This window comes from Odocoileus virginianus, chromosome 21, assembly GCF_023699985.2.
Source record: "Odocoileus virginianus isolate 20LAN1187 ecotype Illinois chromosome 21, Ovbor_1.2, whole genome shotgun sequence".
Lineage (NCBI taxonomy): Eukaryota > Metazoa > Chordata > Mammalia > Artiodactyla > Cervidae > Odocoileus > Odocoileus virginianus.
In genome coordinates, this window is record NC_069694.1 from 17,511,906 (window position 1) to 17,656,084 (window position 144,179).

The following is a 144,179-nucleotide window of genomic DNA, read 5'->3' on the forward strand; positions in this document are numbered from 1 at the left end:
TTGGCCAAACCATGTTACAGCTCTCAGGTCTCGAACAGACCATGTTATAGCTCTTAGTCAGATCTGCGTTACAGCTCCATGTTACAGCTCTATTTTATTTAGAAAATAGCAGGAAAACCCATCCTTGAGGCATGAGGGTATGCCGACCCAAAGACGCGAAGAGAAGAGAGTGGGGGAGAGTGCCAGCATACGGGGCGAGGGGGAGAGAGACCCCCGGCCCTTTGGCTCCTCATTTTATATGTTTTTTCCTCCCCCTGGGCCTGCCCTATGTAAATTGGGCCAGCCAGGAGTGCTGTTTGTTCTACCTGAGGTCCTCACTCTGGTCCTCGGACCTTCCTTTGTTCTATTTTCAAGGGCTTTTCCCTTCCTTGTCTTTTAGCCACCACCATTCTGGACTCCTCTTTCCTATTCTAACTACCTAAGAAGATGATAGTTATAGAAGAAGGAATAATCTTGTTTTATATTATCCCAAAGGGAATAATTGTATAAAATGTACAAACTAAGAAATCAAGATTTAAATTTTTAATATGGAAGACATTTGTAACAATTACAACCTTCTGAAAATAGAATAGAGTGACTTGCAAAAAACTGATGGAGATGTAGAGTGACAGAAATATCAGAGATGTTAAAATGAGAAAATTTTAATGTCTTTTACAATTTGCTTCTTTGGTTTTATGTCCTGTCCTTTTATTTTTTAAGTCCACTTTTTCATTAAGCTTTTCTGACTCCATCAAAAAAAATTAAAATATATAAATATAAGTAAATGAATTGTTTTTAGAGGAAATGAATAGAAAATTAAATTATGTTTCACATACATGTTAATTAGAGATTCACTCACCAGGTTTATGTGTGCATGCAAGTATGTGAGTGTTAAAGTATAAGACATTGCAAGGAACTGGAAAGTGGAATACTTGTTCTCATAACATGTAGCTTACATTCCTTTTTTAAAAGAATATGATTCTGCCATTGATATCAAGCTATACCTTTATCAAAGTGGATTTATTTGGTATTAACACTTGACTTCACGATAAGGTGCAATATTTTTGTGCAATTTTAGGAATTCTTTCAATTTCAGAGGAGCATATTTTACTAACTAAAAATTATGTTAGCATTAACTCAAATGAAATTAATGTTTGACTTTTGGCATTACTATATGCGTAAATGTGAGCACACTACACTTTAGCTTCTTCATTAGTAAAATGAGGATAATAAGATTAACACTATTTTAAGTTTTCTGGGTTTTCATTCACAAAGTATGCAAAAAAAAGTGCACTTTGCATTATAGCTTACAGAAAATAAATGACCAATAAGTGTTATTTACTTATAACTATTGTCATCATGATCATCATTACAGTTACCATTACTTTAATTATAAAATTATATAATAATGCAAAGTGCAGACTTTGGAATCCATCATTCTGGGCTCAAATATTAGTTCAATCACTGAATAGCTGGTGACTATAGATAATTTAATTAAGTCACCTATATTTCAGTTTTCTCATCTGTAAGAATAGACTCATATTACCAAGTTATTATAGTTGTGTGAGTATTCAATTGATTGATGTGAAATTCTTAGAACTATGCCAGTGGTCATGTATGGATATGAGAGTTGGACTATAAAGAAAGCTGAGCACCGAATAATTGATTCTTTTGAACTGTGGCATTGGAGAAGACTCTTGAGAGTCCCTTGGACTGCAAGGAGATCCAACCAGTCTATCCTAAAGGAGATCAGTCCTGGGTGTTCATTGGAAGGACTGGTGTTGAAGCTGAAGCTCCAATACTTTGGCCACCTGATGTGAAGAGCTGACTCACTGGAAAGGACCCTGATGCTGGTAAAGATTGAGGGCAGGAGGAGAAGGGGATGACAGAGGATGAGATGGCTGGATGGCATCACCGACTCAATGGACATGGGTTTGCATGGACTCAGGGAGTTGGTGACAGACAGGGAGGCCTGGCGTGCTGTGGTTCAAGGGGTCACAAAGAGTTGGACACGACTGAGCGACTGAACTGAACTGAACTAAACTGAATTGATGCCAGAACCATAGCAAATACTCCAAAAGGTAAAATACTATTATTAGACTTACTATGTTGGAATTTTCTTTTTATCATCATTGCATCAGAAGAGGTAATTTTTGAAGAAACTATAATAGACTGCAGTCATGAGGGGGTTTTTTTCCTGTTAGTTTCCTTCATAAAAGTCATCTAAATATTCCCATAATTTATAATTTATTGATCCACATGCTATGTAACAAATAATACAATGCATGGAAATAAATGAACCAAAAATTATAAAGCACAATTATATACTTGTGTTGATTAAAGTTTTTAATTAGTAATTTTCTGTTAAATATTAGACACTTGGGCTTCTTTCTTTTTTCAATATTTGTTTGTCAAAAATGTGTGAGAATCAAGGTTATAGCAGAAACTATAGTTTCCTGGTCTATTTTCTCATTGAGCTTACAATCTAACAAAATAGTAAAATATTAAAACAATTTAAAAATATATGCTGGTGTCTATTTTTAATTATCCTGGAGATGTTGCTGTAGTAATAAAAAAAAAATGAAAATATCTAATTTAGATTTAAAGTGAAAAAGAGGGAAAAAAAACTAGAATATCTTTACACTTCCTCATCTTAATTTTCTCCTTGAGTCAATCACTTATGAAACTTTTCCACAATATAGCTTCCAATTCTGTCTTCACAACACTCACCTTTTATTGAGAGCCCTTACCCATTCTTCAAAACAGAATCTTTTTCTAATTGTTTGTAAGTCTCACTCTCTCTAGATCATATTTTCAATGAGGGCAGTGGTCCATGGAATTAGTTTCATGGAATTATCAATTGCAGCATGGACTTACAGAAAGTAAATGGTTTCATTAAATGGAATTATAGAGATACCATTATTCATCCACAATGATAATTTCTCTGTTGAAAGAGTAAGCAATTTCTACTTAAGAAAGAAAGCTTGAATTATGTTCACAAAATAAAGTCATATTCTCTGCTGTTAAAAAAGGGGGATCATGGGTTATTCAATAAGCCAATTGACATAATTTGCATGTAATCTGATTATATGAGATACAATCTTCACTTTTTTTTCACAAATAAATTGTACTGCTGTGTTGGCCTGTTTTAATTTCCCTAGTTCTAGAAACGAGCATGTGACATGGAGGGAATGCTTTTTGACCTTTGAAGAGCCAATATATGTTATTTCCAAAGTGTTTAGAATAGAAAAAAGAAAAGGAAAAAAAAATTCCCTTAGGTAACATTTTTTTTTCCAACTACTAGCGTGGTAATAGCTAGACCCACATTATTAAAAGGGTTTATTGATTTTTTTTTTTAGAGAAGTAACCTAACAATTTCATTCACAACATTTTAAAGTACAGGAGTTTATTTCACTTACATCATGATGCCTGTGAGAGTTTTAGAGATTTCCCAAAGGCTGTGACATAAGTCAGGAAATCAAAACAATCTTCCTGAGATTTTCTAAACATTATCCATTACTCCCATTGTTCATTATACACTCTGCTATAACTCTTACTTTGATTTTACTTTTCAATTACCTTAAAAATGATTTATGAATGAGTCTTACATTAATAATGTAAAACAAAACACCCTCTATTCTTTTCATCAGTAGAGTGTGTCTAGTTCTATAGATGTATCATTTAATGTTTCTAATGGTAACTTTTTGAGAATGCACAGCAAAACCATACAAGCCACACCAACAGTTTATCATCTATTATCTACCAATGAATAGAGTTTTGAATCAGAAAGAAAATGAAATAACTTTTTTAAATTAATAGGCTACACAAAGAGATTACACACTTCAGTCAACATATATATTATATATATATATATATATATATATATATATATATATATATATAGTGGGTGTAATTACTTTCTCAATAAATGAAAAATACACACCATATCAAATACTCTGAGTGGAATAAATTAAACCACTCCCAAAGCTGCAAATGTTTCAATTCTATTTTTATTTATTTATTTATTTACTGTCATTATTTAATGCTTATCCTAATGTATTCAAATTGGAGTAATCATAAGACAAACCCGTGTAATCATCATTTGGTTCTGGAATATTCTGTCAATATTTCTGCCAAGTGACTGATAAACTGCTTCCCGAACACAGCATTTTAAAAAATTTATTTGAATTAAAATGTATTTTATAGACCAAAGTCTGAGTCTCTATAATTTTATCCAGTAGTCAAATTCATTTGCCTATGTTTTGATTTATTTATTCATTTAAAATAAAATTACTGATTACCAAATTCTAGTATTATAAATGGTGAGCAAGACAGACTGGGTGTCCATTCCCCTGAAGATTTAAGAGAGTATTGATCAAATAATTCACAAAATTATGAGAAATTACAAGTATAATAAATACTTGAAGAAATGGTTTAGATTCCAGGGCAATCTTTACTGGTTGAAGAGAAGTTAATGGAGTGAAGGGGGAAAGGATAAATCAGTGTGAAGTATTAGTATTTATATAGGACCTTTTGGGATACAAGAGAGCAGAGCACAGATTGGAGAGACATTTATAAGGTAAAATATATGGGTAGGTCATAAGGAGGAATCAAAGATTAATTTCAAGTCTGTGTATGGTGGAACAGAATGGATAGCGGTGGTAGCATAAAATAAATACAATAAATACAAAAGTTGTAAAGAAAACTAATAAAGAATAAAATAAGAAACCAATAAAATATGAAATTTAATTAGCACAGAAATAAGTAATCAAAAGTTGATTTTGGAGGGCAAGACTTAAAACAGTGGACAAACCTCTAAAACATCAACCAGGAAAAAGAAAAAAGAATTCACAAGTCAGTAACATTTTACATAAAAAGAGCATCTTAACTACAGTGTGGCCGAACCTGGAAAATGGCAGAGCAGAAGTATGTGCGTTCATCTTCTCCTGAGAGATCTCAAAAACTACAACCTGCTGCTGAAAAAGCGTCGACTGGAGAAAGTTGGAGCCCACCAAAAAAAGACACTCCATGTCCAAGGGCAAAGGCAAAGCCCCAGCAAGACGGTAGGAGGGGCGAAATCACTTTTAGAATAAACCCCTTACCTGCCAGAGACCCTCAGAGGGCTCAAACAAGCCTTGTGCACACCGGGATCCAGAGACCCCACAGACGGGGCCAGAGCTGTGTTTGAGTTTCTCCTGTGATGGTCTGGGTCAGCAGTGGCCTGCCACCCTCATAGTCAACAAAAGAGTCCAAAATGCAATACTTGGATGCCATCTCAAAAATGAAAGAATGATCTCTGTTTGTTTCCAAAGCAAACCATTCAATATCACAGTAATCCAGGTCTATGCTCAAGCCAGCAATGCTGAAGAAGCTAAAATTGAATGGTTCTATGAAGACCTGCAAGAACTTCTAAAACTAACACCAAAAAAAGATGTCCTTTTCATGATAGGGGACTGGAATGCAAAAGTAGGAAGTCAGGGGATGCTTGGAGTAACAGGCAAATTTGGCCTTGGAGAACAAAACAAAGCAGGTCAAAGGCTAACAGAGATGTGCCAAGAGAACACACTGGTCATAGCAAACACTCTCTTCCAACAACACAAGAGAAAACTCTACACATGGACATCACCAAATGGTCAATACCAAAATCAGATTGATTATATTCTTTGCAGCCAAAGATGGACAGCACAGCCAGAAAAAAACAAGACAAAAATGAGCTGACTGTGGCTCAGATCATGAACTCCTTATTGCCAAATTCAGAGTTAAACTGAAGAAAGTAGGGAAGACCACTAAATCAAATCCCTTATGATGATACAGAGGAAATGACAAATAGATTCAAGGAATTAGATCTGATAGAGCTCCTGAAGAACTATAGACAGAGTTTGTGACATTGTACAAGAGGGAGTGATCAAGACCATTCCCAAGAAAAAGAAAGGCAAAATGTCTGTCTGAAGAAGCATTACAAATAGCTGAGAAAAGAAGAGAAGCAAAAGGCAAAGGAGAAAAGGAAAGATATTCCCATTTGAATGCAGAGTTCCAAAGATTACCAAGGAGAGAAAAGAAGGCCTTCCTCAGTGATCAGTGCAAAGAAATAGAGGAAAACAATAGAATGGGAAAGACCAGAGATCTCTTCAAGAAAATTAGAGATTCCAAGGAAATATTTCATGCAAATATGGGCTCAATAAAGTACAGAAATGGTATGGACCTAACAGAAGCAGAAGATACGAAGAAGAGGTGGCAAGAATACACAGAAGAAATGTACAAAAAAGATTTTCAGGACCCAGATAATCACGATGGTGTGATCACTCACCTACAGCCAGACATCTGGAATGTAAAGTCAAGTGAGCCTTAGGAAGCATCACTATGAACAAAGCTAGTGGAGGTGATGGTATTCCAGTTGAGCTATTTCAAATCCTAAAAGATGATGCTGTGAAAGTGCTGCACTCAATATGTGAGCAAATTTGGAAAACTCAGCAGTGGCCACAGGACTGGAAAAGGTCAGTTTTCATTCCAATCCCAAAGAAAAGTAATGACAAAGAATATTCAAACTACCACACAATTGCACTCATCTCACACACTAGTAAAGTAATGCTCAAAATTCTCCAAGCCAGACTTCAACAGTTCATGAACCGTGAAATTCCAGAGGTTCAAGCTGGATTTATAAAAGGCACAGGAGTCAGAGATCAAGTTGCCAATATCTATTGGATCATCAGAAAAGCAAGAGAATTCCAGTAAAATATCTACTTCTGCTTTATTGACTACACCAGAGCCTTTGATTGTGTGGATCACAAAAAACTGTGAAAAATTCTTAAAGAGATGGGAATACCAGACTACCTGACCTGCCTCTTGAGAAACCTGTCCAGAGGTGAAGAAGCAACAGTTAGAACTGGACATGGAACAACAGACTGGCTCCAAATTGGGAAAGGAGCATGTCAAGGCTGTATACTGTCACCCGTTTATGTAACATATATGCAGAGTACATCATGAGAAATGCTGGGCTGGAGGAAGCACAAGCTGGAATCAAGATTGCTGGGAGAAATATCAATAACCTCAGATATGCAGATGACACCACCCTTAAGGCAGAAAGTGAAGAAGAACTAAAAAGCCTCTTGATGAAAGTGAAAGAGGAGCTGAAAAAGTTGGCTTTACACAACCAGAAAACTAAGATCATGGTATCCGGTCCCATCACTTCATAGCAGATAGACGGAGAAACAAAGGAAACAGTCACATACCTTATTTTCTTTGGCTTCAAAATCACTGCAAATGGTGACTGTAGCCATGAAATTAAAACACACTTGCCCCTTGGAAGAAATGCTATGACCAACCTAGACAGCATATTAAAAAGCAGAGACATTACTTTGCAAACAAAGGTCCGTCTAGTCAAAGCTATGGTTTTTCCAGTAGTCATGTATGGATGTGAGATTTGGACTATAAAGAAAGCTGAACGCTGAAGAATTGATGCTTTTGAACTGTGGTGTTGGAGAAGACTCTTGAGAGTCCCTTGGACTGCAAGGAGATCCAACCAGTCCATCCTAAGGGAAATCATTCCTGAATATTCATTGGAAGGACTGATGCTGAAGCTGAAACTCCAATACTTTGGCCACCTTATGTGAAGGGATGACTCATTTGAAAAGACCCTGATGCTGGGAAAGATTGAAGGTGGGAGGAAAAGGGGACAATAGAGGATGAGATGGTTGGATGGCATCACCGACTCCATGGACATGAATTTGAGTAAGCTCTGGGAGTTGGTGATGACAGGGAAGCCTGGTGTGCTGCAATTCATGGGGTTGCAAAGAGTTGGACACAACTGAGCAACTAAACTGAACTAAACTACAGTGTGCCAGGCATTATAAGGCTAATAAAAAGTACTATCAAAGTTTATGGTGATATATTTGATAAGATAATAATAGTTATAACAAAATCTAACTTGTTAACATTCAATCTGTCTTCATATGAATTTGAGAGCCTGATAATATTGTTATATTTATTAAACTTTTTGGAGTCATATTTTAACATCTTCTCTACAAAGAAAGGCCAGGCATTAAAGCATATATCTCCCAAATTTTCCAGGCTCATATCAAAAATGTTTTTCTGAAAAAGAGTGAATACTCTGCATCTCATTCTATGGGGCTAATATAACCTTGATTATCAATACTAGTAAAATAATGTGAGAAATTATAATTATAGGCTTACTTGATACATGAATATAGATGCATATCTCCTAAACAAATTCAGGAAAATTTCCAATATCACAAATTAGAAAATAAGGCAATTGGTAAGTTAATGTCATCATACAGTCAGCTCTTTTAGTCTGGAATAAAAGTAGGTTCAAAATGTAGCTTAGCAAATAAAAGGAAGAAAATGAAGAGAGGGGAATGGTCATCTAGAGAAGTGGTGTGAAATCTTATTTTGAGGATCAGGGGTGTAGAGATCTGTCCTTGTGTTTAACATTTTCACAGGTCAATAACTCTTGATTGGGCCACCAATATATGCTTTAATGAATCAGAATGATTCTGAAATCTGCCATATTGTCCTAGAAGTCCAGGATGTGTCATTTTTAAATGACAGAAATTATACACACATGCATGTGCAGACACACCACAGACACATTTGTTCCTGATCATAAATGAACTATCATACAGTATCTGTGAATTTGGACTTGCATTGAAATGATGCAGGAAAATCCTTCTGTGACTATCTCCCAGATCTACTGAGGTCATTTGCTTGATCTCATTGTGTCAGCAAGTCGATTTTTGCAATGTATTTTTAAAAAGCCAATGCTTACTGAACTATGATTTTCTTAGCTATGCAAGAATGTGTAAATATTTTACTTTTAATTGTTATTAACTCCATTAAGAGATTGAAGGAAATAAATGTGATCATCTCAAAAGAGAGAGAAACAGGTTCTTATAAAATTTGATATGTATTCCAAGACAAATCAACAAAGAAACTATTTGTGAACTAGGTCTTCTGGAATGTAAGTTTCAGAGGGACAAGGCATTTGACCTATTCTGTTTATTGGTATATCATCTCAGTATACTGAAACTGCTCCTTGCTCATTGAATACAATGTTAACTGTTGATTGAAATAAAAGAAAATAGTGAAGAAGAAAACTTGCATCATGCAGCATGCAGAATTTTAGTTCCCTGGTCAGGGATAGAAACTGCCTGAGTGCCCTGCAGTGAAAGCATGAAGCCCTAACCACTGGACCACAAGGGAATTCCAAAAGAAAATGTTTATAATTTGATAAGTGCTACACATTCAACTTAAAATATTGATAAGCAACAACTTAAATGAGCACAAATTAGAAGCATTTCTTCTAAAATTGTGAAGTATACCTTCTATTTCCTCTTGTATTTAGTATTGCCCTGGAGGCTTTACACTGTCCAATAAGAAAATAAAATTAGATAAATACATTGGAAACAAAAATAGGAAAATAAAACTGTTATTATTTGTCATCAATGATTTTCTACATGGAAACACAAAGAGATATGCAGACAATTCATTATAAATAATTGAGAAGATTTGAAGGCTCACTGGATATGATTTAAAAAGCCAATTTTATTTCTGAAGATCAGCAACAAATATTTGAAGAACAGATTATATGATATAATTTACAATAGCAATAAAACTGTATTTCACTTGGGAATAAATTTAGCAAGTAATGCACAAGAATTTTTCTGTAATGAATAACAAAATAATGTACTGAAAGACATCAAAGAATACTTCAGAAACTGAAGAAATATCTCATGTTCAGAAGGCTTAATATTATACAGCATCATTTTCCCCAACTGATCAAAGAGCACCATTAGTGATCAATAAAACACCTCTGATAAATATCCAAGCAGGGATTTTTGTGACATTTAACAAAAGGAACACATTTTACAAGAAAAAGTGTACAACTAGGATAGTCTGGAAAAGACCAAGAAAAGTGGAGATGCAGCATCAGTTTTTCAGGTTGCCTTTTAAGTAGCATAACGTGTTATAGTTAGTCCCCTGCGTAAGAATGAGTTCTGTTCAGAGAGTGCGTTTGTAAGTTCAATTCATTTATAAGGTCAACAAATTTGGCCAAGGTACCCAACTAACACAATCAGCTATATAGTACTGTACTGTAGTAAGTTGCATATAAATAATGCATATATTAAAAACAAACACAAAAAATAAAGTAAATGTTTTTGACCTTACAGTATAGAAGCTTGAAAAGTCTAGTAGTACAGTACAACAGCTGTTCTACAAGGGCTGGCAGTGAGTAAACGGGCAAGAATTATTGACTGGAGGAGGGAGAGGATGTGGGAGATGGTAGAGCTGAAGGATTGTCAGCAATAAGAGATAGAAGGCAAGCTGCAATTTCACTCATGCTGCATGTTGATTTCACAGGTTCTGGTTCCTTGCTGGATTCCATTCTGTCTGCCCTCTTGAACAAAATGATCTAGGTCTTCTCTCATCATAGACAACAGGGTAGCACTAGAATGCATTCTGAACCACTGCTGCAATCTCTGTGTACTGTTCTGCATCCAGGTCCTGGCCTCAAACACTAACAGTGCCTCCTCAAATAAAGAAAATCCCCTAGGCATTTCCTGCATGATGAATCTCTTTGGTTGTTCAGTTACATCTTCCTCTTGTCTCCTTTCATCCTTTCTCTGTGCCTGCAATTCCATCAGGTCTTCATTAGTAAGCTCTTCCTGTTGCAGAGCAAGGAGTTCAGTATTATAAGAACAAGCTATGATTACCATATTTTCCCCTTGCTCCACTCTCCTAATTATTTTCATTTTTTTCATCATTATCAGTTGGTTCTTCCTAGCAGTACCAGCTACATCAGTACTGATTTTATGCTTGCTTCTGGACATCCTGGGCTTGAAATAAAATTACTGTACTACTCTACTCTACACCATCCTATACTGTAAAGCGCACCCACTTGTAGAGGATGCTCATGCCTCACAAGGTACATCAGACATCTGAACTAACTTAAGTGATTGGACATGTGAACACACGTTTGCATCTTTCAAAGTTTGCAACTTGAAGGTTTGCATGTAGAGGTAAAAAAACAGAACTGGCCAACGAATACACTAACAATGAGAAAACAGAAAGAGAAATTAAGGAAACAATACCATTCACCATTGCAACAAAAAGAATAAAATACTTAGGAGTATATCTACCTAAAGAAACAAAAGACTTATACATAGAAAACTATAAATCACTGATGAAAGAAATCAAAGAGGACACAAACAGATGGAGAAATATACCGTGTTCATGGATTGGAAGAATCAATATTGTCAAAATGGCTATACTATCCAAAGCAATCTATAGATTCAATGCAATCCCTATCAAGCTACCAACGGTGTTTTTCACACAACTAGAACAAATAATTTTACAATTTGTATGGAAATACAAAAAACCTCGAATAGCCAAAGTAATCTTGAGAAAGAAGAATGGAACTGGAGGAATCAACCTGCCTGACTTCAGACTATACGACAAAGCCACAGTCATCAAGACAGTATGGTATTGGCACAAAGACAGAAATATAAATCAATGGAACAGAATAGAAAGCCCAGAGATAAATCCACGAACCTATGGTCACCTTATCTTCGACAAAGGAGGCAAGGATATACAATGGAAAAAAGACAACCTCTTTAACAAGTGGTGTTGGGAAAACTGGTCAATCACTTGTAAAAGAATGAAACTAGAACACTTTCTAACACCATACACAAAAATAAACTCAAAATGGATTAAAGATCTAAATGTAAGACCAGAAACTATAAAACTCCTAGAGGAGAACATAGGCAAAACACTCTCCGACATAAATTACAGCAGGATCCTCTATGACCCACATCCCAGAATATTAGAATCAAAAGCAAAAATAAACAAATGGGACCTAATGAAACTTAAAAGCTTTTGCACAACAAAGGAAACTATAACCAAGGTGAAAAGACAGCCCTCAGATTGGGAGAAAATAATAGCAAATGAAGCAACAGACAAAGGATTAATCTCAAAAATATACAAGCAACTCCTCCAGCTCAACTCCAGAAAAATAAATGACCCAATCAAAAAATGGGCCAAAGAACTCAACAGACATTTCTCCAAAGAAGACATACAGATGGCTAAAAAAACACATGAAAAGATGCTCAACATCACTCATTATCAGAGAAATGCAAATCAAAACCACAATGAGGTACCATTACACGCCAGTCAGGATGGCTGCTATCCAAAAGTCTACAAGCAATAAATGCTGGAGAGGGTGTGGAGAAAAGGGAACCCTCTTACACTGTTGGTGGGAATGCAAACTAGTACAGTCGCTATGGAAAACAGTGTGGAGATTTCTTAAAAAGCTGGAAATAGAACTGCCATATGACCCAGCAATCCCACTTCTGGGCATACACACCGAGGAAACCAGATCTGAAAGAGACACGTGCACCCCAATGTTCATCGCAGCACTGTTTATAATAGCCAGGACATGGAAGCAACCTAGATGCCCATCAGCAGACGAATGGATAAGGAAGCTGTGGTACATATACACCATGGAATATTACTCAGCCATTAAAAAGAATTCATTTGAATCAGTTCTAATGAGATGGATGAAACTGGAGCCCATTATACAGAGTGAAGTAAGCCAGAAAGATAAAGACCATTACAGTATACTAACATGTATATATGGAATTTAGAAAGATGGTAACGATAACCCTACATGCAAGACAGAAAAAGAGACACAGATGTACAGAACAGACTTTTGGACTCTGTGGGAGAAGGCAAGGGTGGGATGTTTTGAGAGAACAGCATCGAAACATGTATATTATCTAGGGTGAAACAGATCACCAGCCCAGGTTGGATGCATGAGACAAGTGCTCGGACCTGGTGCACTGGGAAGAACCAGAGGGATCGGGTGGAGAGGGAGGTGGGAGGGGGGATCGGGATGGGGCATACATGTAAATCCATGGCTAATTCATTTCAATGTATGACAAAACCCACTACAATATTGTAAAGTAATTAGCCTCCAACTAATAAAAAAGAAAAAAAAAAAAAAAAAGAAACAGACCCATACATATATAGAAATCTGATAGATGCCAAGTAGTATGACATATCATTAGGAAAAGTACATGCACATGTACTCAATGAAGAGGGTTTTAATCAGTATTTTTTTGGAGGGGGAAAGTTAAATTGGGAGCCTGACACATATTATAAATAAAATTTTCATATGTTGGTTAGTTTCTGGGTTCCCCATTGTGTTCCACTGGTCTATACTTTTGCTAAACTTACACTCCTGTTTGAATATTTTTGTTTTGATATCATGTCTCATCAACCTCATTCAGTTTGGTTGTATCCTTTTTATTATTTTGTTAATCAGATCAATCAGTCTGCAAGAGTGGAAAAAATACTTTTCAAGACAGTACATTCCATTAGAATAGCATTAAGTTTCTGTTTGAATTGCAGAAGGAAATAACATAATGGGAGATTAATAAGCTTGGGTTCATGAATTCAGTGGATCATAAATGGGAATATATGAACCTTTTCAAATTGGGTGACACTTCAGTTTTATATGATTAAGGATATTTCTAAGGGGGGCATAATGCATTTTGGGGCTTCCCTGGTGGCCCGGATGGCAAAGAATCCACCTGCAATGCAGGGGACACAGGTTCAATCCCTGGTTTGGGAAGAGCACCTGGATAAGGGAATGGCTGCTCACTCCAGTATTCTTACCTGGAGAATTCCATGTACAGAGGAGCCTGGGAAGCTACTGTCCATGGGGTCACAAACAGTCAGACATGACTGAGTGACTAATACTTTCACTTTCAATGTACTTTTAGTGTATATTTGACCTATTTACTTGAACATTATCCATTCTGCATTAGAAAATTTTAAGGCAAACACCCTTGTCTTCAGTCTTTGAAGACAAGAGCATATAAATGCTATTGCATTTATATATATTTAAATTTTAATATTTTTTTAATCAAATAACATAGTTGTTTGAACAAGGAAATTTTAAGACAGTTGAATCCAGTAAAGGAAAATTTATTCTATTAGGATAGTCTCTATGAAGAAATTCCTTAGTGAGTGAAGTTGAATTCTATTCAAGTTGAATTTCATTCAAGTTTGACACTACATTGAACACTGGTCTAAGCTAAAACTTTCCCTTTAGTGTTCAGAATCCCTGAAGATTTTCCCACAGATTTAAAAAAAGAAGAAGAAATAAAAAAAAGGAACTGCTGTTGCATTTATATTTTAATGAAAACAACATTTTATTTCACCACCATGCAAAACAATTTCTCAGAAGGTTTAATGCCTCTCTTTTCAAAGATAAAAAAGTAATATGGTGATCTCAACATCTTTGTTCCTAAAATGAGAGGTGAACAAATATTTTTCTAGCTTTATTTTCAGCTCTAATATTTGGCTTCTCTACTATATATTCAGTCATTATTCCAGGACTATTTGAATCTGCCTTAGTAAAATGATTCTTGTTAAAATCAGTAATATACATCATTTATATGCATACATAATTTTAAAAAGGTGAAATGCATATCTTAGTAGTTCTTCCATTGCCTAATGATTCCTTAAGAGGAAATGAGACCAATAGAGCTGATAATAAATATTCCCCTGTGATGACTTCATTGCAGTTTAGAAAGCTACAGAGCTGACACTAGGTTTCATGCAAAAAAAATTAACTTTCACCATAATCATAAAATATGGATTCTTTGTGGCATGCTCACAGAAGAATGACACTTTTATAAAGTTTCATAGACTCTTCAAATCCTATGAAATGAGAGTAAATATCAATACTTTATCCAAAGAAGGTTACACTTATTAATAAAAGTTTGTGAACTTTGAAAATTGTGGAAGATGGTGATATATAGATATTAAAATAATTTCACAGACCCAAATTTAATTAACTTCTTCTGAAATAAATGCATCTTTCTACAGTTAATCTATTTCCATAAAGTGACTGGGAGGTAAGTAAAAACTTTTTAATCTCTGTTAGTTATTAAATATAAACAATGATAAGCTTTGGAGTACTGTTTCCATAAAATATGAGCTGTTTGTGTCCAGATTGCTTCAGATGTCAGCTTCAGAGTCTATGGAATTATCTGAGAGTTGGCAGGTAATTTCAAATGTTGTGACATTCCTATTATATTTGAGAATGAAACAGCACAATCACCTGCAGCCCTGAAGGCAATAATCTCTTTAAGGACCAATTAGTGCTTTAATTGATGAATCTAAACTCTTGAAGAACCGAATACTTGATTGCATTTTGCAGATCTCTCTCCTATTTCAAAAGAGGGCCCACCCTTTGTGATCTTTTTAGCATGATGACTTAACCCAAAGCAAGCCCGTATACAGGAAAATGTGCAAACTCTATCCAAAAGTTTGTGACATATCAGATGTTGAGGCAAATGGGATACTTGCAACATAGATTGCTTTACCAATGCAGGAGGAAAATCATTCTTCCACTTGGATTGTATTGTATAACATAAGCTTTTATACTTCATATTTTACATATCTATTAAATAAAAAAATGCTTAATTTTGTCTTGGTTTTGAAGATGCATAAATATGGGGAAAAAAAGAAAAGAATTTAAGCTCTGGGCTTCAGTACAATTTTCATGTGAGTTAAAGACCACCAAATTCAGTGTTAAAGTGAGATGGAAATATTCCATTTGTGAAGTAAATGGTAATCATTGACTTTGTTATAGTCTCACAAAGTGTGAAGCTACTTAGATAAAACTATTCTAGAATCATTTATTCAACTTTTTAATTTTAAAGATAAAGAAAGATTATACTCACGGAGTTTCACTTTCTTTCCCTCCTGTATCATTCTATGTCCTATAGATGATGACATGCAAGGTATGTCTGATAGAATCTCCCTAGATCACACACTGATCTATTTCTTCACTTATCTATCAAAATTAACCCTCTGTAGGTAATTATCTCAACTCTCTGCTCTCAGCCAACAACTAAATAAACCATCTAGTGCATTATGCCTCCTGGTGTAAGTTGGTCCTAAAAATGGTATAATTTTATTGCATTTCTCATCCTATAGACACTAGTAAGGATGTGTTTCTGACATTCTGGAGTAAGAGGATTTAAACTGAAATTCAAAGTTGTACCACATAAACATACATTATTTTGTAGTTTAATCACTAGCCATGTTCAACTCTTTGTAACCTCATGGACTGCAGTGCTTGAGGCCTTCCTGTCCTTCACTGTCTCATGGAGTTTCCTCAAACTCACATCCATTAAGCCAATGAGGCCATCCAACCATCTCATCCTCTGCTGCTCCCTTCTCCTCTTGCCCTCAGTCTTTCCCAGCATCAGGATTTTTTCCAATGATTTGGCTCTTCACATCAGGTGGCCAAAATATTGGAGCTTCAGCTTCAGCATCAGTCCTTCCAATGAATATTCAGGGCTTATTTCCTTTAGGATTGACTGGTTTGATCTCCATAGAGTCCAAGGGAGTTTTAAGCTAGCTTTTTCAGTCTCCTCTTTCACCCTCATCAAGAGACATTTAGTTCCTCTTCTGTTTCTGCCATTAGAGTGGTATCATCTGCATATCTGAGGTTATTGAAATTTCTGCTGGTAATCTTGATTCCAATTTGTGATTCATCCAGTCTGGCATTTTGCATGACATACTCTGCATGTAAGTTAAATAAGCAGGGTGACAATATATAGCCTTGTGGTACTCCTTTCCCAGTTTGGAACCAGTCAGTTGTTCCATGCCCAGTGCTTCTTGACCTACATATAGATTTCTCAGGAGACAAGTAAGGTGGTCTGGCATTCCCACAGTTTTAAGAATTTTCCACATTTTCTTGTGATCTACACTGTCAAAGGCTCTTGAGATTCAATAAAGCAGACATAGATATTTTTTCTGGAACACCCTTGCTTTCTCCATGACCCACTGAATGTTGGCAATTTGATTTCTGGCTCCTCCGCCCCTTCAAAACCAAACTGTACATCTGGAATTTTTTTGGTTCACATACTGCTGAAGCCTAGCTTCAAGGATTTTGAGTATAACCTTGCTAGCTTGTGAAACAAGCACAAATGTAGTGTAGCTTTAACATTCTTTGGCATTACCTTTCTTTGGAAGTGGAATGAAATCTCACCCTTTCCAGTCCTCTGGCCACTGCTGTGTTTTCCAAATTTGCTGGCATATTGAGTGCAGCACCTTAACAGCATCATCTTTCAGGATTTGAAATAGCTCAGCTGGAATTCCATCACCTCCACTAGCTTTGTTTGTAGTGATGCTTCCTAAGGCTCACTTGACTTCACACTCCAGGATGCATCACTCTGGCTGAGTGACCACATCATTGTGATTATCCCGGTCATTAAGACCTGTTTTGTATAGTTCTTCCATGTATTCTTGCCACCTATTCTGCTTGTTAGGTCCTTACTATTTCTGTCCTTTATCATGCTCATCCTTGCATGAAATGTACCTTTGATACCTCCAATTTTCTTTAAGACATCTTTAGTCTTTCTCATGCTATTGTTTCCTTCTATTTATGTATATATTTTCACAATAGAGAATTAGGTGCCTGAGAATTAGAAAGCAGAATGGTGAACAGACAGCAAGCTTCATAACAGTTAAATGCAGGCATACCTCAAACAGAGTACTGGATCAGTTCTACAACACCTTAATAAAATGAATATTGTAATCAAGCCAGTCACTCATGCCCCCCACCACCCCTGCCACATCCACAGAACATGTTATGTTCACACTACACTGTAGTAGTTTAAGTGTAATAACATTATGGTTCAAAAAAAAACAATATATACACCTTAATTAAAAAATACTTTATTGCTAAGATGTACTAAGCATTATCTGAGCCTTCAGTGGGTCATAATCCTTTTGCTGGTGGAGGGTCTTGACTCTATGTTGATGGCTTCTGATTGAGAAGGGTAGTGATTGTAAGAGTGGATGGCTGTGGAAATTTCCTAAAACAACAAGGAAGTTTGCCACATTGATTGATTCCTTCTTTTATGAGCTATTTCTCAAGGCTGTTTGATGGCACTTTACCCACAATAGAACTTCTTTCAAAATTGTAGTCAATCCTCTCAAACCCTATTATTGCTTTAATCAAGTAAGTTTATATCATAGTCCGAATCTTTTGTTGTCACTTCAACAATCTTCATAGCCTCTTCACCAGGAGTAGTTTCCATCTCAAGAAAGCACTTCTTTTGTTCATCAGTAAGAAGCCACTCCTCAACTGCTGAAGTTTGATCACAGGATTGCAGGAATTCAGTCATCCTCAGGCTCCCCTTCGAATTGCAGTTCTGTTGCGATTTCCACCACATCTGCATTCCTTCCTCCACTGAATTCTTGAATCCCCAAAGTTGGCAGGAAAACTTCTTCCAAGCCACTGCTGGTGTTGACATTTTGACTACCTCCCAAGAATCACAAATGTTTTTATGCTATTTAGAATGCTGAATCCTTGCCAGAAATTTTTAATTGACTTTGTCCAGGTCCATCAGTGGAATCATACCTATGGCAATAGGACACATAAGTAGTAAAAAGACTTGAAAGTTAAAATTAGTCCTTGACTTGTGGGCTGCAGAATGGATGTTTTGTTAGCAGGCAAGAAGACATCTATCTCCTCATATATCTCCATCAGAGCTCCTGGGTAACCAGATGCATTGTCAGTCAATAGCAATATTTTGAAAGGAATCTCTTTATGGGCAGTAGGTCTCAGCAGTGGGCTTAAAATATTCAGGAACCCATGTTGGCAACAGATGTTCTGTCATCTAGGCTTTGTTGTTCCATTTATAGAGCACAGAGTGTATTTAGCATAATTCTTAAAAACTCCAGGATTTTCAGAATAGTAATTGTGCACTGGCTTCAACTTAAAGTCATCAGCTGTGTTAGCTCTTACAAAGAGAGTCAGCCAGTCCTTTGAAGCTCTGAGGCCAGGAAACGGCTTCTTTCTAGCTATGAATTTCCCAGGTGGCATCTTCTTCCAACATTAGTCTGCTTCATCCACATTGCAGGCATCTTAATTAATTATCTTAGCTAGATCTTCTGGATAACTTGTCACAGCTTCTACTTTAGCACTTGTTGTTTCACCTTGCAGTTTTATGTTATGGAGACAGCTTTTTTCCTCAAACCACATAAACCAAGCTCTGCTAACTTCCAACTATTCTTCTCCAGCTCCTTCACCTCTCTCAGCCTTTGCAGAGTTGAAGAGAGTTAGGCCCTTGCTCTGGACTAGGCTTTAACTTAAGGGAATGTTGGGGCCTGTTTGATTGCCTATCCAGACCACTAAACTTTCTCCATAGCTGCAGTAAGGCTGTTTCACTTTATCCCTCATGTGTTAACTAAACTAGCACTTTTAATTGCCTTCAAGAAATTTTTCTTTGATTTAGAACTTGGCTAACTGGTTTAAGAGGTCAATTTCCCAGTATCTTGGCTTTTGGCCACCCTTCCTCACTAAGCACAATCATTTCTAGCTTTTGATATAAAGTGAGAGACATGAGATTCTTCCTTTCACTTGAACACTTAGAGGCCATTATAGAGTTATGAACTGGCCTAACTTCAATAGAGTAGTTTCTGGAAATAATAGGGGACCTAAGGAAAGAGAAAAATAAGGTAACAGCCTGCTGGTGACACAGTCAGAACACACACAACATCTATCTAGATTTGCCTCTTACATGGGTACAGTTCATGGGCACCCTAAAACAGTTACAATGGTAATATCAGAGATCACTGACCATAGATCACTATAACAAATATAAAAATAATGGAAAAATTTAAGTACTGTGAGAATTACTAAAATATGACACAGAGACATGGTGTGAGGTAATTTTGAAAAAAAATGGTGCACATAGACTTAGTACAGAGTTCCACAAAACTCCAATTTGAAAAAAAAATAAAATATCTATGAAACAATAAAGAGAAGAAGAACAATAGCAACAACAAAACAAGTTATGCCTGTATGTGGATCAGGTAGAAGCATCAAATTCAAAATTAAAACAGAGTTGGAATTTAGCAGCAATATCAGGATATCAGGAAAGCTATAAGAAATGGGGTAAGTTCTGCTTAACTTTTGTCTCAACGGCAAGGACAGATTATCATGGTATTACTATAGTTTGTAAATATATGGGTGCCTTTTGAAGGAAAAATAGTGCTGTTATGTGGGAATTCATTGCAAATACTAGGTAATTCATGTGTGTGCGCGCTCAGGTGCTCAGTCATTTCCAGCTCTTTGCTCCCCTATGTACCGCAGCCCACGCGGTACATAGGGGACTCCTCTGCCCATGAGATTCTCTAGGCAAGAACACTAGAGTAGGCTGCCATTTCCTCCTTCAGGGCATCTTCCCAACCCAGAGATTGAACTAAGGGTCTCCTCCGTCTCCTTTATTGGTAGGCAGATGTTTTACCTTTGAGCCACCAGGGAAGTCCAGGTAATTCATAGATCTTGGTAAATAATGAAAATAATCAATTAGTAGAAGCTTCTATAAGTCAGGCTTTCAAAGCACTTAAGTTTAACATAAAATAAGACCAGTTGATTGTGACTGTGTCTCTCATCTTAATTTCATAGTAGTTTTATTAATCAAAAGCATTTTGTGTTATTACAGTGGATTAAACCCATTGCTAGGAACTGGTCAAGCTCAATTTTTTTTTTTTTATGTGACTCTGTTTAAAAAAAATCGGAAAGAAGTTGTTGATTGATATAAAATTGCTGAGGAAAAATAAATACAATACAATTTTATTTAGACATTGAAGTATTATAGGGAATGCCACCAATGGAGTAAAATCAAGGCATTCTGTATTGAAGTTATCGAAAGTCTTTTCTGCTGTATTAGAGATCTTTACCGTGCTCACTTTTTGTTAGACTCAATTTTGTCTGCCAGGAAAAATCAGTAGGCTTCTGAGAGAATGGTTGTTGTTGTTTAGTCATTAAGTCATGCCTGACTCTTGAAACCCCGTGAACTACAGCCTGTTATGCTCCTCTGTCCATGGGATTTTCCCAGCAAGAATACTGGGGTGGGTTGCCATTTCCTTCTCCAGATCTTCCCTACTCAGAGATCAAACGTACATCTCCTGCATTGGCAGGCAGATTCTTTACCCTAAGCCACCAGGAAAGCCCTCTGAGAGAATAGTAATACTTTAAAATGATTACAAGACTCAGTATAACCTCCAACAAAGTTTGCTAGACAAAAATGAAGGCTGACACTGAAGTATTTGCTAAATTAACTATGTAGGTGATATCTTTAAACTTATAAAGCTATATCTTAGATAGTCTGGTTCTCCCTTTTTTACTCTCTGATACAGACACAGTCATAAATGTGAAAAGATACCATACTCTGGTAAGGATCTCTATGAATTAATTTTCTTTTTTCTCCCTTAATTTTCCCCATAAATTTCATAAATATTAGAATTCATAAAGAGTAGTTACAGAGAAAATTAAAACAAAATAAAATGGAAATAAAAACAAAATGGAAGATTAACAAGAAAACACAGACAGATATATAATCTCATGACATTAAAATAATTATTAATTACAGGAATTTATAAGAAAAAGTGAGAAAGTTTGATTATACATACATTACAAACATATAGATCTTAAGAATATAAAATTAACTGTCAAATGGCAAGTTGGAAAACAATTTGCTCTATATGTCACTCAGAAAATTAAATTCTTAATAAAAAAGCAAATAGACAATGAGCAAACTACCAATTCGTACAACTCTAAAACCATGCAAGCAATCTCAAAAACTACAAATGGTTAATGAACACAGGAAAATACTCAATATGACTTACATTTAAAAAATGCAATTTTAATATCCTGCTTGTGGGAATACAAATATATGGAAACTTTTTGGAGGGCAATGTGGCAACATTTACCCAAATCATCAAATACCAATACTCTTTGACCCAATTATTCCATTTTAAGAATACACCCTAAGGAAATAATCAGAGATGTACACAATGAATTATGCATAAGAATGTTTATTGCAGCATTATTTATGGTAGCAAAACCTTGGGACAAGGCACAGCATACAATACTAAAGGAATAAGGTGAGTAAATTATTACAAAACAAGAGAACCCAATAATATAATGCAACAGTATGCAATCTTCACAATAAATTTTCACAAACTAAAAATGTCATAAAATACATAAAAATGAAAATGTGCTGGGCTTCCCTGGTGGCTTAGACAGTAAAGAATCTGCCTGCAATGCTGGAGACCCAGGTTTGATCTCTGGGTTGGGAAGCTCCCCTGGAGAAGGAAATGGCAACCCACTCCAGTATTCTTGCCTGGAGAATTCCCATGGACAGAAGAGCCTGGAAGGCTACAGTCCATGGGGTTGCAAAGACTCGCACACGACTGAGCAATTAACAAAGCTACGCTAAGCAGCTTTAGTCGCCTTCGAATCTTTGCGACCCTATTGGACTAGGCTGCCAGGATCCTGTGTCCATGGGGATTCTCCAAGTAAGAATACTGGAGTCGGTTGCTGTGTCCTCCTCCGGGGGATCTTCACGACGCAGGGAGGGAACGCTTGTCTCTTAAGTCTGCAACGGCAGATGTGTTCTTTACCACTAGCGCCACCGGGGAAACCCCAAAATACATACTAGAAACTGTCAAATGCATGTTTTAATTTTCTTTAATTTTATATCTATACTCAGAGACAAAATATGCATGTAGATTCCTAGAAGGAAATACCCTAAAATTTAATATTTTACATTAACTTGTGCTGTGATTACGGACAATTCCTTTCCTTTGCTTTATTTCAACATTTTATGAAAACTGCATTAAACTTAAAACTAATTCTATTAGGAAGACACTACATGCTGAAGAAATGTCTGTATGTTTTCACTTTCTGAATAAGTTAGGCAAAAAGAATTATCACTCTGAAACAAATGAAATGTGAATATGATATTAATATAGTACAAAGTGATACAAAATATTTTTATTGCTATTATATTGAAGAAAGTACAAATTCAAAACTGATTACTCACTTACAAATAATTACATAAAGCAAAAATTTTAGAATTGTAGATGAAGTTGCCAAAATTACAATTGAAATATGATCAGCTAATTTAAAATTGTAAAATTTATTTGATTATGTAGCATTAAGAGGATCATGCTTATAAAAGCATAACTAGAATAATGTTCATATCCTACATTGATTTATGTACTTAAAAATACAACAATTCAAGTTGCCATAAAACATTTTTCAGTATTTGTTAAATGTAGTTAATCTTAATACTTTAATTGAAAAAATATATTTGTAAGGTTTAAATTCCCTGATAGTGATGTATCATAAAAGTATATCATATTTTTAAATGCATTTAAAACTCACCACTTGATAATTTAAATATATGTTCCAAAACAATTATTACTTCAAAAATAGAATCAATATTTTTAGTAAAATAATTAAATACAAGATTTAAAAATTCAATAATATGAATAGAACAGTTTTATCTATATCAGTGCTATTCAGTGTGGCTCTGAAAACCATTTTATGGGTCTATATTTTTAAAAATTAAAATATGTTGTTTTTATTCAGAGTGAGGAATTTTCACCAGACATACATGTAATATTAATATGTGCTAGAGTTTGTTCCAGGCCATCATTAAAGACCACTGAAGTACAGTAAGGGAAGAGAGAGGCTTGGAAGGTGCCAGGATACCTGCGGTAAGACTGTTGGCCAGAGATATAAAAAGTGAAAAAACTCTAAGCGAGGAAAGGATGATGTGTTCTATGCAGATGCAAAGAGGCATGTGTGGGTAAACCCACAAAAACAAGGGGAAAGGGGAAAGATACATGATCAAAAAACTAGCAAGTAGCCAGATAATTTAGGATATTATAGCTAGTTAAGGACTTTGATTTTTCTCTGAACAAGATGGAAAGTTGTTTAGATGTTTGACATGAACACTAAAAACTAAATTTCACCTAATTAAATTTCCGAAGGATAATTCTATTGGGTGGCCAATAGACTATATAATGATAATCCATGCACTGGGTATTATAATTTAGGCAATGTATGATGGTTGCTTGGACAAAGGTGATAGTAGTAGAAGAGCTGACAATGCTCAGAGTGGGTCTATTTCAAAGGCAGCCTCAATAGGTTTAATTGGATTCAAAGTGGAGCATATGAGAAAGAAATGATAAAGTATATCGAGTTATATGGAGTCACTATACATTAAAATATAGTAAAATTGAAGCTGAAGCTCCAATCCTCTGGCCACCTGATGTGAAGAGCCAACTCGTTAGAAAAGACCCTTATGCTGGGAAAGATTGAAGGCAGTAGGAGAAGGGGACGACAGAGGATGAGATGGTTGGATGGCATCACCGACTCAATGGACATGAATTTGAGCAAGCTCCAGAGAGATGGTAAAGAGCCGGAAAGCCTGGCATGCTGCAGTCCATGGGGTTGCAAAGAGTCGGACATGACTGAGTGACTGGACAACAATACATTAAAATGGGGAAGACTATGGATGAAATATCCAATACAGTGAACTTTGTTATCCCTCCTCTTGAGAGGTGGGATGTAAGTCTCCTCTCTTGAATTTGGATAAGTCTTTGTGATTTGATTGAACATTAAATGTTGAGGAAAGTGGTGTTTGGTAATTCCAAAGTTAGATGAAAAGAAGTCTTTCGACTTTCATCTGCGCCTGTTGGGATAATAATCCTGGGAGTTTCCAGTCATCATGGTCCTAATACACATAAATCTCTCTAATGTGAGAAAGTGATATAGAGAGGACACATGTAGACAGAGAAGGCAAAGAGCCCATAGATGTCCCAACTAAGGTGCCAGACAGGAATGAAAACTTTGAAAGGCCTTCTCCCCATCTTTCTGCAACCCCACAAAAATTTCTGAGTGAAGACACTTAGCTGATCTAGTTGACTCACAAAGCCGTGGAATAGAATAATAATAGCAATGTGTTGTTTTAAATCTGTAAGCATTGTCATGACTTGTTACATAGTAATAGAGATGCAGAGCAGTGAAAGAAACAGGGTTAGAGAGAAATTAAGTTTTATTTTTCACATGTTAAGTTCCAGATGGACATTAATCATCCAAATGAAAATGTTAACTAGGTTAACAATCTCTGGAATTCACAGATATTTCATCTGGACCACTGGTCCATGAAGGCATTTATGTTTAAGGCCCCTATGGGAAACGTTGAATTGTTATTACGATGCTGGATAACTTTTATTTCATGTGAGAGCTCCTACTTTTTCATTATTAAGAATGAGGTTTACTGTGGATTTCTGATCAATAGAAAATTTATGCAGTTTTTTCCTATTATTGGCTGAGAGCTTTTCTTTTATGAGGGAAAATTAATATTTGTCAAATGTGTTTTCTATATTTAGTGATATAATCAGATTTATTTACATGCTGAATTTTCTGTTGTGAATAAAGTATCACTATCATCCCATTCTATTAAGTTTGGTGCAAAAGTAATTACAGTTTTGCATTGTTGAACTTTGCTGTTTGATACTGGAATACATTCTTAAATAAGTGTGGTTATGTTATACGCCATTTTAATGCACATTTCTCACTTTATTTATTTATTTATTTTTGGCTAGTGACACTGTTTATTTTATATTTATTTTAGACTAGGAAAATGATGTTAGACAAAAAGTAAATTCAAGTGATTTTCTTATTCAAGTTCAAAATGGGTCGTAAAAGAGAAGAGACAACTGGCAACATCAACAATGCATTTGGCCCAGGAACTGCTCATGAAAGTACACACAGTGGTGGTTCAAGCCGTTTCACAAAGGAAATGAGAACCTTGATGATGAAGAGCATAGTGGCTGTCTATTGGAAGCTGACAATGACCAGTTGAAAGGATCATTGAAGCTATCCGCTTACAAATGCAGAGAAACTGCTGAAGAACTTAACATCATCCATTCTATGGTCGTTTGGCATTTGAAGAAAATTGGAAAGGTGAAAAAGCTTGGTAAGTGGGTGCTTCATGAGCTGACTGTAAATTAAAACCAAAAAAACTAATCATTTGAAGCATCATCTTCTCTTATTCTATGCAACAACAATAACATTTCTCAATTGGATTGTGACCTGTGATGAAAAGTAGAATTTACATGGCAACTGACGATGGCCAGCTCAGTGGCTGGACAAAGAAGAAGCTCCAAAGCACTTCCCAAAGTCAAACTTGCACCAAAAATTGTCACGGTCACTAGTGGTCTGCTGTTCATCTGATCCACTACAGCTTTCTGAATCTCAGCAAATCCATTACATCTGAGAAGTATGCTCAGCAAGTCAATAAGATGCACTGAAAACCTGCTGCCGGCATTGATCAACAGAAAGGGCCCAATTCTTCTCCACAATGATGCCTGACCACACATTGCACAACCAATGCTTCAAATGTTGAAAAAATTAGGCTACAAAGTTTTGCCTCATCCACCATATTTATTTTGACCTCTTGCTAACTGACTACCACTTCTTCAAGTGTCTTGACAACTTTTTTCAGGGAAAATGCTTTCACAGCCAGCAAGAGGCAGAAAATGCTTTCCAAGGCTTCATCAAATCCCGAAGCACACATTTTTTTTTTATGCTACAGGAATAAACAAAGCTATTTCTTTGTGCAAAAATCTATTGATTGCAATGGTTCCTATTTTGATTAATACAGATGTGTTTGAACCTAGTTATAATTTAAAATTCATGGTCTGAAACCACAATTATGTTTGCACCGACGTAATAAGCTCTCTTCTGTCTTACAAAGGAGGAGCTAGAAAATATTATTTTCTGAATTGTCTTACCTAGCTTGTTACAGGTTAAAAACTGACAATTAAAGGACTTTATAGAAGCTCTTGAAGACATAAAGGAGAGACCATTATTCTGAGTATCTGCAGACAGATACATCCTCATATAGTTTGCGCTAGTTTCCAGGTGAGATTCCTGAGAATTACTCTGCTAATACATCTTGAGTTAAGTAGAAGATCCTTCCAATGGTTCTTTAGATTTGTCACAGTAGGTCATCAGCAAATTCTTGAAAACCACCTGATTCAATAATATTAGTGGACTTTTGGTGCCACCTTCTCTGATCTTTATTCCATCAACACTTTCAATAACTGTGCAAGCTTTCAATACCCAATATTAAGGCATTTTATATCTGAAATGCAGAGAGGGCTCTGTGCTCCATACAGAATCCTGATTGACATACTAATAGATTTTTACACAGCTAAATCATCTTCACATTTCTGAGGTAAATCCTACTTTGAACTTGCAGTAGGCCTGGGTTGGGAAGATCCCCTGGAGTAGGAAACAGCAACCTACCCCAGTATTCTTGCCTGGAAAATTCCATGGACAAAGGAGCCTAATGTGCTAGAGTCCATGGAGTTGCAAAGAGTCACACACACACACAACACACACATTCATCAGCTCTCTCCTCATAATTCCCCACCTTTTGGACACCTGGGTTAATTACACTTCTGGGTCTTCTGGTTAGGTGTGACCATGGTACTTACTCTATCCAATATATTGTGAGCAGATGAGAAGTGTCACTTGTCAGGCAAACATCAATTTGTTGGTATAGGGCCTTAGATCATTCTTCCCTCTCTTACCACCATTAACAGTGGTTATAGCTGATCTCTCCATCTGAGGTGTGGAAAAAATATACAGAGCATAGTCACCAATAGGTTCACCACAGATATATAACATAATCCTAGCCACTGTCACTGAGGATAATTTATTACTTCAGTATAACCAAGGCCATCCTGATTGGTACAAAAATTGATACTGGAATCAGGGTACTACTCTAATACAAATATTAAAATATTTGTTATTAGTTATAGAACAGGAAAAGGACAGGAAGGAAAATGTCTTCATCAGAGCCTGGAAGGATGTTGATGGGTGTTCTATATTAGTGAAACACTTGGTACAACTGTCACCTTAATGAGCTTATATCTTGAGGGAAGAGGTTGCAGGACAGAATGTTGAAAGTATTTAATGTTTAAGGTAGTGGGCTATGTTGCAAATATTATTAGAAACTGATCTCAGAAAAGAGTTAGTTGTTTTGAAGTGAGAAAAGGAGTGTAGTTCATGAAGTTAGGGACCTTTCATGTTGGAAAGGCAACTGTTTCTTTATCTCAAATAGTAAGAGATAAAATTAATTAGGTTTTTGGTACCTCAGTGAGTAAAGAATCTGCCTGCAGTGCAGGAGACCCAGGTTCGATCACTAATTTGGGAAGATCCCCTGGAGAAGGAAATGGCAAACCACTCCAGTATCCTTGCCTGGAAAATCCCATGGACAGAGGAGCCTGGTGGGATGCAGTCCATGGGATCACAAAGAGTCAGGCATGATTGTGTGACTAACACTTTGACATGTAAAGCAAATTCAAATAGATTTTCAAACAAGGATTAAATACAAAGTATAACTTTTACAAAGCTGGTAAAGAATCTGCCTGCAATGCAGGAGACCTGGGTTTGATCCCAGGGTCAGGAAGATTCCTGGGGGGATGCGAATGGTTACCCACTCCAATATTCTTGCCTGGAGAATTCCATGGACAGAGGAGCCTAGCAGTTTACAGCCCATGGGGTCGCAAAGAATCAGACATGACTGAGCAACTAACACTTTCACTTTTTCACTCCTATGTAAGTGGCCCAAGTTTCCTCTATTTCAGGTTGGAGAGAACAGAAGTCTGAGGGCAAAGAAATACAGAAATGTTTCAAATCTTGGAAGAATGTCTTGAAAACCACTGAAGATATGGATATTTCCATATGGGGCTGACAGGAATCAATTACACCAAAGTTGATTAAATTTGTAAGAGGTTTGTACATAAAGAAGCCATAATAATTCTAAGCACAAAAGTTTAGTGAGAATGAATCTAAAACAGCATACTGCGTAAGAATGAAAATGACCCTTGGGCCCCCAAATTTTGCCTTAATCAAATATTTAAATGAATTAGACAATGAATATGGAAAAATTTGCCAGAAGGTGGAGCAACAAGTTAAAGATATCAATGTGATGGATGATTCTTTCAAAGGGTAGAATCAGGGACTTGAGCATCTGGATACCCTGTGTGATGGGACTTTTGCAACTTCCACCCATGGTATTTAGTTTCTGTGAACTGTGTCTCAACTGTTTTGTTTTCAAAATGGCAGCATGTATTTTGTAGTTATTCTGTTTTGGGGATTGTAAAAAAATTTAGTATGTGCAATTCTATGATCTAAAAGTTCTGCCTCTGGGGGCATACCCTTAATAAAAAAACTTCAATGATATTAATTGCAGTATTATTGTCCATAGAAGAGAATCAGAGGCAATCTGCTTGTGTCACAAGCAATGATGAATAATAACTGTGAAGAAGGGAGTGGTACTTGGTGAAATCAAAACATGGAGTTCTATGCAACAGTTGGAAGGGAAAAAGGTTTGTGTATATGATCTAAATGTATGTACCTTAAATATAATTTGATTAGTGAAAAAAGTAATATATGAAATATATTATATATAAAATAATTAATTTATATATATTATCTATTAACACAAAGCAATACATACATATTTGTAATGACACAAATATATCAAATAATTGAATGACTGTGGAGAAGGAGGATGAAAAGAAATGGGGTAGTTTAAAGGGAATACATAAATAAAGATGGATGATGTTGCATGACTGAATGATGTTAATGTACCATGAAGTTAGCAAGATGATGACTTGAGTCCTGGGCATCTGCTTGTCCAAAATAACACTACATAAAATTTGAAAACAAACCACCTGGCTTTCTCAGAGATTATAGGAGATTAAAAATCAATTTATCCTCAATCAGTGACAGGAAATGAAGTGAAAAGTCCTGGGAATTGGAACCCTAGAGGTCAGCATTTCAATGTGTATATAGGTTTGGTTTAATGAGATATGAAGGTAAAGGGCAGGCTCAAGTTTGAACAGGAGACAAGCCTCTTTTTCTACTGGTAAAGAACATTTCATTTAGAATCACCAGGTCTGTTTTCAGGACTTTCCACTTCTGTTACTGGGGAAGTGATTTTGGGCAAATGCCTTAGCTTTTGTAATCATTTGTAAGTAAAATATGTGGTACACAGTCATTGTATGGAGTTAACTAAAATACAGATAAAATGCTGAGCATCTCTGATATGACAGGCAATTTACTACAATCTCTAGTAACACACTGCTAATAATCTAGTAGAGGAGACATACAATTAGAAGGCACATAAATGCTACAATGGATTATGAACAGTGCTATTGAAGGGCTCACAAAGGATCCAACCCAGTCTCAGATAGGAAACAGAAGCTTTCTAAAAAGAAGTGTTCCAAGTTCACATCTGCAGAATGAGTACAAGTTAAACAACTGGGGACATGATGTGTGTGTGTGTGTGTGTGTGTGTGTGTGTGTGTGTGTGTAACAGAGACCTACACAGAGAGTTAATTTAAAAGAAGAAATCAAATAGGAATGTTTTACAAGTATAACTTTAAATTAAATTATTAATAACTTATTAACAATATTATTATTGAAAGTTGAAGCAGCAAGAGTTAGGAATTAGCAGCAAGACCAAGGAGGGTTTTTATCCCATCTGCTCCTAGAAAGTCACATTGCTATTTTCCTCTTAGATTCTAATGGTTAGAAAGCATCCTGCTTTAACATCTTTGTTTAATTCATGGCTCAGTTTTTATGTCTTCGAATTGTCTTGATTTGTCTCCCCATTCAAAACAATAACTATTTTGAGTTTAAACTGAAATGAGTTAACCTTTGAAAATAAAACAGAATGTAAGACTTGCAAAAAAGTTCTACTAACTATGAATGCAGATCATGTTTGCATTGTTCGTGCATGTATGTGCACTTATGTATGTCTGTATGTGTGTGTGCATTCTTCTTTTTTATCCTAAGAGAGAATCTTCACCTGAAAATTATCTGTTTCAACATATCTTTTCGTTCCAGTTCTTTGGATGTTTCTCAGTGGAGAAATTAAAATCTACAGACATATACATTTTACTAAACATCAAACTGCCATGTAATTTCTTATTTCTGTCATTAGAGACACTATTGTAAACCAGGGATAACAATGAAATATATGCTGTAACTTTTACAAATTTTAGACTAGCATTCATATTTTGTTATGGTGCTTTAAATATCAGAGGATATAAGAAATTATATTGCAAAATAGTATATAATAAAATAACAAAATGCCACATGTGGAGTGTTTTATTATAATAGAATCTATAAAGCAGATTAATATGTGTCACATTAAAATTTAAAATTCAAAAAATAAAGTATATGGAATACTGTTTTATTAAAATATTGATTTAAGATTATTCTTCAAAATGATACATTTTAAGAGCAGAACCACTTTAATAAACTTGAATTATGTATCTGTACCCTGTACAAAATGTATCTGTGCTTTTAAAAGCTAGCTAACCCTGCACTTTAATTTGTTTGATTTTATCTTTATTTTTTCCCATAGGATGCTAAAACTGAACACAGAACAATTCCAAATCCATTTCCATCCACCACTTTTCTATTTTTTCTAAACAAATAAAGCTGTGTTTACTGTAACTGCTAAGTGAAGAATGTAGTAGAATTGCTAAAAAAAAAAAAACAGAGGTGTTTGGCAGAAATTTAAGGCACGAAAATATTTTGAGTATGGCATTACTGAGCCATCATGACCAGACCGTACCTGTTCCATTTGAGTCGCTGTAGAAAGAACTCTAGTTTCTAGACTTTTTGAAACATGTTACCTAAGCACTTGCATCAGAATTACCTGAAATCCTCATTAAAATTTCAAATTTTAAGAACCCATCTTAGATTTACTAAGTCAATATTCTGGTGGTTGAATAAAAGAGTCTGCTACTTAATAAGTTCCCTTGATGATTCTTCTGCATGGAGAAATTTGGGGAAATACTGTTCTGGAAATATGGTATGTTCCGCTCTGCTTCATCTCTTCTTTCTCCTCAACCTTCTTGAATGCACATCCTGGGAAAAAGATCTAGCCTGTGTGTAAGTGCTATCTACTAAGTAAACAATTCCTCATTTTGAAGAATCTGTATGATAGTAAATTTGTAAGAAGGTAAGCATGGAGTTCAGTGTTTTGTTTTACTTTATTTTAACTTCAGATATTTCATTTTGAAAGGTCTACTGGAAAATAGAGATGTTTAGATGCCAATAATTCAAACATTTTAAAATGGCACTTATACAAAATCTTTCTAAAAGCCTCCGGGCTAGTTTTGCAAATTTGAGCCTAATTAAGCAATGTTCCCCAGGCCGCCCAGGTGATAAACAGCAGCATTGTATATCAAATCCAAGTCTTCCACCTACAGTAAAGTATACTTTACTCCAGTGGTAAGAGAGCAAATATAGAAGTCCTTCTCCAGGACTGCAGCATAAGAAGCTCCTTGAAAGTAACTGCACAGCCAAAGAAAGAGAACTTGGATAGTTTCAAGATTCTGGGATTTGTGATAAGGGCCTAAAGCAAATGAAGAATAATTTATTCAAGAAAATCTAGCATCGTAAGAAAACCATAATTCTTTGGCATTTGACCAATACCAACTTTTACCTTCCTTGCCTCCAGCTCAACTTGAATTAAGTTCCACTCCAGGAGAGTATAGACAATAAAATTGGGCTTTATCTTCCCTCAGCTTCCAACCAAGGGTTATCTTATCTCACCAGGAAGGGGTGGCCATCAGCATTTATCATCCTCTCAAACTTGGAATTGAACAGGTCAAATTACCCTTGAATGCAGATAAGAGATCAAAGGCTTCCTTCCTTCTCTGAGCTCCACAGAGATGATGGGAGGATCTCCCTTAGTCACAGCTGGCTGAGAATACTTTAGTGCCAACAGTCTTTCATCTCAAGTTACACCTAGGGTATGTGTCTCATACCTGGTTGGACAAGCCATTTAGACCATGGGCCTTTCCCAGTGCCCAGAGTAGTGACTCAAGGGTTTTTTTCAGGAGGTGAGACATACTAAGAGCATTTTTTCATAGTAAAGCCCTAGTCTACAAAAAACATTTGTATGAACTTTATTTGAGCAGAGGGAAGCACTCTCTTCATTCCAGTCCCCTGTACCTTTTGCATAGTGATGAGAGCTACTGCAGACAGTGTGAGCAAACTCTGGGAGACAGTGAAGGACAGAAATGTTAGTGTAATAGACTATGATTTCTGTTACAAAGTTAGTGTAACAGAAATGTAATAATCAAAGAATTTAAAATAATTATGATTAATAAATTAAAGGATCTAAACATTGAAGTAGACAACACACAAAAATATAAAATGTAAACTGGAAGATAGAAATTCTAAGAAAGAATCAAAAAGAAATGCTAGAAGTCAAAAACACTGATAGAGAAATAAAGGCTGCTTCTGATATACTCATTAGGAGACTAAACATGGCTGAAGGAAGAACTGATAAGCTAGAAGAGAGATCAGTACACAATTCTAAAACAAAATCCAAAAAAAAAAAAAAAACCCAAAAACAAAAAAAACAGAACATCTGAAAACTATGGAACAATTCTAAGTTTTATCATATATTATTGGTATACAAGATTCAGAATAAAGAGAGAACAGAGCAGAAGAAATATTTAAAATTATGGTTACTGAGAAAATTCCTAAACTGATAGGAAGCTCAGAGAATGCTTAGCAAAATAATTACCACACTCCAAAACAAAAATAAATAAACTAAACATACCATATTTAATTTGCAGAAAACCAAAGATAAAGAGAAAATTATTTAAAAATTCTGTGGAGTCAGGGCATCCTACCAGTGGGGAAAAAAGAATAATAATTATGTCAAACTTCTTATCAAAAAACATGGAAGAACAGAGTGGAATATTTAAAGTGTTGAAAAAAAGAATTCACCAAACTAGAATTTATTCTCAGCAAAATTATCTTTAAAATGTGAAGGAGAAATACAGATTTTATTAAACAAAGAGCAACCAAAGAAATTTATTACTGGCAAACATGCCCTGCAAGAAATGTTTAAAGTTCTTCATGGAGACGGAAAATAGTGTAAGTCAGAAATTTCTGCATAGAGAAAGGAAGAGCATCAAAGGAGGAATTGAAGGAAAGCATATTATGTTACCTAAAAATATGTCTGTTTGACATAAAAATTACTCTCAGCTCAATGCAATTAAGAAGTAGAAAATATAGGAAAATGTCTAGCAATCTTCCTTAGCTACCTAAAGATAAGGTATAAACTTTCCTTTAACCAGAGACATACTTTTGTCAAATCATAGAGAGCACGAGAATCTACCAAAAAGAAACAAAAAACAAAAAAACAAAAAACCAACCCTACTCAATTAGTTTCCTTCTGAATATCCTGAATATCTACCTTCCCATGGTTTGCTACCTTTGGAAACCTATAACTGCTTTCCTTTGTCCAGGCATCTCTCTACAAATTTAATGTTCTTTGTTGAAGGTACAACACAAGCTGAAAATCTAAGCCACCACTTTGTTCTAGTTATAAATATACACTGCAAACTCTGGAACAATCACTGGTTTTGATTTTCAAAATACAATTGCTGTGGGAGGAGATAAATTGGAGTCATATAAAATCTTAAACTAAAACTGGGAAAGAAAGAAAAAGTGAAAAAAGAGAAATAAAAATATCTGCAATGAATAAAAGCAAATCTGCCAGGCTCCTCCGTCCATGAGATTTTCAGGCAAGAATACTGGAGTGGGTTGCCATGAACTTCTCTAGGGGATCTTCCTGACCCAGGGACTGAACCCACATCTCTTACGTCTCCCGCCTTGGCAGGAGGTTTTTTACTGCTAGTGCCACCTGAGAAGCTTCCAATTAGAAACATAGCACATGTTAATTCAACTATATGAATAATCATTTAAAATGAGAATCATCTAAATACACCAAATAAAAGACAAATATTTAGAGTGGCTTTAAAAACAGATCCAAACTATTGATTGAATCAATCAATCCACATTAATAATAAAGATTCAGATTGGTTAAATGAAAAGGAATGGATAAAATTATACAGTGCTAACTAAAACAAAATTGTAGAAGATATGTTAATTTCAAAGCAGAACTTGGAATAAGAATATTATCAGGAGTAAGAAGTGGTAACACAATAACAAAAAGTAATATAAAGGGATTAATTATCCAAGAAGACATAACAATCCTTGATGAATATACACACAAAAATAGAATGACAATATACAGGAGCAAAATCTGTAGAAATACAAAAAAAAAATCACTAATATACCTCTATAATACTAGATAAATTCTCCTTTTTAATAATTGATGAATTATTCAGGCAGAAAATTAGTAAAAATTATAAGTTATCTGAATAAAATTACTGATCCACTTGATCTAATTGACATTTATAGAATATCCCATACCATCTCAGCAGAGTCCATATTTGTGCTTCAATTTCATATGGAATGTTCACTGAAATAAATTACATTCAAGCTATAAAATATACTATCAAATTAAAAACATTAAAAAAGCATGCAAAGTTTATTTCAGACTTAAGTGAGTGCTGAAAATGTCCACATGTTTATAAAATATATATAACACATTTAAATAATTCATTAGCCAAAAAAGTCTCAAGACCAATTAAAAATATTTCTAACTAATAAGAATAAAATTACAACCAATCAAATTTATTGATGCAATGAAATATGTTTACTTGGAAATTAATAGCACTAAATGCATATGTTAGAAAAGAAGAAAAATCTAAATTCAATAACTTAATATTCTTACTTGGCATCAAGAAAAATAATAGTTGAAACTTAAAAGCAAGTTGTGGAAAAATAAATAATAAAAATCAGACTACAAATCAATGAAATTGGAAAACAAAGAGCAACTCAATGAAATCTAAAATTTTTCTTTGAAAGATGTAAAATTGATAAACTTCTAGTTGGGTAATCCAGAATTAAAAGAGAGAATACAAAAATTGCAAGTATTGGAAATGAAAGCATAGACCCCGATCATTAGTCCTACAGAAATTAAAATATTAATATAAGAATACTATTAATAAATCTATGCTCACAAATTTCATAAATTAGATGAAATGTAGCAATTTTTTAGAGCTATAGCTACCAAAATACACACAAATTTCAATAGATAATCAATAAAAAATTTTAGTATCTACTAAAGAAATTGAGTCAATAATGAATAGCATTTCCAAAGAGAAGGCACCAGACCAGTTAAAATCTGGGCAAATAATCTGGACAGATACACAGATGGCAAGTAAGTACATAAAAATATATTCAACATTATCTGTGTTTAGAAAAATGCAAATTGAGATAGCTATGAGATTAGAATGAGTGAAATCCAAAACTGACAATAGCAATTTCTGGAGGTGATACAGAACACCCAGAACTCACATTGACTGAGAGTTGTTGTTATCTTTCTTCAGTCATTAAGTCTTGTCCAACTCCTTGTGACCCCATGAAGCATGCCAGGCTTCCCTGTCCTTTACTATCTCCTTCACTAAACTCCAAGAGTTTGCTCAAACTCATGTCCACTGAGTACATACCATCCAACCATCTCAACCTTTGTCACCCACTTCTCCTACTGCCCTCAATCTTTCCCAGCATCAGACTATTTTCCAATGAGTTGGTTCTTTGCATCAGATGGCCAAAGTACTGGTGCTTCAACTTCAGCATCAGTCCTTCCAGTGAGTATCCAGGGTTGATTTTCTTTAGGATTGACTAGTTTGATTTCTTTGCTGTCCAAGGGACTCTCAAGAGTGTTCTCTAGCACCACAATTTGAAAGCATCAATTCTTTAGTGCTCATCCTTTTTTTTTTTCCTCCATTTATTTTTATTCATTGGAGTCAGCCTTTTTTATGGTCCAGTTTTCACATCTGTACATGACTACTGGAGAAACCATAGCTTTGACTATATGGACCTTTGTTGATTGCAGGTAGAAATACAAAAGGGAACATTCACTTTGGAAAACAGTGTAGCAGTTTCTTAAAAAGCAAAACCCTTTGATCCAACATTGTGCTCCTAGATATTTACCCAATGATTTGAAAATTTGTGTCCATGCTAAAAGCTACCTGCAAATATTTATAGCTCTACTCATAATTTCCAAAATATGGAAGCAACCAAAATGTCCTTCAATACGTGAATGGATAAAAAACACTGTGGCACATTCATAAATTAAAACACTATTCACTGATAAAAGCATAGCCCTACTGAAATAATCAAGGCCTAAAATAATATATGAGTACATTTATATAAATTGCAAAATTAGAGAAAAGTACCCTAAGGTGTCAGAAGCTAGTGTTTGTCTTTCAAATGGAGAGGAGTAGAGACTGCAAAGACACAATGGGATTACAGGAGTTCTTGTCAGATTCTTCCTCTTGTCTTGCTTGCTTGTCTTGTCTTGTCTTGCTTCTGAGTGTGTTTATTTGCAACAATTGATTTAGCTATGCTCAGGATTTTCTCATTTTTTTACTCATTAGCTTTGTTTCCTTGGGAAAGTTGTTTAACCTCTGTGAGTCTAGATTGTTTGATATGTAAAATTGTTATGAAAATATAGATTTTTTGAGGATTAATTAAATATGAAGTATCTGGCACAAGCATTAGCAAATACAAAAATGTTAAATAAATAGCAGTTACAGTTTAAAACCTATAAGGTTATTCTAGCTATGAACATTTTTAAAACCTTAAATCTAATAGTTTAGATTCAAATGAAATATGTCACTCTTTTGAGAATTGTGTAGTCAGGAAACAAACACTTATTTCACAAATAGTTAATAAGGAAAAGTACAATGTGGACAGAATTATTTTAGATACTTGTATACATCAGTTCCCAGACCAAGTGAAAATCCCTGTCTCTTTGGACAGGGATTCAAGTGGGAAGGACAAATACTACACTTAAGAAAAAGATACATTATAGATACATTTTTAAAAGATTTTTTGATGTGGACCATTTTTGAAGTATTTGTTGAATTTGTTACAATATTGCTTCTGTTTTATGTTTTGGTTTTTTAGCTGTAAGGCACATGGGATCTTAGCTCCCTGACAGGGTCAAACCCACAACCCCTGCACTGGAAGGAAAAGTCTTAACCATTGGACCTCCAGGGAAGTCCCTACATTATATTTTACAAGGTACAAACCACAAAAGGAAAATAACAGGATAAGGTACATTCATTATTTGAAAGTAAAACTGAGCTGTGATTTTAATAGAAGAGGTAAGCATCATGAGAGAGAGAGAGAGAGGTAGAGAGAGGGAGAAAATTTTGCAAAATATTGAATGAAGTAAGAAATAAGTAGGGGAAAAGCAATGTGCTCTAAGAAGACGGGGCTTCCTGGTAGCTCAGCTGGTAAAGAATCCACCTGAAGTGCAGGAGAATCCAGTTCCATTCCTGGGTTGGGAAGATCCCCTGGAAAAGGGAAAGGCTACCTACTCCTGTATTCTTGGGCTTCGCTTGTGCCTCAGCAGGTAAAGAATCCACCTGCAATGCAAGAGACCTGGGTTTGATCTCTGGGTTGGGAAGATCCCCTGGAAGAGCGCATGGCAACCCACTCCAGTTTTCTTGCCTGGAGAATCCCCAGGGACCAAGGAACCTGGCAGGCTACAGTCCATGGGGTCACAAAGATTTGGACAGGACTGAGCAACTCAGCACACACACACCACACACACCAAGAAGACAATCACAAAAGCCCAAAACTCGTAGTATTATTAACAGATTAGATATGCGGTAGGGAATGAAAAGAGGAATCATGGATGCCACTGAAGGTTTTGGCCTGAGAAACTGGTAAGAATGCAATTGCTATTAACTGAGATGGGAAAATGTGGTGAAAAGTTCATCTATTATTATAACATTCAAATTCAAACAAAATCTTGGGTATGGCAGATGTTGCTAGCCTCACCAATTTCTCGTTTTGCTTTTAAGGGAAGGACTGGATTTACATTTCCTGGACACTACTATTTTAAAAGCAAGTTAAAGAAATGGGATGGCATGGAAGGGATGATCATGGAGTTATCAACCTTTATCAGCAAGCTCTTTTTATTCCTATTTTACAGTGTGGTATTCACAATAAGTTACATATTTCATTTCCCAATGTAAGGATACATGTGTGTTGTGCATGCTCAGTCAGTTCAGTTGTATCTGACTCTTTGTGATCTCATAGGCTGTAGCCTGAGTTGAGAAAATTCCCTGGAGTGAGACATCACAACCCACTCCAGTATCCTTGCTGGAGAGTCCCATGGACAGAGGAGCCTGATCAGCTACAGTCCACACCGTCGCACAGAGTTGGAGATGACTGAAGCAACTTAGAACACATGCATGATTAGATTCAATGGGATGAGATTCTTTCTTTCTTAGAGTATCTTATATGACGTTGTTTGTCCCAATTTCAATGATTCTAGCTAGGTTCGGTGTTTGGTTCATGTGGTGCTCCACACATTTCTCAATGATGGTATTATTATTTTTCTTTTGAAATTAAGTAGCTTGTGAGGATATATTTTGAAATTATGTAATCATCGTGTTCCTGATACAAACCCTCTAGGTTTTGTATCCACTGGTGATTTATCACTCCTGGAATTCAGGTCTAAGAGATGCTATTTATTGATTTGTTTATATACATGGACACATAGCTTATTATTTTAATCAACACTGAATTAATAATCTGCCCCTTTTATTACTTACTTTGATACTCCCATAGTTCCAAAAATACCTAAAAATGAGATTGTCAAACAGGCATGTCTCATTTTGATATATTCCATGATTCTTTGAGTTCTTGTTGTGCAATGCAATAGACTGTTGTAGACTTGTATTGCTCTTTCTCAGTTCTGGAAATAATAACCGTTTCTTTAATAAGCCCTGGGTCCTTTTAATGGGAGCTAGTATTCAGAAATCAAAATCTGGAAAGTGTATTCTTCCTTCTTTTTCTTTCTTAGTCTCTGTTTTCACTCTTGTTCTCACATTCTTCTTTCTCAATCTCTCTCATTTTTTCCTGCACATATATATATATATATATATATATATACACACACATATATATATGTATATGTATAATATGAATGCAAATTGATACTTTCAATGTCCATCTAAAACCACTTGGTACATAGTAGTTTTCTACTTTCCCAAAATTGAAATTCTTTACAGAGTGAGAAACATGGATTCCTTTATCCTCAATGTATTAACTAAGCTTACTATTTGTTTACTTCTTTTATAGGATAAAATTGACATATAAGGATAGTCACAAACTGAGAGCTGTAATCTAATGTTTTAACAAGGGGATATGCCCATTTAATGAATATGATAACAGGATAAAGAAAGTTTCCCTCACACTAAGGGGTTCTTCATGTGAGGGAAAATTTCCCTCACACTAAGAGGTTCTTCTGGCTTCCCTGATAGCTCAGTTGGTAAAGAATCTGCCTGCAATGCAGGATACCTTGGTGTGATTCCTGGGTCGGGAAGATCCTCTGGAGAAGGGATAGGCTACCCACTCCAGTATTCTTGGGCTTCCCTTGTGGTTCACGTGGTGAAGAATCCACCTCCAATGCGGGAGACCTGGGTTCGATCCCTGGGTCGGGAAGATCTCCTGGAGAAGGGAAAGGCTACCCACTCCAGTATTTTGGCCTGGAGAATTCCATGGGCTGTATGGTCGTTTGGATAGCAAAGAGTCAGACACGACTGAGCAACTTTCACTTTCACTTTCAAGGGCTTATTCATGTTCCTTAGCAGTCAATCACGATCCTCTGTATCTTTCAGCCAAGAAACAATTGCAGACAACTCTTTCAACATAGATTAGTTTTGCTAACTTTAAAAGTTTATAAAAGAGAAATCTTGCCACATGTACTTTTCAGCCATTCCTTGAAATATCTCTGAGATTTATACATGTTATTAAAGAAATCAGTTTATACCTTTTTACGGTTGAGAAGTACTTCACTAATGAGTATAGAGAACAAAGTGCATCCTTTCTTTTGTTGATAAATTTCATGTTGTTTCAATTTTGAGATTTTAGAAATAAATCTCATGTAAACATTTATAAATACAGCAACAGAGGATGAGATAGTTGGATAGCACATGCGCTTGAGCAAACTCCAGGAGAGAGTGAAAGACAAGGAAGCCTGGAATGCTGCAGTCCTTAGGGTCACTAAGAGCCGGACATGATTTAGCAACTGAACGACTATGTTGACAGCTTGACTTGATTCTTTTCAGTCTTTTTCTTTCCTTGCTTTCTTGCAATAGCTAGTACATTCAAGGCAGTGTTAAATGGAAGTTGTGAAAGGTGACATCCATGCATTTCTCTTAATCTGGAGGGATAGAATTCTGTCTTTCACAATTACACATAATGGTATTTGTAGGATTTGTCATAGATGTTCTTTATTAGATTGAGGAAGTACTATTCTATGTATATTTAGCTTTTATAAATTTTATCACAAATGGATGATCATTGAGTTATTTTTATGATTTACTCCTTTATTCTGTTAGTGTAACTGGTCTAAATGTTATATTAGCTTTAAATTCTTGAGATATATTGCTAACTTAAATTGATAATGCTTGTATTTATGAGGAATTGAAGTTTATCATTTTCTTTTTTTGTCAATATCTTTGTTGTTTTGCAGCATCAGGGAAATACTGGCCTTATTAAGCAAACTGGTAAGTGTTTCCTGCTCCTTTTATACCTGCATTTTAGAAGAATTAATATCCTCATGATGTCATGTTACTCTCACACATGAAAACAGATTCTCCATTGCTTTTAGGTGTTACACACTTTAATAAAACTTCATTGCATTTTTTATAAAGTCTAACATACCTTTGGTTGGACTTATTCTTAGTTACTTGATATTCTCTGATATTTAAACAGTCACTTAAATTACGGTCAGCATTATGTTGCTGATATAAAGAAAGTCACTTGAAATTTTTATATTACCATAATGTTCTGCTATCTAGATAAACTCTGTAACTATGTATAAAAATGAATTTCTTTTTTTTTCTAAGTGAATGGTCATGTGTTATACAAGCAATGATAGTTTCATCCCTTCCTTTCCAATCTTCAAGTATTTAATTCCTTCTTGCCATATCATTGTTCAAGCTAGGGTCACCAAAGCATTTGCAATCTGAAGTTGCAAAAAAATATATTTCACATGTATTTAATTTTAATAGGAAGCTCTCATTGACTCATTTAGAATGATGTTTGTTGACAAAGATATTTGTTACATTAAGTATATTCCTTCTTATTTCTAATATACTGATCCTTTTATCATAAACAAGAACTCTGTAACTATGTTTAACAATGAATTTTTTTTTTTCTAAGTGAATGGTCATGTGTTATACAAGCAATGATAATTTCATCCCTTCCTTTCCAATCTTCAGGTATTTAATTCCTTCTTACCATATCATTGTTCAAGCTAGGGTCACCAAAGCATTTGTGATCAGAAGTTGTAAAAATATATTTCACATGTATTTAATTTTAAATAGGAAACTCTCATTGACTCATTTAGAATGATGCTTGTTGACAAAGATAGTTATTACATTAAGTATATTTCTCCTTATTTCTAATATACTAATCCTTTTATCATAAACATATGAGAATATGTACCAAATAAGTTTTTGCATTCATGTAAATAATCATGTGGTATTTTTTGTTTAATTTGCTAATGTGAGAATATTTAATTCATAGATTTTTAAGTATGAACTTTCTTGTATTTATATGATGAAATAAATATGGTCATGGTATTTTATTTTTTTAATATTGCAGTCTTGATTGCATAACTAGATATAACATTATAAGTGCTATTGCTTTTATACTTTAAAAAATAATAATCCATTATCTTTTCATTGCTAGCAGTGTGGTTAAAAAAATCTGATGTTAAAATAAAATCTTGTTCCTTTGAAACTGATATTATGCATCCTCAAAGAAATTTTACATTAAAATTATTTTCTTCTTTTCTTTATATTTTAAAATATCACTCTAACATATCTCAGTTCAGTTGAGTTGCTCAGTCCTGTCTGACTCTTTGTGACCCCATGGACCACAGCACGCCAGGCTCCCCTGTGCATCACCAGCTTCTGGAGCTTGTGCAAACTCATGTCCATGGCTTATTTCATCATGTCCATGGAGTCGGTGATGACATCCAACCATCCCATCCTCTGTCGTCCCCTTCTCCTCCCGCCTTCAATCTTTCCCAGCATCAGGGTCTTTTCAAATGGGTCAGTTCTTCCCATCAGATGGCCAAAGTATTGGAGTTTCAGCTCCAGCATCAGTCCTTCCATTGAATATTAAGGATTGATTTCCTTTAGGATGGACTGGTTGGATCTCCTTGCTATCCAAGGGACTCTCAAGAGTCTTCTCCAACACCACAGTTCAAAAGCATCAATTCTTTGGTGCTCAGTTTTCTTTATAGTCCAACTCTCACATCTATACATAACCACTGGAGAAACCATAGCTTTGCCTAGATGGATCTTTACTCCCAGCAATGTAATGTCTGTGCTTTTTAATATGCTATCTAGGTTGGTCATAGCTTTTCTTCTGGGTCTAAGTTTTTCTTTTTCTCCTCTCTAACACACTATGTGCCATTCAAATCTTTCAACTTTATTTCTAGTAAGTATACCTCCTTTATGTCTCCAAATGTACCCTCCACTATTTTGCATAAGTTTTTTATGAATAATATTAAATTTAATTACATTTGGAACAAAATATTTAATTTCAAATGTTTGATATTTTTTGAGCCCTCATGGGGGGAGGTCTAGTATTTAATGAAATATGTATTCCAAGACCTTTATACCATGTGTTTTCTTTGATTATTGGGTATTGGTTAGATCTGATGTGATAACTGTGTATTTTAAAACATCTATGGTAAGGTACTTTAAAAATCTTGTTTAGTTATCAATTACTAAGAGTTACTCATCCTCCAGTGTATTTATTTATTTGTCACTCTTTTTGTAACAATTTTATATACATATTTTTAGTATATTTTATTTGAATATGTGTATATCTACCTGTTAAATTTTGCATGAAGAATAGATAGTATTTTATTTTATTATTGCATTTTGATTTCCACTCTCTGATATAAATTATTAGAGCAACTCTTTCATGTAGTAGTTGCTATGTCACAAACATTCTTATTAAGAGTCTTAATTTACAAAGGTGAAAGCCATGGTCTGTGTCTTCCAGGAGTCAAGTTTAATAAAATGATACACAAAAATTAATTTGCACATTTGGGCTGTATATGTATATTTGAAAGACTGAACAAGAAAATGAATGAGATGATAGATATATGCCATCTGCCATCTAGCAACATCATGTAATAGGAGTCATAAAGATCATTAGCATACACTGCCATGTGGTTATCATTTTCTTTTATGTGGGATATATGACATTGTATTTCAGTAATACAGCTCCACTGAATTCCGTATCAATATTCCAAAATATAAATTAATATGGAAATCCATCCTGGTTAGTTTAACAGACATAGATTTTAAGTATTCAAAATCTGTGCATATACAAAATGTGAAAAGATTCATTCTATTAGATTTTTAATACTTTAATCTTAAGTATATTATCCCTTCTTCGATTTTGTGAAGTATCCAAATCTTGCTCACACTGTGGAAATATAAATATATGGTATTGTACATACACATGCATAATAATACACAGCTTTTCTCATCTCAGGGGAGGCACACAAGGTCATAAAATAAAATTATTTATGTGTTGTTTTCATTTACCAGATAATCTGAAAAAGAAATCCTTCAAATCAGTAAACAAGAATATTGATAAAAGAAAAATCAACTTCTCAGAGTTCTCATTATAAATAATATAAGATCTCTTACATATTTTATATTTTTCTTGGATTGATATGGGCCCTATAGGGATCTATTATGAAAAAGAGAGCTCACTAATTACTTATTTACGCAAGGTAAAACAGAAGTCCTGTTTATTACTATATGTCAAAGAAGTACATTGAAAGTTAGTGCTTTTTTGATAATAAAGAGGTATTAAATAAGGCTCATTCCTGAGCTCACATATTCACTAAGAAATATCCTTTCTATGAAGAATTTATTGAAATGTATTATTTATGAAATATCATGACATGCAACTGCATGCTAAAACAGCAAGTGGAAGACTCAGAGATTGTCCAAAAATTTTTACATGAGGTTACTGAAAAAAAAAAAAATCATTAAGACAAACATTAAAACAGATACATTCTAAACATTGATAAATTCCAAATAATCCCACTATCTCTTCCTTTTCTGTTCTTTAGTCCAACAAGTAAAAAAAAATAGGCACTTAGAGGACAGAAACAAATTTGAGGTACTAATGGTAAGCTGCTTTTTTCTTTAGTGTGTTAGATTATGCATGCCAAACACATATTTCTCTATATTCACACATACATTAAACTTGATTTAAGACTTTCTCATATGGCCCACCAAAATTATCAATAAAAATATGACTTTTTAAAATAAATGAAAAACAAGAATATGTAGATAATAAGCTCTTCTCAGTTAGGCAATGAGATACTAATTATTTATTTGGCCAATTATAATGTCTCCCCTAATAGTATTATGATTTTAATATATACATATTTTAATAATGTTTTTTCTTGACCTATTTCTTCTTCAATATATATGATAGTAATTTTTCTTACCATTTAGGTGTTTATTTTATTGCTTGGTGTAGAACTTACCTTTTTTCCTATCTTTCATTAACTAACTCATTCACCTCTATATCCAGTTTAAATTCAGCCTACTCCACAAATGTATTTTTTTTTTTTTTGTGCCCAATTCTTTTCTTTCTTATAAGCTAAAAGTAATTTCTCATTTCTTTGATTTTCTTAAAAGTTATTCTGTCATAGTTCTTACAAGCCTTAATCCAAGATCTGGTGTTGATCTTTCAGATTTACTAAGCGGACTGAAAGCTCCTTGAGAGCAAGCACAGGTCTGATTTATCATTAAATTCACAACTAGACAGGAACCAAAAGCTCAAACTGGGCCATCAGTAGACCCCAAAAGGATCAGCGATTTGTGTCACAAAGGGAAATGTAGATGGTAGCATCCTGTAAGTGACATCAGAAACTCACAGTCTTATTGTTCAGAAATGTATGCCTCTAGTTCACAGTGAGCTAGCAGTCAAATTTATTCAGTTACTGTTGCTAGAAAATCTTCAAATTATTAATAGTCAAGTTCTACCAAATACAATTTCTATTCCAGGAATTATAATATTTTCTCCTCCAAAAAAGGAAAAAGCTTTCCTCATGACAGAACAAAAGGTAATACAACTCTAAAACGTGACTGCAAAAGGGTAATTGTTTTAGTTGAGAAAGAAAACTGCATGATGTAAAAGTTTAACATAATAGTATTTTTGAGATTTTAAGATCCAATACACATATACATGTACACACATGGATTCTTCCTAGCCTGTCTTTATTACAAATTTAGGATTATGGTTTATAATAAACTAAAGCTTTAGGACTCTAGGCATGTAGTTCTAAGAATACTACAGTTAACTACTATAAATTTTTTGCCTAATTACCAGAAACTGGTATCCTGAGAGAGAAAACAATGTGAATTTTCATTTTTAACATATTACCAAAATTTCGTAGCATAGGTAACTCACACATCAATAAAGATGGACAACTCCTCATTTCAAAGCTCAGCAATGCTAGCTATTCTTTTTGTGATAAAATTTGCAATTTTTTTTCATTCAGTGCTTCAAAGTATTTTAGCCCATAACTGCTAATAATTGAATTTATTTTTATATATATATGTTCTTTCGAATAAACTTTTATGTGATGATATTCTCTACTCTTATTGTTTTCAACACAGTACTGCTTTTTTTAGGAACATATTAAAACCAAGCATTTACATTTGATGAATACAAAATTAATAGCCAGAAAGCCAGCTGAACACATGCCTTCATGAGTTACCAGAAGAAAAAATCTTTTCCTTTTAGAAGTTTCAGAGACGAATGGCACCATATGGTTTAGAAAAAAGTATCCTATGCAAAGAAAAAGTTAAATTTTAAAACTGATACAAAAGCTTTATAAAATTCTGAATTCTGATAGTCATGCCAAATCATCAGATTACACCTTACTTGTCTCCTTTGCATCACTGTTAACTAAATGTTAATCACAGTTTTTCATCCTCAGAAGATTCAAAAATAAAATGTCAGCTTACTTATTAAAGAAGAAAATATTTTATTGAAATGTAAAAAAAGAAATTCAAAATCAAGTAATAGTATCTTGTTCTTGGGAAGTTTGGAAATAATAGCTCATTCAAGTTTGCAACACTTTGCAAATAGCTTCAAACTGATGTGGAGCACACTAAAAAACAATAGCTATACTTTCAATATTTAAACAATACACACTGGAGAAACTGACACTAAAAAATAGTCATTTCTAATCCATCTCTAAACTTTCAAATTTAAAATATTCAACTGAATGAACTCAAACAATAATTTTCAAGCTAAGATAAACTTTATATAAACTATTATCTATTTCATATAACCTAAGAATAAGTAATTTTAGCATAAGGAAATGTTCTAATTTCCTGTTGATAAACTGTACAAAGAATTCTTGCAATGAAATTTGCATACTATAATTTGTAACTTGTGTCATGTAACTTCATAAAGATTAGTTTGCTAATCTTATGTGTATTTGTTTCATATTCAAAAAATAGCTGAGACTGCTGATTGGCAAGATTCAAAATAATGAATTTAGTCACCTTTAAATTTTTCTTTAAAATCTCCTAAAAGAATTTTCAAATTTTTTTGTTTATTGCAATTTTAAAAATCATTTCTGAGATATAATTTTTAAAATAAGTAAATAAATTATGTATAAGTTTTTAAATATTTATATATCTTCAGTATATTTAATGTCAGTTTTTATGATTTTTCTCTCTGAGGAATAATGTTTAATTTCCTTTCCTCTTCCATACCTGCCTCCCTCCGCATCCTCCCACCCTTCCTTCTTCCCACCCTTCCTCCCTCTCTCCCTCCTTCCTTCCTTCCTTCTTTCATTTCTAGTAAGGCCAAATGAAAAAATTGACTTTGTTAAATGACACTTGTCATCAGGTCTCATAATTCAGAAAATCTCAGTACAGATCAAAATACACAGTTCCTAACATCAGGCTTCAACATCATTAGAAATATATTTGAGTCATGAAGTTCCACTGTGGGTTTGTATTCACTTGTTAAAGATGTTCTGTTACAGCCCAAATTCTCAGGGATATCTGTTATAAGAGTTCATGTGGAAGTGGAGTATCTAGAAGTTCATTTTTCTAAATCAGTGGTTATAGAGGGGAGACAATTTTTTCTCCCTATCAGGGGACATTTTGAAATACAGAGAGAGATTTTTGGGTCTCACAGTATGAGGAACAGGGTTACTGGAGTGAGTAAATACCAGAAACTTGCTAAATAACCAATGTACAAGACCACCCTTTTCAACAAGGAATAATGCAGCCCCAAATGCCAATAGGACTGAGATTTTAAAAAGCCCTGTCCTAGAACAATCGTTGCCTGTACAAAGTTTTCATGTACACTTGGGGTCTATAAATTACATTTTGAAGACTGCTGGGATCATTCTACTATTTTTATTTTCAACAGTTCATTGACTTCTATTTGGGAGTCAAGGACGAACACCTGAATTGTCAAACACCACTTCTTCAGATGGAAAAGGCAGCATGCTACAGAATGGGAACAGTTTTATACTAAGCATACACATCTACCCATATACTCACAAATATACCAAATACCATACATATTTGGAGGAATCATGTTTTGCCTGAATGAGAGATATTAAAGTAGTAGTTCTTCATTGCTCAAATATAACTGCAATTCTCACTTGGATCAACCCTTTCCCACACCTGTACTTTTCCTTCCCTGCTTTCATCTTCATGAGACAACCTTTCTTGTTCTCATATTACAATGTAATTCTTATACTCCCACTGTCTGGAGAGAGTTTAATTTATACTTCTCAACTTTTGTGAATCAGTTCAGTTCAGTTCAGCTACTCAGGTGTGTCTGACTCTTTGTGACCCCACGGACTGTGACACACCAGGCCTCCCTGTCCATCACCAACTCCCAGAGTTTACTCAAATGCATGTCCACTGAGTCAGTGATGCCATCCAACCATCTCATCCTCTATCATCCCCTTCTCCTCTCGCCTTCAACCTTTCCCAGCATCAGGGTCTTTTCAAATGAGTCATTTCTTTGCATCAGGTGGACAAAGTATTGGAGTTTCAGCTTCAACATCAATCCTTCCAATGAACATTCAGAACTGAATATATGTCTATATATTCATATTTTATGAATATATGTCCATAAAACACATATGCAGTTTATATGCATATAACAGATTAAATAATGACAACATTTTACATTAATGTTGCATTAAAGGAGCCTTCTAGAGGCACAATGCTGTGATAAAAAAGAGATTTTAATGAAGAGAATTTCAGCTTATATGGTAGACCAGTGGAGAAAATAAACTGGTGCAAAGGGCACTTTCATATCCCATCAGTAAAAATTTGTCACAAAAAGTATATCAGATGATTTTAGTGAAAAAAAGAGTTACTTACATCTTTAAGTAAAAAAAGTTTGCTTAACCTTCTCAATAGTTAAAGTGGACTATAACATCTAAGTCCCAAGTCTGTTCAAAGCTATTTGCATGACTGATATACTGAGATAAATTGGAGAGAAAATAAATTATTAACATGGTTCTTGGTATTCCTTAAAGAAAATGATTCAGTTCTAACTTTAGGTCCTTAGAACAGACATATGCATACACAGACACACACACACACAAGCACACACAGAGAAATCCTTACTTTTACCTTTGAATAAAGAGTCTAATGGAAATTTAAATTTAATTTTAATTTTAAAATTAATTTTAGATTTAATTTTAATTTTAAAATTAATTTCAAATTAAATATTAACATGGGTAATTTAATAATTAATATATTATTAATACTAACAATTAACATGGTTAATTTAATAATTTAATGTTAAATTATTAACATGGTATTTGGTATTCTTTAAAGAAAATGATTCAGTTCTAACTTTAGGTCTTAAGAATAGACACATGCACAGACACATACACAAACACACATACAAACAGAAATCCTTACTTTTACCTCCTAATAAAGAGCCTAAGGGAAAGCTTTACTCAAACATCCTGGAATGCGAAGTCAAGTGGGCCTTAGGAAGTATCACTATGAACAAAGCTAGTGAAGATGATGGAATTCCAGTTGAGCTATTTCATTTCCTAAAAGATGATGCTGTGAAAGTGCTGCACTCAATATGCCAGCAAATTTGGAAAACTCAGCAGTGGCCACAGGAATGGAAAAGGTCAGTGTTCATTCCAATCCCGCAGTAAGGCAATGCCAAAGAATGCTCAAACTACTGCACAATTGCACTCGTCTTACACACTAGCAAAGTAATGCTCAAAATTCTCCTAGTCAGGCTTCAACACACATGAACTGTGAACTTCCGAATGTTCAAGCTGGATTTACAAAAGGCATAGGAACCAGAGATCAAATTGCCATCAACCGTTGGATCATCGAAAAAGCAAGAGAGTTCCAGAAAGACATCTACTTCTGCTTTATTTACTACACCAAAGCCTTTGACTCTGGCTTTGACTTTGACTGTGACTCTCTGACCTTGTTGTGTGGATCACAACAAACTGTGGAAAATTCTTAAAGAGATGGGAATACCAGACCACCTGACCTGCCTCCTGAGAAATCTGTATGCAGGTCAAAAAGCAACAGTTAGAACTGGAAATGGAAAAACAGACTGGTTACACATCAGGAATGGAACACATCAAGGCTGATTATTGTCACCCTGCTTATTTAACTTATATGCAGAGTATGTCATGCGAAATGCCAGGCTGGATAAAATACAAGCTGGAATCAAGATTGCCGGGAGAAATATCAATAACCTCAGATATGCTGATGGCACCACCCTTATGGCAGAAAATGAAGAGGAACTAAAGAGCCTCTTGATGAAAGTGAAAGAGGAGAGTGAAAAAGTTGGCTTAAAGTTCAACATTCAGAAAACTAAGATCATGGCATCTGGTACTATCACTTCATGGCAAATAGATGAGGAAACAATGGAAACAGTGAAAGACTTTATTTTGGGAGAGCCAAAATCACTGCAGATGGTGACTGCAACCATAAAATTAAAAGATACTTGCTCCTTGGAAGAAAAGCTATGGCCAACCTAAACAAGATATTAAAAAGCAGACATTACTTTGCCACCAAAGGTTCATTTAGTTAAAGCTATGGTTTTTTCTGCAGTCATGTATGGATGTGAGAGTTGGACTATAAAGAAAGCTGAGCACTGAAGAATTGATGCTTTTGAACTGTGGTGTTGGAAAAGACTCTTGAGAGTCCCTTGGACAGCAAGGAGATCCGACCAGTCCATCCTAAAGGAAATCAGTCCTGAGTGTTCATTGGAAGGACTGATGCTGAAGCTGAAGCTCCAATACTTTGGCCACCTGATGGGAAAAACTGACTCTTTGGAAAAGACCCTGATGCTGGGAAAGATTGAAGGCAGGAGGAGAAGGGGATGACAGAGGATGAGATGGTTGGATGGCATTATCGACTTGATAGAAATGAGTTTGAGCAAGCTCTGGGAGTTAGTGATGGACAGGGAAGCCTGGCGTGCTGCAGTCCATGGGTTCACAAAGAGTTGGACATGACTGAGTGACTGAACTGAACTGAATATTTTAAAAATCTACATTGCAAATATAACTCACATTAAGATTAACAGGGATTATGATTTATTAACTTCAAGGAGATACTATGCACTAACATATCTCATTTGTTATGAGACACATCTCACTTGCCATTTTTGTGAGTATCTTGGAAACTCCATGCATGCATGCCTCCGTGCTGTATCGCCTTAGTCCTGTCTGACTCTTTGCCACCCTACAGATTATAGCCTGCCAGGTTCCTCTGTCCATATGATTCTCCAGGCAAGAATACTGGAGTGGGTCACCATGTGCTCCTCCAGGGTATCTTCCTGACCCAAGGATCGCATCACATCTCCTGCGGCTCTTGCATTGCAGGCAAATACTTTACCACTGAGCACCCAGGCAAGCCCTGGAAGCCCCACATATATATACCAAAAGGAAAACTGTCCATCATGAATGTCATTCATTTTTATATACCAACACAAACTCTGTGTGAAGTACTAATAAAATGCTTTGTAAAGAGTGTTAATCATAAGCAGAAGGAAAATAAAAGAGAAATTTTATAGTGATATAAGAAGCTAGTACTACAATTTTGCTTCCTAATAATAATTCTCTTCTATTTATTTTAAATTTGGCACTATTTAGCTATTAGAAGGCTTTATGAAGATTAAAGGAAAGATAGCAAAGAAACTCTGCTAACTTCTTAGAATATTCTTCTTTTAAAAACAGAACCCAGTGACAGTGTTTGAAGAATTGTCTGAGCTCTAGTTGTGTTGCAGATGATTCATTTTCAAAGGGGTTGACCCCAGTCTCATACTTAGATGATTTAAGTGCCTGATATGGCATCAAAGTTTTAAATATATGAAGTAGGAGAGCTTCATATTTTCACCCAAATTAATACAACTCCATTTCAATTTCTATAAGTTAACAAAAATAAATCAGGTCTTAAATTATTATTTGATCTGAAAACATTCTTTGTTATCATTCTCATTTACAAGAATACAGAACTATACCTATTAAATATTCAGAAATCTAATATATATATAGAATCTACAAAGTCAAATAAGATATAATTATAGTCTCTCCTCTGATTTACACTATTTTTGTGTTCTAATGCAACTAGAATAAGAGACAGAACTCTGAGCATTGGCTTTGAAGCCCTGCATGGAGTGGTTCCTGGCTAACCTCCAGTCTCAAAGCTCAAAAATCCTCCGTGTTTTTGTATAATCCAGCCACACTTGTCATGGTCTCCACTCTGAGCTCCTCTAATTCTTGCCCTTGATGACCTTTCATCAACCAAAACCAGCTTCCATGATAAGCCTACATTCACCTACTTTGAAATGCTCAGTAAAATACCCCAATCACTCTAAATCCCTTGGCCCTCTACATTTTCTTCATGGCTCCTATAATTACTTACAAATACTTGCTATATTTTATCTTTAGCTATGCATTTCTTTATTGTCTGTTCTCCCACTAGGTTTTTTAAGTTCTCAGGTATTTTAATAGCATGGGCATTTCCTTGGTTGTTTCTTGTTGAGTCATTAAGTCGTGTTTGACTCATTTGCAACCTCATGGACTGTAGCCTGCCAGGCTCCTCTGTCCATACGATTTTCCAGGCAAGAATACTGGAGTGGGTTGTCATTTTCTTCTCCAAGGGATCTTCCCAACCCAGATATCAAACCCTTGGATCCTGCCTCCTCTCCTGCATTGCAGGCAGATTCTTTACCACTGAGCTACCAGGAAGTTGGCTATTCTCTTACCCACTTTGGTTCCTGGTTCCTTTTAAAATCCCTCAGTTCAGTTCGGTTCAGTCACTCAGTCGTGTCCCACTCTTTGCGACCCCATGAATCGCAGCATGCCAGGCCTCCCTGTCCAACACCAACTCCCAGGGTTTACCCAAACTCATGTCCATTGAGTCGGTGATGCCATCCAGCCATCTCATCCTCTGTCGTCCCCTTCTCCTCCTGCCCTCAATCCCTCCCAGCATCAGGGTCTTCTCCAATGAGTCAAGTCTTCGCATGAGGTGGCCAAAGTATTGGAGCTTCAGTTTCAGCATCAGTCCTTCCAGTGAACACCCAGGACTGATCTCCTTTAGGATGGACTGGTTGGACTTTAGGATGGTCCCTTGCAGTCCATGGGACTCTCAAGACTCTTCTCCAACACCACAGTTCGAAAGCATCGATTCTTCAGCACTCAGCTTTCTTTATAGTCCAACTCACATCCATACATGACCACTGGAAAAACCATAGCCTTGACTAGACAGACCTTTGTTGGCAAAGTAATGTCTCTGCTTTTTAATATGCTATCTAGGTTGGTCATAACTTTCCTTCCAAGGAGTAAGCATTTTTTAATTTCATGGCTGCAATCACCATCAGCAGTGATTTTGGAGCACCCCAAAATAAAGTCTGACACTTCTTCCACTTTTTTCTCATCTATTTGCCATGAAGTGATGGGACTGGATGCCATGATCTTAGTTTTCTGAATGTTGAGCTTTAAGCCAACTTTTTCACTCTCCTCTTTCACTTTCATCAAGAGGCTTTTTAGTTCCTCTTCACTTTCTGCCATAGGGTGGTGTCATCTGCATATCTGAGGTTATTGATATTTCTCCCAGCAATCTTGATTCCAGCTTGTGCTTTCTCCAGCCCAGCATTTCTCATGATGTACTCTGCATATAAGTTAAATAAGCAGGGTGACAATATACAGCCTTGACATACTCCTTTTCCTATTTGGAACAAGTCTGTTGTTCCATGTTCAGCTCTAACTGTTGCTTCCTGATCTGCATATAAGTTTCTCAAGAGGCAGGTCAGGTGGTCTGATATTGCCATCTCTTTCAGAATTTTCCAAGTTTATTGTGATCCACACAGTCAAAGGCTTTAGCATAGTCAATAAAGCAGAAATAGATGTTTTTCTGGAACTCTCTTGCTTTTTCAATGATCCATTGGATGTTGGCAATTTGATCTCTGGTTCCTCTGCCTTTTCTAAAACCAGCTTGAACATCTGGAAGTTCACAGCTCATGTACTGTTGAAGCTTGGCTTGGAGAATTTTGAGCATTACTTTGCTAGCATGTGAGATGAGTGCAATTGTGCAATAGTTTGAGCATTCTTTGGCATTGCCTTTCTTTGGGATTGGAATGAAAACTGATTTTTTCCAGTTCTGTGGCCACTGCTGAGTTTCCAAAATTGCTGGAATATTGAGTGCAGCACTTTCACAGCATCATCTTTCAGGATTTGAAATAGCTCAACTGGAATTTCATCACCTCCACTAGCTTTGTTCGTAATGATGCTTTCTAAGGCCCACTTGACTTCACATTCCAGGATGTCTGGCTCTAGGTGAATGATCACACCATCATGATTATCTGGGTCATGAAGATCTTTTTTGTACAGTTCTTCTGTGTATTCTTGCCACCTCTTCTTAATATTTTCTGCTTCTGTTAGGTCCATACCATTTCTGTCATTTATCGAACCCATCTTTGCATGAAATATTAAAACTCCTAACAGAGAAATTGTGCAGTTTAAGGCAACCAATATTTAAATAGACCTTTCCATGTATTATGTTGCAAATATTTATTTGACACAGTGAGTCTACATATAACTATCCACTCATGTCTTTCTCCATGAGTGTGAAAACAGTAGAGCATTTTAATTTTTTGTTTTGGTTTGTGTGAGTAAACAAGAAGCAAACCTATTTTGCTTTTTTTTCTTAAAGAAAGACAAGAGGTAGAGTTTTGGGTTTCTTGCTCACAGCTATATTCTTGGCACCTATGCGAGTATAGACACATTAGGAACTGAATGCATACTTACAGAAGAAAATGAGTGAATCAGTCTGGTAGGCAATTGGTATATAAACTTATATGTGAAATACTGGATGACAGTTTTTGCTTGTTTGTTTTTATTTTTATTGCTATGTATTTGTGATCTCCTGTGTGTTTGTGTGCATGTGTATGTGTGACCTTGTAAAGAGATTGAGAGCAGTTGAAAACCAATCCATCATACTGTAAATCTGGGAAATGACTACAAAGAATAATGTTTCAATCAGAAGGGAAAATAAAGTGACTTTAGACATAAGTACTTGAAATATCACTCTTCCTGTGCATCAAATCTGCTGGCAAACTCCATTCAATATTTTTCTGTTTTCATTTCAAACACATAAAAATTTTTTCCATGATACCTAACCCCTTCAAGCCATTCCACTAACTTCCTTGCTTTTGTGTTTGCTTCTTTTAACAACCAAGATTTTTGAAAGAAAATTTTACAATGGTTTCCTATCCCCAGTGTGATTTGCTTTTACTTTTTCTCTTCTTTTAATATATTGTTTTCTTTTTTAATAGTCTTGTTATTTTTTCCTATGTTTCAAATTATTTGGAGATAATAATTATAGTAAATGTCCAAGACTTGCTGCTTCTGGTCTTCAAATAACTATTATATTTCCCTTTCTATTTGTATCACATCTCCAATAACCTTTTTCCTGGACATATCAACAATTTCCTTGATTTTTCGCATCTAGTCCTTATGTGAAATAAGCAGTCTCTAATAATACATAGTTTTACACCAGTATATTAGACTTCTGTGTATATTAGTATATTAGACTATATTACACTAGTATTACATATGATATATAGTATACTAGTATTATATCAGTATACTATATACTAATACTATAATATATAGTATTATATAAGTATAGTAAATAATATAATATATTAGTATTTATTAGCATATTAGACTATTGTGTTACACTGGGGAAAATGTTTGTTAGCTGGTTTTACTGGTCTCCTGATTTTTTGTCAGTTTATTTTACTTCATTAATTTATTTTGCTATTTTACTATGGTAAGAATTCTTAATATGATATCTACCCTCTTACTAAATTTTCATGAGTATAATGCTTCCCTGGTGCCCCACACAGTACAGAATCTGCCTGCACTGCAGGAGTCCTAGGTTGAGTCCCTGGGTTGGGAAGATCCCCTGGAGGAGGGCATGGCAACCCAGTCCAGTATTCTTGCCTGGAGAATCACATGGACAGAGGAGCCCGTCAGGATACATGGGGTCACAAAGAGTTGGAGATGACTGAGTGACTAATCACAGCACAATGACTGTAGGAACACTGTTGAGCAGAGTATCCATAAAGCTTACTCATTTTGCTTAACTGAAAGTTTATACCTGTGATTTAGTAACTCCCCATTTCCTCACTTCCACAACTCTTGGAAACCACTGTTCCACTATAAATCTCATTATTATAGATACTCTGAGCAGTATTTGTCTTTCTGCAGCTGACATTTCATTTAGTATAAGGGCTACAATTTTCATTTACATTTTAAATTGAAAATTTTCCTTTTTTTAAATAATTGAAATATAGTTCATTGTGTGTCTATATTTACCTATTAATATATATAAATGTAGATATTATATTTTATTTATTCATTAATCTGTCAATAAACATTTAGGTTGTTTCTACATCTTAGCTATTGGGAATAGTATTGCAATGAACATGGGGGTGCTAAAACTCTCTGAAATTATGATATTTATTCTTTTGGATAAATACTCTGAAGAGGGATTTCTGGATCATATGGTAGCTCTACTTTTAGTTTTCTGAAGAATTGAAACACTGTGTACCATTTCTAAATTCCATTAACAATGTGGAAGGATTCTAATTTGGAAAGCATGTGATCTACATATGTTTGTCAATATTTAGTGACTTCTCTTTTGGAGGTAAAAGCCTTCTTGACAAATATGAGTTGAAATATCATTGTGATTTTTTTTTCTATTTCTCTGATTATGGGGCTGCACATTTTTCATATATCTATTGGCTCTTAGTATGTCTTATTTAGGAAATAACTGTTTACGTGCTTATCCAATTTCTGATTGTGATGTTAGATTTTTGCTACCAAGCTGTAGAAATTCTTAATATTTTGAGGATTAACCCCTTATCAGATGTATGATTCATCAATATTTTCTCCCGTTCTGTAGAACGCCTTTTCACTTTGCTGACTGTATCTTTTGCTGTGCAGAAGCTTTAGTTTGATGTAGTCTTCTAATTTGGAGGAGGCAATGGCACCCCACTCCAGCACTCTTGCCTGGAAAATCCCATGGATGGAGGAGCCTGGTAGGCTGCGGTCCGTGGGGTCGCTAAGAGTCGGACACGACTGAGCGTCTTCACTTTCACTTTTCACTTTCATGCACTGGAGAAGGAAATGGCAACCCACTCCAGTGTTCTTGCCTGGAGAATCCGAGGAACCAGGGAGCCTGGTGGGCTGCCGTCTATGGGGTCGCACAGAGTCGGACACGACTGAAGCGACTTAGCAGCAGCAGCAGCAGCAGAAGTCTTCTTATTTATTTATTTATGTTGCAGTTTTGCTGACATAATCACAAAATCTTTGCCAAGGTCAGTTGACCATACACCCATGTATTATTTCTAGACTCTCTATTCCATTCCATCAGTCCATAAGTATATCTGTGTGCCAATGCAATATGTTTTTGATTACTGTAGTTGTATAATTCAGTTTGAAATCAGGACATATAATGTCTCCAGCTTCATTCTTTCTCCCTGTTGCTTTGGCTATTTCTGGTCTTTTGTGGTTTCCTATGAATCGTGAATTTTTTTTTTTTCTATTTCTGGGAAAAAAAATGCCATTGGGATTTTGACAGATATTGAAATGAATCTGTGGATTACTTTGGGTGTACTGTGTACATTTTAGCAATATTGTATTTTCCAGTCCATGACCATGACATTTCTTTCCATTTGTTTGGGTATTCTTTCATTTTTTTTCACCAAGTTTTCATAGTTTTCAGAACACAGTTTGATAATTTTTATCTCCATAGTGAAGTTCATCCCTCAGTAGTTTATTCTTTTGGATGATGTTATAAATGGCACTGTTTTCCTGATCTTCCTTTCAAGTAGTTTGTTGTTAGTAGATAGCAATACAATCGATTTTGTATGCTGATATTGTATTCTGCAGTTTTCCTATATTTATTGATTAGTTCTAACAGTTTTCTCTTTGCAGTTTCTAGGATTTTCTCAGTATAAGATAATGTCATCTGGAATGCCACTAAGAGGCTATGATGAGCACATAAAATTGACATCAGAGTTCTAAAAGATCTATCCCTTGGTATCATTCTTATGGTCATGAAGGCCATTTTTGTGGAGTTGTGGGGATTAAAACCCAATTGGGGAGGGCTTGTTTGTGTCAGTCACTCAGTCCTTTCCAACTCTTTGAGACCCTATAGACTGTAGCTCACCAGGCACCTCTGTCCATAGGATTGTCTAGGCAAAAATACTGAAGTGGGTTGCTATGCCCTCCTCCAGGGGATCTTCCTGACCCAGGGATTGAATCTGCATGTCCTGCATTTCCTGCATTGACGGCAGGTTCTTTACCACTAGCACCCCCTGGGAACTCAGGGAAGGGATAATGGTCAGAAAAATATTACAAAGAACAACTCTTCCAGAAACGAAACATGAGATGATATCTTTTCTTATTTTAAGATGGTTGTTCTTGCTAATTATTTTTCAAAGTTGTGTACTAATATATATGATTATTACATGTGAAGGTGAAAGTGAAGTCACTCAGTCATGTCTGACTCTGTGACCCCATGGACTGTTGCCTACCATGCGCCTCCATCCATGGGATTTTTCAGGCAAGAGTACTGGAGTGGGTTGCCATTTCCTTCTCCAGAGGCTCTTCCTGACCCAGGGATTGAACCTGGATCTCCTGCACTGCAGGCAGATGCTTTACCATCTGAGCTAGCAGGTACATTAGGTAATATTTGCATTTATTGTACCAGTAAGTCAGTGTAAAAGAGCATCTTTACATATGCCAAAGAATCTTTGATGGTGTTTAATATGTATTTTGTAATTTGCAAGTCTGTGCAGTAAACTTTTCTGGGAAACTGCTATGCTATAGTATACGAGTTGTGCACAGATTAATATCTAAATACATATGTTTTAATTAGAAATCCCAATACCTGCTGTAAGCCAGCCAAGTGATACTTGAGTTCATGTAAGAAAAATTTTCTAATGGAATTGTCAATAGAATTATAAAGGTGAAGAGTAACAAGGATAGATTTGTATTTTCTATATATAAAACTTTATTACATTGTGAAAAATACATAAGTTGATTTTTAAACAGAATGAAAAGCTTCTTAAAAGATTCCATGTGTGCCAGTGTTGTGCATGTATGTATATATCTCTGTTTCTACTTTTTTATCTGCACACAAAATCATGGTGTCTCAAAATTGTGTGAAAAGGCAGAACACTGACCAAATTATACGTGAACACACAATTTATTGCTTTAAATAAAATCAAATAAAATTTTACCTTTTAGAAATAAATATTTTAAATGTAAAAGAATAATAACATAATTGGAAAATTAGCCAAAATGATAGATATGCATTTATCTTATATGATCAGGGAGACATTTTACATGATACTTAAAATTTTACAATATATGATCACGTCAATATTTTAATGGGCACCTTAAACTACATTGTATATGGAGATAGAAGGTAAGAACAAGCATAAACTGAGCATTTTCTTCATTTATATATATATCTTACTTAATACAAATCAAAAATGATTATAGAGAATTATAAATCAAAAAAACAAAGAAACCAATAAATCCAGGCAATTTGTAAAGTACATGTATAGATGTCAAGAGGTTTTTCCCTAACACAATTTGCAAAAATGAAAACAATCATAAATTCCAATAATAGCAGGTGGAAGAAGAAATCAACAATTCCCTATACTATGGCTGCAAGTGCAGAATGGTATAATAGCTCTGGATTCCCTGCAATACACTTGGCAGTTTATATCAAGCACAATTAAAAATAAGATTCTTGGTCCCAGGTACACTACATTTAGGAATTTTCTCTTTTATGGTAACTATAAATATACAAAAAATTAATATAAAGTTATTTTAGATAGACAAGTATGAGGTATAATTTAAACCTGGGCAATAGAAAACTCCTAAAATAAAATAGGCTCATTTATAAGGTAAGTTGTTAGATATAAATGTAAAATGCAGGGGATTTCTGATCATGAACATGAAAAAAAATCTATAATATGTTGATAAATTTGGCAATTTCTAACTTACATTCCATGATGCTGAAACTGAAACTCGCAATACTTTGGCCACCTGATGCGAAGAACTGAATCATTGGAAAAGACCCTGATGCTGGAAAAGACTGAAGGCAGAAGAAGGGGATGACAGAGGATTAGATGGTTGGATGATATCACTGACTCAATGGACATGAGTTTTAGCAAGATCCAGAAGTTGGTGATGGACAGGGACCCTGGCATGTTGCAGTCTGGGATTGCAAAGAGTCGGGTACGACTGAGAAACTGAACTGAACTGAACCTACATTCATATTCATGTTCACATGTACATACCAGAGACAAACCTCATGTTTGAATTAAAGGCTGATTTTAATTTGAATGTAAAGGCTGAATTTAATTAATTTAAATTATTCTGTGAGGTTTTTGTGCATTATTTAATTTTTATCATCAACATATAATTATAAGATTAGAAAATACAGTCTATTTAAAATATTAGAATTAATGATAATTTTAAGAGATAATCCACTCTTCTTCTCTCAGTAAGAAAAATTGACTTTTCATTACTTTTTTTTCTTTTCATTACTGTATATGATATTATTTCAGCATGCATTCACACATGCATGTATGTGTACACATATATATTTCAGGTGAAGTGCTATGGAAGGCAAGAACTGTCCTTCATAATCAATGTCCACCTTCCACTGGCAATCAATCTATAGTCTGCAAACCAGAAAGAAGGTCCTAATGACAGGTATTCTCTGAGTTCTTTTAATAAGCCTTTTAAAAATTGTTACATTGCTAAAGATATATGACTTTAGATTTACATTTTTCTTTTATATGGAAATATGGCTGGAAATTGAGAACATGTGATATTGGACCTTCTCTTCTTTTAGAGAGTAAAAGCAACACGTAATCCATATTTCATGACTTACCTCTGTATTGCCAAATTCCTTGGCAAAGAACAAATTACTATGAATCCCATGACTGCATTTACATGTGATTAGTTTGAAAATGTTTTAAGACTTAGTTACATACAAATCTCCCTCTTTCAGTCTCCCTCTTTCTTCTCTCTCTCTCTCTCCGTCTCTCTCCAGAAAGCTGGAACTTATAAAATTTGATGACTTTTCAAGAGTCAGTTTAGTTCTTCTTCAGGAAAAAATCTCTAGAAATTGGTTCTTTTCTTATCTTGAATTACCTATACAAGAGATAATGTAGTTGTACCGAGCAAACAGATTTAAAAAAACAGTACTTGGACATTTAACACTTATTTTTTTAAAAAATAGGAAAAAATGGAAAGTAAACAAAAGATCTTATGGAACAACAACAACAAAAATAAATAAATAAATAAAATTTCTCTTATTCTAAGTGTTGTCAAATTAACTCATGTAGCAATTCAAAATAATAGTGCTAAAAGACCAAAATTAATGGGTTTGTTATGAATATAAAGAGAGTTTTATCACTTTTATCACCCAGAAAATTCCAAAGTTTTAGGAGTTTTTGGCCAAAAACTAAAAGTATAAATATACCTGTTTATTATAAATCACAATATTACAACCATGTTAATGGATAGAAAGGCTCAGTACTCTCAAGATGTCAGTTCTTTCCAACATGATTTATAAATTCAATGTAGTTCGAATAAAAGTCCTAGCAAGTTTTAAAAAAGGAGAGAAAGATAACTGGCAAAACAGTATTAATACTGAAAATAAAAAATGTTCTCAAATGTCATAAAATAATTTTAAGGACTATATGCAGAGTAGTTATTATTACTTGATATTATCTATTATCTCATTTATTTGAACATTTTTCTATTCTCCCTTGTTAGTATGGAAATTATGAGTAAGCAAACTTGCAAAACTTTCAGTGATTAGCAAAGTGATATTTAATGGCACCATTTCCATATATGTATTCTAAATTACTTTATTTTCAGTGCAAATTATTTTTGTAAGTTTTATTCTTAGACAGTTTTTAATTGTTTTTTAAGACCCTTTCATGAGAAATCTGTATGCAGGTCAAGAAGCAACAGTTAGAACTGGACATGGAACAAAAGACTGATTAAAAATAGAGAAAGGAGTACGTCAAGGTTGTATATTGTCACCCTGCTTATTTAACTTACATCTACAGTATATCATACAAAATCCTGGGTTGGATGAAGCACAAGCTGGAATCAAGATTGCCAGGAGAAATATTACTAACCTTAGATATGTAGATGACACCACCTTTATGGCAGAAAGCAAGGAAGAACCAAAGAGCCTCTTGATGAAAGTGAAAGAGGAGAGTGAAAAAGTTGGCTTAAAGTTCAACATTCAGGAAACTAAGATCATGGCATCTGGTCCCATCACTTCATGGCAAATAGATGGGGAAACATTGGAAACACTGAAAGACTTTTATTTAGGGGGCCTCCAAAATCACTGCAGATGGAGACTGCAGCCATGAGATTAAAAGATGCTTGCTTCTTGGAAGAAAAGCCATGACCAACCTAGACAGCATTTTAAGAAGCAGAGACATTACTTTGCCAACAAAGGTCTGTCTAGTCAAAGCTTTGGTTTTTCCAGTAGTAATGTATGGATGTGAGAGTTGGACTATAAAGAAAGCTGAGTGTTGAAGAATTGATGCTTTTGAACTGTGTTGTTGAAGAAGATTCTTGAGAATTCCTTGGATTGCAACCAGACAATCCTAAAGGAAATTAGTCCTGAATATTCATTGCAAGTACTGATGCTGAAGTTGAAACTCCAGTATTTTGGCCATCTAATGAAAAGAACTATCTCATTTGAAAAGACCCTGATGCTGGGAAAGATGGAAGGCAGGAGAAGGGGACGACAGAGGATGAGATGGTTGAATGCTATCACCAACTCGATGGACATGAGTTTGAGCAAACACCAGGAGTTGGTGATGGACAAGGAAGTCTGGCGTGCTGCAGTTCATGGGGTTGCAAAGAGTCAGACAGGCCTAGTGATAGAACTGAACTGAAGACCCTCTCACATTAGCTTCCAAATTCTTACAGAAGATCTGTTTTTCCATGTATTAATTGCTTATTCATAGACATGAAGTGACCTGGGTAAACTTTTCAAAGTATGGTTTTGTCACTTATTCAAACACTTTAATATACTAATTAATTATAACATTCTCTTATATTACTAATATGCAATCTCTTTGTTGGACTGCAGATTCTGTGGCAGAGACTCTCAAAATTTTTCTGTGGGCTTCCCATGTACTTCAAAGGAACATATGTGTGCTGGATGCTGTCACTTCAGCACTAGCTGCATCCAGGCACAGCTGCACTACTGTGGTAATGTAATGAAAATGTCTTGTCATTTTTACCTGAATTGAAAACATTAGAGAGCACTGATAAATGACATTCTACTACTCTCATTAAGAAATGAGATGAGGTTTATCTGGCCTAGGTTGTTCTTGCATATTCCAAACTGTTACCTTCTAATCACTTTTAAAGCAGTTATTCCCACAAATTATTTCTTTAACAAATGGATTTCTGGGCTTCTAGCATTCATTGTGATATTGTAAGTCAGTCCAAGGCTCTATAAGAAGCCATAAGAAACCTCAAAATGTGTCTGGTGGACAAGCAAGTGAGGCCAAAAACTATATGCAAACAGAAGAAAGAGACATTGTTAGAAGGCAGGAAGGAAATTAAAAATAAGGTCAGGTCTTACATTTAGATCTTTAATCCATTTTGAGTTTATTTCTGTGTATGGTGTTAGAAAGTGTTCTAGTTTCATTCTTTCACAAGTGGTTGACCAGTATTCCCAACACCACTTGTTAAAGAAGTTGTCTTTTTTCCATTGTATATCCTTGCCTCCTTTGTCGAAGATAAGGTGACCATAGGTCCGTGGATTTATCTCTGGGCTTTCTATTCTGTTCCATTGATCTGTATTTCTGTCTTTGTGCCAGTACCATACTGTCTTGATGACTGTGGCTTTGTAGTATAGTCTGAAGTCAGGCAGGTTGATTCCTCCAGTTCCATTTTTCTTTCTCAAGATTACTTTGGCTATTCGAGGTTTTTTGAATTTCCATACAAATTGTGAAATTATTTGTTCTAGTTCTGTGAAAAATACCATTGGTAGCTTGATAGGGATGGCATTGAATCTATAAAACTCCTAGAGGAGAACATAAGCAAAACACTCTCCAACATAAATCACAGCAGGATCCTCTATGACCCACATCCCAGAATATTGGAAATAAAAGCAAAAATAAACAAATGAGACCTAATGAAACTTAAAAGCTTTTGCACAAAAGGAAACTATAAGCAAGGTGAAAAGGCAGCCCTCAGATTGGGAGAAAATAATAGCAAAGAAGCAACAGACAAAGGATTAATCTCAAAAATATACAAGCAACTCCTCCAGCTCAACTCCAGAAAAATAAATGACCCAATCAAAAAATGGGCCAAAGAACTAAACAGACATTTCTCCAAAGAAGACATACAGACGGCTAACAAACATATGAAAAGATGCTCAACATCACTCATTATCAGAGAAATGCAAATCAAAACCACAATGAGGTACCATTACATGCCAGTCAGGATGGCTGCTATCCAAAAGTCTACAAGCAATAAATGCTGGAGAGGGTGTGGAGAAAAGGGAACCTTCTTACACTGTTGGTGGGAATGCAAACTAGTACAGCCGCTATGGAGAACAGTGTGGAGATTCCTTAAAAAACTGGAAATAGAACTGCCATATGACCCAGCAATATCACTTCTGGGCATACACACCGAGGAAACCAGATCTGAAAGAGACACGTGCACCCCAATGTTCATCGCAGCACTGTTTATCATAGCCAGGACGTGGAAGCAACCTAGATGCCCATCAGCAGACAAATGGATAAGGAAGCTGTGGTACATATACACCATGGAATATTACTCAGCCATTAAAAAGAATTCATTTGAATCAGTTCTAATGAGATGGATGAAACTGGAGCCCATTATACAGAGTGAAGTAAGCCAGAAAGATAAAGACCATTACAGTATACTAACACATATATATGGAATTTAGAAAGATGGTAATGATAACCCTATATGCAAGACAGAAAAAGAGACACAGATGTACAGAACAGACTTTTGGACTCTGTGGGAGAAGGTGAGGGTGGGATGTTTCGAGAGATCAGCATCGAAACATGTATATTATCTAGGGTGAAACAGATCACCAGCCCAGGTTGGATGCATGAGACAAGTGCTTGGGCCTGGTGCACTGGGAAGACCCAGAGGGATCGGGTAGAGAGGGAGGTGGGAGGGGGGATCGGGAAGGGGAATACATGTAAATCCATGGCTGATTCATGTCAATGTATGACAAAAACCACGACAATATTGTAAAGTAATTGGCCTCCAACTAATAAAAATAAATGAAAAAAACAATAATAAAGATAAGGTCAGGAAGGCATCTGATTTCTGAGTAAAGATTAGGCTGGGTTAATTTCCTTAGAAGACCCTGATTTGGAGTCTTTCTATTCTGGTAGGTACATATCAGTAGGTTAGTTCTGATTGTTCTCACCTTTCTAGCAGGAATATACTCAGAAGGATAAGGAGAATGCAATCTCTAGAGCTAAATCTAGAAACAATATAAACTTCAACTCTAAATTGCATTCTGGCTTCCCAGGTGGTGCAGTGGTAAAGAATTCTCATGCCAATGCAGGAGTTGCAAGAGATGTGGGCAGGATCCTTGGGTCCAGAAAATCCTCTGGAGCAGGAAATGGCAACCCACTCCTGTATTCTTGCCTGGAAAATTCCATGGACAAAGCCTAGAGGGCTATAGTCCATGGGATCACAAAGGGTTGGATACGACTGAGCGACTGAGCCCACACTCACAAACTGCATGTACTTGCGACCAAAACCAACTAAGGCAGAAGTGAAGCACAAACTGTGTGTGATAGAAAGAAAAAAAAAGAAGTGATAGAGAAGCCATAAATAAGAGGAGATGAAGCACGCAATAAAGGCAGAGATCATAGGTGTCTGGACTTGATCACTCTCTCAGAAAGAGAGAGTTCTTTCCAGGGCCCAAGAAGAAGCAGACAAGATTCCTCAAGTTCCATTTTGCTAGTGGACACATTTTATTTTATTTTTTCTGTTTCATCCTTTGACTGAAAGGATAGAACCTTAGTCTGACTTAATAACAGGTATCAGTTCCAGCTCTTGCTTGTATGGCTGAAAATTTTGATCCCCCTCCTTTTGTGTTCCATTTATTACCGTTCATCTTCAATTTGTGTTTTATTCTAGTCGGCTTTCACATTCTTGAATTTTCAGGCTTTTATTTTAAAATATCATCATTATATTTAATTTCATGTTTCTCATTTTCTTACCTCAGTATTTTTTAAAGAATTGAATAGGTTCTCATGGTTCAAAGATCATAGATTCCATATAACTCAGTATGAGAGAATAATCTGTGCAAAATCCAGAGCAGAATGTTTGAAAAATAAATGGCTTAAAAAGAAGGGCAGAAAAGTTTTCAAAGAAGAAAAGCAAACAGTTCCAGCAAACAATACTGTACGTAGCTGTGGTAGAGAAAGGAAAGGATTCAACTAGAAAACAAGGTACAGTTGTGTAAAAATATCAGCTCAACCTTCTTGAAAGTATAGAGGAATGCCAGAATGAAATTAAATACTAGAATTAAATCATGTTAGTATATGCATGTGTATATACATACTTACATATATACATATATGTGTGTATATAAGTATAGTTTAATGTATATATACATAGAGCAGAAACAAATGCCTCTCACAATCTGGAACCTTTAATATCTGAGGGGTGACAATCAATGTTTGCAGGGCAAATAGCAAATACCAACATATCTTCACCAGGCCAGTAGGGTCACAGGGTTCAGGATCATCAGCGATAGATTAAGTTGAGAAACCTGTCCAGGACAATTCTCCACTTGGAAAAAAAAGGAGATGGTACTCTCCCAGGAGATAGGTTTCACAGGCCTAAGCAATTCTATAGTAGGATCTGACAGAAGAAATAAATATGTCCTGCGAGTGAAAATGCATACTTACAAGGAATAGTGGTGGCTATGTCATTAAAATTTCCTATTTTAAATAATTATAGAGGAAAAACAACAAAAAGGAAAACAACAACAGCAACTATGTGTTAGACATTTTAGATATATATTATACATATGTAGATACATATCTATCTATATATAGAGAGATACATATATATCTATCATATTTGATCCTCACAATAACCTGATAAGTAGATGATATTACTAATCTATTGGAAGAAGAAGAAAGTGAGTTACACAGAGGTTAAATAGCATGCCCTAGATCATAGCTAGTGAATAACAGAATTGGTTTGTAATCTCATATACATACGGTGTGGCTCCAGAATTAAGTCCTTAATGCAATGTATGAAGTGATAAGCTATCAAGTCAACTATTAAGTATGTATTTATATGAATCCATTTAGCTCCTTAAGGTTCAGTATAGTTACTTTAATTGATTTAGATCAGTTCTCTACACTGATCTTCACCTTCTTGTCTGACTCCATAGATATGCTTAAAATAAAAACAATACAGAGTGAACTAGGCTTCCAGTAAACATAAAGGCACTTCACAGACAATGCATGATTAGTTGTCAACTGCTCTTAAAGCTGTTGACAAATAGCAAACTACTTGCAGACAAGCAATGTGATGCTTCAAAACAGACTTGTGACAAGTGATTAAAAAAAAAAAAACAAACAAAAAACCTAAGTTCAATTCCCTCTCAGTCTCATACCTGCTGCTGAGTCAGCCCTGAGTGAGTTTTACAGAAAGCAAATGAAAGGCCAGTTCTCTGTCACTGCATCACTCTATCAGTTTATCAATGAACATTGCTTTGTGAATGCTCTTAACTTTCACCCACTTCTTCTAGGTCCCCTGGAATAACATAGCTAACTGTGTGTGTTAGTAATTTAGTCATGTCCAATTCTTTGCGACCCCCATGGAGTGTAGCCCACCAGGCTCCTCTGTCCATGGAATTCTCCAGGCAAGAATTCTGGAGTGGTTTGCCATTTCCTTCTCCAGGGGACATCCCGATCCAGGGGTTGAACCCAGGTCTCCTGCATTGCAGGCAGATTCTCTACTGTCTGAGCTACCAGGGAAGCCTAAAATACCTAATAGCAAACAACAAATAAAACATAGAACTTCATTCAATTAATGCACTAAACTTCCATTTGCTTCATTAAACTTTATCATTCTAATTCCGCAACCTGAAACTTTTTCAATTGCCTCTCTTTCCCAGTCAGGTTTAAACTCCATAGCATCAGATACATACCTCTGTTTTTCAATTGTTTTCTCTAACAACATTAAGCACATAGTAGGAGATCAATAAATATTTTTCAAATGAACGAATACATTGACTCAGGAGCACAATTAATATTTTCAGAGTGAACTCATAAATATTAAGATAGAAAGTGTTCCACTGCTAATCAGGAAGATTTCAAATACTTTATAAAACATTTTCTATTAATCATGAATTTACCTAAAATATGAATAATCACAAGAAGTCTTCATCATTATCAGTGTCTCTGGCCATTCTCCCAACCTATCAACTTCTTGTTAGAGATGGTCTAGATTCCTCGCCCTCACCTCGGGTGAACTGCTCCTTCCCACTTGCTCTGTGACTCAGCACTTGAAGGCTTGTTTAGAATGGGCATTTGCAGATTTTGGTACCTGACGGGAAGCCTGGAATCAGTCCCCCAGGGGATTGGCCTTGTCCTTGCTTTTGAGGCTAACCACAGTCTCTTGAATTTGTTATGGTTATTGCAATAATAAGCAATTCAGTACACGGATATTTTAAAAATCTAGAGCGATCCTTTTGGTGTTACATAGAGCAAAGAAGCAATGCAAAATTTCTGGTATACTTTGTTTTAGAGTGAAATAAGATAATGCCAAGGAATTTTCTACATAAACTGTATTATGTGAATGTGTAAAAATGAATAAATAATTAATCAATAATGGATTATCTCTGAGAAGGAAATGGCAACCCATTCCAGTACTCTTGCCTGGAAAATCCCATGGACTGAGAAGCCTGGTAGGCTATAGTCCATGGGGTCGCAAAGAGTCGGACACGACTAAGCGACTTCACTTCACTTCACTGCCAATACAAAACACTTGGTTGTAATTACTCTGCCCCACACTGTTTTATAACTTTACAGACCTCAGTTTTAAGAGTTTTCCATTAAAGGAAAGTCACAGAAAGTCAGAGGAAAGGATTAAAATAGAGAAGTATACAAATGAAATTGCAATCTGCATAGATTTCTGTCTGGAAATATATATTTAAAATCATGCTAAATGAATAATAGATCACATAGACATATTCTTTCAAGAAATTGAGTAAATTAGTTTTCCTATCTCAGTCTTCTCATCCTTAAAATGAGAACTATAATAAATATTTTACATTTTGAGGGAGAGAAAATGCATACTAGAATTATACAATCTACCTCCTCAACTTTTCAGCAGATTTCTGTGAATAGTTTAAATTTGCCATTCCATTTTTTCTTCTATTTAAAATCATTCTAATCTGTTTTGGTTATGTCAATTGTAGCTATTTTTCTATCCTTCCTTTCATTGATTTCTACTCAAATCTTGATTATTTTCTTTATTCCATGTGCTTCAGAGTGACTTTTTCTTTTTCTCCTAGTGAATTAAGATGAAAATTTGTTATTTAAAATGATTCCACACACTTAACATAGCTCTTTTAGCTATAAATTTTCCTTCTAAATACTGTCTTTTGTTTTCATTTATCCCCAAGTAGTTCCTAATTTCCTTAGCAATTTCTTCTTTGACTCATTAGTTATTTATGTGTGAGGTGTTTACTTCCACATATTTGTTCATTTTCTATATTTCTGTATTGATTTCTAATTTTATTTTCATTATGTATGAAGGACAAATTTTGTATTATTTTAATAATTTTAAATTTATTGAAAAGCCTTGTCTTTTCAATAAAATTTCATGGCCTTGTCTATGATCTATTCTAGAGAATGATTAATGCACAGGTTTCTCTTGGTACCCCTGGGGGATTCCAGGATGCCCCTCAGATACGAAATACTGCAAATGCTCAAAAATGGTGTAGCATCTGCATACAACCTATGCACATCCTTTCAGTTTAGTTCAGTTCAGTCACTCAGTCGTGTCCGAATCTTTGCGACCCCATGAATCGCAGCATGCCAGGCCTCCCTGTCCACCACCAACTTCCGGAGTTTAATCAAACTCATGTCCATTGAGTTGGTGATGCCATCCAGCCATCTCATCCTCTGTCATCCCCTTCTCCTCCTGCCCCCAATCCCTCCCAGCCCCAGGGTCTTTTCCAATGAGTCAGTTCTTCCCATCAGGTGGCCAAAGTATTGGAGTTTCACTTCAGCATCAGTCCTTTCAATGAACACCCAGGACTGATCTCCTTTAGGATGGACTGGTTGGATCTCCTTGCAGTCCAAGGGACTCTCAAGAGTCTTCTCCAACACCACAGTTCAAAAGCATCAATTCTTCAGTGCTCAGCTTTCTTTATAGTCCAACTCTCACACCCATATATGACCACTGGAAAAACCATAGCCTTGACTAGACGGGCCTTTTGGCAAAGTAATATCTCTGCTTTTTAGTATGCTATCTAGGTTAGTTATAACTTTCCTTCCAAGGAATAAGCGTTCATTAATTTCATGGCTGCAATCACCATCTGTAGTGATTTTGGAGCCCAAAAATAAAGTCTGACATTGTTACCATTGTTTCCTCATCTATTTGCCATAAAGTGATGGGACCAGATGCCATGATCTTAGTTTTCTGAATGTTGAGCTATAAGCCAACTTTTTCACTCTCCTCTTTCACTTTCATCAAGAGGCTTTTTAGTTCTTCTTCACTTTAGCACATCTTCTAGTATATTTTAAATCATCTCTAGATTACTTATAATACCTAATACAATGTCACTGCTATTTAAATATTTGTGATTATAATATAAGTTATGTGTAAAGTCACTTTCACACAGCAAATTCAACTTTTACTTTTGCGAACTTTCTGAAATTTTTTTCCAAATATTTTTCATAGGTAGTTGGTTGAATCTGCAAATGCCAATCCAAGAAAACAGTTGGTCAACAAAAGTACACTTTAAATAATGTATACTATGCCATTGTTGGACGAAGTGTTCTGTATATCTGTTAGAATAATTGTTTTATAGTGTCGCTAGATTTTCTTTCTTCGTTATCATTTTCCTATTTGTCTATTCATTATTGAAAGTGTAATACTGAAATCTCTATTAACATTGAATTTTTTATTTCTTTCTTCATTTTTTTTTTTCAGCTTTGCTTTATATACTTTGGAACTGTGTTGTTAGGTGATATGTGTTTGTAACTGTTGTAGATCTCTGATCGACTGATGTTTATCATTATAAACTATCTCTCTTCGTATCTAGCAACACCGGTTTCTTTAAAGTTTATGTTTTAAATTAGTATTGCCATTTCAGCTTCCAAATGGCTGCTACTGCATGATATATCTTTTTTCATCTTTTTATTCTGAACCTATTCATTTCGTTAACTCTGAAGTATGTTCCCTGAAGACAGCATATGGTTGAAATATTTTTTAAAATCCAGAATGATGAATTTTCCCTGGTTCTTTTCAAGGTTTCTCTTTGTTTTTCAATATTTTTTTATAATGGTGTGTCTGAAGCAGATCACTTTGTATTTATCCTATTTGGATTTTGTTAAGTTTCTTGGGCTAGAGATCAATATTTTTAATCAAATTTTGGATATTTTCAGCTATTACTTCTTTGAATATTTTTCTGTCGCTTTGGTAGACAGAATGATACCCTTCTCCTAAATATGCTGAAGTCCTAATCTCCAGAAAATGTGAATAGTTATCTTAACATGGCAAAAGAGACTTTGCAGATATGATTGAATTAAACTTTCTGACATGGATAAATTATTCTGGATTATCTGAGTGACGTCAATGTAATCCTGGAGATTCTCATAAGAGAAAGGTGAGACATACTGATAGGAGAATTTGATAAAAAGATGAATAACCATTCTATGAAGATATTTACCATGGACATTTTAAAGTTTTTTTCTATTAAGTCAAACATCAGTGTAACAGGCCAGTTCTGTTGCCTGCTTATTTTTCTGTGAATGAGTCACACTTTCTTGTTTCTTTGCCTGTCTTGCTATTGTTAATAAACTACTATTTTAGATAACATACTATTTCAATTTGGAATTAATGACCCACTGCCCCTTCCTGGGGTTCTTAATGTTGTTTGCCTGTTTCTTTCTTTATCGATCAGGCTGGACTAGTTTAGTAAAATATATTTCTCTTGCAGAGTAAATTCTCTACCTTTGCTCCTCAGAGGGTGTAGCCTGAGGCATGCATGCAATCACTGTGGGATGACAATAGTTTCAGCAGGGGTCTTTTTACTCTCTCTGATCTCTCTCTTGAGATGTCTATCTCACTGGGTATTAAGCCCAGCTGTTAGCCTCCAGTATTTTCCTGTTGATTACGCTGTTCCTTTCAATGTCTTGGGACTTAAATTCATCCATAGTCCAATAGTAATCTTTTCCTTTTCTGCAGGAGTTACTGTTGAGGACAGGCTTTGTAGTTTGTTAGTACCTAAGAAAGGCTTTTCCAACCTGTTTCTTTCCCTGGTTTTCTCTGGTAAACCAGGAAGCCTGTGACTTTGTTTATCATTGTCACGAACTACTAGCCTCATCTTGATAGTTCACCACCCAGATAGCCACTGATTTTTACAACTCCATTACTCTTGAGTTCCTGCACATTCTGCTCCAAATAAAGTCAGTTTCCATGGAGACAGCTCCAGAGATCTCTATTCTTGTGGCCTCTCTCTTTCCCTTGCCAGCGTCTCTGAGCCTTTTCTCAGGAGCTGAGACTGGCTTTCCCATTTCAGAGTGCCGCCTGCTTTATGAGCCGAGCAGTGGGCTGAAGCGCTAGTCTGTGGTCTTGGATTTTCTTCTCCTGTGCGGCCCATTCTCTCTCTGAGTGAGTGTGAGGACGGCAGCAGGGTTCCCAGTGTTCCTTACTTGTCATCCCTGAAATAAATCCTCTATCCTGTGACTGTAGACTGGTAAAAGAGGGACGTTCTGTGATCTTGAATATTTACCTGAAATTTACCTGGAGTTAGAGAAAGAGAAATTCTATCTTATTGGCTATACCTACCCCAAAGGAAGTCTCTATTATGCTGAGATGGGGAGGGCGGAGGAAAATAAGGGAGTGAGTTGTAGTTCAAATGCCACAGACTTTCACTGTGCTTATTGAGATTTAGTAGATTTTTGAAAGTTTATGTTTATTTCCTGTATGCTTTAGAATGAGATTCAGAAACTTTAAATGGTTGCTGCTAAAAAAGAGTTGACTCATTGGAAAAGACCCTGATGCTGGGAGGGGTTGGGGGCAGGAGAAGAAGGGGACGACAGAGGATGAGATGGCTGGATGGCATCACCCACTCGATGGACATGAGTTTGAGTAAACTCCGGGAGTTGGTGATGGACAGGGAGGCCTGGCATTGCTGTGATTCATGGGGTCGCAGAGTCAGACACGACTGAGCGACTTAACTGAATTGAACTGAACTATTTAAAGTTATTTTTGCCTATTGGGGAAAGTTTTATACCACCATTCTGTAAGTAAATCCTAAAAAGCTTATTTTTAAGTTTCACTGAAAGTCATATTTGCTAAGAATTTCACTTATGTTAAGAAAGTATCATCTGGTGAGCAATTTAATTAATAAATGACTTTCTCTTATTCTTACATATTTAATATATTTGAAAACTAAGGATTTCCTTTTACTTTATTTAACTCCTAAAAATAAATGGTTTCATTAAAACATATTCCTATTAATCTATTTTGTATTTTAATAAATAGTACCTTATATTTAATGTTTTCACAAGTATAAAAATATAGAGACAAAAACATGTTACTTATGAAGAACTAATTCTTCTTAAAAGCAGATGTATAATATTTATTTTCAAAGTGTTTGTTAAAGAACTGGAGTACACAACTACAAACAATATCAATTTGAAAAATTGAGTATGAGACGTCAATTATTTTTACAGACCTATAACATGTGTTTGGGCCTCCCAGGAGGCACCAAGATAAAGAATCCTCCTGCCAATTGCAAGAGATGTAAGGGACACTAGTTTGATCCTGAGTCGGGAAGATTCCCTGGAGGAAGAAATGGAAACCCCTCTAGTATTCTTGCCTAGAAAATTCCATGGACAGAGGAGCCTAATGAGCTACAGTCAATGGATCACAAACAGTTGTACACACACACACACACACATGCTTGCCTCTATATGCCAGTGCTTTTTAAAATATACTTTCCAATGTTTTATTATTTCAGCTGATTCAGGATTAAGCAATATTTTACTGGTGAATTATAATTAGAAAAAAGAATAGAAATTAAGGTTGATAAAATAATTGATTCCCTGAAAGAAAAATAATGTCTTTTATATTGTATACCAGCACAATCAATTAGTATATAAATTATTAATAGTAGCACTTTTCATCTATTTTAAAATCTCATTATTTTATCTCCTAATGCTTTTCAATAGTTACTTTAGAAGAAATGTTTTAAAAATTTAATGGAATTAATTATAGATCTTTTTTTGAGAAATGTGAGCTAAAACTGATTATTTTGCTTGAAGTTCATTTTTTAATAAAAAATGCTCAAAGTATATTCAGGTTAAAATATTAAAGCATAGAAAAATCAACCTAGTATCATTTATTTTCTTATTTTAAAATAGTTAGAAGTATATGAGGATTTCTAGTATTGCCACTAATGAGTGATGGACTTTCTGTTTCATAGTTAAACAAAATATTGATTATGGCTGTTGCTTTTAAAATAATTATTCCAGGCAGAGAAACAAAAGTATGTGAGTTCAGGCTTCCCCAAATTTCGTATCTTTGAATTATGCACCAGAGAGAAATTGGCTCCATTGTTTCTCGGACCCTAAGCTGTAAGATACCAAGGAAGTTTCCCTTGGCAATATTTACTAAAAACTAGACCATAGAGCATGAACCTATAGGATGCACTTAAGGATAAAAAGTTGTTTTATCTATTTGTCCCCAATTTTCAATGCATCCTGCTGTGGATTTGTGAGAGATTATCCAATACCAGAAAATCTCACATTGTCTTAAGTATGGGACTTTACATTAGAAGCTCTGACCCACACTCGGATTTGACCCAGATGAAAGCAGACAATAGGAATATAATGAGAGGACCAGGTACTCAAGTGAGCACTTGGGCGGCAGAAGAATAGATGTGAACCTTCTGAATAAAAAAGTAACTTTCCCTTCAATCCTTGTGTTGATGTACATTTCTGTAACTTTGTAAACAAAATCAGATCAAAATTTCTTCCTTTATTCCCTTTCACTTAACTAAAAATTTTAATGTTCTAGTTTTATAATCAGTTTTGTGCACCCTTATCAACATTTTCTAAAATGTTAACACAACTGTGACCCTGGGCACAATGATAGGCACTGAATTTGGTGGGAGTTTGGTATGTGAATGTGTGTATGATTTTGTGTACGTGATAGGAGATAGACGGGTGAATGGGAATATATACTAATATAAGTCAATAACTTGAAACCTGGAAAACTAAAAAATAGTCACGTCACAATTATATCACTCACAGACGCATACCAACTCTTTCTTTTCCTCTTATTATCAAAGTAAAATTACCTTATCAAAGAAGATTATTGTCAGAGAAAAATGTATTGCACTGATTTTGGAATACTGGGTTCTCAATCTTTTTAATATATGGTAATATGTAGTAAATCTTCTTTCTTAGAAAATAATTTAAAAATTAAACTTTACAATGATTATACTTTTGTGCCTGTTAATTGGGAAAATATCCCTTGATTAAAAGCTCTATAAGTAAATATTTTCATTAAACATAATATCACTTACAATCATTTGAAAAATATATTCACTTTATATGTGAATATACATACATATATATATATATACACACACACACACACACACACACACATATATATGGCAGTGGGGATGTTAATGAATTAAATGGGAGGAATCCTTTTATTATGTATATGTATATCAAATGATCACGATGCATCCTTTACATATCTTACAATTTTTCAAGCATATGTCAATAAAGATGAAAAGTAAAACACATGTGTGGACCACATGCTTTTTAGGTACTCTTCAATGTCCACATGGATTTGACACTTCTAGAAATAAATTCTTGCTCCTAGGTATCCTAGTTCATAGAATAGGGACGAGTGGTTTTAAGGCAATCTTGGTGCATGAACATTTCTTCAATGGAAATTCTCACTTGAGAGCCCAATGTACTCAACAAATAGAGTGAAGTTCTGCCAGGATTTTTGGATTTCTGTACAGTTCATCTGCCTCTGTTCCTCGTGCACCATGTCTCCTCTCTGCTCCCTTGAGTTCCTCCTTACACATAAGGAAAAGAGCACTGAACCAATTTCAGTGGTTTATAAGAATATCTATCCATGTAGGCAAAAATCAGATCAAAGGACCCTTTCTAAAGCATAAATGTTTAAATGACTAGATATGTAGTTACAGCTTTAAACATAAAGTTCAAAGAACTTGAATTTCTCTGTTAAATCCTACTTGGAATTGCTTTTCCTTTTTCTTTTTCTTTTTAATAAGTATTATTGTTTTTATTTATTTTTCATTTATTTGTATTAGTTGGAGGCTAATTATTTTACAATATTGTAGTGGTTTTTGCCATACATTGACATGAATCAGCCATGGATTTACATGTGTAAATCCTGAACCCCCCTTCCACCTCCCTCCACATCCCATCCCTCTGGGTTTTCCCAGTGCTCCAAAGAAGACATATTGATGGCTAACAAACACATGAAAAGATGCTCAACATCACTCATTATCAGAGAAATGCAAATCAAAACCACAATGAGGTACCATTACACGCCAGTCAGGATGGCTGCTATCCAAAAGTCTACAAGCAATAAATGCTGGAGAGGGTGTGGAGAAAAGGGAACCCTCTTACACTGTTGGTGGGAATGCAAACTAGTACAGCCGCTATGGAGAACAGTGTGGAGATTCCTTAAAAAACTGGAAATAGAACTGCCATATGACCCATCAATCCCACTTCTGGGCATACACACCGAGGAAACCAGATCTGAAAGAAACACGTGCACCCCAATGTTCATCACAGGGCTGTTTATAATAGGCAGGACATGAAAGCAACCTAGAGGCCCATCAGCAGATGAATGGATGAGGAAGCTGTGGTACATATACACCATGGAATATTACTCAGCCATTAAAAAGAATACATTTGAATCAGTTCTAATGAGATGGATGAAACTGGAGCCCATTATACAGAGTGAAGCCAGAAAGATAAACACCAATAACAGTATACTAATGCATATATATGGAATTTAGAAAGATGGTAACAATAACCCTATATGCAAGACAGAAAAAGAGACACAGATGTATAGAACAGACTTTTGGACTCTATGGGAGAAGGCAAGGATGGGATGATCTGAGAGAACAGCATCAAAACATGTATATATATTTTTTTCTTTTTGAAGTACAACTGACCTATACCATGGCAGTTCCGGGTGCACGAGATAGCGATTTGGTATTTCCATAATCACAGAATGATCACCATGGTAAGTACAGTTACCATCTGCCACCACACAAAGTTATTAAAATATTATTGACTATATTCCCCATGCTGTAGAATCCATCTCTCTGATTCATTTATTTTGTAACTGGTAGTCTGTACTGCTTACTACTTGAAATTCTTATATCAGAATTTTTCTTGACAGTAACTGCAGGATTAGAAATTTATGGAAAAGAATTGTTGTATGTTTTGTTGAGCTAAATGTCATGGTAGAATGCATTGCAGTTAGTTATCTGACCTAGAATGGTGAACTCTGAGTTATTTTCAGTTATTATTCCATTATTCATTTTGTAACTAAGATGGATAGTTAGGGTTTCTAATAATGTTGGCTATTCTCTTTATTCACTTTTCTCCAAGTCTAAATTGTAAGGAGTTATATATTTGTTTTTCCTTAGGTTAAAAATTGGATTCAGGAAGTTTATGTTTTTCATCCTGTTGAAAGCATAATTACGATTATTTATTAACATCATTGACTTATTGACTATTTACCACCAAGTTTTCTTGTTTTCAAACAACTTAATACTGTGCTCTGTGCTTCACATACATTATCTCATTCAGAACTTTCAAAAATCCTAGAAATTAGATATTATTATAGTAGGCATATTTAGATGAGGAACTAAAATTCAGCAGGAAAAATAATTTACCCAAAGTCTCAGAGTGTTTGAAGTGAGAAGCCAAGTTCAAACTCAGACCTCACATCAGAGCTTTGATTCTTACTCATTTATCAAAATGTCTAACAAACAATTTTTTAATCTGCATTTCTCCTAAGAGGATATAAAGGTTGAATAGATTTAATGCATATTTTCCATAAAAGAATAATGAATACTTATTATAACATAAAAATACAAAACAACAGAAAAAGAAACTTAAGTCATCCATTTTAATAATGTCTACCTTAAAACACTGTTGCACATTGTTAGTTTTTCCTAATCTCATATAATATTTGCATAATTGTGAATATATTAGCTCTGGAACTTCATATGCTTCCTTTTTAATTTACATGATAATTTTTCATATTATTATGTCATTAAAAATAATATTAAAAATTCATAATATTTTATTAAAACAGTAAGCATTTAAGAATAGTTAGGCATTTAGGTTATTATAACATGGTCTCTATTATAAATCTGTTCATAATAGAACAGACTTTATATATCAAAATTGTAATTATTTTCTAGAAAAGTTTATAAAACTGAAGTCAGCAATTCAGATGCCTTTAAACACAGTTAAATTTCTTTTGCATAATGCCAATACTTTTCCAAGGCTTTTGCTTCTACAAGCAGCTTCTACAAGAAATGCATGAATATATGCATTTTACTGTGTATGATAAGTCTGCATATTATATCACTCCATAAAGCAAAAGATTATGTGGAAGGTGCTATAGATGAAAGCTACATCTAATACCACCCACCTCTCCCCCTTTTAAAAATATTAGTGAAACAAAAAGGGAAGGAAATGGATCCATATCTTTAAAGACGAGAATATCAAAGCACTGATGACAGTGAAAGGACGCACACGATTTTTCCCCCAATCATCTCCTTTGAATGATTTCAAATGATTTATTGATGCCAAATCCATCCCGAAAATAACATATCTATATCAATACCTGTATCTATATCTGTTATTGGTTCCTAATTTTCCTAATCTCATACAATATTTGTGCAATTGAGAATACATTACCTGTGGAAATTTATATGCTTCCTTCTTAATTTACATAAGAATTTTTCATATTATTATGCCATCTTTAAAAAAATCATATTAAAACTTCATAATTTTTTTAAAAACAGTATTAGAGAACTTTTACTTATCAACAAGAATCTATGCTCATCATTTTCTTTCCTTACTTCCTGAATTATGTTTTTATTACTCCTTTTCTCTTAACTATTATTTTAATTGTTTAGAGAATCCAACAATATCTTTCACTTATCAATGTTTACCATAAATTAATAACTTGAATAATAACTTTTAAAACACTTTTACTCTATTTCCTTGTACTTTAATGCAACAGTTGCTGGATATTTACTTCTATATATGCTATACATCTACAAACATTATTATTGCCTTTTTAATTCAGTCAGTATTATCTTTGAAGCCATATACAAAATTACATATTTCCTTTCCTTCCATTTTGTTTTTTTTTTATTTCTATTTCCCTGACCACTCAGCTGGAATTACTTGCTTTCTGATGAAATGAAAATAGTTACTATTTTTATTTTTAGTGATGGTAACAATCCCCTTTTTTTCTAAAGTGTTTTAATTGTACCATGGCAACCCACTTCAATATTCTTGCCTAGAAAATCCTGTGGACAGGAGCCGGGTGGGTTAGAGTTGCACCAGGGTCACAAAGAGTCAGACATGACTGAAGTGACTAAACACAATAAATCTGTGCTCTGTGTATACATACACACACACACACACACACACACACACACACACATATACGTATATATACATATGTATTCTGTATACACACATATATACATATACATACATATATACATATGTGTTCTGTATACACACATATATACATATACATATATGCATATGTGTACATATACACATTTGTATACACACATATACATATACATACATATATACATATGTGTTCTGTATATACACATATATGCATATACACATATATACATATGTATACATATACACATATGTATATACACACATACACATATATACACATATGCATACATATACATACATATATACATATGTGTTCTGTATATACACACATAGATACATAGAGATACATACATATACACATATGTGCATATATATATGCGCACACATATATATATACACACACACAGACATACACATGTATATACAGCTATCTTTTGAAAATTTATTCTTTGTCTTCTGCATTTTAAAACACAAATATTTTATAGACATGCTAGACAAAATTTGAAGGAGTTCATCAAATGTATATATAAATCAGGCAGGACTTGCCCAGTGGCTCAGACAGTAAAGAATCTGCCTGCAATGCAGGAAACCTGGGTTTGATTCCTGGGTCAGAAAGATCACCTGGAGAAAGACATGGCAATCCACTCCAATATTCTTGCCTGGAGAATCCCATGGACAGAGGAGGCTGACAGGCCACAGTCTGTGGGCTTGCAAAGAGCCACACTCAACTGAGTGACTAACATTTTTACTTTTCATATAAATCACAGAACCCCTTAATTTCAAAACTGAGCAAAGAACTTGAACTTTATTTTCTAGCAAATAGCTAAATTTCTGCATTAAGTGAAATGATATTAAGAAGGTTAAATTCTATTGTCAGAGTTATTTTTAAAAAGCATATTTACAATTGACGCGTCACTATCTTACAAGGTCAGAGTTGACTTAGTTCATCCTTCTAAAAATATTCAGTGATTGCCTATTTCTATTTAATAAATTCTATGCTATATTAGAATATGGGAAATAATTCAAAATATGTTTAAGAGATTAGATTTTCCTTTATATCTTCATAAATGATTTGAACAACTGGTAGATATTGAAATTATGATTGTCACTTCAATTATGGGGCAAATAAATTAGATATATATATCCAACAGCAGTCTCAGTTTCCACCCTCTTTTTGATGACCCTATCTTTAGGGCTCGACTAGGCATGAAGTCACAGAGGCCTGAAGGACTATGATACTTGGGGCCAAGGAGGTAATGGGATGTATTCTTTTAGAATCAAAAACTAAACAAATGATCCAAAGGATGTACCATTATGAGTGGTTAGACAGAAGAATAGAAATAGTGACAAAAGAAACCAGAGAAATGAAGTTAAAGTTGAAGTTCAGTTTAAGTGATGTATTTGAGAACTGGTCAGGCACTGACCTAGCCCTTTCCCAAGAAAAAGAGAAAAAAACACCAAAATAATACTAATGCACTTTCCCAGCTCAGAAAATTGAACACCTCCAGACTAACTTGCCAGCCCTCAAATTCACCAACTGTTATTTTGCCACCATGATTTTTCCAGCTGATCTTGACCTAGAATGCTTTTACTCTTTCAACTGTGTACAATATCCATCATTAAAGAGCTAGTTCAACTTTCACACTTAACAGATATCTTCCCTATTTCCACTACTCTTCCTAAAAAAGATTCTGTATCTTTCTGTTAACTCAGTACTTTGATTTTATTTCTTTTATCATTAAAAGACTTTCTAACCATTATTCTTGAGGTTATACCTGTGGTATAACTTACAATATATCATTGTAAGGATATTTGGTTTTAAATAATCTGGGATGAATTTCGCTACTTTATAAATTTTTCACCTGCCTTCTTGTCTGCTAAATAATAGTCTCTGAATACTGAAGACTATAATTAATATGCCTTTGATTTTTACCAGAGAACAATGCCAAATAATATTAACTAAATACACATGCTGAAAATTATAAGAATTTTTCTAGATTTTTTATAATGTATATTTTCTGAAATATGTGTATATGACTGAAACACAGGTAAATGACTGAAAAATGTCTTTGACCACATTGGGTAAATAAAAATAGTTATAACTATAATTTGTTTGAATGGATCAAATTGTAAAATTTTCAAATATTTATTTATATTGACATTTAAATTCTTATCTTGCAATAAGAATAAGGCCTTGCAGTATTTCTGCAAACCACTCACATAAAATCAAAACTAAAACTTCAGGTATACATGGTAATTCAAAATGATTACATCAATTATTTTTAAATGATCTGCTATACACAGAACATTATCAGAGACACTGAGAAATAAAAACATACTATGCAAATGTCCTACCCTCAACAAAGCAAATCTAACTGAGGTGGGAATAGGAATTCATGGGTGAAACAACATAAGAATAACACAAAAACTTAATTGTTAAGCTTTTTGGTTTGATTCTATAAATAGTGAAAGTGAAGAAGTTCACCATGATATCCATGTAAAATCTTTGCAACTAGATTTAACTAATTTGCACAAGAAAATAATAATAACAAAGTTTTGTTTCAGCAATGACAATGCCACTTTTCACATTTATGTCAGTACTTTCTATTACAAAATTACCACCCTATATACAGATACCAGAAGTTAAACCAAATTTATATTTGTTTTGAAGTTTAAAAAATACATAAGAACAATGTTCACCTTATGTACTAAAGGCTCCAACATGTTACAGCAGAATTTTAAAAATTTACAATTTCCTAGCTGATAAAAATGTTTTTTATTTTCCCCTGAGATTTATTAAATTGTTCTTTATTCAAAGGAACACAAATGAACATTATTGTCCACAGCAATGTACTTAAAGTTCTGTTCTATATAACGAGTTTGAATGTGAAGAAAAATTCACAAGTACCTCACTCACCCAACATACAGTTGATTTCAGGCTGTCCTAACCATTTTACTTTGTGGTAAACTATAGGTTTATATATACTAAGGAAAACTTCCACAAAATTGAGTAATCTGAGTTGGAAATGAATAGAGTACTTGGAGAATATTAAAAAGCAGAGTGGCTGAAGGGAAGTATAAATGAAATAAAAAATGTATAACACCTATGAATTTGACATAAGATAGGTAGACTGAGATGATCCTTGTGAAACACTATTACACATTCATGCTTCCAGAACAACATGATGGAAAAATTATGTACATAACTCAAAAATATGGCTTAAAATACTTTCCCCTAATGATAGCCAAGTTTGATAGAACATGCGACTAACCATTTATCAGAATCAGAGAACTTAATAAAAATATAAGAATACAGACTTTGCTCAAGTTAACTACATTTATTGAGTGCTTAACATACTACAGCTACTTTTTCAAAAACTAAGTAATTCAATCCTCTTAATATCTTTTTGAAGTATTTTCTATTTTATGCATGAGAAAATTAAGCCTCAGTAGGATTAAATACCCATATAACTCATAGAAATGAATTTCCATTGTCTTTACTGAAATATCTTCCCTTTCTTATCTTTAAATTTTGAAGTGATTTTGGCTTTCTTCTATCTGTACCACTATCATTTATGTGACTTCATCAATCTACACAGACTTTAATACCATATACCTGCTGGGCAGTCTTATATGTACATTTCTGGAAAAATCACACAAAACTCTACAAATATCTCTATGGCCCCACTTTGATAAGAGAGATGGGTAGCTTTTACAAACCAGCTACTATTCCTTAGTCAAAAATATACTATCAGTCAATCTATCATCTAGGCAATAGAAAAAACAAATCAAAAGATCTCTCAGCTCATAGCCCCTATTATGTTTTGATAAAGATGATATATCCATAAGATGGGTGTCTCCCCCACAGTTTCAGGATCCATTTGGTTCACTGACATGGATGTTCTCTATTAAATATCTATTCAAAGCATCATCCATCTTAGTAGTGAGGCTTTAATATTACTTCTTTCAGAGAAGTATAAGTATATTGAAAGCCAAAGGTATTCAACATATGTTATGCTTTCTGGAATATGTTTTCATGCACTTTGAAGAATCCTAAATCATCTGAAGTGCTCTCTTGAAATCAAGTGCTTGAACTATTTCTGAATAGAATTCTCTGGATCATATACAATTCTTGTTTGTTTGTTTTTTTTACCTCTTTGATGGTATGTATACATTTCCTAATGAAACCACATTGCCAGGTTAAGTTTATTCTTTTGTATTTAAACAAAATCTACTCAAATCACCCTGTTGGAATAATCATGCCTTTTCTATTTGTAGCTACCCCAATATTTGATTTTGTATGTCTGCATTCTGCAAATGTCCTTGTCTATCTAGTCAGTGTCATTTTGAAGGTGGAATATACCCTACTTTGCTTGATCTTCTCCCATTAATTTTTTTTAAAATAAGATAAAATGTGCACCCATGAAATCTGTGTACATAAAACTTAATTATACTTGGGGAGAAGCTGGAGGAAGGCAAGTTTATATCACAGCAAAACAGTTTAAAATATTCAGAAACTTTCTCTTTATAAAGTCATTTGCCAACCTGTCACAGGAGGTTTCTTTCTTGACCATGCCCTCCCACCACTCTAATCTCCAAAATCCAGTCTTATCCTATGGCTTCCATTTGTTCAAACCAGTTTTTCTTCCCTCCTTTCTCCATATCCTCCAACTTCATTGCCCTTAGGCTAACTTTTTATTTTACTTTATTTTATTTTACTCTTTCTTTCCAAATAACATCTTCTAAATCTCAAGGTCTAGATTCAAAATGGTTTTGTGAAGACATTTTATATAATAAAAAAGATTATCTCTCATCTAAGAATTCCGACACAGGTGAGACAATATATTTTTACCTTGTTAAGATTATTTATTTGAGCTTCTCTCTTAAGTCCTTTATCAGGGATGACCAAAGATTTCTTAACTGTAGACTTGCTCTTTATACATCATTCAATGGATTGCATACATTTATATATATATATATATATATATATGTGTGTGTGTGTATGCATATGTACATACTCAGTCACTCAGTTGTGTCCAACTCCTTGCAACCCTATGGACTGTAGCCTGCCAGGCTCCTCTGTCCGTAGAATTAAAGTGGGTTTCCATACCCTCCTTCAGTGGACCTTACCAACCCAGGAATTGAACTAGGTCTCCTGTATAGAATTCTTTATCATCTGAGCCACCAGGGAAGCCTCTGTGTGTGTCTGTGTGTGTGTGTGTGTGTGTGTGTGAATATGAATGTACACATGTATATGGATATATGTGTGAACACATATAACAATATTTTGTTTCTTGATTTCCATCTTTAAAGAAAACCTTCCCTAATTCAAGCTGATCTTAACTTTTTAGAATAAAAACTATCATTAAACACAGCCAACTATGTTTTATTGCCAACACAGGTTATGCTTTATAGATTACACTCGTCCTGATAACAGGCAAATGCCCAGCAGCATTTGGGATTAACAACCTGTGTTTAGGAAGTCAAGTAAAAATAGATTAAGTGGCAAATTAAAAATGTATTAGTAAAAATTACCGTTATCAGTAATTAAACCTGAGAAATGATAAGAAAATAAAACTAGGAAAATAAAACTAAGGAAATAACAGTGAAGTAGAAATTTTAAAAGTAGAAATTTAAAGTGATTTGAGGATGATTTTGAGTCTCAATCAGGTGATGGCTGAATAGAAATAAAGATATATTTTGGTGCACAGAACTCAGAGTTTAATATTAGTCCCAACTTATATAACTCTATGAAAAAGATACTTTGTATGATTTACTTATATTTTTCTATGATTCACTTATATTTCTGATATATAGAACAGATTTATATATCGACATGCCTAATAAATGAATGAGATAATTGAAAAATCAAGACCAGAACTCATAAGGAAAACCAAATATGTTTACAGCAGAGGTTAATGTTTCATTTGACTCTTAAGACTTCTAAGACTCCTGGAGACTAAGATCAAAATAGGGAAAAACCTCTGTTATGTACTTCCTGGAGGCTGCTGAATACGCCGTTAGTTTTCAAGAGACAAATCTGACAAATTTGCTGCCACCAGTCTCAACTTCTTTTCTCACTTACAGAATGAACATCATACAAATACTTCCCTGAAATTCCCTGGTGGTCCAGTGGTTAGGACTCCATACTTCCACTTCAGGGAGCAAAGGTCTGACCCCTAGTTGAGGAACTAACATACTTCATGCTGTGCAACATGGCCCCCCAAAAATAAAAAAATCAAAGTAAAATTTTTTTCAAAAATGAGTGGATATATGTATAACTGATTTACTTTACTGTACACTTAAACTAACACAACACTGTAAATCAACTATATGCCAATAAAAACATTTTAAAAAGTTTATAATAAACTTATTGCAAAAAACTCCCAGAAATTCCCAATCACTTTCAAGACTCTTAGAAATTGTCAATGATACTGATTAAGCCAGTTGGGTTGTAAACTTCTCATGGTAACTCTTTCACCCACCCAACTTAAAGATTTGTGTTGTACCAGGGAGGAAGAAAAAAATTTCCACCCTTCTAGGTTTTTATGGTTGCTTTAAGAATTAAATTGACATGAAACCAATCAACAAGAGAAAATCAAACAAAGTTTCAATTCAGTTCAGTTCAGTTCAGTCGCTCAGTGGTGTCTGACTCTTTGAGGCCCCATGGACCGCAGCACGCCAGACCTTTGTGTCCCATCACCAACTCCCGGAGTTTACCCAAACTCATGTCCATTGATTGAGTCAGTGATACCATCCAACCATCTCATCTTCTGTCATCCCTTTCTCCTCCTGCCTTCAATCTTTCCCAGTATCCGGGTCTTTTCAAATGAATCAGCTCTTTGCATCAGGTGGCCAAAGTATTGGAGATTCAGCTTCAACATCAGTTTTTCCAATGAACACTCAGGACTGATTTCCTATTAAACAAAGTTTACTAACATGGATACATGGACGAGACCTATAACATTGAGCAAACTCATCAAAATGGACAAAATTGTCACCTTCAAAACCATCTTCAGCTAAAGACAAGAGAAGCTGGGAGTAATAGTTTGGGACTTCAAAGGGGAAGAAGGCAATTCACATGAAGATGGAAAAGCAAATGCTTCATAGATAAATGTTTTCTGGGCCAAGGACAGACAATAGGACACAGAGTGGAACCTAATCTCTACTGAGTTTCTTCCACCACACCTCACCCATATTCTTTGCAGATATCTCTGGTGACAGCTCTATTCCAGTAACAAAGCCTCTGTCTATCAAATTCATATAGGCAGTTACAGGGAAGGTCAAAGTTTCTTCCTGAGGTTTTGGTCCTTGACTTTTCAGTTCCAAATGTCTGCATGCCAAAGAAACATTTCAGGTGGCAAATTTTACTCTTCTACAGTCCCCAATAACTAGTGTGCATTAAAATTTTTTATATCTGGATCACATATAGCCTAATTGGATACTCATTATTGAGTATGTAAAATTTGGACTAGGAAACAGCAAAAACTGGGCGATCACTAGAATTGAGTTATATTAATGGAAGCTGCCTGAAGATGTCAACAGACATCTTCAAAATTGTTCAGTTCTTTCTTCACTTTTCAGAGTTATTCCATCTCCTTCTTACAAATGAAATCTGTTAGTGGACCTTAACATATATAGGAACACCAATTAGTCATAAAGTTAAGATTTGATATAGTGGGCAAAATGATATAATTATAAGCCTTTCTTTTTCTCATTAGTAGTAATGAGTAACCTTAGATCAAGTAAGGTTCTCAACATATTCAGCAAAGTATTAGCTGATTTAATTTCCTTATAATGTTTTTGAGATATCTCTTCTTTCAGTGTAGTTGAATATGCACTAGGGATTCTAAATAAACAGAGCTTCTAAAGAAAATGTATTTAATTACCAGTGTGTACAGAGCCACAGCATTTCCATGGACATAATAAATTTGGTAACCATGAGAGAAAATCAGCATTAATGAAGAGTAATATTGAAAATCTTATCAGCTGGAGCATTTAAAGCAAAACTATTAAGAGGCTTTCATTTCATTAGGCAACCACAATTGCTCTTAATATCATTTTGGGGCTTTAAAGAAAGGAGTTCTCTCTTTAACCTCAATTTAAGTGAAAAGCTATAAATGATCTGACAGTGTTAATAGTTTTAAACTATAATTTCACTCATGGGAGTCTGTGCTAAGAAATTGAACTCGACTGAGAAAAAAAGATTTATCCTTAATAATATTAATCACAGCATGATTTATTGACTGAAAAAAGGGGTAAATCTCCAATGTTAAAGGTAGAATGATATAATAATGCAATAGGTAAATTATGATAACTACAATCTGCCATGAAATGACCTGCCATGAAAGCTTTAAAATTATAGTGTCATGATATGGAGAAACACTAGTGATAAAAATATTGAACAAAAAAAGCTATTTATAAGTGTTTATAAATAGTTCTACATTTTTCTAGCAGTTTAAAATTGAATTAGCATAGAAAAATTAAGAGATTTCCCACCAGATTCAGGGCCTGGTTTGATCAACAAACTACTGTAATTGATACTGACAGAACTGCCTAAAGTTTCAATTCTTTTGTTCCATCCTGTGAGTTAATTGGTCTCCTTCAAAAAACTGTTTCAAATCAAAAATCTTAAGTTTAAAAGATCAAATTGCAGGAAAAAACCCAAAAACAAAACAAGGCTTAATCCAATTTGAGTAAAAATTCTAAATCTATGTATGTACAATATAGGCAAGACAATGAATATAGCAAGAAATGGAAAAATTCATAGCAAGCCACATCCTACTAATTTGGAGAAGGAGAATAAATACAGAAAGGATCTGGGATTTTCCAAGTTTTACTTTATACACATTTTTACAACTTGAGTATTTTGTAATACAACTAATAAAATACAAATAACAAAAAATAAAATAGGAAATCATAGCAAAATTTATGTCTATTTTCAAAAGCTTATAACTATTCATGTAATTTTAATTTTCCTTTTATTTCTGTATATGGCTGTGTGTGTGTTTAAAGATACAACATATTTGTGTCCTATAGGAACTGTTGAGTTTTTATGTTAGTTTAGTCTCAAAAGGCCAAAGGATGCTTGAAAATGCATTTGAATTGCTGCAAAGTGCTGAGTATTATAGTTGAATTTTAGGTTTAATTTATGTCTTAATAACACTCACCAGAGTTATCTGTTGAGCATCAAAATATCACTGAAAAACTCTTCAATAAACTACTGCAGCATATAGTTTTCTAGCCTTTTGATTGGCCTGCAATTCTCAGCAAATTCATCTGTGTGTTTTGTAAGCTATATGCGCAAGCTGAGATTTGAGGTATTCTACTTTGTTTTTTCAGGCCCTGGGAAGTAATCCCAACTGGAATTTTATCAAAGATATCTGCATGGCAATAATGATAATCCTTCAGAATCTAGATTAGTTCACTATTTTATTCCACTAATGAATACTCTGGAGAAATATGTGTAATTTTACAGAACAAATTAACCCTAGAGCAGAACTACTTACAATGTTCATTTTACTGGACACCTACAAAGCAGAATAAATTTAAATACAGTTTAATCGATCCTTCCAGGCCTGGTTGAGATCAAATAGCTAGGACATAAATATAATGGCAATTAACATAAATTGATGCTGAGGTTTTTTTTTTTTTTTTTTACATAAATACTTTAAATGTCACAATTGGGATTCTAATTTCAAGCCCATAGAGAGACTACAGGACTGAGGCAATAGCCTTATACTATGTATCACTTGAGTCACAGTGGTTCAGAGCTGGCTTTTGCTGGCAAGGAAATCTGATTTTTAATTACTGTGTTGTTTCCAACACATAATGGCCATGACTTATTTAACACAAATACCGCTATATGAGCTGCAGTTTGTTTCCCTTCTGCCTTCATTTCATTGCACAATTGAAAAAATGTAACTATCTGTCCTACTAATAGGGCAGCATGAAAACTAATTGGTATTCTCCGTTTTCAAATATTTGTATCCTCAAGCCTCTCAGCCTAAAAAAGCCTGACAGAGTCTCTTCATTATCTCATTATGCTATAATTGTTGCGTACTCAATTGCCAGGGCCTGAGAGTAATTCGTTTATGCTCTGCATCAATATAAACTTGTGCCTCTAGAACTAGATTTAACCAACTTAAAAAAATTATGATTTAGATTCAAAAATTGTCTGTCTCCTGGTGATTCAAGACATGAATCATCTTTTCTTTCTATTAAAAGAAGAAAAGTCTAAATCAATATACTAACTATTCTAGCTTTCAAAGCCTTGTTGATAATTGTCCTTTACTTATACCATACTCAAAAAGGACAAGAAGCACCTTTTGATACTTTTATGCATTCCTGATCACCACTGGCTGGCATTATGTTCTCATTAATAAACTTTTCTGAAATTTACACATCTTTCCTCCTGTTTGTGGTATAATGATGATCATACTATACTGGTATAGTGATGATCATGATTAGATATTTCTTATTCTCCAATTGTACTCAAATTCAGTGCATTCAATTAAAAAAATAATAATCTTCTATTTCATAATCCCAAGCAGAATGATTTGTAAATGGTACATATTAAATATATATTTACAGATTGGCTTTTTCAATGAGTAAAGAATCTGTTCCCCTTTTCATTTATGAGTAGCTTGATATTCCTTTCATTTTCAGTTCCATCACTTATTTTTCCAGTACACATAGGTAATCAATGAAACAGTTTTATCATCTTTCAAATAGATAAAACTATTTTAAGAACTAGAAATATGGCATTTCCATTAGAGAATCATTGTATTTTCCTGGCATCACATAAACCCACTTCCTTTTCTGTCTTTATTGTACTCCTCAACCTTTCAAATCTTCAGTTTTATTGTGCCCACTGTAGTTATATCCAATTTTATACATTTTTAAATTTCGTCAGGCATTAGATCCAAGTAATTGGTATCCAGGAAAGTATCCAGGAAGTATTCAATTCCATAGAGATATCCAGAAAGAAAAATTCCACAAATAAATTTTTAAAAAATCAATAATCAGAAATAAGCCAAAAAAAAAAAATTAAAAGAGGTCTGTCACAAGAAAATCAATAGTCTCAGATGTCTCATAAAACTTTTTTCCATTTCTCTTATTGCCACCTTAGTCCTTTCTTAGTGGCTTCTCTGCTTCTAATGTGCCACCTAATACATTCTCCAAACGTAGTAATCTTTTTTTCTAAAGATTTTTTTTTTATGTGGACCATTTTTTAAAGTCTTTATTGAATTTGTTACAATATTGCTTATGTCTGATGTTTGGGTTTTTTGGCCATGAGACATGTAGGATCTTAGCTTCCTGATCAGGGATCCAACCCACACCCTCTGCATTGGAAGGTGAAGTCTCAACCACTGAACTTCCAGGAAAGTCCCCCCACAATAATCTTTTAAAATATGAATCAGATCTTGATACCTTCTTACTCAAAACATTCTAATAGTTTTCCATCATAGTAGCATGCAATTTTAACTCTTCATCCCGGCCTTTGAAGCCAGTATCTAGTACCCGCCTACTTCTAGAGCTGTATAACCCACCAGCTTCCTCCTTGTCCAGTGAACTGCAGCAGTGCTGGCCTTACTCCTGTTATTTTAATGGGAGTTAAAATGCTCCAGCAATCTCTTTAATTATGAATTGAATTTATTACTGGCTAATATTTTATCTACTTACATTTTTGTTATCTTTGTTAACTCACTCAATTTAAACTTGCCTGACATTGCTCTCTCCCAAAATTCTTAGAAAATCGCTAGGCAATCTACAAACAGTTGCTTAATGAACAAATGCATGGCTGATTGGTATATTGGTACTATATTATAACTGACAAAGGATTAATAAAAATAAAATGAAAACTTACTTAATTTCAAGACAGTAAATGTAAAGATAGAATGACATTATCTACATTGAGGAAACAAATATGGCTGTAAGGTATAGTGGAAATTCCTTCTAGAATCAGGAAGTGCAGCATTTGGCTCTGTGTCTCAGTTCTGCTATTAATAAGGTGTTTAAATTTTTATAAATAGCATATATTTCCTGAGCTTTATTTCTTTAAACAACATACATAATAGCATAACATGAGGAATAAATTATTTCAAATATAGTTTTCAATATTATATAGCACAGTATGGCAGAAACTCTTTTCAAGTTCCTCCAATCCCCTCCACTCACCTCAATAATCTACCATTTTGTAAGAAAGGACATACTTATAACAATGTCTTAAAAAGTCCTGCTTTACATCTCTGACCATGTCTCCAAATACTCTAGCTCACTCCTATCTGTTCACCTTCACCCTATCACGCTCACTGAACATCACTGGGCACAATAATTACCATAGATAATCCTGCCTCAGAATTGATTTACCATTTCCTTTAACTGAAACACTCCTAAGTCAGAAATCCAAATAGCTTTATCTTTCAATGCTTTTAAGTCTCCATCCAGATGCTCTCTTATTACTGAGGTCTGCTATCACCATAGTCTTTAAAGTGGCATCCTTCCTCTTGGTCATTTCAATCCCATGTTTAACTAATTTACATGGTTCCTTAATAGCCTATGTCACAGAACTACAATATAAACTTTAAAAAGATAAGGTTCATTTTGTGCCTTAAACACAGTAGGCCCTGCCTACATAAGTAAGAATAAATGAATACAAAGAATTGCCAAGTCAATCACTTTCTCTTTTACTTTCTTCTATCAGAGGAACTAGAAAACGAATACTCGGTTCTCCCTGCTGTCTTCCAGTGAGATGTGGTCTAGTCTATTTCTGGGCAGTGAGACAGGAATGGATGTTTGATGACAAGGGTATCCTTTGCAAATAAAAGATAAACCTTCTCAGAAAAACAGCTTTTGAAATTTCAGATTTTTTCCTTGCCTGGAATGAGAAAGTAAAATATGAAGGCTAAGCAGTCACCTAATGACTTCAGGGATAAAAGTCGCACATCAAGGGTTGAGAAAAAGTAAGGCAAATGGCATAAAATGTTTGATGATATCTCTGAATTCATAAAAGCAAATAATGACCAATTATTATTAAATCCTTCAAACCCAACCTCATGGACATGTGTATTTTAAAGGGAAAATACTTTAATAGTCAGGGATTGATATGCAGTGGTGGCAGTGAAAGCTTATGGAATCAGTGAAAGGATATTTTCTACAAGATTGTTACTGGAATTAGGCTGAAAGATATGACCATGGATTCTCTTTTCTCAAGTGAATAGTCACTGTTTTCATGCCCTTGGAATAGAAGGTTACCTGGTCTTCTGAACTGAGAAAAGTACAACCCTATAGCAGTACATTCTAAGGCAAGGTATTAGTAAGAGCTGGAATTTTGTAACAATCAATCCTATGGGAGATTAGAGATGCTAGTAGAGAGAGAGGACACAATGTGTTGATAAGGAAGAAGAAAAGCTCATTTCTAGTTTCTTTATATGTATGATATAGTCAAAGAAATAAGGCCTGTGTATTGAAAATATGTAAAAACTAAGTGTAAATATAATTTTGTGCTCACCAAAGACAAACTTGTTAACCATGTAGTTGTAACTTGAGTATTTTTTGCAAATAATATTGGAAAAATTACAATAGAAAACAAGAAAGTGGTAAAAGACAAAACACATACAGGCAGTGGAACACAAATATTCTGTAAGAAAAGTCGTATATCAAAGTTAAACAACAACACTGACAGTTGAAAATATCCCCTTCTCAGTTTCCATAGACAGTGCTGCTAATGAACAGAATTTTCCTTAGGATGGTAGAATGGACAGAGCTTGGTCTTTGAAATCAAACAGATATGATCCAAGTCTCTCCTTCTCTTTACATTAGTTATGATTTTAGACATGCTCCTCTATGTGTCCCCAGTTTAGCAGCGAAAATCTGCACGTTATCATACCCATCGCATGTATAGGGTAGTGCGATTCCTAAGTGAAAAAATGCATATACATTTCCTGTAACATTGTTGTCCTTTCCAAATCAATTATTAGGAGATTAGGGTTCAAGGAAATCAGGCCATTGTTCTCCATGACTATTTATATTGAGAAAAATAATCTAAAGCTTAGTGTGGTGCCATGAGGCTTTGGGAGTCCTCAGGACCCTTTCAGAGTCCAAAAGGTTTTGCATTTCTAATTGATTTATCTGTGTGATAAGTCAGATTTTCTCCAATAAATTTCAACCAAGCGTACGGCAGAGGACATACACTGTATATTGAATGGAGATGAACATACGAGAGTCCAGATATCTTTTGTCAAGGCACAGATCAAAATGATCTGCAAAAATGCAAACGAACATCACTGTTACTATCAATTTAACTTGTTTCTCTTTTTTAAATATATTTCAAAAAAAATCTGTTAAAGGTATTAGTACATGTTTATGATCATTTTGAAATAAATAAATGAATATGTTTAAATGTTCTCAGTTTTAGTTATAACCCCCAAATATTAATAGCTTTAACCTGTATGAATAAAACCACTCTGGCCATATTCAAAAATATTAGGAGTGATGACTCTTGAGCCCAAAAGCACCAAAACCTAAATAGATTACCCATTGACATTAACCACAATCATCAGTTCAGTTCAGTTCAGTTCAGTTGCTCAGTTGTGTCCAACTCTTCGCAACCCCACTGATCACAGCAAGCCAGGCCTCCCTATCCACCACTAACTCCCAGAGTTTACTCAAATTCATCTCCATTGAGTCGGTGATGCCATCAAACTATCTCATCCTCTGTCGTCCCCTTCTCCTGCCTTCAATCTTTCCCAGCATCAGGGTCTTTTCAAATGAGTCAGCTCTTGGCATCAGGTGGCCAAAGTGTTGGAGTTTCAGCTTCAACATCAGTAATTGCAATGAATATTCAAGACTGATTTCCTTTAGGATGGACTGGTTGGATCTCTTTGTAGTCCAAGGGACTCTCAAGAGTCTTTTCCAACACCACAGTTCAAAAGCATAGTTCTCTGGTGCTCAGTTTTCTTTATGGTTCAACTCTCACATCCATACATGACTACCAGAAAAATGACAGCCTTGATAAACCTTTGTTGGCAAAGAAATGTCTCTGCTTTTTAATATGCTATCTAGATTGGCCATAACTTTCCTTTGAAAAAGTAAGTGTCTTTAAATTTCATGGCTGCAGTCACCATCTGCAGTGATTTTGGAGCCCAAAAAAACAAAGTCAGCCACTGTTTCCCCATCTATTTGCCATGAAGTGATGGGACTGGTTGCCATCTTAGTTTTCTGAATGTTGTTTAAAGCCAACTTTTCACTCTCTTCTTTCACTTTCATCAAGAGGCTTTTTAGTTCTTCTTCACTTTCTGCCTCAAGGGTGGTGTCACCTGCATATCTGAGGTTATTGATATTTCTCCCGGCAATCTTGATTCCAGCTTGTGCTTCATCCAGCCCAGGATTTCTCATGATGTACTCTGCATATAAGTTAAATAAGCAGGGTGACACTATACAGCCTTGATGTACTCCTTTTCCTATTTAGAACCAGTCTCACGTCCCATGGCCAGTTCTAACTGTTACTTCCTGACCTGCATACAGATTTCTCAAGAGGCAGGTCAGGTGGTCTGGTATTTCCATCTTTTTCAGAATTTTCTACAGCTTATTGTGATCTACACAAGTCAAAGGCTTTGGCATAGTCAATAAAGCAGAAATAGATGTTTTTCTGGAACTCTCTTGCTTTTCTGATGATCCAGCAGATGTTGGCAATTTGATCTCTGGTTCCTCTGCCTTTTCTAAAACCAGCTTGAATGTCTGGAAGTTCACGGTCATGTATGGCTAAAGCCTGGCTTGGAGAATTTTGAGCATTATTTACTGGCATGTGAGATGCGTGTGATTGTACTGTAGCATTCTTTGCCATTGCCTTTCTTAGGGACTGACCTTTCTTAGGGACTGACCTTTTCCAGTCCTGTGGCCACGGCTGAGTTTTCCTAATTTGCTGGCATATTGAGTGCAGCACTTCACAGCATCATCTTTTAGGATTTGAAATAGCTCAACTGCAATTCCATCATCTATACTGGCTTTGTTCATAGTGATGCTTCCTAAGGCCCACTTGACTTCACATTCCAGGATGTCTGGCTCTAGGTGAGTGATCACACCATCATGATTATCTGGGTCATGAAGATCTTTTTTGTACAGTTCTTCTGTGTATTCTTGCCCCCTCTTCTTAATATCTCCTGCTTCTGTTAGGTCCATACCATTTCTGTCTTTTATTGAACCCATCTTTGCATGAAATGTTCCCTTGGTACCTCTAATTTTCTTGAAGAGATCTCTAGTCTTTCCCATTCTATTGTTTTCCTGTATTTCTTTGCACTGATCACTGAGGAAGGCTTTCTTATCTCTCCTTGCTATTCTTTGGAACTCTGCATTCAAATGGGTGTATCTTTCCTTTTCTCCTTTGCTTTTTGCTTCTCTTCTTTTCACACACTCATAAGCTTAGGCTATCATTACTTTTCTTATAAAATAAAATTCAGATTGAATATACATATTCAAAATGTATCTATTATATGATAAATTACTAATTTATTGGGATAACAGCATTTCCTTAATTTAATTCCATGTTTTGATTTTATCTAAAATTAGCTTTGCCATGGAATCTAAAGAAAAAATTACGTGAATTTGATGATCTTATAGTACAATCCCAGGTTGTGCTAGTGGTGAAAAATCCACCTGCCAATGCAGGAAATGCAAAAGGTGAGATTCCATCCCTGGGTCAGAAATATTTCTTGGAGTAGGGAATGGCAACCCACTCCAGTATTCTTGCTTGGCAAATCCCATGGATAGAGGAGCCTAGTGGGCTACAGTCCATGGTGTTGCAAAGAGTCGGACATGACTGAGCACACACAGGGAATGGGGAACAGTACTAATAGAACTGTGCACGATAACCACGAAATGTGTCTGTATTTGCTATGTGCTGCTTTCTGTTCTGGTCCTAAACATTGATAGCCCGGAGCCTTAATCAATAATGAAAATGCTTGCAGGCATGATTGATAAAGGGAAAAACTGCAAAAAATTATAGCAAAAGCATCTGTAATATATATCATCCCGTTAAAACCAAAAGACCTGGAAAGTAGATGCTTATAAACAAAAGGGAAACATAAACACTCAAAGAGAGTGGACTGCCAAGGTAATATTGAAAGTATGTTTAAAATCTTAATATAGAAAATAATTAAATTCCATTTGCAAATACTTTTAGTTTACCAGGGAATAAAAATATTCCTGCATTATTTTTAGTCACACAAGCTGTCATACAAATTGTAGCATACACATATAGGTATGTTTTCTTCCTATTCCCATTTATTGATTATACAAATTCTATTATAAGTAGAAAAATAACTGAATTCATTTAATATAATATAAAGGTACCTTAAAATTACAAAATTGTCCAGAAGGTGGTTGGGCTGACTTACCCGCCTTTGCACATCACATGCTTTCTCTGAGTTCCCATCTACACCTTGCTCTAGGCGGCAGGGTGTTGACTTCCATGGACTGCATCACTTCCAGTATCCCAAGTCCTCCATCCTCAGTTTTGATTTGGCCATAGAGGCAGCAGCAGAGAATTGGTGTGCTGGAGAGACAGAGAGAAAGAAGAAAGAGAGGAAGGGGGAGAGAGAAAGAGAGAGAGACAGAATTTAATCTTTTCTCTCTTTCTTGCCAGGCAGCAGATTGTATGGTGACTGGTTTCCTCTGCCTTGGGAATGAAATTCCCACAACTGCCACTCTCACCAGGCCCTAGATCCCCCTCATTCCCCTATATCACATTGTTCCTTTGGGCAAACAGGGAGTAAGTGTGTCCAGCACCTGCTGGTGGCAGGATGTTTCACCATTTTTTGTTCAATCCTTTCATCCTATCCCTATCTCTCTGGAAATAGATCTTAAATTAACCTTTTATCAGACTTTCTTGAATTAACATTTTGGATATGTTCTGCTGATTGGCACTGCAGTTGTTTCAGAATCTTCCATAGTCCAGCATGATTTTTAGATACCACTGGAACAGGCTGTCCATCTTTTAGGTTGCTATTTGGTAAACCGAATTGTTACTGATAGCTCATTAAGGGACTAACTAATTCCCAATATAAGGAATCAGGTTTAGTATTTGCTATAGTCACCAATAAAACCAATCAGACTATTTCATGTAGTTTAATCTACAATACACAAAGGGCAAAACCTTTGCTGAGTTTTAAGCTTTCCTATATTTTAAGCAAATTAGGTATGCCCAATGTTTAAACTACCATGAGGAAATTAGTTACTAAAAAGTGAAGGCTAACTCGTTTAATATGTATTTTTACTAAACAGAGAAGTGAAATGACAAGACACATGAGTTTCTTGATGGTGTAAGTGTCATATATAAAAAATTGAAGAGGGATAGTGTCAAGTATTATATTTTTTAAAAAACTAACAGCAATCATAATAGTCTAAATACTTTATATATATTAAATCATTTTAACCTCTTAAAAATTCTATGAGGTAAGTTCTATTCTTCCTCCATTTTATAGGCAAGGGTTTGGTCACAGAGAAATTAGTTACTTGCCCCAAATCACACAGTAGAGGCTAAGTTGGAAATATAACAAAAGTATTAAAGTAATTAAATTGGCCTTTGCAGGTGTCATTTTCTTTACTTCTTTTAATAAAAGTAATAATCAAACTTCCAAAGACATTAAGAAATTGACCTTTGGAGGTAAAACTAAAATTCTATGACCTGTATGAGTAAATTTTATTTTACATTTACTCAATTATATTTTAGTTGAAGCAATTTTTACTAGAATATTATCTTAAGCTTCTCTCTTATTGTTTGGTTTTATTTTATGAGAAAAGAAAAATGATGCCAATGTAACTGTGCCACAAAGATAAGTCAAAGATTAAATGAAGAATCACAGGACAGGGCACACAAAAAATTGTTACATGACTGGCATTCCTAATTCACCCTTTCTCTATTTCTGCCAGTGCCAGCTTATCAAGTATTTATAAAATGACTAGGCTGTATGTGGTGCTGTCCTTGTGATGTTAGAAACGGGAAAACACACAAGCTCTCCTTGGCTCTCTTGGGCGTATCATTAGGGAGAAAATATGTGAATAAAATAATTACATCTGTGATCATTATTATGAAACAGACCTGAAGGAAGACAAAGTCTTGTCTAGGTGGGAATGGGGTTGGTGAAAAGAAAATATTCTGAGGAGGACAGCATGAACTTGCAGAAAGTAAAGCCTGGAAGGAAAGGGAGTTCAGATTTTTCTGAGAGGTAAAATTCATCGTTGTTTCTGGAATTCAGAATATTCTAGCCATTAAGGCCTAGATCTTACATTTTTAGAAAGAAAATAGATTATTTTCTACATTCACCTTAGAAGACAGAGTTTTAAGACACTTTCCTTCAAATTTCTAATACCTACCTGTGTAAAGTCACTGACTCTCTTTTTCAGTCTCCCATCCTGGAGGGAGATTGCAGGAAAGCAAAGTAACTGAGTGAAGTTAACATGACCAGGCAATTTACTCTGAAAACAGTCTATGAAGGACGTGTCTCAATAATTGCTCCTAAGGTATTTGATCTATGGAATAACTGAGTAACAAGTGGAAACCGGGTATATTTTAACATGAAATTAGAGTTATGAGAGCTATAACTGAATTAGTAAGTGTTAGGTATTTAATCTATATTCTATGTAATCCTTATAGAACATAACAGTACTGGCACTTTTAGCCACATTTTCTAGAAAAGAAAACTGAGAAGTCACATAACTTATATCTTAACACGATAGTATGTTTTACATCTTTACATGACAATGGAATTATAAACATAGTTAGTCTGACTCCAAAGTCCTTGCTCTTTCTATTCTACCTCTCTGAGATGAAAAATTTGTCTTCTTAATGCTAATTTAAGAAAAGAGCTAAGGGAAAGAAAGAACTAAGGGAACTAAGTCAAGAAAGAACTAAGAAGGATGGGAGCTGATGAAATGTTGAAGATATATGGAAACATATTGCATTTTAAATAACTCTAAATTCTTCTTTTGTTCATTGGATTTTTTTTAAATTTAAGATTTACTGTTTTGAGATGTTTCTCATAAAACTAAAAAAATGTATTCAATATTTGTCTATAATAGGATTGCAGGGAGGATTTATGCAATGCAGAAAAACAGAATATACATCTACTGATTTTAGTTTCAGAGAATGAATATCTCTTGAAAGCTGATTCTACGTAGCCTTGACCATCTGCTTTTTGAGAATATTTTTGACTCAATTTTGAGTTCAGTAAGCTGAACTCAATTTTAAAGCTGGTACTACATGTCAAGTAATGCTTACGTACTATACAATTCAGTCACAATTCAAATTTAACACTGTTGAAAGCCTGGAAACAGGCATTATAATCTGCACTTTACTAATAGGGAATCTGAGACTTAGCAACATTATGCAACTTTCACTTAAGAATCCGTGAAGAACGTTTGTGCGTGGTCATTACCTACCAGGAGATATGTTAAATGTTACATCTGTTATCTCAGCAAACCCAACACTACTGAGAGAGATGATGATGATAATAATGATAATGGTGATGACGATGATGATGAAGACTATGATAATATTCATTTTACAGGTGAGGACCTTGGGTAAACAGTGCCATCCACTGCATGTTGCATAAAAAACTTAAACTAAATTTTTGAGGAATCACTTAAAACTCAATTCCTGGAACGTTCCCTCAGGAAACTGTAAATTTACCACTTTTTAACATGAGAATATTCTTTTTTGCTCCATTCTGATGACCACTCAAAGACTATAAAAAATGTTAAATTCATATTCGGGGTTTGAAAGACTACTTCAAGTACCAGGACTTTGAGACCTGATTACCATCCATCTGTGGCAATTAAACTAATGGCCTCCATTTTAAGAAAAACTATTGCTTTAGCATCTCATTTATTTCATTACTCAAGTTCACTTTTCCAGCTGTGATCATATGCTGATTGGGATATGCACAAATGAAAATCAGAGCATTCTAAATACCATAATATATGTAGTGGCTTAAAATTCAACACCTTGGAGACATCATAGGAAATTACTTCTTGTTTAGAAATATTTTAATAACTTTGGCCCTGAAATGCTCTTAGATGGCCAATTCAAGCAAAACCTGATGGCATTAAAAGAGAGAGCAAAAATTAGTTGGTTTTTGAGCATGAAAAGGAATAATTATAAATTTATAAATGTAATCTTAAATTTGGGGGATGTTAAACCAAAACGTAATACAGAAAGAGAGACCAGAACCCCTATGATATTTCAATTTTTATTTGATCTTTATGTTTCATTTGATCCAATCAAACTGTATTTATCTCTTCCTCTCTCCCATTCTCTATGTCACATGTATGTAAATAGCATGCGCTCACTCTTCCACATGCCTGTCCACAACAGAAAACACTGTGGATAATACATTTGCTCCCCTCCGTCAGTCCACTGTTTTTACTTTACCACTCAGTTAATATTATAATTTTTAAGAACATGAACTATGATGAAGTTAATATAGTTAAACTGATTGTATACACAGATAAAGTGATTACATTAATAAAAAGCTATCCTGATAAAATACATATATGTGCTGTGTGCTATGCTGTGGTCAGTCGCTTCAGTTGTCTCGACTTTTGCAACCCTGTGGACTGTAGCCCGCCAAGCTCCTCTGTCCATGGGATTCTCCAGGCAAGAATACTGGAGTGGGTTGCCCTGACCCCCTCCAGGGTATCTTCTGACCCAGGAATTGAACCAATATCTCTTAGTGTCTCCTGCATTGCATGCACGATTTTTATCCACTGATCCACCTGGGAAATCCAACATATGTACATATACGTCAACAAATATGAACGGACTCAGTAAGAAGAAAAAATGATTTATTTCAGAAAAGAGAATGAAATGATTGATTTTCTCCTTGTTTGCCACTCCTAAAGATTAAAATCTATGAGTTTATCATTAAAATTTATGAATTTCACAAATGTATCCGGAGGCCATCAGCTAGTTATCATGTATATAGGTAGCTGGTTCAACCAAAACTTGTAACGATAGTACCTTACATTATAAATTATATAAAATTACAATTAGTTCTGTATTTGAGGATGGATAAATTAGGAGCATGTTAATTGTCCTACTATTTAACATATCAGAATAGCTATTCTCAATAAGGAACCTGTGCCCTCAAGGATTTATCAAAAAATTATCACCTATAAAGAATTCAAATATGCTGCTCCCTGTCTATGCTTTATTGGAGATTACTAGAAAACTAAGATCATGGCATCTGGTCCCATCACTTCATGGCAAATAGACGGGGAAACAGTGGAAACAGTGTCAGACTTTATTTTTGGGGGGCTCCAAAATCACTGCAGATGATGACTGCAGCCATGAAATTAAAAGATGCTTACTCCTTGGAAGGAAAGTTATGACCAACCTAGACAGCAGAGACATTACTTTGCCAACAGTGGTCCATCTAGTCAAGGCTATGGTTCTTCCAGTGGTCTATAAAGTTGGACTATAAAGAAAGCTGAGTGCCGAAGAATTGATGCTTTTGAACTGTGGTGTTGGAGAAGACTCTTGAGAGTCCCTTGGACTGCAAGGAGATCCAACCAGTCCATCCTAAAGGAGATCAGTCCTGGGTGTTCATTGGAAGGACTGATACTGAAGCTGAAACTCCAATACTTTGGTCACCTCATGTAAAGAGTTGACTCATTGGAAAAGACCCTGATGCTGGGAGGGATTGCGGGCAGGAGGAGAAGGGAACGACAGAGGATGAGATGACTGGATGGCATCACCGACTCGATGGGCATGAGTTTGAGTAAACTCCGGGAGTTGGTGATGGACAAGGGAGGCCTGGCGTGCTGCGACTCATGGGATCGCAATGAGTCGGACACGACTGAGTGACTGAACTGACTGACTGACTGACTGACTGACGACTACTGTTGGGAGCACCCTGTGTGTTTATAAGGCCCTACTTGGGGAAGTGAGGGGATTAAGTGTAGAATTACTCAACCTAAATCTCATCTGAAAGAAAGAAACATTGTCAGCATCTTTCACAGGATTTGGGGAATATTACTGAACAAAATACTGTGAAACTGAAATGTAATGATATACATAAGCAGTAATAAAGATTCCTGCAGCATCCTCACTCCCATAAAGGGCCAGATTCTTGAATCCAATTACCATTCTAAAGGATGTATCTCTGTTTTGAAGTAAACAAAAATGTTATAAAATTCACTGAGGAAAAGGGAAACTGATTTTTAAATGAACTTATGTTTAGTGTTTATGGGAATTCTATTGCTGTACAGGTTATTTTTCAATTATTTAAATTATAATGTAACAAGTGCTGGTTGCAAAATATTCAAAAATAAGAAAGATTATTCTAAAAATCCCCCTTTCCCATATTATACCTACTTTTAGAGTAATTTTCTATTTGTACATATTCATGAGGGAGGAAGTGAATAACATTAGACAACAAATATGTATGTGCATATGAAAGTATATATATGTATATGCTCATGAATTTTTAATATAATATCATGCTATAGAATTTGTTCTGTAATTTTTTAAACTTAACAACATGACAAGGAAGTCTCTTTGTATCTATTTACATGAAGTTACCTTATTCTTTTTAATTTCAAAATAAATACTTTTCTCTTATATTCATATACAATCAGACTGTTGCAGTATTGTAACCAGGAAGGGTGAATTTTTAATTTCTGCTACATCTTCTTCTGTGACTAACCCTCATCCTGCCATTTTTGTTGTTGTAAGCATACATAATGGCCTACCTCAAGGAGATAACCTGAGTTACCCACCTGTGAAGGACTGTAAGAAAGTAAAACTAATACATTCCCCTGCCTGAGGCTTGCCATTCTAGGGGACATTTGCAAGGATTGAATAGTCTTTTTACTTCATTTCCTCTCCTTCCCTCCATCTCTGATCCGTAAAAGAACTGGGCAACCAGGTACCCACAAATTGGTTATTTTGAGGTGCTAGTTTACCATCTTCTTGGCCAGCTAGCTCCCAAGTAAAGTCCCTTCCTAGTCCCAACACCTCATCTCATTATCTCAGTGACTTATCCTGAGGTTAGCAGAGCCAGCTTGGACTCAGTAACAGTATGGGAATACATCGTTGTTGATTTTAGAAGAAGTATTTTTATATTCTAATTCATACTCAGTCACTTACTAGCTATATTAATGTAAACACTTTAAAGCTCTTTGTGCCTATATTTCCTTATCTACAAAATGGCAATAATAATAACATATCTTAATAACAAAATAATAATTTATTCAACTTATTCAACAAATATTCACTAAGCTCCTTCTAGATGCTAGAGACATCAAGGCACCTTTCATTCTTCATGGAATAAAGCTGACAAGGATTATTTTTTATCCCTCATGAAGCTTAAATTCTAGAAAAGGACTACAAAAAGTTTACAAATAATAATCAAATAAATCCATGAATTACATAGCATTTTATAATAAGCTGAACTGAACTGAACTGAACTGATGCACAATAGAAAAAGTAGAACAAGGAGGGCAGTTGGCCAGAACACAGTGAGTGAACGATGAAACTGAAGAAGATTGGGCTGTAGAATTAAGGAGGGCAAGAAGGAAGGGTAAAGTAAGTATTTGCTGAACTTTGAGAGAACTTGGGAACCGTTGTGGGGGTAGGATTCAGACTGGAGATGTGAGGTCCTCAGATTTACAATTTACAAGATTCCTTTGACTGCTTTCTGCATAATAGCATGTAGGTGTGGAACAAGCATAGAAACATAAAGCCAACTAGGAAACTACTGCAATAAAATTGAGATTAGAATTGATGGTGACTCAAGCAGGATATTGCCAGTGGAAGTAGTTAAAAGTCACTGAATTTGGATATAACTTAAAGGTCAGTCAAGAAAACAGGATATGCTGATGAATTGAATTTGAGATGCTGGAGAAACCAAACATTCAGTGATGACTTCAGTTATTTAGCACTTACCTGGAAGGATGAAATTATCATCAAATGGAAAAGGGGAAACTCTGGAAGAAGTAGGCTTAGTAGAGAAAAGCAGGAGTTAAATTTAGGTCACATTACATTTGCAATCTCATAATATGCAAATGGAGATACTGAGAAGTCAGTTGTTAAATAACATAATTCACATCTAGAAATAGCTCTCAGAGATACTCTGATGTAAGCTGACTTTGCTGGATTATAACAACAGGTTACTAAAGAAGATGATTATGATGTTTCATTCATAGTGAATACTAGGTTGGTGGATGTAAAATTTGATACCACAGTTTTAGCTTTGTTAGGTAGTTAGAATAGGAAATAGGAGTCCAAATTAGTGGCAGCTAAAAGACAAAGAAAGGAAAATGCCTGTGAATATAGAACAAAGGAAGGTCTGAGGACCAGAGTGAGAACCTCAGGTGAAACAGAGTCTTCCTGGCTAGCCCAGTTTACATACAGCAGGCTGGGGGAGGGGGGAGGAAAAAACATATAAAAGGAGGAGACAAAATTGATCTCTATTCTTTAGGGTCAGCCCATCCTCAGGCCTCAAGGATATATTTTCCTTTGCTTGCCAAATAAAACTGAGCTGTAACCAAGCTGTAATACTAGTGTCAAATTTTTGCTGCAGCGAGACAGAACGAAAGAAATTACACACTCCCCCCCAACAGCTTCAAGTTCCATGTGCATGACTTAAACATGATAAGCAGGTGACTGAGTGTTGGCAGTTGTAATATGTATCCACACAATGTGATATGCTGCTTTATTAAATGCAGTCATATCCGTTAGACTCCTAACTTGTCCAAGTGCTAGGTCTAGTTCACCAGAAAAATAAAACGTAGAAGGAATCATGCCCTGCACTCCCTCAGATTCTGATAGACTTTCTAGGTTTTGATGGAATCCACACTGATCAAGAAAAAGAATCAGGTTGAGCCAGTAATAGCAAAGACCTCTCTCTGAGTTTAGTGACCTTGATGTGACAAAGTTATAATCCTGCAGTGTCTGTAAAAAGGTATTCTAGAAAAGAAAAGCAATTCTCATATTGACCCCTCCCCTTTTGAAGAGACTTTCATTCTCACTACTCCTTGTAAGGTGACCAGAGATTTTGTGTTGTTTAATGAGATGGTCATAACTTATTTTAGACCTTTCTTGGCTTGACAGCATTATGTGGAACAGTTGATTTTTTTATGTTTGAATTATTTTTCTCATTTGGCATCTGGAACCTCATTCTCTCTTGGTTGCTGTTCATTTGTAGTATCCAGTCGTACCTCCATCACGGCCAAATTGCTCTGTCCTCAATTTCCCCCAAAGTGACTGCAACCTTCGAAAGCACTCAGCACTTATTTCTCCCTTATATGATTTAATCAATTCATAAACATATACTTTTATTTAAATACATTCACAGTCAGATCCCTTTGCAATACTTCCGCTCCTACCATGGTTCAAGCAACTAGCAGCTTTTGCTTAGGTTTTAGAATTTCTAAAGATTTTTAATCCTAGTGTCTTTACTCTCCTTCCTAACAGCTGATCTTTAACATAGCACCAGAGTTCATTTTCCAAAGATTTCTTTCCTTTGCTCAAAATCTGTCAGCAGTTTTTCATTTAATTAATGAAAGGTCCTACATAAACTGACATTATCTCCTATTGCTTTAAGACTTATTATTCAGCTTTATACACACTGATTTATTATTATTTCTGAAATACCCTAAAGTGTCATCACATCTTAACTGCCTCAGAACATTTGACCTGCTGTTTTCTCTACCAGGAATGCTCTTCCTGACAGTTCTGTGACTCACTTCCCCTTCCTCCAATTATCCGGTTGTCTAGTCTCTTCTCAGTGATTCTTTCTTTAAGACCCAACAAAAGATGGCAATCCTCATTTCCTCAGTACCACTTATCTCCATGAGAAATATCATGTATGCAAAATCTTGGTAGCTTGTCATGTTCCACCAACTATAATGTAACTTCTAGTTACATGGATGCAATAATTTGGTTCCCCCAAAATAATTGTTAAGCCAACTAGTAAATTCTTATTTGAAATGGTGCCTGTGTTTAATTACTCAACAGGGAATTTTCTCTTTAGAAAAACATTCCTAAGGCTATTATTATTAGATCAACTCCAGATGACAGGTAAGCTACCTTACCTGACTGTTTTGTCCCCTCTGCCTACCTGCATTATACCCAATGCAGTGTCACACTTGAGACTTCTTGGAGACTATGTTTTTTTCTTGATTAGTGAAAAGTTGAAAACTATATATAGTGTGAAAAATGTCTGGTAATGTTTTGAATTATTAAAACCCAGCATATACCTGAACATAAAGGTTATATAAAATATCTGTCATTTCATCACTGTCATCTCTATCATTATCATTGTTTTCATGGTTATAGATATCATTTACTAAGAATTTACTATACAACAGAAACTGTTCTCAATCTCTATGGGTACTGACTTGCTTAATCCTGTGAACAACTGTATATGGTAGGTATCACCTACCTATCTTATGGACTGTGTTCTGTATTTTACAGATGACATAACTGAGACAAAGTAATTTGGCTCAGACTTTTGTAGCATAAATATCCAACTTGAAAGTGGCTGGTGGTTAAAAGAAATACAAATAACAAGCAATAACCTACTCCAAATCTACAGATATTAAAAGAGAAGAGGTGGGTTCTGGAATAAGGTGCTGAAACAGGAAGATTCTGAAGTCATCTCCTTTAAGGACACACCAAATCTAAAGCTATCTGTGGGACAATATCTTCTAAAAAAAGACCTAAAAACTAGTAGAACAATTTTTGTACATCAGACAAAGGAAAAGTAGGAAAGACTGAGATACAATCTCACCAGAAACTCTACTTCCCAACCTTCTGCCCCACATGGTGACCCATAATTGTGAAGGAATTCAAAATTTGGCTCTTCTGCCTGTGGAGTGAAGAGTTCATATCCCACAGGGGGCACCAGAACTTTTAAGACATATGCCTGAGAGATGAGTTTCCTCAATTATCCTACCTTTGAAAACCAACTAGGCTCCTGTCTATTAAACCACTGGGGCTGTGGTGAATGGCAAAACAACTCCTAAAGGGCTCACAAACAAACTCACTCACCCCAGGGCCCAGGGAAGAAACAGCCTTTAAAAGGTGTTTCAGCTTCATATGAAAAAGCTTATTTGGTAATTTTAAAATAGATTAGGGGTGGGGTTGTGCTGGGATATTCTCAACCAGCACAGTCTGGTGGGCACCATATTTTTTACTTTGTTTTTAAATTATTGATTTATTTATTTAACTTTAGACACATTTCCCTGGTGAGCATTATTTTTTAGCTTCCATTTTTCCTTTTGTGGCAGGTACCATCTTCACATTCCTCCTTTACCTCACTCCAGAATGTCAGTATCCCCCAGAGGGGAGTGTCTGCATGCATCTGGTGTCCTGCTTTTACTTCTGGTGACCCAGTTTTCACAGCTGCAGCCCAAGCGACACCCTTTCACCACCTGGCTCTGAAGAGCTGCTGGTAGATTGTCACCTCCAAGCCGCTGCTCAGATAGCAGGCTGAAACACATCCCCACACTTTTTGAGAAAGAGGCTTGTTTGCATGTACAGGAGCTTTGACCTGAGGGTCAGGCTTTAAGGAGCTTATGGAGGTGTTCTCAGGGGAGTTAAGGCTGGTGGATGCAATATTTGAATTCTCTTTCTGCTTTGTTCCAATTCAATAGTCATCCAGAAAGGGGCTTCTGCTACTGTCTAGCACTCTGAATTTTAGGTTTGCTGCCAGGAAACACCTCCACATCGCCTGGCTCTGCAGGACAGTAGGGCCTATGCTTAAGGTCCTACATGGGACAGTGCAACTGAGTTCTTTAAAAGTTACTTCCTGAAGGACTGGCTTCCAACAGCCTGAATCTGGGTGCTCACTGAAGTCCTTCCTTTTGTGACTCTGGCTGGGCTTGGTACACTCTCAACTACTGTGAGCTATTACAAATAACATAGGTTGCTTGGAAAATCACAAAGGTTTGAAAAACAACCAAGAGCTAGGGAATGGTTGAATATGAATCCTTCTCTATATAACTACTGGGAGAGGTAGCCATTTCATTTAATGAACAGAGACTATCATGGAGAGTCAAGCAAAATAAAGAAACAGAGGGATATGCTCCAAACAAAAGTCCAAGATAAAAGTGCTTTCTGAAAAGGAGACAAGCAATTTACCTGATAAAATATAGGAGGAGACCCACCGGCCAGCTATGGGGATGAGAAATGGCCAGCTCACAGCCTGGCATATGCTCAGCAGCCTAGGAACAAATTAACATGGCAAGGGAAGCACATTTCATGTGAACTTCATAACTGCCAGTTCTGTGTTTTCAATCCTGTCTCAACAATCTTATGCCAGTCCCACACAAAAAGACCTAAGTGTTAATCAGTTGTGTAATTTTGAATCTTAGTTCACCAAATATCTGTTTAGCCAGACCCATTGGGAAACAAACTAGGCATTTCAATCTTCTAAGTACTGAATTGGCTTACCTAATCACCTATTTTATCATTGAATAGTTATTGGCCTCTAAATCAGTTCATTTGGGGACCAGGTGTTATCATCTAAAATATGCCTCCATTTCATTTGCCTTTTCACCTGCTGCCATGCTTTGCAAAAGACACAGGTGCCAGGTCAATAAGCCCTACTTAAATATCTAACAGCAATGCCAAGAAATGCCTGAGATACAATTTCAAAAGGTATTCACTATGAAAAATGAAATGAATCATCAGTATTCCACAAACAACATGAGACTGAAGCTTCTACTAATGAAAGCAACCCATTATAATACACAAGGTTAAGTCTCTCTTGCAAGAGGAAATAGTAACTCACCTTGTTCAATTTTGCAGAACAGAAATGATGATTAGGTCAACATCTGACATTATTCTTACAGACCCTCTTTCTAGAAATTAGTCATTGCCTAAGGACAAAACTAAGTGGGAATAAGAAAACCAACAGAAAAAAATGTACTCAAGATATTTTCCCATCTATCCATAGTAATGTATTATTATTATAGTTGAATATATCATCCTTTTTATAAAAAGTAGAGTTTACAAGACTTAATAGGCTGAAGCTACTTTTATTTGTTCCAAAGTTTGGTATTTGTTTGGGTCTGTGCAACTTAAAAATAAGTGTCTGAAATATCTTAAAAAGATTTTAAGCCTTCTCCTCTACTGAAAATTTCAAGTTCCTCCAATTTGGACAAACAAAAGTCAAATGTCTTAATTTCACTGACATTCATCAAATCTACTCACTTTCTGAAATAGTAGTTCAGTTTCCTAGAGACATCTGTGTGATCTGATGATTTTGCATCTTGATGCTTTGCATGTGGTAGAGACTAGAGGTCCCATCACAACACTAAGCCACAGTGTGGTCACAATGAGCACCAAATTCCTTTAAGAGAAAGGTTATGATAGTTTTTTGTGTAATGTCACAGTGATCATAGGTAAGGTTTAGTGACACCAGCTCATATCACAGGTGAGAGCAGGAAGCCTCAGGAACTTAGAGTCTCAGTCCTGCAAGTTAGGAATTTGATTTTGTTGGTATGCATCCCTCAGGGAAATGTCATCTTAACAAAACTCATAAGACTGAAAAAAATCAGGAATCTCAATTTACGAAATTAGAGACAATATCAAAATATCAAATGAAATGGACATTTGCACCAATCCAATCAGCATATTTTCTCTGTGCAAAGAAAGAACGTAGGGATGCAAATTATCCGGTGTATTGATTAACTGACCACAGGAGTTAATTCTATGATTCAAATGTCAGAATGCTAAATTCTTATAGCCTGATGCAGCCTTCTCATTCAACAAACCTGGTTTGTGGGCAAACAGTCATGCCAACCCAACAAACAGGACACCACTCAGCTTAGCACTGCCATCTTTGGTATTTAGAATTGCATTTTTTCATTTTACCCGGCCTGACTACTGTCTTCTGTTCTTACAGTCTTTCTCCTAGCAAGATGAACATAACATCTGATCAAATTACAGTATCATCAGCTCCTTAAATACTTAGACTATTCCTGAGTCATCTTAGTTGGAACTCTGGGATTCTGTAGCTCTTCTGTCCTTTGCTATTTGGTTGTTTACTGATCATTTATTACTGATAAATGATAAATTACTGATAAATTACTGATCAATAAATTACTGATTATTTATTCAGCACCCTTTCATTCAAGAAGTATTTACTGAGAATTTATGTCAAAATACCTATTTTAGTCTCTATGAGGATAATGTTATCCCTAGGTGATATAGGAACAGTCTTTGTCTTCATAAACCTCAAAATCTAAAAGGGAAAATATATATGAAGCACATAATTAAAATAAAGTACACTGACTAGTATGATTAAGAAAGTTCCAAGCATTATTAAGAAATCAGGAAAGTTCTTTCAAAAGAAATGATGTTTACACTGACACTGAGAAATAGGATAAATTCTTGTTTTTCTATTACAGATGATCTGCTCACTTATTATGTCTGGACTTTATTGGTTTAGTTTTGTAGGTTTGTTTATTTCTCTTATTCATAAACTCATTTATGATATGTTGTAGTTGCATCCCATTGGACTGAACAAAATTAAGTCAACTATGACAATCTATATTATAAAAATAAAAGATGTATTTTTGAAGCACCTACACATCATCTAGCAAAAATGACCTCTCAAAAAGTCAATAGTATTGATGTTCAGTTGTTTAAAACTGAAAATAATTACATAGTACAGGATCTAGTTTGCCCTAAATTCTGTACAGAAAAAAAAAAAATTCCTCAAAGTCCTCTCTACATTTAAGCCCTCATCATTTCATTCCCTAAAGAATAACTCTCAGGACAGCTTTCCAATCCAAACCATTGATACCAAACTATACTTCTATTTTCAAGAGGGGAGGTCGTGGAATCTCCTAAAAGCTTTGATACACAGATGATCTGAACTTAAGCCAAAGTCTTTAACATGATCAGAAGTTTTCCTTGAATTATACTAATATTAAAAGCTTCTAAGGTAAAAAGTTCAAGTCAGTGACAATACTCGTACAATTAAACCAAGCAAACCTGAGGAGAAAAAGGGCAAATCTAGGGTGAGTTTGCATTCACATTCAGTCCCAGCAGCTGCCCATGATCTAGTTGGTGTTGCCAACTCCTCCCATTCCTAGTCATGCCTCACTGACACTCCTCTAACCATTGTGTAAGCTGCATGCACTTCCAGGAACCTGGGCCTTAAAAGCTGGCTTCTTTATAATTTGATATTAATCACAACTATCAGGCAACACGAAAACTATGAATATAAGGGTCTACATGAGAATTAAAGAGCAAGAATATGAGCTAGCATTTAAAATCTGATCAATATACCTAATTCATAAATTTTTGTAATAATTCAGTCTAACCCCAAATTTATAATTATGACAGAATTCCAAATTCTTCCCACAGTCTTCATGACTTTTAAGACCCTCTACGTTATGATTGTACTCTTACTATTTTTCACTGTTAGATGTCATCACTTCTTGATATTCATGAAGACATATTTGGAGATCTTTGCATTATTACAAATTCCTGAGCTACAAATTCTCTTTCAAAGCTCATTTTGCCTAGTGGCATATGAATGGATTATATTATACCTTTAAGTCTTTTTAAATTGCACTAATATTTTATAAATTGATGAGAAAATTTTAACCCAGCTGAGGCCTTTTCTTAAAATACCTGCACTAATTACTGTTTTTCAGTGTCATAACATGCACAAAGGTTTTGTTCCCTTCTAATATCATAGCCTTCATAAAATTTGTCTTTCAGATTTATTTTTAAAACTGTAAATTTTGCCTTAAACATCACTCATTTAGACATCTTTAAACATTCATCTCCATATTATCTTATGTTTTGTTCTGATTTGTGAGTATGTTTATTTCTATGGTTTATTTTGTACAAGGATACCAATAACATTCTTATTTTCTTTTTTAAAAAAATCAAATCATATTTAGTGAGAATTTAAATCACAAAATAGTGAGAATTGTGACTAAAAATGTTCGTACTAAACAAAGACCCTAAACTTATTCACTGACAGATGATATGATCTTAAATAACTAATACACAGAAAGAAACTAAGTTTGTGTTTCATGTCATGAAACATCGAAGATACTCAGTGTATATAAATTTATAGTACGCATGTAAATACACACACACAGACATATATATAATGCATGCATACATATGAAAGGCTTCAACATTCGTATTTGTATATAAATGTATAAAACTTACATACATGCATACAACTACACATTACCTAATATAAGCAAATCTAGCACAAAGACTCCAGTACTCTTGCCTGGAAAATCCCATTGACGGAGGAGCCTGGTAGGCTGCAGTCCATGGGGTGGCGAAGAGTCGGACACGACTGAGCGACTTCACTTTCACTTTTCACTTTCATGCACTGGAGAAGGAAATGGCAACCCACTCCAGTGTTCTTGCCTGGAGAATCCCAGGGACTGGGGAGCCTGGTGGGCTGACGTCTGTGGTGTCGCACAGAGTCGGACACGACTGAAGCGACTTAGCAGCAGCACAAAGAAGTTTTGATATCTGATACATTTTAGACTCAGTTTATAAGTTTCTCCATTAATCCAAATTGCATCTTTCTGAGTTCTCTTTACCTCTTCAAATTTCCACATACATTCTTTAAAGACAGAAATCTATTAGTTTAGCTTTAAATTCCTTCATGGTACACTGTATGCTGTAAGTATTTGATAAATATCTTGCTAGTTAGTACATTGTATTCCATAGAAATAAAAAATAGTTTAAAGTATATAGATAAACTAAGTAGATTAAAATGTTAAAAAAAAAACAGGCAAATATTTAAAGGAGTAAAATAGAATACATTTCTTAAGTCTTCATATTAAGATAGATAATGCATGTTTAAAGGTTGAAACAGCTTTGCCATATTTGATAAATGATTTATTTATATTTGAATTTTCTGGCCCCTGCATTCCTATGAATTTTGACCTGAGTTCACCACAATAATTAGGATATAAACATGTGAGTGAGACACTTAACTTTCCTGGAATGTACTAGCATTTCCTGCTAGAGGCCAGGAAGAACTGTGAGGAAGCTGTGGCAAACTCAAGAAAGAATCACACTGCAGATGCTGATCATGTGAAAATGGAAGATCTTCCCCAAAGAAATATATGTGTGAAAGATCACAGGGCTATGGTGAAAATGTCAGAGAAAAGTATATGCTTTAATTTTTTTTTTTTTTTTTTTGGTTTTACCATCATATCCAAGGAAGGAGCCATTGTGATTGTGCCTGTCAGAGGCTTGGCTGCCAATTAAGACCCCTGTGCTCATGTGACACAGATATCTGTTAAAATTACCTTGCCATAAAAACAGAACATGACTGTATACTCTGGTAGAAAGTTAAAATAAAATAGCTAAGGTCTGACTTGGTGACACTTTGAAATACCATCTTTACCCTCTTTAAAAGTAACCATTTTATTAGTTTGCTTTGTGTCATTCCAAATACCAATATGTATATATATATATATATATATATATATATATGCATATATGTATGCATATATACACAATACATTCATTATACATGTAAATATATGCGTACATATTATGCATATACATATATGTATTATATATGCATATGTTGTTGTTGTTCAGTCTCTCAGTCATATCTGAATGTTTGCAACTCCATAGACTGCAGCATGCCAGGCTTTCCTGTCCTTCACCATCTCCTGGAGCTTGTTCAAACTTATGTCCATTGAGTAGGTGATGTCATCCAACCATCTCATCCTCTGTCGTTCCTTTCACCCACCTTTAGTCTTTCCCATATCAGGGTCTTTTCTAATGAGTCACATCTCTTCATCAGGTGACCGACATATTGAAGCTTCAGCATCAGTTCTTCCACTGAATATTCAGGATTGATTTCCTTGAGGATTGACTGGTTTGATGACGTTGCAGTCCAAGGGACTCTCAAGGGTCTTCTCCAACACCACAGTTCAAATGTATCCAGTTCTTTGGCACTTAGACTTCCAACTCTCACATCTGTACATGACTTCAGGAAAACCCATAGCTTTGACTATGAGGACCTTTGTTGGCAAAATAATGTGTCTGCTTTTTAATATGCTGTCTAGGTTTGTCATAGCTTTTCTTCTGAGGAGCAAGCATCTTGTAATTTCATGTCTGCAGTCATCATTTGCAGTGATTTTGAAGCCCAAGAAAATAAAATCTCTCACTGTTTCCATTGTTTCCCCATCTGTTTGCCATAAAGTGATGGGACTAGATGCCATGATTTTAGAGAGACATAGAGATATCGATATATATCTGAAATATGAAGTGTTATCTTGCACGCTAATGTTCATTTATTTTTCGATCATCTGAATCTTGTTCAGCATAATAGCTTCTCCAACTTGGCATAGCTCTCGGTGAGGACAACGAATAGGGTCAGTGAAAGTGTGGTTTAAAATTATCAGTTTGTTTGAGGGTTCTGCAGACAGATAAGCCAACTCTTATTCTGTCCCAGGAATCATTTCACCTCTCCTCATTCCAGTTTGTACTCTCTGGCTGTAACAAGAGCCTCTTGCATCCATTTTGCCTGCAACAAAGTAGACCAGGGTAGCAGATGCAGTGAAGACTTGACCCTACTGCATACGCAACACCTAAGAGGGAGATGCATGAGTGTGTGCTAAACCACCTCATTCATGTCCAACTTTTTGTGACCCCATGTACTGTAGCCTGCCAGGCTCTTCTGTCCATGAGATTCTCCAGGCAAACATACTCTAGTGGGTTGCTATGTCCTCCTCCAGAAGAGGGACATATGAAGATGCTATTAGGTTTAGAATTTTATTCTCAGATGAGAAAAGCTTCCTGTAATAAATAAATAAGAGATTGTTTTCCCCTTTAAATGTAACTGAGAATGTAACTTTTCAGTGTAAACTGAGAAGTAGTCAAAGTTTCACTGGTGAGCTTTTGCTCATGGGATTCAATTGACAAACCGAATTTTTCAGTTGAAATGTACAAATGTTGTAAAAGGGAAGTGATACATTTCTATAATAATGTGTAATGTATTTAACACAAACATATAAAATTTATTTGTAAATTTATTAGAGATACATATATTTATAGATGTTATCAAGTAATATTTTATTTAAAAAATCATTAAACTTCTGAAACTCACTATAAGCAGTCTTATAACTTAATAGCCTGAGTCTTCAAATAATGAAGATAAATCAATAATATAGTAACTAAACTGTTTAATAATAAAAGAATCCAGAAAATAAAGTTTATCATATAGACACTTCAGTGATTTAATCTTACCATGACAATCTTGCCATAGTAGTATAGAAAAGAGGACATTTCTCTCCATGTTTTCCCTGCTGTTTAATAACTTACTATTTCCCATGATGCTACAGTCCATGGGGTAGTAAAGAGTTGGACTTGATTGAGCAACTGAACTGAACTGATTTCCCATAGAATGAACCTCCTCAGCATTAGCAAAAAAATATGCAATTTGATTCCAACTATCTCTCCCAGTTCAATTACCTGACTTCATTTCAACAACTCTAAATCACAGATAGGTTCTATCCATGTGATCATAATCTCTCTGCTCAGTGACAATGCTATGCATTACAATATTTATAAACTCTATTTATCAGGTTATCTCTTCCATCACATCTTGTATAAAATAAAAAAGTAATAATATGATTCCATTCAATCTCCCTCAACATAAAACCATAATTAACTTTATCAATATTATGCCATTTAAAAAATACTTTCTAAAGTAAAAAATGTTTTAGATATTAAAAACCAACTATTTTAGTAAAGTGTAACTCATTTTAGACTTGTTTCATCAAGAAATATAACATTTTAGGTAAGTCTGTGGGGTCTGCATTTAACAATTTTTTCAAGTCTCACTAGCTTTCAAAATCATCACTATAACATTTCAGTACTTTTAGAAAAAAAAGACTCCTTATTTTAAAGACAGTATGCTTTTCATTATAAGTTCATTTAGACGTTTTGAAATAGGATACAAGTAATAAGTGGAATGCTCATTACTGCTTAATTATCCTAATTACCTGAATATTCTTTTGGTGAAGCTCTGTCAATACAATTATTAAAAATCTCCATTTACTGTTCCTGTCATTCCATTTCTGTGTGCGCATGTGAAAGTTCTTATTAAAACTAATTTGTTTTATGCACTGACAGTCATGTTTAAAAGTCAGCAGGAAATATAAATCATCCAATTATTCCTATTCAGGAAACAGCATTGAAGTGTGGCTAGATTTAGAATGATAATTTGTACGGCTTTGCACCACTGTGCGATGTGAGGGGCTTTGACAACTTGATCCAGATTTGAATCTGTTGGTAATCCCTTTGTTCTGTGGAAGATTACTTATTTCTGCACACTCTGGAATGCACGGGTTGATGGGTAGAGAATACAGGAGAAAAAATGAAGATAAATTATCATGTGGGCCTTCTTGTAGAAGGGCATATGTTGTTGAAAGAGATGAAGTTTATCAATCTGGAGTAATTACCAATGTCTTTTAAACATCATTGTCAATGAAGCCACCTTCTGTGTCAGAACTTTTCCTAACCAAATTTATTAGAGATGTTAGAGTACACAAAATAATGATAATCCCCTTAATTGAAACAATCAGAAACCACAAACCATACCTCTCCACCCTCTGACACAGACATCAGGGGAAAAACTGCTCATTAAAAATCTGGAGAAGTGGATAAAAATTGGTGTCATTCTCTGAAAAGTTGAAAACCCAATGTGGTATACAACTTAGAGACTTTTAATAAAGCACTGTTGAAGACAGAGCAGCTGTTGCTTTGAAATGCAACATTATTTTCTGTGTTGTCTTAATGTTCGCCTTTGATAATGAATAAAGAAAACAGCCAATTTAAAACTCAGGGATGTCCTTTGAGAACAGAAAAAGCTCAATGGCACACAGAGAGCAAATCTGAGAAAAGTAAATGTCACCGTAACACTCCAGATGGTTTAGAGAACTTTCTCAATAAAGCCGTGTGGTCCCCACTGGGAACAGGAGCTGAGCTGGCCCAACATTCCACCGGAGGAGGTGGGCACCAACACATTTATTTCTTTAAAAAACACTAAACTCTATGTTCTACTTTTATTCAAAGCTCTTGTATAGAAGAGAAGAAAGATTTCTATTCCCTGACTAAATTCTGTTCTTAGAAAAGCAGAGATAAACACCAACATAGGTCTTACTTAAACACTGGCAAACAGACACCGGCTACCCATAGACCAAGATAAGAAAATTTCCCTCTAGGAGACTTTCAGAAGAATTCACTCTAGACCTATTCTAGCCAAGATCTGTTCCACCACAAAGCCGAGCCCAACATGTAGCCAAGAGGCCATGTACATCAGAGCCTACGAGTCTCCACTTATTTTCCAGATACCCAGGACCCTGCAGGTCCTGCCTAAAAGCCTTAGACTTTCTCCAGTGATCTTGTGGGCATCTCCCACAGCTCCATCCTTCCAAAGGCACATCATATATCTAGTGGCTGTTTCCCGTATTATCTGGTGGACGTTGTGGTGAGCATGAGTATCCACATGGGCGCAAACAATACCCTACACAGTGCAGGAACTCAGAAGAGTAAGAGAAGAGAGAGAGAATCTCAAGTCAGAAGACAGGAGCCAGCTCTCTGCATGACCATTTCTGTGTAGAAATCTGTCTAAACTTGCACTGGGTATTGAGATTGTTCTTGACATGTATTTGTCAGGTAAGATGAAACATATGTTTTAATAGCTGACAGAAATGGTGTGAACCTAACAGAAGTCGAAGATGTAAAGAAGAGGTGGCAAGAATACACAGAAGAACTGTACAAAAAAGATCATCACCAACTCAGTGGAGATGAGTTTAAGTAAACTCCGGGAGTTGGTGATGGACAGGGAGGCCCGGCGTGCTGTGGTCCATGGGGTCGTGAAGAGTCGGACACAGCTGAGCGACTGAACTGAACTGAACTACCTTGATTTATAACTATAAATAACTTAGACTTTGGTATGTGGACCACATTTATAATTTTTCTCCAGGACCCACATATGCAAACATTGGACCAATTTAGGCTACTGAGTTCCCCCACCTCAAGTTCAAAAACAATTCTCTTCCATGGTTAATACAATCATTTAAGAAGAATCTTTATTTTTAAAGATAATAGGCTTTATTATTTTCTTCTTCTTTACAATATTAACATTTTAGAGATGGATTTTGTCAGGAAATTTTTCAGTTGGATCCATCATTTTGCATTCTCTCTCCATTGTATCACTGTCTTATGCACAGGATAAGGAAGAGGAGATATATAAGAACTGCACAACACAATCAACAAAAGGGATCAGTGGACATCTAAACAAACTTCCACTCAAAATACTGGATTTTTCCAGGTATTTATGGAACATCCCTTAATATAAACCATATCCTGGCCATAAAACAAACTTAAACAACTTTAAAAGAAATGAAATCACAGTGTCTGTTCTCTGATCATAATGTGATCAAATGAGAGTCAGGGAGAGAAAGGGGACAGGAAATTTTCTAAATAAGTAGCAATTAAACAAACTTCTAGGAATTCAATAGTTTAAAAAAAAGATCTCAAAGGAAATTTTTAAAATGCATATAGTTGAAATGAAATTGAAAACACAACCTATCAAAACATGTGAGATATAGCTAAATAAGTTCTGAGAAGAAAATAAGAAATTTATACCATGAAATATTTAAACTAGAAATGAAGAAAAGACAAATTAACAACTTAAGTCATACCCAAAGAAACTAAGAAAAAAGAGTAAAACAAAGCCAAAGCAAGAAGAATAAAGGAAATACTAAAGATGGGCAAAAATTAATTTAATTATAAATAGTTAAATAACAGCAAAACCAATTAAACAAAGATGTTGTTTTTAGAATTTAATAAAATTGATAAAATCTAAGAAGACTTACAAAAACACTGAAAATGGGAAAGACATTAATACATAAATCACCAATATCAGAAATGATATAAGGGATATCTGTACAGGTCCTGAGTCATTAAAAGAATAATAAGGAAACAATACACGTATGCTCATAAATTCAACAACTTAGATGAAAAAATTCTTTGAAAACTACAAAATCTGAAACTGAAAACTGAAACAAAAACTACAAACTGAATCAAGATAAAATCAATAGTCTGAATTATCACAACCATTAAAATAACTATATATGTATGTTAAGAATTAGACAGCAAACCTTTATACCAGGACAGCTCTACTGGAGAGCTCTACTTAATGAATAATAAAGAATTAACACAAATTCTATACAATCTCTCCCAGAAAGTAAAATGGAAAAGATGATTTCAAAATTAATTGCATGAAGCCAGGATTACATTGATATAAAAAAGTCAAAGAAGTATAAAAAATGAAATAACAATAACAAAAAAAAAACCCCAAGGGCAGACCAACATTTATCAAGAACTAAAATACAACTGTCACCAAAATATTAGCAAATAGAATTCAGCAATATATACAATGGATATTATACCATGGTCAACTTGGTTTTATTCCAGAAACATAAAGATGATTTAACATTTGAAAAACAATCTGTCGTATTAACAAGCTAAACAACAAAACTCATACAGACTTATAAATTAATTCACCAGAGGCATTTAGCAAAATTCAGTACCCGTTATGATAAATTTCCTCAGCATTATTTATTATACCATTATAAGGACATTTTCTTAGTAGAAAGTGTCTATAATTAATCTGTCCTTTATTGTGTCTGTATTTGCATGAAATCTTCCTTTGGCATCTCCAATTTTCTTGAAGAGATCTCTAGTCTTTCTTGTTCCATTGTTTTCCATTTCCAAAAGCCATTTTGCCTTTTTGCATTTCTTTTTCTTGGGGAAGGTCTTGATCACTGCTTCCTGTACAATGTCATGAACCTCTGTCCATAGTTCTTCAGGCACTCTGTCTATCAGATCTAATCCCTTGAAATTATACAGGAATCATATGGATCTAACAGAAGCAGAAGATGTAAAGAAGAGTTGGTAAGAATACATAGAACTATACAGAAAAGATCTTCATGATCCAGATAACCATGATGGTGTGATCTCTCACCTAGAGCCAGACATCCTGGAATGCAAAGTCAAGTGGGCCTTAGGAAGCATCATTATGAGTAAAGTTAGTGGATGTGATGGAATTCCAGTTGAGCTATTTCAAATCCTAAGAGATGATGCTGTGAAAGTGCTGCATTCAATATGACAGCAAATTTGGAAAACTCAGCAGTGGCCACAGGACTGGAAAAGGTCAATGTTCATTCCAAACCCAAAGAAAGGAAATGCCAAAGAATGTTCAAACTGCTGCGCAATTGCATTCATCTCACATGCTAGCAAAGTAATGCTCAAAATTCTCCAAGCCAGGATTCAACAGTACGTAACTGTGAACTTCCAAATGTTCAAGCTGGATGTAGAAAAGGCAGAGTAACCAGGGATCAAATTGCCAACATCCATCGGATCATAGAAAAGGCAAGAAAGCTCCAGAAAAACATCTATTTCTGCTTTAATGACTACACCAAAGCCTTTAACTGTGTGGATCAAAACAAACTGGAAAATTCTGAAAGAGATGGGAATACCAGACCACCTGACCTGCCTCTTGAGAAATCTGCATGCAGGTCAGGAAGAAACAGTTAAAACAGGACATGGAACAACAGACTGGTTCCAAATCGGGAGAGGAATACATCAAGGCTGTATATTGTGACCCTGCTTATTTAACTTATATGCAGAATACATCATGAGAAACCCTGGGCTGGATGAAGCACAAGCTGGAATCAAGATTTCTGGTAGAAATATCAATAACCTCAGATATGCAGATGATACCACCCTTATGGCAGAAAGTGAAGAAGAACTAAAGAGCCTCTTGATAAAAGTGAAAGAGGAGATTGAAAAAGTTGGCTTAATACTCAGTGTTCAAAAAACAAAGATCATAGCATCCAGTCCTATCTCATCATGGCAAATAGATGGGGAAACAGTGGAAACAGTGGCAGACCTTAATTTCTTGGGCTCCCAAATCACTGCAGATGGTGATGCAGATGGTGCACTGGAGCCATGAAATTAAAGAACACTTGCTCCTTGGAAGGAAAGCTATGATCAACTTAGACAGCATATTAAAAAGCAGAGATATTACTTTGCGAACAAAGGTCCATCTAGTCAAAGATATGGCTTTTCCAGTAGTCATGGATGGATGTGAGAGTTGGACTATAAAGAAAGTTGAGTGCCAAAGAACTGATGCTTGTGAACTGTGGTGTTGGACAAGACTCTTGAGAGTCCCTTGGCTTGCAAAGAGATCAAAGCAATCGATCCTAAAGTAAATCAGTCCTGAATAATCATTGGAAGGACTGATGCTGAAGCTGAAACTCCAATACTTTGACTACCTGATATGAAGAACTGACTCATTTGAAAAGAACTTGGGAAAGATTGAAGGCAGAAGGAGAAGGGGATGACAGAGGATGAGATGGTTGGATGGCATCACCAACTCGATGGACATGAGTTTGACAAGCTCCAGAAGTTGGTGATAGACAGGGAAGCCTGGTGTGCTGCAGCTCACAGGGTCACAAACAGCACAAGTGAGCAACTGAACTGAACTGAACAGTTAATCTACAACAAGCATTACACTTAATGCTGAGAGACTGTGTTTCTTCTTAGATCCAGACAAGAATAAGGCAAAGATATCTACTTTTACTAATCATATTTGTATAATACTGAAAGCTTTAACCACTAAAACAAGGCAAGCCAAAATAGAAGACACGGTGATTAGAAAGGAGTAAATCATTTCTGTTTTCACATGACATAATTTTATGTAAAAATCCAAAGAAATTCAACACAGAAAAAATAGACAAACAAAACACCTTTAATCATAATGAACAGAGAAAGTTTTCAGGATGCCATGTCAGTACACTAAAATTTACTGCATTTTTACTTAGAAACAACATGTAGAAAATTACAGCACAAAATAATTTACAATTGCTCTAAAGAAAATGAAATATACAAGTATGCATATAACAAAACATGTATAAAATCTGTATGTTGAAAATTAAAATATGCTGGTGAAAGAAATTTTCAAAACCTAAAAAAAAAAGAGAAAGACATTGTGTGGTCATGGATGGGAAAACCCATTAAAACATCAGAAAAAAGTGATCAATTCTCTTAAAACTGGTCTATGCTTTAAAACAATTCTTATCAATATTCTGGACATATTATTTTGTAGACATAGGAATACTTATTCTAAAATTTATATGGAAAAGCACAAGCCTTAGAATATTGTTGGTAGTTTATTTAAAAGTAAAGGAATAAGGAATAAATAGGAAGGAACAAAGGAGGGAAGGAAGGAAAAAGCAATTATCATAAAATCCAGGAACTGTGCTCTAGAGACCTAGAAATTTACATTTATAAAAAACCTTTTATGCCATTGTATATATAAGTTTTATTCATAATAGCCCAAATCTGGAATCAGCCCAAGTAGGTTTCAACAGATGAATGGTTAAAACTGCTGTGGGACATGCATACCATGGAATAGTATCCAGGCATTAAAAAAAATTTTTTTTTATACATTGTAGTTTAGATGAATTTCCAGTAGGAAAGATGGATATAATTATGAAAGGACAAGAGGAAAAATATCCATGATGAGAAAGCTGGTCATTATCATGACCATCACAGCAATATGTGAACCTACACATTCAACACAACTGTATAGAACTAAATATACACACAAATGAGAACAAGAAAAGTTGAGGAAACAAAAATACATTGGCAGATTGGATCAATGGCAATAGTTGTATTATGCAAGAGTTTTACAAAGTATGTGTCAGAAAGCAGTATATGAAGTTACTTTGTATTACTTTTACTATTGCATGTGGACCTATCACTGTCTAAACAAAACTTTCTCTTAAATATCAAGTAATTACTAGTTTTCAAGATGCTTTCCATGAGTATTTTCATTACCACATTGCTGATTATGAAGGGATATGAAGTTCTGACCATGGAGGAATATGAAGCTGTGAGAATTAACTAGATTAATCATTAGCCTGTGTAAGACTAAACGAAAGAGTCAATTTAAAGTGAGGGACAGAGTGCCTGATGAACTATGGACAGAGTTTCGTAACATTGTACAGGAGACAGGGATGAAGACCATCCAAGAAAAAGAAATGCAAAAAAGAAAAATGGCTGTCTGAGGAGGCCTTACAAATAGCTGTGAAAAGAAGATAAGTAAAATGCAAAATAGAAAAGGAAAGATATTCCCATTTGAATGTAGAGTTCCAAAGAATAGCAAAGAGAGATAAGAAAGCCTTCCTCTATCAATGTAAAGAAATAGAGGAAAACAATAGAATGAGAAAGACTAGAGATCTCTTCAAAAAAATTAGAGATACCAAGGGAACATTTCATGCAAAGATGGGCTCAATAAAGGACAGAAGTGGTATGGACCTAACACAAGCAGAAGATATTAAGAAGAGGTGGCAAGGATACACAGAAGAACTGTACAAAAAGATCTTCATGACCCAGATAATCACAATGGTGTGATCACTCACCTAGAGCCAGTCATCCTGGATGTGAAGTCAAGTGGGCCTTAGGAAGCATCACTACGAACAAAGCCAGTATAGGTGATGGAATTGCAGTTGAGCTATTTCAAATCCTAAAAGATGATGCTGTGAAAGTGCTGAACTCAATATTTCAGCAAATTTGGAAAACTCAGCAGTGGCCACAACTGGAAAAGGTCAGTTTTCATTCCAATCCCAAAGAAAGGCAGTGCCAAAGAATGCTCAAACTACAGCACAATTGCACTCATCTCACACACTAGTAGTATGCTCAAAATTCTCCAAGCTAGGCTTCAGCAATATGTGAACCAAGAACTTCCAGATGTTCAAGCTGATTTTAGAAAAGGCAGAGGAATCAGAGATCAAATTGCCAACATACACTGGATCATTGAAAAAGCAACAGAGTTCCACAAAAACATTTACTTGCTTTATTGACTATGCCAAAGCCTTTGACTGTGTGGATCAAAATAAACTGTAGAAAATTCTGAAAGAGATGATAATACCAGACCACCTGATCTGCCTCTTGAGAAACCTGTATGCAGGTCAGGAAGCAACAGTTAGAACTGGACATGGAACAACAGACTGGCTCCAAATAGGAAAAGGAGTACATCAAGGCTGTATATTGTCACCTGCTTATTTAACTTATATGCAGAGTACATCATGAGAAACCCTGGGCTGAATGAAGCACAAGCTGGAATCAAGATTGCTGGGAGAAATATCAATAACTTCAGATATGCAGATGACACCACCCTTATGGCAGAAAGTGAAGAAGAACTAAAGAGCCTCTTGGTGAAAGTGAAAGAGGAGAGTGAAAAAGTTGGCTTAAAGCTCAACATTCAGAAAACTAAGATCATGGTATCTGGTCCCATCACTTCATGGCAAATAGATGGGGAAACAGTGGAAACAGTGTCAGACTTTATTTTGGGGGCTCCAAAATCACTGCAGATGTCACCGTGATTGCAGCCATGAAATTAAAAGACACTTACTTCTTGGAAGGAAAGTTATGACTAACCTAAACAGCATATTAAAAAGTAGAGACATTACTTTGTTAACAAAGTTCTGTCTATTCAAGGCTATGGTTTTTCCATATGTATGGGTGTGAGAGTTGGACTATCAAGAAAGCTGAGTGCCAAAGAATTGATGCTTTTGAACTGTGGTGTTGGAGAAAACTCTTGAGAGTCCCTTGGACTGCAAGGAGATCCAACCAGTACATCCTAAAAGAGATCAAGTCCTGGGTGTTCATTGGAAGGACTGATGCTGAAGCTGAAACTCCAATAATTTGGCCAACCGATGCGAAGAGCTTACTCATTTGAAAAGACCCTGATGTTGGGAAAGATTGATTGCGGAAGAAGAAGGGGACGACAGAGGATGAAATGGTTGGATGGCATCACTGACTTAATGGACATGAGTTTGGGTGGACTCTGGGAGTTGGTGATGGACAGGGAGGCCTGGCGTGCTGCAGTTCATGAGGTCACAAAGAGTGGGACACGACTGAGCAACTGAACTGAAAATGAAAGTGAGGGAACTGGGTGTAGTTCATGAGATGAGTTAACAGGTAGTCATATAAGACCTCTCTCTGTGAGGTTTTCCAGGACAGCCTAGAAAACTCTCCTAAATGGTTAAACTAGTAGTTCATAATAGATATGAAATAGAATATTAACAAAACAAGATATAAATAGGAATTGAAAGAACAAAGTTTTTCATTGCACATCTAAATGCTGTGTTACTAAAAGTTAAACATTTCTTTAATCCAGGCATTTACAGCGACTAAAGTTAGTGTTCATTTTTAAGTCCCTAAGAAGCAGAGATGAAATATAAATTCTAAAAAAAATTTTATGTGTGTTCACACAGCACTTTTTTAGGACTAATTTTCTATGGAATATATTTTTGCAAGGGCTGGTTTAAATCAGAGCTGACCAGCACAGTCTTCAAATCAGAGCTGACAAGCATAATTTCTCTTATCATGCATTATACTTTAGTTATCCAAGTAATTGCTTTCATTTATTGCCAGAAATAATAAATATTTGCAGGTTTTCTTTTTCTTATGAATATATAAAAAATTCATTTTCCTTAATTAAAAAATGTATAAGAAATATTATAAGGACATTTTAATTTATTTTTTTTCTCTTAAGTTAACAGACATTGTAGTTATTTGACTTTTAGATATAAGACTATGTAGGTCAACAATTAAATTCAAACATAATTTTATTTTTGACAAAATCCAAAAAAGAATAACTCACAGTGCTCTATGCATAAGGTATGATATTTTTACTTCTGTATACTCTTATATTTTTATTTAAATTTGACAATTCATGATATTAAAATGAGCTGGAACAACCCACTAAAACTGAGATTCCCTGAGGTCATCTTGTTCCAAACACATAGTTATTTATTCTGACTTCACTGCAGTGATTTGACTTAGCATAATGCTGATTGGCCTCTATTTTTGACTCTGAATTCTATTGCAGGCATGTGTCAGCTTATTCCTGAAGTGGTTATACATAAGCTCCTCTCAGATATTCACTGTCCTATTTTGTTATGTCTTTTCAGGCAATGCTTCCATTGGGAGGAATGGTCTTAACTTAGCTCTTTAGGTGTCTCACCAGTCAGGAATGCAAGCTACATTTCTGGTGGGACAAATTGTTTATTCCAGCAAACACATTTCCAAGAAGAGGGAAAAATTGAAGGTTCATTAATACGCAAGTCTGCTGCAGATAAGAGGCTTCTCTTAAGTAAGCATATTAATTTTATACTTTCTTATGAGTATATTTTACCAGTGACCCAAGACCAAGTGCTTTCATGTGGCTCTCTTTGTTTCAGGACTCAAAGTATGTCAATAAGAAAACTGGAAATTGCAAATTAGATCAAAGTCACCTGTTTTTTGGTTGGTTTTAATCTTCTATTTGAATGTAGAAGAATAGTACAATGTTCCCAGAAAACACACTTTGAATGTTTGAAAACAGAGATCATTTGGGCCTAATAGCTACTTAGCAAATGTGTGACTGTGTTTGTGTCTCCTTTATCTAATGTTACTTTTGTAAATCATATATAATCAGGTAGATGTGTATTAGAAAAAATGCATTGATAAAATTTGGAATACAGAAGTAAATCTTATAATGCAGTATAGTTTTTTCAAAATTGTTATAATGAAATCATTGCTACAGTGATGCTAAAATTACACTACATGTTTCCAAAAAAATTGAGTCAAATGCTCTTAGGTAATTAATTTTAGTCATATTCTAAAACATCAAGATTTCAACAATTTCAAAACCATTTGTTGGCATGGCAACATGAACTTAATTAAAACTAGATTAAAGCAATTAACCTAAAACATATTGTACTACTGAGTGTTTGATTTTGAATACTTCAGAAGAAAAAGAACATTTTCCATAATCATTTTAGGTCTTTCCTCTAATGGAACTGTTTAGGTTTTATAATGGACCTATACACATGTGCTAATGTGTCAAAAGACTGTTTTCATGGGAAGAAGATGGTTATGAAGATGATTTCCATTAAATGAAATATCAGTTTTCCTGTTGGAATTGAAAGAGCAAAACAATTTATGAATATTACTTATTGTCTTTTCTTATCCAAAATATTCAGGAGATTTGAAAAAATAACCACATTGTTATCCTTTATTTCACCCTTTATTTTCCAGCCAAATGAACTAAAATTTGTGTTATATTAATGAGGGAGATCATACTATGATGACCACAAAAATAAAACATGGGTTAGAGTAGGAAAGCTAAAAAGTTTATGGTAAAGATACGATCATTTTTGGATTTTTAAGAACCAGTGTTTTCAGAGTTAACAAAAGAGGAAAGTCGGGGGAGGGAAAATTAGGAGTTTGGGATTAAAGTATATACACTACTCTGTATAAAATAACCAACAAGGACCTACTGATGCACAGGGAACCATATTCAATATCTTTTAATAACATATAATGGAAGAGAATGTAAAAAAAGATATATATGTATATATTTATATATGTATAATTGAATCACTTTGCTTCACAATCTGAAACAATTTGAACACCATAAATCAACTATATTTCAACAATACATATTTTTTAAAAGTACAAGTGTTTTTACAGCAAAGAAGTTCATAAATGCACAGATATTATTCACTGAACATTTTAGATTTTCTAGAAGTTTTCAAGTCCATGGTTGGTTTATTGGCTTTTTTATTCACTTTAGCAATAGTGAGTGTTTGTCAAGTGGTGCCTGGAGAATTCCCAATGGACAGAGGAGCCTGACGGGCTATATTCCATGGGGTCACAGGAGCTGGACACAGTTGAGTGAGTAAGCACAGCACAGGCTCAATCTCATTTAAATAGATCCACCAGGGGTGCCTTGCTGTCTCCCCACCACATCCACATTGTCCATTCTTCCAGTAAAAACATCAATTCTGGGCCTCATTCTCGGTGCTTTGAGGGGCTGATTCCCACCCTAGGTTTAAATCGTATGGATGCTTTGTTTGCTTAGCTAGACTGAACCACACTTCCCAGAACTTCCTTTAATGTGTGTTTCTAGTTATTCTGGTCAAATGGAAGATTCTCGGAAGGTCTGGAAAGCAGAAAAGAGGCAAGAGCCATTCTGTAGGTCATACATATTGCTGCTGGTGTGCTGACTCAGATTTTCAGGTTGAAATAGCGCTGGAGTGGCAACTGCTCAAACTTTTGCTGGATTCTTCTACAGCGTCTCTAACTCCTGGGCCGGGTGTGTGTGTGTGTGTGTGTGTGTGTGTGTGTGTGTGTGTGCATGTGTGTGTGTGCATGTGTGTGTGTGTGCATCTTAGTGAGAAAGAACCCTGGCTTCTACAGTATACTCATATATCAAATAGGTTGGATGGTTTGCCTGGCACTCAAGAGGGCACTGTGTAGAAAGGCCTTTCCATCAGGTGCCCATCCCATGCCCGGCCATCACAGGAGAAGCTGAAGACTACAGTGGAAAAGATAAATATTTATGTTATACAGCCTCCCGCTAGCTATCTATTTTACACATGGTAACGTATATACATCAATGTTATTCTTTCAATTAGTAGCCCCTTCTCCTTTCCTCACTGTGTCCACACATCTGTTCTTTATGTCTGTGTCTCATTGTTTCCCTGTAAATAGGTTCAGAAGTACCATTTTCTGCACTCCATATATATGCATTAGTATATAGTATTTGTTTCTCTCTTTCTGACTTACTTCACTCCATAACAGACTCTCGGTTCATCCACCTCACTACAGCGAACCCAAGTGATAGACCTGGAGGGGCGGATGGGGTGGTAGGAAGGAGGGGAAAGAGGGAGGGAATATATGTATACTTGTAGCTGGTTCACGTTGTGGTACGGCAGAAAAACCACACAACATTGTAAAGCAATTATTCTCCAATTTAAAAAAAAAAATGAAAAAAAAAAATAAATAATGTGAATCTTGTCCAAAAACATCCACACAGACAAAATGCAGAATAATAAATAATAAATAAATAAGCAGTCTCAAAAACAAACAAACAAACAAAAAAAAAACCCAGAAAAGGCAGATATTTAGCGAGGCTGGGGATGTTGTGCTTTCACTTTCCTCTGTATTCAAGATTGGACAGGACGCGGAGTTTTGTTCCTTTCACTGCCAATCACAACATGTTCCTCTTAGCTCTCTTCACTTTTCCATGGGTTCCATCTCTTATTGGCCCAAGTAGGCCTTGTCACAAGTGCTCAGACCTTGAGCTGCAGCAGCATGCTCCCTCCTAGCTTCACAAAACAGCACCTAAATTCTTCAATGTATTATCCTGTCCTCCCACCTTATTTGCCAGCCTGGAAGCTGGGAGAGCAGTAAAAGCCTACATATCTTTCTCTAACCATCGATCTTCAACTCTCTAACTAGAGCTTCAACTCTAGCTGGGTGTCAATGTCCAGCTGGCCTGCCCACCTCAGAGGCCTGCCCGCCCCACAGCCATGGTTTATTTCCCTTTTGTGCCGCAGTGTATTATGGGCAATTCCTAAGATGACTTCATCATATCAACTTGTGCTTCAGGGGCACCCCTGTACTTTCATGTCAAATCAGTCCACGTATAACCTATGCACCAGCCTTCCCTCACATAGAGGTCAATATTCAACCTAGATTTTCCTGGCAGATGCCTTTTTCCCATTGCCCATTTCTTTGTTCTCTTGGTTGGCCCACAAATTGTTGGTTTGAAATCTCAGGTGCTTCTCAGGTGAAAATTGCCTCTTTACATGCAGGGCAAAAAGAGACTGGAAAAAGTACATGACTCCAGTTTGGGAGGTGGGAGGTTTAATAAACAAGACATTATATGTGACGCTTTTCTTGGGAAACCGGAAGAGTAGATTTCCACACCCACCTGTCAGACTTGAATGTGGATATAGAAGCTGTAACTGGGCCTAGTGTTGTATATCATCCAGAAGGTCTCAACCACACATCACTCTCACATGGATGCAGCTCTGAAAATGGCTCCAGCTGTGATAACTGTGGGCAGAAAGTGCATTCCAAGGACAGGGATCAGGGGCAAGGAGCGTGCTTGCCTGGGTCAGCTTGTGGTTCAACTGGCCGTTATTTCCTCCAGTAACTTCCTCCAACAAGACAGCAGAACCGGGAGGCCTGCACAGGACTCAGTCTCTCCCCCTGGGCTTTCAGTTTGTATCTGTGTCTGCCAGTGTCTCTGTACATTCATCTTACCTTCTCACTGCTTGTGCTCTGAGTTCAAGCTCATCATCACCAGATGAAAACAACAGCTCTGCAGAGACTGCCTGGCCCACTCCAACAACAGTGCAAGGTCAAATCCCTAATACCTGGCATGTTATAACCCACTGGATATGAAGTTATGCTTCCATGATTGAACTCTGGATGATATCGAAGGGCATATAACCCAGGCCACAGTCAATAAGCCCAGTCCATTTTGCTAGTCACCAGGGCAATTTGCTCAGGAATCGGTGCTTGACACAATTCGTTCAGTTTCTTTTCAATAACTCATGCATTAATTAACATTCTTTTACCCTCTATACTGAGATTTTCTTTTAAAGAAACTGAAAGTTTTTAATAATACAATAGTATTATTTATATTTCCCCAAATTCACTGAGGGTGTTATTATGTTCATTTTACTCATGAGGCATGCAGGAATTGAGGCTTGGAAAAAGTATATAGTTTATCCAAGGTCACACATCCAATTCTGTTGGAGTTTCATTGCAACACAGGCCTGTTTAATGTCGAAGACAGTTGTATTTTGCATGATTAATTAAGAAAAAGAGAGGTAATTATGATAATGATCTATTGCTTTCAGGCTCTTCTACAAATAAAATGGCAGTCATCATTATTTAAATGTAATTTGGGACTGTGTTGGACACCTTTAAAAAAAAACAATTATATTCTATAGCATAATACCTCATCCTATGACATGGTCTTGGATTGCATTAAACAATTATTAGCTTAAAGACATGGATTCTACCCAGGTTCTCTGATGTGAGACTGATCATTTACTTCTCTCCGTATCACATGTTATTGATACTTTGAAAGGGAAATCGTTTATTTGAATTTTCATCAGGTTCATGAATGGACCTGATGCTCCTGGCAGTGGAGAGAAATAACCTCAGACCTCCTTTCATTCACATGGGTCTTATTTATAGAATTTGATGTGTATTGCTTTTTTCATAATGTTATGTGAACACTTTTGTATTAAAATATCATTTGTATGTAATTTCCTTACACCAGAGAGTCTATGTAAGTTTGTATCAAATCTTAGACTCTATATCAAGTGTATCCCTCCGGACCTAATGGGAAGTAAGTGGAATAGTGAATCTACATATTTCAAAATGGATTTAAGAAAAGTGCTGCTAGTGGTAAACAATCTGCCTGTCAGTGCAGGAGACATAAGAGATGCAGGTTGATCCATGGGTTGGGAAGATCCCCTGGAGAAGGACATGGCAACCTACTCCAGTTTTCTTGCCTGGAGAATCACATTGAGCAGAGGAGACTGGCTGGCTTCAGTCCACAGGGTCACAAAGGGTCTGAAGTGACTAAGTCCACAGCACACACTAAATGTCATCATTAATATTGTTTAATTAGTGTTGCATAATTTCAAGGACAATTCTTTCTTCAATGAAAATCTATTCACAAGTAGCACTTTAGAAGATATTGCAAATGCAAAGAAAAGTAAGGCTCCACGCTTACTGTTGAGAAGTTCATAGATTAGAAATGCAATAAAACAAACATGAACTCAAATATTAGTGGCCAGTTCGTAGACCACAAGGTTAGGTTGCTTAACTGGGCTTATGTTGGGGAGAGAGTGAGAGAAAAAAATATCATTTGTGCTGAGTCTTGAAAGCTAGATTGGAGTTAAGCAGGCAAAAGCAGAGAATGAGAGAAAAGAATTCCAAGTAGAAGAAACTGCATATGAAAAAGTCCAAAGGAGTAAGAATGCTAGGTAGGGGATGGAGGGGGCATATTGTGATTGAGAAGTTATTAAAAGAGAAAAGTAGAACTAAATAACAGAATTGGGCATCCTAAGACTGGAATTCGCTTTATTCAAGAGATGTTCACTGAGGCACTTGGAGGTTGGCAATGGCATAATCAGGAAGATCACCTCAGAGAAAGGTAGAAGATAGATTGAAGAGGCAGAAAATAGAAACATAGGAGACCGGTTAGGAGACTGAGGCAATAGTCTAGTCCAGATCCAACATAAGTGAATTAAGGTTGTAGTAGATGTATACTTACATTTGGAAAGTACATATTAAAACAAGTCTACTGGCATTGACTGGAAGGTACAGGTGTAAATAAAGCCCTAATCACAATATTTAAATAATTAATGATACATGTTTATAAAATGCTTATTATAGGAAGTGATAACTATTTTAAATGTGTGAAATGGAATATCTCCTGTCATATCATTAAACAAAGACATAACACTCATCAACAGGAGAGGATGTGAGAAATAAAAAACAGGATGCTGGCCCCAGATAGCTGAGAAGCATACAAAAGGAATTACTTCGATAATCCCAGACTCTTGCATCTCCCCACACATAGAAAAGTGCTAAATTCCTTGAGATATCTGGTTTTCCTTAATTAGCAGTAATCTTTGATGTTTAGATGGCCTGACCTCCTTTGTTAAAAATTTCTGTATATCCTAACTTCTTCCCTTGCCTCCTCAGAGCAGGTTCTCAGGGCTACTGAGGTGCTGTCTCCTAGGCTTGAAGTCCTAAGATGTTCCCATGGAAGAAAATAACTCCCACTCCAGTACTCTTGCCTGGAAAATCCCATGGACTGAGGAGCATGGTGGGCTGCAGTCCATGGGGTGGTAAAGAGTCGGACACGACTGAGCGACTTCACTTTGACTTTCTTTCTAACTTCAGGTTGTGAGTACTTATTTAGTCAACAAGTGTATCCTTGTAGAATTCAATTCTTAGAATAACTCTATAAGTTATAAACTATTATAACTTTTACAGATAAGAATCTGAGCGCCAGTGTAACTCAGCCAGCCTGACAGTGCTGTCATTTGATTATAGATATTCTACTCCAGAGTCCCTGCTTTCTACCCCTTGTTTTATGCAAACAGTGAAGGTTTCATGAGTCAGACACTGCAATAAGAACTTGAATTCTCACAACAATCCTCTGGGTTGATTGCTTTTATTGTCCCATTTTACACAAAAAGAAATTGTAAATTAGTGTCTCAGCAAAATTACCAACACAACTAACTTAAAAACTAATAAAGTGATTAATCACATTGACATCTGAGCAAATTCACACAAATGTGAAGTGAGGGAAATGGGATTCAGTGACATAGGTGTCTCATTCCCAAATCAGTACTCTTATCCACTACACCTCAGGAAACTGCTAGGTGCTATGTATCAAGGATATATGAGGAGCCTAAATGGAGGGCTTGGCATCAACTAGCCTATCATCTAGTAAGACAGCCAGAAGCAGGGACATTTTAGTCCACTGTAGTACATGCTATAATGTTGGAAAAGAAGAACCTTGTTAGAAAGCAAAAGTAAGAAAAGGATACAATAGAAACATTATCAAAGTCTTGCTTACACTCTGATTCAGTATTCATTTATTTGTAAACATGGATTTTCCTTGTGAATTCCCTGATATAGAAGTTGAAAATATCCATCAGAGCTGACAAATGCAATTTTTCTTTAAATCAATTGAGAAACTTCCCTTATATCTTGAAATAACTATTTATAATTTTCTCAATTCAATTCAAAATATAGATTCTATTCTTAAGAAACTGAAACCTCAATTAAGTGGCTCTTTCTTATATTTGTATTGAAACAAGCTTTAAGAATAGTATAAATTTGAGGATTATTAAGAAGGACTACATTCTTGTTGAGAAGGTGAGTTAGGATTGAGAACACAGCCTTCAATAAACCTCAATTATCAAGAGATTATTTCAGTAAAATTATATTGTTTTGATTATTTCAGGAGTTAGTTTTTTTTGGCCTCATTTATGTGGAAGGGACAATCTGAATAAAGATACATAGATGAAAAAAGTTGGATAATGTTCAGGAAATAAGAAGAATTTACTTGACTGGTGCATTAGGAAAATAAAGGGAGTGGTGAGAGATATGTCATGACATATAAATGAGGAAGAACTGAAGAAAGCATTGTCTACAGGCTGAGTAATTTATATTTTCTTTGGTAAAAAAAGACTTTGGAGGATTTCATACAGGCAGTAAGTCTGGTATGATTATTGGCAGGTTTACATTTATTATCAACCTTATTACTAGTTCTAATAGAAACTTGTTGAGGGTCTACCTGAGTCAAGGTGATGCAAACAGGTCATGCTCCCCAAGTAATGGATAATCTAGTTGTTGAATCAAGAGAGAAATCTTTAAGACCAATAATTATATAATGGTTTCAAGCAGCTCTGCACAATTTGATAGATTCTTAATGAATTATGGCAAAGCCGCTACTGAAGATAATTAATTCAAGTCTGAAATATTGGCTCTTTACATCATCAAAGCACAAACAACTGTATTTGCTTCCCTTCCCTTTGGCTATGGCTGTGTAATCATTAGAATTGCTTATGCCATTTTATCTTTTCAGCTGTTTCAGAAAACCAGCTTTAGGCAATTAATTACATAAGCTGTGTTGTGAGGGAGAGTAGTGGCAAATATGATCAAAATTACTGAAGCGACTATATCCAGAAATTTCCACCAACACACATAATTCTGTTTCTTTACTTTCTCACACATTCTGGTTTGGTGAAATTCAGTGAAAATGATGGACTATTACAGACTGTTTGATAATGCATTCTATCAATGTGTAGAAACAGCTTTGCAAATGCTGTTTGCAAATATATACATATTCTGAATGTGTACAGAAATAGGTCACTGTTCCAATCTGAAGGCAGGCTGGCAAGAGAAATTATCTTACTGGGGGAAGGGCCATTGTTTTTGTTCTATTAGGCCTTCAAAGCTCTGGGTGAGTCCAGCCCACTTTAAGGTGGGCAGTCTCCTTTACTCAATCTACCAATTTTAATGTGAATCTTGTCCAAAAACATCCACACAGACAAAATGCAGAATAATGTTTGACAAATATCAAGTTAACTCATAAAATCAGTTATCACGCTATCTGCAAATGTATCTATAATGTTAGAAAATCTTAAGTGGAAGATAACCAAGCAGGAGATGGAGACTGGAAATCCTGGAGCTGTTGTAGAGAGCTGCATGTCAGGATATGGTTAACACAGAAACCCTTACAGAGAAAGTGGTACCTGAGTAAAGATCGGAAAATAGATAGTGGTTAGAGGGGAGGCCAAAAATGTACCCATTAGGATTTACAAGACACAGTAAGAGAAAGGACTCTAAAGCAGGAGTTAGCCTGAAATGTTACAGGGACATCAAGGCAACCAGCGTGTTTGCAATAGTCATGAAGGGAGAGTAGTATCGGACAATTTCAGAGAGTTAAAGGAATCATATAGTGAGAATTAAAGGAATCATATAGTGAGAGTTGGACTATAAAGAAAGCTGAGCGCCAAAGAATTGATGCTTTTGAACTGCGGTGTTGGAGAAGACTCTTGAGAGTCCCTTGGACTGCAAGGAGATCCAACCAGCCCATCCTAAAGGAAATGAGTCCTGAATATTCTTTGGAAGGACTGATGCTGAAGCTGAAACTCCAATAGTTTGGCCACCTGATATGAAGAACTGACTCCTTGGAAAATACCCTGATTGAGATGGGTCATCACTGGAGATTTTGAACATGAATCTAACATATAGTCACATGTTGTTCAACTGCTCGGCCATGTCTGAATCTTTGCAACCCCACGGACTGAAGTACTCCAGGCTTCGTTGTCCTTCAGTATCTCCTAGAGTTTGTTCAAACTCATGTTCATTGAGTTGGTGATGCCATCAAATCTTCTCATCTTCTGTTGTTGAGTTTTAAGCCACATTTTTTCACTTTCCTCTTTTATCTTCATCAAGAGACTCTTTAGTTCTTCACTTTCTGCCATAAGGGTGGTGTCATCTACATATCTGAGGTTATTGATATTTCTCCCAGCAATTTTGATTCCAGCTTGTGATTCCTTTAGTTTGGCTTTTCACACGATGTATTCTGCATATATGTTAAATAAGCAGGGTGACAATATACAGCCTTGATGTCCTCCTTTCCCAGTTTTGAACCAGTCCATTGTTTCATGCCCGTCCTAACTGTTCTTCTTGACCTTCATACAAGTTTGTCAGGACTCAGGTAAGGTGGTCTGGTATTCCCATCTCTTTAAGAGTTTTCCACAGTTTGTTGTGATCCTAACAGTCAAAGGCATTAGCATAGTCAATGAAGCAGAAGTAGATGTTTTTCTGGAATTCCCTTGCTTTTTCTATGATCCAACAGATGTTGGCAATTTGATCTCTGGTTACTCTGCTTTTTCTAAATCCAGCTTATACATCTGGAAATTCTCAGTTCACAGGGCCCTTGTAGCTTCTCTGTTAAAGGTACATTACAGGGAAGCAAGGGTAAAGGCAGAGAGTCAATAGGATTTGTTGCAATAACACAGGTGACAGATGATAATGGCTTAAACAAGAGATATCAGGGCAGGTGGTTAAAAGTAAATAAGGATAAGGTATTAGTACTTCTTTGGAAGCCACAAATATAATAATGGCTAAAAACCATCAGAGTGTTTTAAAATCTACTCTTATGCCATCCTTGGACTCCCCAGGTGTCTCAGTAGTAAATAATCCACCTGCCAAGCAGGAGATATAGGTTTGACCCCCGGGTCAGGATGGTACCCGAAGAAGGAAGTGGTAACCAACTCCAATATCCTTTACAAGAAAATCCCATAGACAGAGGAGCCTGGGGGGCTACAGTCCATAGAGTCACAGAAGAGTCAGACACAATTTAGCAACTTAACAACACCAACAAATATCATCTTTAATTTGCTTACTTTAGAACCATGAATGTAAAGCTATTTTGTTCATTAATTTTACTAAATATTTTAATTCTTTACCAAAGTAATAACATATTTATCTTAGAGAGAATTGAACACATAATTACAAAGACATGTGAACTAAAGATGGGCAGCAAATAAGCAGGATTATGCCAGGTATGCAAAGCTGGTTCAACATTTGAAAATCGGTACAATCTCTCATATTAAAAGCCTAAAAAATAAAAGTATCATATTCAGGATAAGCATTTGGAAAAATTCAAAATCTATTCCAAGATTAACGAAGTTTCAGTAGACTAGGAATAGAAGGGGACTTCCTCAATTTGATAAAGATATCTGTAAGAAATCCACACCTAATCCCATACTTAATGATGAGAAAATCAAAGCTTTCACACTAAGTTCAGATACAAGGCAAAGATGGCCCTTTTAATCACTCAGTTTCAACATTGTAGTGGAATCTTGAGCTAATGCTATAAGACAAGTAATGGAAAGTGAAAGTTGCTCAGTCATGTCTGACTCTTTGCGACCCCATGGACTGTACATGGAATTCTCCAGGGCAGTATACTGGAGTGGGTAGCCTTTCCCTTCTCCAGGGGATCTTTCCAACCCAGGGGTCAAACCCAGGTCTCCTGCATTGCAGGCAGATTCTTTACCAACTGAGCTATCAGACAAGTAATGGAAATAAAAGATAAAAGATTGTGAAGAAATTTTTTAAAAAAGTCTTTGTTCATAGATGATGTAATTGTCTATGGGGAAAATCTGAAAAAAAAAAAAAAAAAAAAAAAAAAAAACCACCACCAAAAAAAAAAAAAAAAAAATTGCTGGAATGAAAAGCAATATGGTGAAGTTGCAGAATAAATGGTTAATATCTAAAAGTCAACTGCTTTTCTATACACAAGCAATGAACAAGTACGGTTTGAAATAAAAAACACAATATCATTTACATTAGCACCCAAAAAAGTAAAATGCTGCTAAGTCACTTCAGTCGTGTCCGACTCTGTACGACCCCATAGAGGACAGCCCACCAGGCTCCCCCGCTCCTGGGATTCTCCAGGCAAGAACACTGGAGTGGGTTGCCATTTCCTTCTCCAGTGCATGAAAGTGAAAAGTGAAAGCAAAGCTGCTCAGTCGTGTCCAACTCGCAGCGACCCCAGGGACCACAGCACCAGGCTCCTCCGTCCACAGGATTTTCCAGGCAAGAGTACTGGAGTAGGGTGCCATTGCCTTCTCCGAAAAAGTAAAATACTTAGGTATAAATACAATAAAATATGCAGAAGATCTTTTTGAGGAATATTGAAAAATCTGAAAAACATAAGGAAAGAAGAAATAAACAAATGGAGAGATAGTCCACATTCTTAGATAAAACAAGACAATGTCATCAGTATGCTGATATTTCATTTCTTTACTGTTTATTTCATGGATTCAATGCAATCCCAAATAAAATCCCAGAAAGTTATATTGTGAATACTGGCAAATTGATTCTAAAGTTATATAGAAAAAAGAAAAGGCCCTGAATAGCCCATACTATACTGAAGAAGAATAAATTTAGAGGACAGACACTACCCAATTTCAAGATTTACTATAAACCTATAGAAATCAAGATAATGTGGTAATGGTGAAAGAATAAGCAAATAGGTTAATGGGACACAATATAGAGACCATAAAAGACTCACATAACTATAGTCAACTAATCTTTAATAAAAGACAAAGGCAATACAATGGAGTAAAGACAGTCTTTTCAACAAATGGTGCTGGGACAACGGAACATTCACATGCAAAAAATGACATAGACCTTACACCTCTCACAAAACTTAACTCAAAATGGATCACAGATCTAAATGTAAAATGCATAACTATTATTTAGAAACACAGGAGGGAAAGTAGATGGCATTGTAGATAAAGATGACATTTTAAGATATAACACCAAATCCATGCTGATAAAAGAAATAATTGAAAATTTGGACATCATTAAAATTCAATCATTTTCTGCAAAAGACAATACCAAAAAAAAAAAAAAAAAGACAACAACAACAACAAAATGATCCATGAGTTCACTTCATTTTAGTTCAGTCACACAGTCATGACTGACTCTTTGTGACGCCATGGACCGCAGCACGCCAGGCCTCCCTGTCCATCACTAACTCCCAGAGTTAACTCAAACTCATCTCGATTGAGTCAGTGACTCCATCCAACCACCTCATCTTCTGTCGTCCCCTTCTCCTCCCACCTTCAATCTTTCCCAGCATCAGGGACTTTTCAAATGAGTCAGTTCTTCCCATCAGGTGGCCAAAGTACTGGAGTTTCACCTTCAACATCAGTCCTTCCAATGAATATTCAGGACTGATTTCCTTGAGGATGGACTGGTTGGATCTCCTTGCAGTCCAAGGGACTCTCAAGAGTCTTTTCCAACACCACAGTTCAAAAGCATAGTTCTCTGGCGCTCAGTTTTCTTTATGGTTCAACTCTCACATCCATACATGACTACTGGAAAAACCACAGCCTTGACTAGATGGACCTTTGCTGGCAAAGTAATGTCTCTGCTTTTTAATATGTTGTCTAGGTTTGTCATAGCTTTTCTTCCAAGGAGCAAGTGTCTTTTAATTTCATGGCTGCAGTCATCATCTGCAGTGATTTTGGAGTCCCCAAAAAATAAAGTCTGCCACTGTTTCTGCTGTTTCCCTATCTATTTGCCATGAAGTGATGGGACCAGATGCCATGATCTTAGTTTTCTGAATGTTGAGCTTTAAGCCAACTTTCTCACTCTCCTCTTTTACTTTCACCAAGAGGCTCTTTAGTTCTCTTTAATTCTATTGCTTTCTTCCAAAAGGGTGGTGTCATCTGCATATCTGTTATTGATATTTCTCCCGGCAATCTCGATTCTATCTTGTGCTTCATCCAGCCCAGGGTTTCTCATGATGCACCCTGCATATAAGTTAAATAAGCAGGGTGACAATACACAGCCTTGATGTACTCCTTTTCCTATGTGGACCCAGTCTGTTGTTCCATGTCCACTTAAAACTGTTGCTTCTTGACCTGCATACAGATTTCTCAAGAGGCAGGTCAAGTGGTCTGGTATTCCCATCTCTTTCAGAATTTTCCACAGTTTGTGGTGATCCACAGTCAAAGGCTTTAGATAGTCAATAAAGCAGAAATAGATGTTGGTTTTTTTTTTTTTTTCTGGAACTCTCTTGCTTTTTCAATGGTCCAACAGATGTTGGCAATTTGATCTCTGGTCCCTCTGCCTTTTCTAAATCCAACTTGAACATCTGGAAGCTTAAAGTTCATGTACTGTTGAAGCCTAGCTTGGAAAATTTTGAGCATTACTTTGCTAGCATGAGATGAGTGCATCTGTGCGGTAGCTTGTGCATTCTTTGACCTTGCCTTTCTTTGGGATTTGAATGAATACTGACCTTTCTCAGCCCTGTGGCCATTGCTGAGTTTCCCAAATTTGTTGGCATATTGAATGCAGCACTTTCACAGCATCATCTTTTAGGATTTGAAAGAGCTCAACTGGAATTCCATCACCTCCACTAACTTTGTTCATAGTGATGCTCCCTAAGGCCCACTTGACTTCACATTCCAGGATGTCTGAATCTAGGTGAATGATCACACCATCATGGTTATCTGGGTCATGAAGATCTTATTTGGATAGTTCTGTGTATTCTTGCCTCCTCTTCTTTATATCTTTTGCTTCTGTTAGGTCCATAACACTTCTGTCCTTTATTGAGCCCATATTTGCATGAAATGTTCCTTGGTATCTCTAATTTTCTTGAAGAGCTCTCTAGTCTTTCCCATTCTATTGTTTTCATCTATTTCTTTGCACTGATCACCGAGGAAGGCTTTCTTATGTCTCCTTGCTTTTCTTTGGAACTCTGCATTCAAATGGGAATATCTTTCCTTTTCTCCTTTGCTTTTCACTTCTCTTCTTTTCACAGCTATTTGTAAGGCCTCCTTAGACAACCATTTTTCTTTTTTGTATTTCTTTTCCATGGGGATGGTCTTGACCATTGCCTCCTGTACAATGTCACGAACCTCCATCCATAGTTCATCAGGCACTCTGTCTATCAAATCTAGTCCCTTAAATCTATTTCTCACTTCCGCTGTATAATCCTAAGGGATTGGATTTAGGTCATAGCTGAATGGTTGGGTTGGGGGTGCTGGAGTGAGTGGCGGTCACGTGGCACTGGAGTGGCTGTGAGGAGATACCCCACATCCAAGGTCAGAGAAACTCCAGTCAGACCGCACTAGAGTGGCTGTGAGGAGATGACCCATGCCCAAGGGCAAAGAAGCCTCAGCAAGACGGTAGGAGGGGTGAATTCACGTTTAGAATCAAACCTCATTCCTGCCAGAGACGCTCAGAGGGTTCAAACAATCCTCATGCACACCAGGACCCAAGGGCTCTACAGAGACTGAGACAGAGCTGTGCTGAGCATCCCCTGTGGATGTCCGGGTCAGCAGTGGACTGCCACAGGGGCGGGGGCTCTGGGCGCAGCAGACTTGGGTATAATAAGTCCTCTTGGAGGAGGTCGCCATTAACCCCACCACAGAGCTGCCAGATCATACACAGGACCAGGAAAGAGACTCTTGGAGGGCACAAACAGAACCTTGTGTGCACCAGGACCCAGAAGACAGGCACAGGGCCCCGTAAGAGACTGACCCAGACCTGCTGTGAGTGTCCAGGAGTCTCCAGCGGAGGCGTGGGTCGGTGGTGGTCTGCTGTATGGTTGGAGGCAGTGAGTGTAGCAGTACAAGCCTGGGACCTTTTGAAGGAGATCACCATTATCTTCATTGCCTCCACCATAGTATGTCCCCAGGTAAATAGCAGTGAGGGAACACAGCTCCACTCAACAACAGAAGATTGGATTAATGATTTACTGAGCATGGCTCCGCCTATCAGAGCAAGACCCAGTTTCCCCTCAGTCAGTCTCTCCCACCAGGAGGCTTCCATAATTCTCTTATCCTTCTCCATCAGAGGGCAGACAGACCGAAAACCACAATCACAGAAAACTAACCAGTCTGATCACATGGACCACAGCCTTGTCTAACTCAATGAAACTATGAGCCATGCCGTGTAGGGCCACCCAAGATGAACAGGACATGGTGGAGAGGTCTGACAGAATGTGGTCCATTGGAGAAGGGAATGGCAAACCACTTCAGTATTCCTGCCTTGAGAACCCCATGAACAGTATGAAAAAGCAAAAAGATAGGACACTGAAAGGTGAACTCCCCAGGTCAGTAGGTGCCCAAAATGCTACTGAAGATCAGTGGAGAAATAACTCCAGAAAGAATGAAGAGAGGGAGCCAAAGCAAAAACCACACCCAGTTGTGGATGTGACTGGTGATGGAAGTAAAGTCCAAAGTTGTGAAGAGCAATATTGCATAGGACCCTGGAATGTTAGGTCCATGAATCAAGGCAAATTGGAAGTGGTCAAACAGGAGAGGGCAAGAGTGAACATCAACATTTAAGGAATCAGCGAACTAAAATGGACTGGAATGGGTGAATTTAACTCAGAAGACCATTATATCTACTACTGTGGGCAAGAATCCCTTAGAAGAAATGGAGTAGCCATCATGGTCAACAAAAGAGTCCAAAACGCAGTACTTGGATGCAGTCTCAAAAAAAAAAAAAAAAACAGAATGATCTCTCTTCATTTCCAAGGCAAACCATTCAATATCACTGTAATCCAGGTCTATCTCCTGACCAGTAATGCTAAAGAAGTTGAAGTTGAATAGGTCTATGAGGACCTAGAAGACC

The 144,179-nt window shown here is 35.6% G+C and overlaps 1 pseudogene; it reads right to left on the reverse strand.

Annotated features, from left to right (window-relative positions):
• Positions 1-17,767: 17,767 nt before the first annotated feature.
• Positions 17,768-19,460, reverse strand: LOC110139641 (tigger transposable element-derived protein 1-like; annotated as a pseudogene).
• Between the last annotated feature and the right edge of the window lie 124,719 nt (positions 19,461-144,179).